This window comes from Schistocerca piceifrons, chromosome 6, assembly GCF_021461385.2.
Source record: "Schistocerca piceifrons isolate TAMUIC-IGC-003096 chromosome 6, iqSchPice1.1, whole genome shotgun sequence".
In the NCBI taxonomy this organism is placed as follows: Eukaryota; Metazoa; Arthropoda; class Insecta; order Orthoptera; family Acrididae; genus Schistocerca; species Schistocerca piceifrons.
Genome location: NC_060143.1, coordinates 104,851,923 through 104,996,101, shown reverse-complemented (window position 1 = coordinate 104,996,101; position 144,179 = coordinate 104,851,923).

The following is a 144,179-nucleotide window of genomic DNA, read 5'->3' as shown; positions in this document are numbered from 1 at the left end:
TACATTCATTCATCTCACAGATCTCACCAAACTGGATGTAGGGATTTACTTTGTGGGAGTGCACATGTGATCAAGTAAATAAATAAATTGTCATTCTTTCCCACACTGGTATCTGGCTTCGCTGTATTAATTGAAATTGAGTTATTTTACAAAAAAAATGTGTTGTTCTGACAAAAATAATGAAGTATGTTGTACCTATTTTCAATGTCGGGCGGTACTGTACCCTTTCACCACCGGCTACCCATGCAGAAAAAAATGGCACGGTACTATCCTTGCAATGCGAGGGCATTCCGAACATTTTTTTAAGAAAACTTATTAGAACAAACGTACCAAGTCATCAAAATAACCAGGAGGAGACCTTAGCCCCTGGTGACCTCAAACAGACGACCAAATGCTGTTACTTTACCAAATTATTGACACAGTTGTTGCATTATTGTACTCTCCACAATCCGGAGTAACGTACACATACAAATTTACATCAATCCAAATGACAAATAAAACATTACATCATACAAATAAAAAATAATGGTGAGATAAAAATTTGCTTAGTTACCAGGATCTCTGTTAATTTTGGGAGTAATCCAAACTTCACTAATTCTATGACAACTAAGAAAAAATACTAATTGTACTCATGAAATTTTAAATAGCTCACCGTCCAAGCACAGAACAAGTAATCTGACATTCATAAATTGCGTTGTAATAATCTTTACACGGCAATGTATAAATACAAAACAAAATCAACAAAAGAAAAACATTGCGTACATTAGGTACACATAGAAGTCAGGCTCCATATCAATACACGCAGTAAATAGTTAGCAATAAGTGCTTGAATCCACCAGTAGCTCTCGTATCTTACTCTACTGCTCATTTCTCTATTGTTACACATTTAGACGACAGGAACTTGCAATTCGACTAGCCTTCGTTACACTTTAATGTGAAATATCACCACTGTGATAATGAAAATAAGTGGCTTCAGTCAACACACCAACAAGATTATTACTGTCCACGACATCAAAATACATCAGTTAATTCCGATATTTGTTGTGTAATGCAAACTCTTGTCCTCTGTGACAACCATACTGACCAATGCAACAAGAGCTGCTACGTTAGTGTTACACCACTGGCTAATAATTAACGCATCATTGTACCAATTCTAATAAACATGCTATGTGAACTTGATATCCCAGAACAAACAAAAACAAAAACACTAACTATTCTAAACATAAATGTTAATGAAATACAATTACACTTGGTGTCCCTTCAGGAATGAAACATATAAAAAAAATTTACATATTAAAAATACATTATTCCCTATTTTGCAAGTCACACGGAAACATTTCATTCTGTGATTTTCTTGGGCTCAAAAAGTTGCTGATAGTTTTCCTAGAAACACTGTCTTGGTGTCAAAGCTCTCCCATGGTTTCCCGGACGAAAGTCTTTAAGTCACTCAAATCGGCATTTTGAACATGCACTGAACAGTAAACTGTATCTCACATTAAACACAAATGCCTTAGTCACTCTCAGCGTACCATCCACACGAATCTGGTCGTCCAGAAATGGCCCTACAACTACTATTACCCACGGTTCTGTCCTTTCAGTTCATGGTGTAATTAAAAGTCGTAAGTTCCAACAAACAGCACTTATTCCCACACCAATTAAAGAAATGTCTCCTACTACAGACGCAAATGTCAATGTCCCACTCTAGGTTCTTGCGTTCATACAATAATTAGTCACCAAACGACAACTGTCCTCTTCAAGAATACCAAGCGTCCCACATGCAATTCATAAAGCACACTTAACAAGTCACTGCCAAATGTTTATGAATCCCACTGTCCAGTGGTCAAGACAAAACAAAACAATCGTCCTGTCTGCTAAAGACAAAATCTTTTCCACCACTCACTACGTGGAAACACCAGTCCACTTTCCAACCTATGGAGACATACGAGCAGTCGTCTTGTTTCACGGCTCCACAGTCCAGTACTAGTTAATAGTTGCTGGTAACAAATGCCCGCCGGACTCTGCCGCGCATCGTCCATTCTGCCGTAGCGCCGCTGCGCGCCCCGTTGAGCAGAAGAAACCACCCGCTGTTGCCTCCGCGGGATACTTTCCCCAGTCGTAAGGGTGGCGGAACTTATGAATGGCCAGTGGTACATGCGTGTCACCCCAGGCCGTTGACCTGCTGTAGCAGGCGCGTTGAGCGTACCCCGACCGGCAGTGGAGTGTGGAGTGCACCGGTTCTGTTGCTGACGTCTCCTTGGCTTATGTGGTACGGGCACGTTCGGCGTAGCCCCTCAGCGCTACGACACCCAATCAGTCAGACCCTTCCGTGCATCTCGCAACATTACAGACAAAAGGATATTCTTACAGTATTTAAGTACTCATTGATTACATGTCTGATCTATTAGATACATTAGTAATAAAAGAATCCTTGTTATAAAAAAAACATAAAATCATACACCCTAGTTTTCTACACATTCAACATCAACATTTATCCCTTTTCTATATACGGCCCACACTTGTGCTATTGATTGTACCTTTCGTTCCTCATACAAAACATGAAAGTGTAAAAAAAAAAAAACTGAATAATAAGCAATCTATACAGCTCATATTTACAATATCAAGTAGTAGGCTACTCTAACATCCTATCACAGTGAAAATATTAGAAAAAACTGTTTATTCTAAAACTACAATATACAGTGAACCTTTGTGCTTGTGACAGACTGAAATTAGTACCCCTTGAAAGCGTTCTAACAAAAAAATAAGATGTAATCTACACAGCTCACAACTACCTACCACATGTTATTAAATAGTAAACTACTTTAACATCCTAACACAATAAACATTTTAGAAACTGGTGACTCTAAATCTACAACATACAATGCACCTTTGTGCTTGTGACAGACTGAAATTAGTATCTTTTTATATATTTTACCTTTTTATTATATATAACAACATTTCTAGGACATGTATGAACCATCCACATGATGTCAGATCCTGACCTGCCATCGAGGTTCATCCAAATCAAACAATACACAATAGTGTTTTAGTTATGGATCGGTAGCATCCCCTTTACAGGAGTGTGTGCATTGATCACACTACTCTACAACTCTCACTCACCAGACATCACATTTTCCTTCTCATTCAATCCATTAATACACTAACAGAATAGGTCTAGAAGTCAGCAAACCTTAACACCACCACACTCACGACAACATACCATACCTTTGCTCCCTTATACTCAACCACATAACACATGAAGCTGCTTCGGAGATAGCTTTCCAGTCTCCGAATTCGTCCTTTCACTCTGGCACCTCTCTCTATCGGCTTACCTCCGCATTCGCTTTACCGATTATTCATCCTGCTAGATATCAACTTAGAATTGCGACATTTCATCTAAGAACAAAAAATACACAAGTTATTCATCCTGCAAAATAACTGTACACATTCTTGGTACCGTTTTGATTAGTTATACTGGTACCAGGCTTCAACAACAACAACAACAAAAATTATTTTTTTCACATAGCAACTGTTATGGTAAGAATTAGATTTACACTTATATTACATCTTACGTCAGTATTCCACAACGTTCACCATCTGGATCTCATACTCCCTTTATTTCCTTTCACATTGTGCAGTTGTCCTCATCTCTTCATTCGTATTTCGGCTCTCCGTCCGTCCATTACTCCATCATTTCCTGGTCTTCCTTCGCCATTGGCATCAATCTCTATTGCAGCATACACAGGCCTCTCTGTAACATACATCTAAGACATCTCCACATTATTAACTCTACTCACCTTTATCTACCACTGTTTCATCACGTCGAATCTCTCTTTATTAATCACACTGCTTCTCGTCGCTTCTCTCCTTAAATATCACCTTTGTCCACTACTATTGATCACATCGCTTCTCTATCTACCATCTTTATCCACTCATTAATCATCACGTCGTTTCTGCTTGATCCTTATTCATATGACAAAAAATACGTACATACACCACTCTATCGACTCATGTTCATGACTCATTCAACCAGTCTATTCCGTCATTCTTCCTGACATCCCACCTGAAAATTCTTATGTTCGATTTGATCCTGCACAACGTTCACACCACAAATAAATACACTGACTATCTACCATAAATCGCCTACTTTCGATCTATCCTTAACTTTTCCATAATTTGATATTAGAAATGTGATGAAGCCCACGAGATTGTTTTCCCTTGATCGTCTCAATCAGTACAGCATTTTCATGGACAATCCGCCTCACTCAGAATGGTCCACTATACACAGCAAAGAAGTTGCTAGTTAGGAATCTGAGCTTACATGAAAATTCAATGTGTGCAGAGAATACAAGCTGGGAGAAATGGGCAGCCCAAGTGTTAGAAACTTAGGTGCTAGTGGCCTCTTTCCCTAACACCAGATTTCGAACAACCATACGCAGCACTTTATTATAACTGTCACCACGACTATGACATACTATAGATCAGATGGCATCTAATTTAAAAACTTCGATCACAATGTTGACTTTTTACATGACATGTTAAGTACCTGCAATAGTCAAACCGCACTAATTATACTGGACTCATTGGCATTATTACATAACATTTTAGCAACTGGTTTCTTTGAGGAAACAGTCCTTTTACTTTACTGTTCGAAATAAAAATTTGCTCTGAGAGACCAGCCTAACAGATGCCATTACTGGTGTTTTATTCTCTGATCAGAAGTATGGTATTTGCATTCCTACATATCAGTAGGGTATGTCTGCTACATAGACAATTTTCTGTGCCAAGGGCAAGTGTTTTAAGGCAAGATGCTAAGGGCTGATATGTTGGATTAGTTTCTCCTATCCTTCAATCCATTATAACAAGAATGAAATGCCAGGATTGCATGCTCTCCTGTCATTCTGATAGTTTATGCCGTTCCTATCCTCGATTCTGTCTGACCTATGAGTCGTGGCTCCGTTCACAATGTTGCTCTCATTACCAAGTTCCTGCAACGAGTGCTGAAGCGACGCGGAATCGTCCAAGCCTCTGCCTGCTATCACTATATCTCTGCGCAATTTCACTGGCAACTTCGCTATACAGATCCTAATGAACTCCCCAGGTTCGTATGGCACATCCAAATACCTATTTCGTCTCAGCATTTCCTGATAGCGCGACACTTGATCTCTTATACCACCTTCGTTAGAATTTGACATCATCAATATGCTTTGCGTAACCTGGTCCTGCTTACTTTTCGACCAGAATTCATTTAAAAACTTGTCACAAAAATTCTTGTAGCTACTACAGTCTTTAATAACTTCCTGCATTTTCGCTCTAGCCTCGTCCCTCAAATGGTTACACACAAACTTCATTTTGAGGAGCGGTCCCCACGATGAAGGCAATGAATCTTGAAACTGAGACAGCCACATTCATGGATGTTGGTAATTATCAGGATCCGGAAAACAAGTGTACGTTTGAACCGACACGAAGTGCCTCCTACATTCTTCTACTGCATTTATGTATTCCGACCTTGGACTATACCCAGTTGGGTTTGCCACCTGTTTTATCCGACACAACCGTTCTTCTAACTCTCTGAATTCGTCTTCCTCTTTCTGCCTATTTTCGTTTTTTGAATTTATCTCACTCTCCCTCTGCAATCTACCTGGTGGTGTTTCACCTTCGCTTCTGCACGCTAATTGCAACTGTGCTAGTTCTTCCCTATGTTTCCTGTTGTTGTTATTGTGGTCTTCAGTCCTGAGACTGGTTTGATGCAGCTCTCCATGTTAATCTATCCTGTGCAAGCTTTTTCATCTCCCAGTACCTACTGCAACCTACATCCTTCTGAATCTGCTTAGTGTATTCATCTCTTGGTCTCCCTCTACGATTTTTACCCTCCACACTACCCTCCAATACTAAATTGGTGATCCCTTGATGCCTCAGAACATGTCCTATCAACCGATCCCTTCTTCTGGTCAAGTTGTGCCACAAACTTCTCTTCTCCCCAATCCTATTCAATACTTCCTCATTAGTTATGTGATCTACGCATCCAATCTTCAGCATTCTTCTGTAGCACCACATTTCGAAAGCTTCTATTCTCTTCTTGTCCAAACTATTTATCGTCCATGTTTCACTTTCATACATGGCTACACTCCATACGAATACTTTCAGAAATGACTTCCTGACACTTAAATCAATACTGGATGTTAAAAAATTTCTCTTCTTCAGAAACGCTTTCCTTGCCATTGCCAGCCTACATTTTATATCCTCTCTACTTCGACCATCATCAGTTATTTTGCTCCCCAAATAGCAAAACTCCTTTACTACTTTAAGTGCCTCATTTCCTAATCTAATTCCCTCAGCATCACCCGATTTAATTCGACTACATTCCATTATCCTTGTTTTGCTTTTGTTGATGTTCATCTTATATCCTCCTTTCAAGACACTGTCCATTCCATTCAACTGCTCTTCCAAGTCCTTTGCTGTCTCTGACAGAATTACAATGTCATCGGCGAACCTCAAAGTTTTTATTTCTTCTCCCTGAATTTTAATACCTACTCCGAATTTTTCTTTTGTTTCCTTTACTGCTTGCTCAATATACAGATTGAACAACATCGGGGAGAGGCTACAAACCTGTCTTACTCCCTTCCCAACCACTGCTTCCCTTTCATGTCCCTCGACTCTTATAACTGCCATCTGGTTTCTGTACAAATTGTAAATAGCCTTTCGCTCCCTGTATTTTACCCCTGCCACCTTTAGAATTTGAAAGAGAGTATTCCAGTCAACATTGTCAAAAGTTTTCTCTAAGTCTACAAATGCTAGAAACTTAGGTTTGCCTTTCCTTAATCTTTCTTCTAAGATAAGTCGTAAGGTCAGTATTGCCTCATGTGTTCCAGTGTTTCTACGGACTATGTTTCCTATTTGTTTCTAATTGTGCCTCTTTAAACTGTAATTGTGATTGTATCTCTTCCTGGTCGGCATAAACCTCTCGCTGCGTGCTGTCAGAGCCTGTTTCGCTTCTTATACCGATCTTTTCTACATCTGCACTAATCGTATTCATTCTGACCACTACCTCTTTGATTCGCTCATCCAGCAACACGTCCCTACATTCTGTAGTATCACTCTCTATTACAATTATTCGTACCTCCAAATTATTGGCTTCTTCTTTCACGGCGTCACATACTTGTTTCAACGCATCCAGATTCTTCTCCCTCTCATCTAACCGATTATTAACTACGGGCAGACGCTCATCGCTAAGTGTGTGTAGCTTCCCCATTGCCTCTTTATTTCCCTTGTCCATTGCCTCCAATCTTTCCTTATTTGCCTCCAATCTTTCCTTATTTGCTTCCAATCTTTTCTTATTATCTTTATCCATCGCATCCAATAGTTCCTTAAACTCCCTATCTTTCTCCTTATTATCTTTATCCATCGCTTCCAATCTTTCCTTCATTTCTTTATCCATCGCTTCCAATCTTTCCTTATTATCTCTATCCATCCTCTGTAAAAACTGCAGTAGCACATTGTCATTTGCTACTTTCGACGCGCTCACCTCGTTCGCCTGTGAAACTGTAGCTTTGCCAAGGGTAGCTTCACTTTCACTGCATACCTGACCTAGTCCCAGCTCGCCCGCGTCATCGGGAAAAGCCCCCGATTATGAACAAAGCCCGCCCCTCAAAGGATCACCTAGCAGCGGTCCACTGAACAATTCAGCCCCTTCTTAGTGTTTGCCGTCCCCGCTCATTAACCCATGGTCAACAGCTACTTCCTGCTGCACTGCTATGTTCACCACAGAATCGCTATTCTCCATGGTGGCTACCCTTTTCGACTGCGACCTAGTCACTACGGACATTATGCAAAAATAATTATACCACGATCTTCCAGCCTTGGACGATATAGCAATTAATTACATAAAAAAATAAAAGATCCTCACCAATCCAGAAAGAAATTGCTACAGAAAAAATTTTACTTCCTATCGCTATCACAATACATTCCATAAAAAGAAATCTTAACAGCAAACCCTAACAGCAAAATATCATGGCAAAAAATCCTGGCAAAAAAGAATATCCTGACAGGGTCGAAATTATGAGAGGCACCCACATGCCTTACTCATACTGTGGCATCAAGCAGTCAGGCATGCAAGATGAGTGGTCTGCCAAGCGGGTGGATTCATTCTTATTTATCGAGTAACATGAACTCTAGTACTCACACTTAAGTTACAAGTTATCCTCCTATATGATTAACACGCAATGGAAACACGCATCTGAATATCAGTAATTTACAGAACTCTGACTGTACACTATGCACTGGCAATACCACATTTTCTTTTTTGTCTTTTATTTAACGGCTTTTGTCAACACGTGGCCGCTGCACTGAATATGAATGGCGCACACATTATAAATTCGGGACATTATGACAACATACAATTCGAAGGAAAAGTCCACCAATCTTTTTCTTTTCACTATCCCATTTATTCCGATATATTCTCTAACCTAAACACACAAATTCTATAACCTACAACAATATCACATGAAAAACTCCGCCCAGTGGGCATGGCTTTACATTGGTGAATCTCTATATTATGGTCTCGTAATTATTTAACGCTACAGTGCACTTTCTGGATAGGATGGTGGATCTTTTATTATACCTCACACTTCGACTCTCACAATCATCATCACGAAACTTTCCTCCAGACCGAGCGGTACCGAAGGAACAAGCTTAACCCACTAATCTTTTGAAACTACCTTGCTACTCTCCCATGCAAACCACACATACCCAAATTACATGACATGCACCACACTACGACATGGAATATGAAATACTACACTGAGAATAGTCACAACATTATCACTTTCAGCTTTCCCACTTCAATTAATATTTATCCCAGTTTCACACGACACTGCCCCACTTCGTAATTCTACTTTCCTACTATGAACTCTGGAGATATATGCACGTCTTCCTGTGCAATGCAAGCCAAGTGGCGTTGCTGGATAGACGGCCGACTCACCTTGCTTCTCTCTCAGAGTTTGAATCTAGCGTCACACGGAATCATATCACGCAAAGTAATATTAAGAACGTATTCTTCACACACGCGAGTCCTCAACTCATACCATGGACGAGTACTTCTCTTTATCTTTTGTCTCATACACAGTTTGAGACTCACACAGTACTCACCACGTGGAAGTACTTGTCTCTAATTTCAAGTCCTGCACACGCCATTTCTTCAATATTTCAACTTATGGTACACACGCTATTTCTTAAATATTTCAATTTATTGTACACATGCTAGTAATTCAGCTTAACTTAAGCACACGGAACTTTTCAACTTATTGCTACACGTGGTTTCATTGTGACCGTTGGTCACTTCCGAAGATTACTACAATCCCATTAATATTACCTGCCTGACATTTAATTCTCCCCACAAAAGTTCCTGAAATAGAGATATTATTTCAAACTACTCTTAAATATTCCACATGCATACCATGTCTCCACTCTTTTGTCATTATGGAGCACAACTAAAAAAGGTCTTAACAGCACAAGATCCAGCGGCAGAGTGCCGAAAAATGGCCGTTCTCTAGGTCATCTTGCACCTCTGTAGAGGTGGGGGAAGACCATGCTACCGTATTGGTCAGCCACATTTCAGGCGCTTAAAGCTCAGGTAAATTTCATCTCTTTGGTCCCACCAAAGGTGGCCAAAGGATCAACTCAAAGATGATCATATATTCACATTCACTATCTGCGGTTAGCAGACGACCATACATTCATTCATTTCACAGATCTCACCAAACTGGATGTAGGGATTTACTTTGTGGGAGTGCACATGTGATCAATTAAATAAATAAATTGTCATTCTTTCCCACACTGGTATCTGGCTTCGCTGTATTAATTGAAATTGAGTTATTTTACAAAAAAAATATGTCGTTCTGACAAAAATAATGAAGTATGTTGTACCTATTTTCAATGTCAGGCGGTACTGTACCCTTTCACTATTGGCCGGTTTTTGCATCCGTATCTGGTTCCAATAATACCCCATGTCATTTCAGACATGTGTGTAAATTTTGACCTCTCTACCTACATTATTCCGTGAATTAGTTTGTTTTAAAATCTGTATGGACTTTTGGGTCACCCTGGATTATTGGCATCTGTTTCCTCGGACACATGCGGATATTCTGGCGCTTCCAGATCGTTCAGATTTTCCTCGCTATTGGCAGTACCAGTGAAAAGGATCTTTTTTAACATGGACAAAAAGTAACGTACACATTATTTAATGTTAATTTCTTCCATGCTGCAAAAAACGTTCCAAGTGGGTGCCATGGTATTGTTAAAGGACATCGTCCTCTAGCATTATTTTTCCTCAATAGTAGTTGTCGATACCAGTATTATTTTTCGAATTTTGGGCGGGTCAATATTATCTCAGCTGTTTTTCTGAAAACTTTCATATAATTATATACACAGTATATTATATTTCAAGCTAAAACTTATGGAAAGGAAATACTTTACATTGGATGTTACAATCGATAAATACTAACTCTGAACGTACAGGTAAAATTACTCTTTTAGAAGCATTTGAAATTTCGATTTGGCAGACTTCCAATTTCTAGTATTAATTACGCAGTCTAGTACTGTTTATTATGTTTATTTCCAGATCCATTTATGAAATATTAATCGAAGCTAATAGAAATTCATTTGTCAAGAAAAATTGTAAACCCTTTGGAATGTATTATTTCCGCTGAATGAGACAGTACTAAGCATACCTCTGATGTGAACCGACGTATTTTTGTATGTTATGCGAAGAATGTAATTTCAGCTTTGTTAATGTGGAGATTCAAAAGACTGTATGATATACTAAAATTTGACAACATATATTAACGTAAAAACAAAAATTCTGCATTAACGATATTCAAATTTATTTAGATCAATTCAACCATGAGGACCGACAATGTGAGAATTCCAGCTTCAAGAATCAGACCCCTAGACCAGAATTAGAGCCAACTCCACGTGAAAACATAAGTAAACAAGAACGTTTATTGTAACCTTCGCTCCTCTCAAATCTTCATAAAAACCTAATGTGGACAGTAGCTGCAATTAGGAAGGAGGGGGTAGATTACAGTATGTAATGGAAGCGTTCACACGGTCCATCATGGAGTCCTCACTTACCGAGTGGCATCTTGGGCTACACCACCAGTATCTTGTAGAACCTACTGTCCCATAGTTGCAGTGAGAACATCCCACAGCCAACAAAGTCTTGCATTTGTCTGAAAGGACCCACGCTCATAGTAACGTCGAAAAAAGAATCAAGAATCCGAACGTACTTTGGATTTGGTGGTAACATAAGGGCAAGAGGCTCTATAAATCCATTAGAACTCTCGAACGTTTCCGCAGTCTTGACCATAAACGTTATTTTGGTTTGCTTCTGGTATTAGTAGTGGACCGTCAAGCTTCGATTTGAAACCACACAACCTGCAAGACAAAGAATAATTTTATTCTTCAGTGCTAGCCACGTTGGCAAATATGCCTTAGTTAAATAAATATCATGTAACATACCAGTTGAAACTGCGTTTTTACAGACCTGTCCTCAACATGATTTGATATGAACTTTTCATATCCTTTTCCCGCCAGGATTCACATCTTGAAGTTAGTCCCCTTTCTTAATATTCTTCCTGTGTATTTGTCCAATATGTCAACTAAAGGAACAAGTTTTCAAAATTAATTCACGACTTGATTGTCATACTCTGTTACTATGAAGGACACACAGTAACTTCGTATAATGAACCAGCTACAAATCGAGGATAAAACGGAATGGACTGTTTCCATTGAAATACATTTCTCGTACATAGTTCCATTGCACAGAAATGACTACTCTTCGGCACCAGAACAGTTTATCTTTTAATAGAGACTACATTTTGCTCAGTATGTCATAACACATGATCTTAATGCACGATTAAGGTTTGATGCATTGATAGCTTCTGTAATGTATGGTTTCTTTGATGAGTTGTATAAAATCAAAAGGTACACCACTTGCCTTAATGTCTGCCTAAGAGATTTCCTCCCCCACAGTTCGCTGCATCGCCAGTTTTCCATCCCTGCCTTTCTTCTAAATTTCAGTTCCGCATTTAAGCCATATGAGATAAAAGTAGCTACAAATTTATGACTGATTAATCGTGATCTTTATGAGAAAATATGTCGCAAACGCAGACAGACGTACTTTGTCGTTGCGGGAAAAATTAAATATGTGAGTAGCAGAGCTGATTATGTTTCGCTAAGCACAAGATATTGTTGTCTGTTATAAGAAACAACAGATATAAGATATGTCGTTATTAGAAGATAGCTCGTCTTGCTGAGTTTTCTTAGGTACAACCGACAGGGATAAAGGCAAAAAATGATGATTTTCAGTGGAGTAACGGGCTCCGAAAGTAAGTTCCTAGAATTTTTTTATTCTCTAATACATTAATAAATTGCTCGTGGGATAGCAATAGTACCTGGAATACAAGCAGGCATTCACAACGCATGCAATCACAGAACATGACGTTATGGTTTCTACATCCCTACTTGCATTAAACGAACTTGCCTTCTGATGTAACTTAGACCTTTGTAGCCCTGGACGTAAAGTAAGTTTACGTTAATGTCAGATAAGATAACGCAAGTGGCAATCTTTCATTATAAAAAGAAAGTACTGCGCGTATTAAGGATTAGTCCTCAACTTTCGCACATTGTTGGGTAGAGGGTAAACTACTGTTCCCCCAAGAGTTAGGCATCCCACAGTACTACCGATTCGAGCGCCTCGTGTGTGAACCAGGTTAACGTTCCTATTCTATGGCGAAGAAAGTACGACGTCTTTCTTTCTTCCTTTCTTTCTTTCTTTTCAGCGGAAGCCTAGTACGGGCTGTATGATTCAAGATTGAATACTGTCTATTGAAAACGCTGCAGGAGAGTCACCCTTACCCCTGCAACATGAAAAAGGAAACGCGTGACAGTTACGTTCTGCGGGCTCCATGTATTCAAGTGAAATCCCTCAGCAGTACTTGGCGGGAGATAATATTTTCTAGGAACCTTTATGTACTCCTGTGCTCTCAGAACAGGAAAGTGCAACGTGAGGCGATACATAGGCATCCTAGAGACACTTCCCAGCACATGTGCGCTAAACTTCATCGGATTTTCGTTCTGGTTTTAATTCCATGAGCGATCGGATGTTGAAGGAAAGATAGCCCTCGTATAAGATGCAATCAAAGAGTTTCCGCTATACGGCAGTCCAGTACAGAATCGGTAAGCCAGTAAGGCAAACTCACAGTGAGCATTGAGTCGATCGTCCCATTGTCGAACCAGGTTGAAGATTCTCGTTTGGTAGAGCACCGTGTCCTGCTTGCGTGAGCAATGCCGTAACTGTTTGCTGCACATTATCGTCCAACAGGAATCGTCGTCATTTCAAAACGTTTTAAAGCACATAAGGCGTGATAACCGCATTGCGACTATACAGCCGGTGCCAGAGTGTCTCCCACTTGGATTGGCGTAACCTCTGCGTTACGAACTTTGCAGTATGTGGATGTGCATTATCAGGAAAAAGCAGCGCCCCCTGTCCCAACTTTCCCGCAAGTTTCGCCTTGACTGCACGCCGTAATACACTGTGGTGAAGAAAGTCAAGGTATACATCCCACCATCGTGACGATATCCTTTTGCACGTCATACGGCAGTAACTAGACGTGAGATGGACTTAACAAGTCGTTGGAAGTAACCTGGAGAAATATTGCGCCTCGCTACCTCTATAAGTGTCAACAATTACGAAAGTGACGCCAGTGCAGAATCTTGTGCAACAACTTCCATCTCTATTATGTCCTAGAAATGCTCAATGGGATTGATGTCGGGAGATCTGCGTGGCCATATCATTCGCTCGCACTGTCCAGAATGTTCTGACATGGCGCATTCCCATCAATAAAAATACCATCGTTGTTTGGGAACATGTGGTTCATGAATGGCTGCAAACGGTTTCCAAGTAGTCGAACGCAACCATTTCCAGTGAGTGATCGGTTCAGTTGGATCAGAGGACCCAGTCCATTTCATGTAAACACAGCCCACATAATTACCACCAGCTTGCACATTGCTTTGTTGACAACTTGAGTCCTTCTTTTCGTGCGGTCTGCGCCACACTCGAAGCCTACCATCAGCTCTTACCAACTGAAATTGGGATTCATTTGAAGAGGTCACGGTTTTCCAGTCGTCGAGGGTCCAACCGATACTGTCAGAAGGACAGGCAAGGCGCTGCAGGCGATGTCGTGCTGTTGCACTCGCGTCGGTCGTCTGCTTCCATAGCCCATTAGCACCAAATGTCAGCACTAACGGATAAGTTCGCCGTAAGTCCCGCAAATTATTTCTATGGTTATTTCACGCAACCATGCTTATCTGTTGGAACTGACAACTCTGCCGTAAAGGCCGCTCTCCTCTGTCGTCATGAGAAGGCCGTTGGCCACTGCGTTGTTCGTTGTGAGAGGTAAAGCCTGAAATTTCGTATTCCCGGCATGTTCTTGAAACTGTGTCTCTCAGAATACTGAATTCCCGAACGATTTCCGAAATAGAATGTCCCGTGCGTATAGCTCCAACTACGATTACGCGTCTGTTAGTTCCGTCGCGCGGCCATAATTGCGTCGCAAATACTTTTCACATGAATCACCCGAGTATAACAGACCGCTCTGCCAATTCATTGCCCTCATACTTTGCGTACGTGATACTACCGCGACCTGTATATGTGCATATCGCTATTCGATGAATTTTCTCACCTCAGTGTAATTCTCCACAAACACAGTGCAGTTTCTCAAAGCGGCAGGCTGCGATCAATTCTGATAAACGTGCAGGGAAAATGAAATTTATTAGACGATTACCATGGTAACTTCAAAGCTGATACCCTATCTGTTCCTCCGTATTAGATATGCAATCTGTCGGGTCACGCTGGACATAAAGTTTTTCTGCAGTTTAGTAGTTTCGTTTAACAGTTGCAAGCATTCTTAGTGTGACACTTCTCCAGACTGCTCAGTAGAGATGAAAAATGGGGGAAAAAGAGTTTAAACGTTGTCCCTGCGTTACGGGAGATTCAGGCTAGATACTGTAGGATGTTGCTAGGGAAGGAAGTCTCTCATGCGCAGGAGCCGTTCTGCCTTGCACCTAAAGTAATTTAGGGAACTCGTCCGAGGATGGTTGGACGAGGATTACTGTGCGTAACACCAATATTTTATATCACTGATGTAATAAGAATTACACTTTCGTGCCATCTGTAAAAATCTCAATGTATAATTATTGTTCTCAAATGTGTGTATACCTCTGCGTGTTCTATAATTCAGATGTAAAAAGCAATTTTAAACTTTCAGTGACTCTTGTTAATGATGGAGGGAAGGATCTCTACACCTGGGATGTACAGACTGCCAACGGAAAAGACGTGAGGACGCTAGCTTAGCGTGCCTAGAGTAGTATAGTCAGTCAGTTACTAGCTGCTGAAGTGTGAACATCCTGGAGTGGAAAACAAGGCAAAATTACTTTCACGTTATTATAAATGGTTCTTGGATGTACTTCGATCTGTATGTTCCAGTGTGATGTAATTTGGAGTACTTAAAGTGGTCTGAAAGATAAAATAAAAAATTAATAGGGCAATTCGTATTGCGTTGTTGACGAAACGCAAGTGGAGTGTGGTCAGTCGGCCCCAATGAATTTCGCAGAAAGGTTATCTTGCAGGCTACCACAATAGAGGTGGTTATGTGCTAGACATCATTTTTCGTATCTGAAATGAGAAGATGTAATGAATATGTTTACGTATTTCGTCAGGGCCCTTTGAAAAATGTAGTTCATAGTTTTAGATACGTAAACTGGCTTGCTTTCTGAATTACCCTATACAATCCAGAACAAAATTTCAACAGCAGTGACTATACGACGCCGGCTTGAGTGGCCGAGCGGTTCTAGGCGCTACAGTCTGGAACCGCGAGACGGCTATGGTCGCTGGTTCGAATCCTGCCTCGGGCATGGATGTGTGTGATGTCCTTAGGTTAGTTAGGTTTAAGTAGTTCTAGGTCTAGTAGACTGATGACCTCAGAAGTTAAGTCCCATAGTGATCAGAGCCATTTGAACCATTTTTGACTATATGACTATCCTCTGCACGTGGCAAGCCGACCAATACTAATTTATATCTTAGCGCACAAAGCTTTCACCTCACGATTCACAAGAGATTTCTATTAAATTACTTTGTTACGAGTGCCACCCGGATTCAGATACTTGTCATTTCAAGTACGTGTTCTCAAAGAATACACTCCTGGAAATTGAAATAAGAACACCGTGAATTCATTGTCCCAGGAAGAGGAAACTTTATTGACACATTCCTGGGGTCAGATACATCACATGTTCACACTGACAGAACCACAGGCACATAGACACAGGCAACAGAGCATGCACAATGTCGGCACTAGTACAGTGTATATCCACCTTTCGCAGCAATGCAGGCTGCTATTCTCCCATGGAGACGATCGTAGAGATGCTGGATGTAGTCCTGTGGAACGGCTTGCCATGCCATTTCCACCTGGCGCCTCAGTCGGACCAGCGTTCGTGCTGGACGTGCAGACCGCGTGAGACGACGCTTTATCCAGTCCCAAACATGCTCAATGGGGAACAGATCCGGAGATCTTGCTGGCCAGGGTAGTTGACTTACACCTTCTAGAGCACGTTGGGTGGCACGGGATACATGCGGGCGTGCATTGTCCTGTTGGAACAGCAAGTTCCCTTGCCGGTCTAGGAATGGTAGAACGATGGGTTCGATGTACCGTGCACTATTCAGTGTCCCCTCGACGATCACCAGTGGTGTACGGCCAGTGTAGGAGATCGCTCCCCACACCATGATGCCAGGTGTTGGCCCTGTGTGCCTCGGTCGTATGCAGTCCTGATTGTGGCGCTCACCTGCACGGCGCCAAACACGCATACGACCATCATTGGCACCAAGGCAGAAGCGACTCTCATCGCTGAGGACGACACGTCTCCATTCGTCCCTTCATTCACGCCTGTCGCTACACCACTGGAGGCGGGCTGCACGATGTTGGGGCGTGAGCGGAGGACGGCCTAACGGTGTGCGGGACCGTAGCCCAGCTTCATGGAGACGGTTGCGAATGGTCCTCGCCGATACCCCAGGAGCAACAGCGTCCCTAATTTGCTGGGAAGTGGCGGTGCGGTCCCCTACGGCACTGCGTAGGATCCTACGGTCTTGGCGTGCATCCGTGCGTCGCTGCGGTCCGGTCCCAGGTCGACGGGCACGTGCACCTTCCGCCGACCACTGGCGACAACATCGATGTACTGTGGAGACCTCACGCTCCACGTGTTGAGCAATTCGGCGGTACGTCCACCCGGCCTCCCGCATGCCCACTATACGCCCTCGCTCAAAGTCCGTCAACTGCACATACGGTTCACGTCCACGCTGTCGCGGCATGCTACCAGTGTTAAAAGACTTCGATGGAGCTCCGTATGCCACGGCAAACTGGCTGACACTGACGGCGGCGGTGCACAAATGCTACGCAGCTAGCGCCATTCGACGGCCAACACCGCGGTTCCTGGTGTGTCCGCTGTGCCGTGCGTGAGATCATTGCTTGTACAGCCCTCTCGCAGTGTCCGGAGCAAGTATGGTGGGTCTGACACACCGGTGTCAATGTGTTCTTTTTTCCATTTCCAGGAGTGTAGTTGTGGAGCACGAAGCGTAAAGATAGCACTCACCAAGAAACAAAACGGTAAGACTTGGAACAACCTCGCGACGTCTACTTGTATTTCTTAGTTTCTATGGTCCTACATCTAACTAAATAGGTATAGCGTCCCGGGGAAGGGAAGCATAACACCTGTTTTCCGACTGTTCAAGAAGATAAAGGAGATGCTGCACAAGGTTAATGACAGTCTGGGTCTCAGGATGGGTGGAATCAGCAGCAGCCGGTCGAGACACAGGCAGCCACAGGGAAGTAACCGATTTTGTGACATTTTAAGAGTTCCTAACCATAAGCGAATTGTATAGCTTCAGCTGTGCGCTCTGGTAGTCTAGCTTCTTGAGTTTCTGCGGGTTAGTTTAACATTTAATAGGCACAGTGGGAATTCAAACGTCTGAAAAAATGAGATCGACAGGAAGTGCTAAATGGTTAAGCAGCAATGGCTAGAAGACAAATGTAAGGATGTAGAAGCATGTATTACTAGTGGTAAGATAGATACTACCTATAGGAATATTAAAGAGACTTTTGGAGACGCCGTGCGGTTAAAGGCGCTGCAGTCTGGAACCGCAAGACCGCTACGGTCGCAGGTTCGAATCCTGCCTCGGGCATGGATGTTTGTGATGTCCTTAGGTTAGTTAGGTTTAACTAGTTCTACGTTCTAGGGGACTAATGACCTCAGCAGTTGAGTCCCATAGTGCTCAGAGCCATTTGAACCTTTTGGAGACAAGAGAACGTGCATGAATGCCAAGAGCTCAGATGGAAAGCAAGTCTTAAGCAAAGAAGGAAAAGCAGAAAGGTGGAAGGAATGCACAGAGGTTCAATACAAGGGAGATATACCTGTGGGCAATATAATGAAATGGAAGAGGACATAGAGGAAGATGAGAAGCGAGATATGATAGTGCGTGAAGAATATATCAAAGCACTGAAAGACTCAAGGCCCAAGGAGTTGACAACATTCCTTCAGAGATACTGATAGCCTTGGGAGAGCCAGCCATAACAAAAGTCTTCCAACTGATGAGCAAGGGGTATGAGACAGGCGAAATACCCTCTGACTTCAAGAAGAGTATAATAATTCCAATTCCGCAGAAATCAGGTGCTAACAGGTGAGAAAATTACCGAACTATCAGTTAAATAACTCACGGTTGCAAAATACTAACACGAATCCTTTACTGAAGAATGGAAAAACTGATATAAGACGACCTAGGGGAAGATCAGTTTGGACTCCAGAGAAATGTAGGAACACGCGAGGCAATACTGACGCTACGACTCCTCATAGCAGAAGGGTTAAGAAAAGGCAAACCTACGTTTCAGCATTTGTAGACTTAGAGAAAGCTTTAGACAATGTTGACTGGAATACTCCCTCTCAAATTCTAAAGGTGGCAGGGGAAAAACAGGGAACGAAAGGCGATTTACAATTTGTACAGAAACAGACGGCAGCACGAACAGGAAGCATTGGTGGAGAAGGGAGTGAGACAAGGTTGTAGCCTATCCCTGATGTTATTCAATCTGTATGCTGAACAAGCAGTAAAGGAAACAAAAAAACTGGAGTACGAATTAAAGCCCAGAGAGAAGAAACAAAAACCTTGAGGTTTGCCAATGACATTGTAATTCTGTCAGAGACAGCAAAGGACTTGGAAGAACAGTGTCTTGAAAGGAGGATGTAAGATGTATATCAACAAAAGCAAAACGAGAATAATGGAATGTAGTCGAGTTAAATCAGATGCTGTTGAGGGCATTAGTTTAGGAAATCAGACTCTTCGAGTTGGAAATGAGATTTCTTATTTGGGATGCAAAACAATTGATGATGATCGAAGTAGAGAGGATATAAATGTCGACTGGCAATGGCAAGAAAAGCATTGAAGAGAAACTTATTAACATCGAGTACACAGTTGTCAGGAAGCTCTTTCTGGAAGTATTTGTATGGAGATTAGCCATGTATGGAAGTGAAACATGGAAGATAAACTGTTTAGACAGGAAGAGAATAGAAGCTTTTTAAATGTGGTGCTAGAGAAGAATGCTGAAGAGAAGATGGGTAGATCACATAACTAATAAGGAGGTACTGAATAGAATTGGAGGGAAGAGAAATTTGTGGTACAACTTGACTAAAAGAAGCGATCGGTTGGTAGGTTACATTCCGAGGCATCAAGTAATCACTGGTTCAGTACTGGAGGGAAGCGTGGGGTAAAAGCTGTAGAGGCAGACCAAGAGATGAATACAGTAAGAAGATTCAGAGGGATGTAGGTTGCAGTGGTTACTCAAAGATGAAGAGGCTTGCACAGGAAAAACCTGACGGTGTTCCAGAAGGATAGGTTAAACACATTTGGCGGTGGTGTGTTTGTTGTTGTTAGAAGTTGTTTATCTTGTAGCGAAATTGAAGCAGATAGGTCTTGTGAGTTGGTATGGGCACAGGTCATTCTTTTCGACCGGAATAAAATAATAGTTGGATCCTTTTACCAACCTCTCAACTCACATGATACAATTGCTGAAAGAATCAAAGAAAACTTGAGTTTAATTTCATAAACGTACCTGACTCATACAGATATAGTTCCTGGTGACTATCTCTGATATGTCAGTGAAAATGCATGTCTAAATCCGGAGGTGCACATAAATCTGCATCATCGGAAATTGTGCTAAACGCGTTCTCTGAAAATTGTTTCGTGTAGTTAGTTCATGAACCAACGCAAATAATAAATGGTTGTGAAAACACACTTGACCTTTTAGCAACAAATAATCCTGAGCTAATAACGAGCATCAAAACGGATACAGTGGTGAGTGAACACAGGGTTGTCATAGCGAGACTGAATATTGTAACCCCCAAATCCTCCAAAAATAAAAGGAAAATATACCAATTCACAAAAGTAGATAGAAATTCACTTGACGCCTTCCTGAGACACAATCTCCATTCCTTCGAAATTAACTATGTAAATGTAGACTATATGTGACTTGAATTCAAAGAAATAGTATCGGCTGCAATTGAAAGATTTATACCAAATAAATTAACAAACAACGGAGCTGATCCCTCTTGGCACACTAAACGGGTCAGAACACTGTTAAAGAAACAACAAAAAAGCATGCCAAGTTCAAACTAACGCAAAATCTCAAATATTGGTAATCTTTTACAGATGTTCGAAATTTAGCGCGGGCGTCAATGCGAGATGATCGTAATAGCTTCCACAATGTAACATCATCTCGAAACCTGGCAGAAAATCCTAAGAGATTCTGGTCCTTTGTAAAGTAAACTAGCGGCAAGACACAGTGAATGCCTTCTCTGCGCAACAGCAGTGGAGATACTATCGACGACAGTGCTGCGAAACCAGAGTTACTACATACAGCCTTTCGAAATTCCTTCACTATAGAATACGAAGGAAATATTCCGCAATTCGAATAAAGGACAGCTGCCAACAAGAGTAACTTAGAATTAGATATCCCTAGAGTAGTGAAGCAACTTAAATCACTTAATAAAAGCAAGCTTCTGGTCAGGACAGTTATCTAGTTAGGTTCCTTTCAGAGTATACTGTTGCAATAACTTCATACTTAACAAACCATTCGCTCGACTAAAGAGCCGTATCCACGACTCGAAAGCTCCCCAGGTCATACCAATACTCAAGATATATAAGAGGAGTAATCCACTAAATTGCAGGGACATATCATTAACGTCTATCTGCAATAGGATTTTGGAACCTATATGGTTTTAGAAAGCATCGTGCTTTTGAAACACTAGTTCTTCACACACAGGAAGTTTTGAGTGATATTTACAAGAGTTTCAAATTGATTCCGTATTTCCAGATTTCCAAAAGCCTTTTGACGCTGTACCAAACAAGCGGCTTCTAGTCAAATGGCGTGCTTATGGTATATCGTCTCAGTTATGTGAGTGGATTCGTTATTTCCTGTCAGAGAGTAGTAACTGACGGAAATTAATTGAGTAAAACAGAAGTGATTTTCGGCGTTCCGCAAGACAGGGTTACAGGCCCTCTGCTCTTCTTCTTCGTCTTCTTCTTCTTGCGTTATGGCCTCTGTAGGACCACGGGTAGCCCCTTCGTGGACTGCATTTTCCTCTTCTTCTCCCATAACCTCTTCATTGTTTCTCTTCTCCTCTACCGCCCTTCTTCCGAGATCTTCAGTTTCCGTTCGTTTCTCCTGGCGGCTCCTCTGGTGACATTCTAATCTTTTCCTGTATTCTTCTCTGTCACTGATCTCCGTCATATTTGTCGGTGTATATTTGTTCCTCCAATTTTCCTTTCCTTCGACCTTGATCCCCAATTCCAACCAGTCCTTCCGAAGTTCAACAACCCACTTGGTTCCTGTCTTTCCCCTTGTCCTCCCTGCTGTTTCCCACACTCTCTTCGTCATTCAGTCCATACTCATCCTAAATACATGTCCAGCAAACCTTGCCCTTCTGAGTCTGATTTCCCCGGATATTGTCCTCATGTTCCGGTACAATTCTTCCCCAGGTCTTCGCATCCACCTCTCTCCACCTCTTTTGGGACCTAGTATTTTTCTCAGTATTTTTCTCTCTCCTTTCTCTAGTTGTTCTGCCCCATTTCTTCCTAGTGTCATCGTCACAGCAGCACATAATGCTGCATTCCTCACTATTGCCTTGTAGTGGCTTATCTTTGCCTCTGAGGATATATTCTTATTATTGTACATCTCTCTCGTCATGCAGAAGGCTGATCTCATCTTCTTTATCTCTATGTTATTCCCTACTTGCTCCTGTTCCTTCCTGTTATAAATTCTCCCAAGTATTTAAATTTGTCCACCATTTGCACAGTGCGTTCCGGTGTTTCCCAGTCTGCAGTGGTGTTTAATGTCTTTGTCTTGTTATAGGCGATCCTCAGTCCCACCATTCTGGTTACCTTCCTTAAGTTGTCGAGTTGTGTCTTTGCGTCTTCTTCCGTCTCACTTACTATTGCTTTGTCATCTGCAAAGGCTAGGCAGTCCACTTGAGCCCTGGTGTCCTTTTTGTCCTCCACGTGGGTCTTTGGTATTCCCATTTCCTTGTTTATTGCTCTTCACTGCCTGATCACTTCGTCCAGTGCTATATTGAACAACAATGGTGACAATCCATCTCCCTGTTTAACACCAGTCTTCATTTCAAGTTCTTCTGACACTGCTCCTCTGAATCTCACCCTTGCTTTTGTGTCTTCAGAATTTCTTTTATGAATTCTTGTGTACTTCCATGAAGTCCTCTGTTCTTCAGGATCCTAACAAGAGTCTGTCTGTCGATGGAGTCATACGCCTGTGTGAAGTCCACGAAGGTTGTTACTGTCGTTTTGTTTTTTAAGGCCATGTGCTCCATCAGTTGCTTCAGGATAAATATCTGCTCCTCGCAACCTCTGCTCTTCCTTATCTATATAAGCTACTTAGGAGACAATAACAGCAGCTGTCTTAGGTTGTTTGCAGATGATGTCGTTTATCGTCTAGAAAAGTCATCGGAAGATCAAAACAAACAGCAAAACGATTTAGAAAAGATATATGAATGGGGCGAAAATTAAAAATTGGCCCTAAATAATGAAAATTATTACAGCATTCGCGTGAGTGCTGAAAGCAATCCTTTAAACTCCTCTTACACGAGAGATCAGTCTATGTAAGCGCCGTAAATTCAACTAAATACCTAGGAATTACGGTTAAGAACAACTTAAATTGGAAGGAACACATAGAAAGTGTTGGCAGAACACTTACAAAATGTAACAGATCTACTCTGGAGACTACCTACAATATGCTTGTCCGTCCTCTTTTAGAATACTGCTGCGCCGTGTGGGATCCTTACCAGATAGGACTGATGGAGAAGATAGAAAAATTTCAAAGAAGGGCAGCACGTTTTGTACTATCTTGAAATATGGGAGAGAGTGTCACTGAAATTATACAGGATTTGGGCTGGACATCATTAAAACAACAGTGTTTTTCGTTGCAACGGAATCTCCTCACGAAATTCCAATCACCAACTTTCTCCTCCGAATGCGAAAATATTTTACTGACGCTGACCTACATAGGGAGAAACGATCATGGTAATAAAATAAGGGAAGTCAGAGCTCGCACGGAAAGATACAGATGTTCGTCTTTTTCCGTGCGCTGTACTAGATTGGAATAACAGAGAATTGTTGTGAAAGTTGTTCGATGAACTCTTTGCCAGGCACTTAAACGTGATTTGCAGTGTATCCATGTAGATGTAGATGCATTGCTTTTTCACCACCAATACCATGACTGGTAGGTGCAGCAACACTTCGTTTTCTTTAGGATCTTCCCCCCTAGGATTCTCTCTAGAGTGTAAGTGATTTGTGATAGGAGTAAACATACATGAGTACATACACACAAACACAAATGCATATATGCATGCATACACACATACATACGTACATGTACTACGCAGTCACACACACACACACACACACACACACACACATATATATATATATATATATATATATATATATATATATATATATATATCAGTTTTTATAATAGGGGTGGATAAGGATGACTTTGTGATGACGTTACAGACTTTCAGGGATGATGGAGAACGGAATGTGTATCATTAAAAGGTAAGGGCCCTGGTCCGGAATTGACCGGGTCGAAAGTTTATTAGCGAAAATGCTTTTTTAATCTCTTACACTGGAATACATTTACCAATACTGCTGATAACTTTGTAGCCCAGGCATATTCCGACGAGCTCTTAGGCGTAGAGGTTGCGCTAATGACTCAATTAATCCAATTCAGATGGCTTACTGTGTACTGACATGTGCAATCTTGGTGTACAGTTTCTGTACTGCAAGAGACTGCAGTCTGAGCTTAGAAGTTGAAGTACTAATCAAATGGAGTTGTATCTCGTGACGGAATTTGCACACATGATTTTCGTGTACGGGCAAGAAAACAGAAGTGGCAGAGACGCCGTAAGGTTGTACAGGGCCAAATATCCGCGTAGAATATTTTTCGATCACATCATTTTTAAAACTGGTTCAAATGGCTCTGAGCACTATGCGACTTAACTTCTGAGGTCATCAGTCGCCTAGAACAATTAAACCTAACTAACCTAAGGACATCACACATCATTTTTCCAAGACTGTTTCAATGATCAAGAGAAACAGAGAAATTGGTACCATAGCGCTAGGCTAAGGCGAAACTTGAGTAGATTTGCGCTTGTACCTTTGAAGTCGGTAGTTTCCGGATTAGGGTCCCTTACCTCAAGTGGATACACCTACCCTCCTCTAGCATCCCCGAAAGTTTCTAACTCGATCACAGAATCACCCTGTATGCACCGGATGGCCATAAACAGTCCGGAAACCTTGTTAGGGTTGCGCTGAGAAATAACTGTTAAAATTCGATGCTTTGCGCCATTTTCGAGATAATTAACATTGAAGTTAGCCAACCAGGCCCTTGTGTGCCCAAATTCTAGCGGCCCGCCAGAGATGATGTTGCCAAACGCGTTCTTTGTTTGCTTTCCTTGAAACGAAGAGGTTCTCGATACAAAAATTGGATAAGGATCGAGAGCACGGATCGAACCCTACCAAAGGCTGAGCAGTCTCGTGCGTTATCGTTTAAGCTATGAGAACAGCTGAAATGCATATCCTCCTCCATTGGATCTTTCTATTCTGAACAGGGTCTTCCTCATTCTCTCTTGTATGGAGGTTGCCAATAAACTACTTTCTTTCGACAATCGCTCATCCTCTAATCTCGTCACATGCCCATACAATTTTAAACGGTCTCCGTCTCTTGGGTGGTGTACGTTGAAGTTCTCATTCACTTCCTGATATCCTTATTTGGGATACTGTCTAGCCTTGAAACTCTAAAAGTTCTTCTCAAAAAATTCATTTTCACTGTTTCAGCTCCTTTTATCTTATTTTGACAATTACCAGAATTCTGCTGCATATAAACAAATGCTCTGTATTATTGATTCATGAAACCTTTTTTAACTTCTTCTTAATTTTATCCGACGGAAATTGAATTCTGCTTATTTTCTACTCATTTGGCTTGTGTGTACTCTGCTTCATTTCTTGTTTACTCGAACCCTGACCCAAGATTATAACTCACAGGTATTTATAGTTTCGACATGCCTCAACAGTATTTCCATTTTTGATGTCATGATGTTTCCTTCCTTTATAGAGATATTTTGTTTCAGGAAAAATTGTTACTCCGCCTTATTGTATGTTTCGGCGATTTTCATCATCACGTACTTATATCGTAGTCATATGCAGCCAGGATAATTTGATCATCGGCTTGTAGTAAATACGATACGTATTTCACGTGTATGTCTATGACCATTTATACACACTCTTTCATCCATTATTTGAGAACTTAGGTCAGATGGAACTTAAACAGAATACGTGCTATACAGCAGCGCTTTCTGAGTCGCAATATACCTGAGATTTATTATCCTGTTTCAATTCTTGTCTCTAATTCCTCGAAAACTTTTTAACTGAAGCAACAGATTTTGTTGTGCTATCGTCGAGAAATCGATGAAGGTTTTTTAATGGGACGGTGTCATGTAACTCCATGAAAATGATATGCGCGTCTATTAACAGGCTCTTGGTTTCTCAACTGTCTGTTTTAGGGTAAATACAGTATTTACACATGATTGGTCTGTGGCGAAGCCATTCTATTTTTATATTATGATATGATTCTCCAGACATTATTTTATAATTCGACCGTAGAGCCTTCCTACTTGTCCAGTACTGCTAATTCCCCTAAGACTGTTGCAATTCTTTTTTTAATCCTCTCAAATGAAATGGTAACAAATAGCATTTTTGCATAATTTTGGGCGACCGTCTGGTATAATCAAGCACTTGTTAAAGAGAAATTTAGTTATTTTTATAGTGTCTTCTATTGCATTTTTGTCAGCTCAGTGGGAATTCCTTCTGAGCCTGAAGATTTCGCAATTTTCATTTTCTAAATTGATTTTTGTAGTTCTCTTAGAGGCACACCTGTCACTATCCGTGCTTGAAACATACATGGATCTATCTGCAGGAATTTTTCCCGATCTTCTATTAACATAGTTTCTTAGTATTTGACCCCTTTTCCATCTTTATCAATAGTGTATGTTTTGATATTTTACCATTTGCCAGTTCCTTTTTCATGCTGGACATCCCATATATCTTAATAAACGTAAACACGGTGCGTAGTAGGCTGTAACGCGATTTTTATTAATCGTGTAATAAACTAATTTCGACTACTTATTATTGCCAAGCACTTGTAAAACCAACATGGAAAAGCGCTACATTGTCTGCATCCATCGCATGTATAACTAACATTTTACACACCTCACATTAAGATAAAACATTACTGCACAAATTTCTTACAATTGCATAGAGCAGTAATCTTTTATCTTAATGTGAGGTGTGTAAAGTGTTAGTTATACATGCAATGCATGCAGACAGTGTAGCGCTTTTCCTTGTTGGTTTTACAAGTGCTTGACAATGCCAAGAAGCAGCACTAATAAATAAAAATTAAGTTACAGCTTAATACGTACGTACCATGTTACGTTTATTAAGCATCTGGACGGTGTAGATTCCCACAAATACAAAATCCTATGTATCACATTTTCTCAAAATTCGTTTTTGCTTTTATCATAATTTTTTTCTTCTCTGTTCTGAGTTTCGTTCTTCAAGGGCATTGTTTGTATTTTGAGTGTTCTCTCACTCTCTTTCTTTTTTTTAAGAAACTTTCCGCCTTTAGCAGTAGACAGACAGTACTACATTCCGCTCCTCTGCGCACTCTTATATCCGTGGTCCTTAGTTGGGATTTTTGCCTTAATATAATGTAAGGTATTATGGTCCTACGTTGACCTGTAGGTTGAAAACAGAAGAATTTATTATTATCTTTATGCTGAAAGTGTCCATTCATGATTTTCAGTTCATGCCATCGGCATGTACTGCTGATAAAACCGTTGTAAAACAAACTCTCGACCTATTCCATACCTCTCATATCAATCGACCGCACTCCACGAGATCACTTGGCAGACTCCGTCTTCCAAAACTGCAACACTCCTCGCCACACTGCCGCTCCGCTGAGACACCACCCTAATTCGTGAGAGTCTCGCGGCAGAGTGAAGGTAATTCTCAGCGCAAGAAAGAGTACGCCGCCTCAGCTAAGAGGGAGACTACGAGCTACGGTTACAAGAGCAGTACGATGCTCACTCGGTTTAGGAGAATCTGTACTGATTGTCATTGACACTTTCCTTCACCATCCCGGTCTTAACGAGCAAAAGGCCCCTCTCTAAGGTCCTGTTGACACTGTCCTTAATTTCTTTGTCACAGCGCTGTTTTAATTGAGTTACCACGCGCTGTACCGTATCGACTACAACAAATTTGAAATGTTTTGCAAAGGCGTGGACCGGATGTGTTCAGACACCGCCGCTTCGAACCGATTCTGACCTGAACTGTAACCTGTAACCTTCCGGCGACCAGCTGCAGTCGGCGGCATTGATTTCCAGCTGCAAATGTCAAGATGGAGAGCGCCTTTGTCGACGCTGCAGACTTGTAGCACCGAGTGGCGTGCCTGCAGAAGATGCCCGCTGTTCTCGAGAAGTGAATCAGGTCTGTTGTTACTACCGCGTTGGACCATCTTTTACCTATTAACATAAATGTACTCCTCACCTGTTTCTGTCTTGGGAGTTTGCGACCCCTGCCGTTTAACATTTTTCTCACATTTCGAACTACACATTCATTTTGTTTTAAGATTATTCGTTCATTAAAATGTACCACCAATACAGTACGAGTATCTTTCCTAGTGTCAACTCAGATTTCAACTCCATCATCTACAGTAACTTTTTCCACCATATGCCTATTCACACTGATGAATTTGATTTTTCTTTCCGTCATTTATCACTTTACAGTAAAATCATCTGAAGTACTCGGAAAACCATCATTGATTGAGGAAAGCCTGTGATACTGTGCCAAGAAGGAATATAATTGCAGTGTTCATCAAGCAAAAGTAAACGCTGTAAAATACAGATTTTGTGATATCACAAATAAGAACTGGATGCTCTCTCCAACGCTCCTTGAAATATATTTTTCTACTTCACTATAAATTGATTCATAAATTAGGAATTAATGGATATTTTACTTTTTATAAAAATTGCCAGTCGCATCATTGATTGGTACTTATTAACATAAGTTTCATTATACAAAACTTATGCTTTGGCTCGGAAATAGAATTGAAGACGAAATACATATTTTAATAATTCTGAGGAGACTTCTGTCAAAGAGCATTAGCATTTAATTATGTCATTTCGAGACACAAGAAATAAACAGGCCGCTACATCAACATCGATCTCGATGTCCCGCTGGGGAAGCAATTAAAAAGTGTTTGGCAGCGAAATTCAACTGTAAACGGCTTTAAAAATTGAGAATTTGCAGCAGATTGACCAAATGACAAAACACACCGACCAATTTACTACCCGTATGAGATGTGGTGTCACCGCCAGACACCACACTTGCTAGGTGGTAGCTTTAAATCGGCCGCGGTCCATTAGTACATGTCGGACCCGCGTGTCGCCACTTTCAGTGATAGCAGACCGAGCGCCACCACACGGCAGGTCTAGAGAGACGTACTAGCACTCGCCCCAGTTGTACGGACGACGTAGCTAGCGATGCACACTGACGAAGCCTCGCTCATTTGCAGAGCAGATAGTTAGAATAGCCTTCAGCTAAGTCAATGGCTACGACCTAGCAAGGCGCCATTAGCAGTATATTGTCTGAAACTTGTATCATCAAGAACGCTGTATACAATGATGGATTAAAGTTAAGTATTCCAGAAGCTACGTACTTTTCTTTATAGCATTCATTACGTATCCTGTTTCAGACCTCACGCCATCCTGCGTAAGCTTATAGCGCGTGCCTTTCGGCTTCCTCGCATTGTGTCTAGGCTGTCTTGCCTAGACATAACATGAGAAACATCTAAAATATGATTATATTGAGTTTTAAGGTCCAAACAAATAGCTTGCAAAATTCTTTGTAGACTTTATTGAACACTAGAGTTTATGCCAACGATAATTAACTGCTTATCTACTCCTTGCGTTTGGCATTTTATGCTGTTATGCTTCTTTCTCCTCATACCTATTTTGTTGTTCTGGTTCCCCCTTAAGTAAATTCCCAACATGTCCAACTAATATCATTCATAATACGTTTTCAAGTATTCTGTTAAAAGTTACACTACATCTCTGTGCTCCAGTTGCTATTTCTCGAAAGTAAGTTAATTCCAAACAGAAGATCCAGGGTTCGGCACTAGGATTTCTTCTGTCGATTGTCAGTAGTTTAACCTCAGTCAGTGCTTCTAGTGTGTAAAAATTTGCCACGTTATACTGTTGTTGAGAGTAGACGTTAAACGGTTGACATCTCTCTAGAAAGCTAGATCAGAAAGATACCAGATCCAGAACGCCAACAGCACATTGCCTCCAAAAGGACAGTGCTTAATAAAATATTGGAGCCCTTAAGAAGTCTTTCAGCTTGGGAAAAACGTTGTCTTTTTTGTTTTAATTATTTCGACTTTCTATTCCACGTTCACAAACAGATATCTGTTTTCCGTCCACTTAAGACATCCATGTGTTTATAATTTTCCAAAACTTCCTCGCGCCGTTAGGATTGTAGTGCTTCAGCACTTCACAGTGCTCCACCGTCTTTTGTTTCCTTTTACTGTTTTTGTCTTTTGATTTCCTTCCTTTGATATGTAATTTACATTTTGCATTAGAAAAGTGAGGAAAACTAAATGAATCGTACAATAGGTCTGCCAGGTATTTGCTCAATCCTCGAACAGAAGAAATAATTTTCTGAATATCTTGTGACAATACTCGTATGTCTGTGAATGGTGAAACTGAACGGTCTTTTAGTCTGTAAATCCCCTAGACTGATTCTGTTTCGTAGACTCTCACTGCCTTCCTACAGCTAACGATGCTCAGCATCATGATAAACCATGACGAGCCACTGTGCTGACAATTTCCAAGTTCATCCCCAGTTATCATTATTTCGATATCTTTTGCACTTCTTAGATGCAGTTTTTTAAGTATCTCATTCTATTTTTCTTGCCTGACTCTGGACAATTCTTGTCATGTTTGCTGTCTTTCAGCGTGCCTTACCGATGGGTGTAAATTCATACTCCACTTAGTGCCTAGAGGATTACAGGCTGTATTATGGAGAAATGGTTCAAATGGCTCTGAGCACTATGGGACGTAACTTCTGAGGTCATCAGTCCCCTAGAACTTAGAACTACTTCAACCTAACTAACATAAGGCTATCATCACACACATCCATGCTCGAGGCAGGATTCGAACCTGCGATCGTAGCGATCGCGCGGTTCCAGACTGTAGCGCCTAGAACCGTTCGGCCACCTCGGCCGGCTATTGTGAAGAACATTTATTTATTACGTATTTATTTGTTCTTCTAGAGACTATTATCTAGGAAGCTGACATAGGCCATAGTCTCCTTTTTATAGGAAGCAATAAATGTACGTAGTAACTATTTATTCTTGGTAGTCAAAAACATTTCGAAAGAAATGCTGATGTGAAGAATAGTGGACACTTTTTCTCCCAGATTATGGCACAACGTTAACGTCCTCTCAGTGCAGGATATCATACCGTTGAATGAAACACAATATCATTTGGCATACTGGCAAGAGCTCAAAAAAATCGTTCTCTCTCTCGTTGCGGGAATCCAAGGAAAGTTGCGAGTTTTAAGAGACGCAGACAGTGTGACGTATGGAGGTTTGCGTCGGTCCGAGAAACATGCACAAGTTGCCGAAGTGGTTCATGCGACCACTCGCGATAAATGAGAAATCCAGGTTAGAGTCCCGGTCTGGCACAAATTTTCATGTGCCACTAATAAATGAGTAGTTCAGCAGTCGTCAAATTTAATTGGCGAATTGCGAAGCAATGTCGTAATATTTAATGTAGGTGTATATAGTCAGCAGATTCTGTTGATTCAGACATGTGCACATGTCTAAAGGACATTGTATACAAACATCGAATAACAGAGACATTGCAAAATAAGTAAAAACAAAGTTGCGTAGTTTGAATACATGTTCGTCCTTTAAAGGTGAGGTCGTTTCATTTCCCCAGCCACACCAATAGAGACAGGAATTGTGCAGACCAAAATCATGCTTCTCGTCTACGTGAGAACCAGCTTCCACGCTCAGATATAAACTTTGTACTACTGCCACAGAGCGATTTACTGGATTCATTATATAGCTACAGTTACTTTGTTCCGATTACATAGTGTGAACTAATCGCCCTGTGACTGTAAAACTAACACAGCGTATACTGTATTGACCGAAAAACTGACTTCCATCACCCTGTCATAGTTTCTTCGTGCCACAAATTAACCCTGTCCTTTTAAAAAGTCGCGGTTCTATTCAATGAATAATCAGACAGGAGGATGGTGGAGCACATGGCAATCACGAATAAATAGGTGAATTCAGGCACACTCCCTTCATCCACGGGAGATCTTTCGAAAATCTTGGACTTGCCAAGAGAAAACTTTTTAAAAACGACAGCTACTGAATATGACTGTGAGAATTAATTACTATATCCTTCTCGTAATTAACTTAATCATTGATTATCGGCATCTAAATACACTAAAAGTGAAGAGTTTCAAATTGAATTTAATGTCTCTTTGGACATATATTCAACAACTTATTGTAAAAGAATAATCACATAAGCCATCTTGCTACACACCTAACTTGAAATTCCTTACTCTGACGTGATGTTCTAAAAGACTCCATTAAATATTACTCGAAACCGCCGCCGTCAACCACCAAACAAAACTGGTTTTCATGAAGTTCAGGCGTGCAGCCCTATCAGCCCCTTTACGCTCTTAGACTAGTCAAATTAACCGGAGAATATTAATTTAGTTCCACTAAATTACCTTTGTAGTAACGAACTGTTTCTGTAACAAAAGCAGTATGCCGCTTCTCTTGGCACAAACAAGGTCTTTGTTACGCGTTATTCATCCGTCGGTTGTCGGTTCTAAAAATGGAATTAATGATGATTATACTCTATGCTCGTTCCAATGTTCAAATGTGTGTGAATTCCTAAGGTACCAAACTGCTGAGGTCATCGGTCCCTAGACTTACACACTACTTAAGCTAACTTATGCTAAGAACAACACACACATCCATGCCCGAGGGAGGACTTGAGCTTCCGATGGCTGCGCAATCCCTGACATGACGCCTGTAACCGAGCGGCCACTCCTCCCGGCATGCTCTATCCAATGATACTATTAGCGACGTAAAAACTGGCAAAACATTTGGCCAATCTGCTCAGGTCGCACGGGGGGAGAACTGACAGATACCCCAAGGACTCAGGACATTTCAATGAGAAGCTGAAGAAAGTAACACTAATGACATACTGGTCACTTTTGATATTTTTATTTGTTTGCCATAATCCCACTTAGTGACTCTCTGAAGCACATAAGTTCCATTTCCCTGCAAGACGTCACCAAGCTCTTTCCTGCATGTCTCACCACGAGCTCTTTCACGTGGAATGGCAACTTCTACGAACTGCTGGAAGGCGTCGCCTTAGTCTACTTGTAGCCCACTTCTTCGTGGGGCATTTCGAAGCACACACACTGGACTTGGCACCTTGCAAACTTAAGGTGTGATGCAGATACATCGACAACACTTTCGCTGTGTGGAGCCATCGTGAGGAACAGCTCGGTGACTTCCTAAGATATTTGAACAGCGTCCATGCCAACAGAAAATTTACCATGGAAGTAGGAAAGGACAAACAGCTACGCTTTCTAGATGTGCTGGTCATAAGGGATGGTGAAAACCAGGGACAGCATGTATCGAAAACCGACACACACGGACCGATGTTTACACAAAGTGTTAATCACCACCCGAACCAGAAAAGAGGCGTGATTAATACGATCGTAACGCGAGCAAGACGGAGATGTGAGCTGCAGCACATCGGACGCGAGATGCACCACCTAGAAAGCGTTCTGAGGAGCAATGGGTGCTCCTCCAGTTATATTAGAAGTGTAACACAGTCAGACACATCGGAAAAAGAAATGTCGGGCCGGCCTTCCTGCCATACGCTCGCAGACTGACGGACAGAATCTAACATTCTGCGTGGTTTATACTTGTTCTAAGTCGTGTCTCCCTACCACTTTCGCGCAACGACTCTGAGCATGTTTTTAGGGAATTGACTAGTTTGAACCTGGGACCTGTTGCTGGTAAGGAGACGCCAGACCACAGATGACATGTAGAGTTCAGAAGAGTTCAGTGAGACTAGCGATGATATAATCAAATCCTTAATGATTTCAGCGTCAGCTCCACTGCACTCCCTGTAAAAGAATCTTAATACTAACTAAATTTAGTGGAAGGGGTTCAAGGCTTTCCTATTTTTAGTTAACTGGTAAAATAACGTTGAAAATGCAGTTAATTTTACCATTGGAATTTTTATTCTACTCACAAAACATTGTTTATAAATTGCACTATTGATAAAAGGAAATATTTTAATACAGGATGATAAAAACCAACTGCGTTCAACAAAAATGTGAACGAATATTCCCTGAATGGGTTTCCAAGTTCTACAATGGATCTAAGGATGACCTATGCCATATCACATCTATAATCTAGATTTAAGTTCAGTTTCATAAAAGACAAAACTATCAAAATGGTCTACAGTGACCCTCAATTATCTTTAATTACTTATTTAACTTGTCGTAAAGTACAGTGGCTGATGAGGCTTCTCAATAAATATATAACAGAAAAATCATCGCGTTTCAGATTTTTACTTCACGTAGCAAATGTGAATACCATGAGCTTTAATTGACGATCGACACTAGTATTACGCAAAACGGGGATGTAACAGATGAGACTTCTGCAGTTCTGAGTGAAGCTTTATGCGCGCTTATGCGGCATTGCGTGCGTTCATTACCTTGTCGGTGGTTTGTCAGCGTCAGGGAGCGGCGGCTGGCACAGTTCCACGCATCTCGCCGTCTCGGAAGCAACTCTCTCCTAACTTCTCCTTACTACAATTTACCGAAGTTGGTTTAAAAAAAAACTATCTGGCTGTGTTTTCATCTGACCAATCAAGGTCTCAGTGTTAACCTTAAGCTCCGCCTACAAAAATTCTGCCTATCCAATGAGAAACGTTATACTGTTCGTGGTGGGGCAATGTTTTTAAAGTTTGCAACGTAACAGAGACGCGAAAAAGTCTCACGCTAAAACTTGCAGCTGGTGTGGCCCCTTTAGTGTTATCATAAACTCTATACTGTTCTTCTGGAGGGCTCTATCTTTTAACATGGGCTGCAGGGTGGTCCTGGCGGTTGGCTAGCGACGTGGGTGTCCGTCCCTTATCGTAGGGCCTTCTACCTTAACACGGTTCTGCTCTCGGCTTCTGTTCTCGTTTCTCCCCTCGGAACTGTGTCTGTCTGACGGTGGGAAGGTATGACATGCATTTAGGCATTCTTGTGTTAGTCTGTGGTATTCCATTTGCTCACTCGTTACTCATATTGCTTTAGTTAATTTAATGTCACGATTTATCGGGAGCTATGTGACATACTACTGGATTTGCTTATCATGTCAGGGTTTTCATGGAAGGTGTTGGATTTGCCTGACACCTTACAAGAATCGGCGGAGTATTGCGCAAACGAGGCGTAAAGACTATTCGCAAACCGAGAAAGAAGATAAAAGAGTGTCTCAGATCAGCAAAGGAAAAAACGGACGCAGTTGCAATGTCGGGGAAGTTTATGTTGGAATGACTGGACGATCAATCAACAGCAGGCCACAGAACATAAGCGGCATTACAGGTTGCGGCAGGTGGAGAAATCGGCCGTGGCAGAGCACGCGCTGTGTGAGGCCGACCACATAGTAAAATCCGCCGACACCGAACTTCTGGCTGTAGAGAAAAGACATCACACTCGCTTTTTCAGGGAAACTATGAAACACACAAACATCAGGATAGCTTCCACAAGAAAGAAGAAAGCCTCAAGTTGAACGAACCCTCGATTCCCGTGCTGCAGCGAACGACAGTTGGAGGAACAAAGGGGAGAACAGCACCGGGAATGACCACGGAAAAGCACTTGGACGTTGGCGCGGGCGAGGTACATATAATCTGCGGCCGCGTGCTCGACTCCACTCTACCACCAGCAATGCGGGGTGAAGGTTCGTCAATGCCAGCCTCTCGTGCTGGCGAAACTTCGAGATCATTAATCGAACGTTGACCGAAGAACCCAAGGCAGAAGCCAAGAGGCATTTTGTCGTAGTCACCAAAATCCTGTACATAACCAGAGGAACGTTCTACCAGTTATTGAATTCTTCGACGATAGAAATCCGTACCTTGGTCACGGAGCCACTGGAGAACCGTTGTGGGAACGTCCTCAACTCTGGAAAGTCTACGGCTGTTGCGAATCGGTTCCTTGACTAACTGGAAAACGTCGTCTCCTCCCCCCCCCCCCCCTTTTCAGAAATATTCACGTCTGTGCTGCCCTGGGTCAGATTGTCGACACCACTTTTCTACGGCTGGACGCGACACCGCATTTGGTCCGTATACTGCCAGAATTTCATCGTGAATCCATCTGAAATTTGGACGCTTTACCCACAAGAATCGTACTGTCTAGCGTACGTCAGCTATGAAATCCGTTTCCAATAGCTGTGTCACTACACTGGCACAGTGTAATGTACCTGTAAGGCGCCAATGGAAAGCTAGATCCCAAAATGGTACGTCGCAGTATTAAAAGTAGTGTTGATGAGCTGTAGGTAACAACCAACATTCGACCTAATGTCACAGCTCTTCTTAAAAGTATGAAAACTACAGTCGACCGTCAGCCAAAACTTTGCTTTCTTTTCTGTCTTCTTTGACATCGTGCAACAACATTGTACCCAAAAGGATTATCACCTTACTAATGTGATCTGCCACAAATCGCCTGATCTTTCATCGAATGGCATCACCTGTATTGCAATGAAAAGGTGTTTCCAATGGCTTCTTCTTCTCATCTACTCCATTCGTTGTGTTCGACATCCTCCCTCTTGCTTACGAGTGTGGTGGACGTTTGCTTCCTCCGGTGGACGAAAAGGGGAGAGTCGTCCGCGGGTTTTTCCTTTGGAGAGTAGCAGACACATTTTTAAAACCACTCGACCCGCAGTTCTCACATTTTCCCTGACAAACAATCTTGTCGGTTGCCTTGAACACCGGCCCCGTATGTCGATAAATACTTTAGCAGCTGCGCGATAGGGCACGTGTATTTGTTTTATTCTCGTCACCGGTTTGCGGTCTGTCGGACGCACTGCGCCTGCACACGCAAGCCGCTTCGGCGCTGTCGACGATAAATTGCCGTCCTTTCGAGAGCTTTCCGCATTTCCCCCCCTTTTTTGTGCTGAGTTCTCTGTGTGATCAGTTCCCACCATTCAGAAACTGCGAATGCAAAATTCGTATCCGAGCGCTTGCATATTTTACTTAGTTATTTTTCTGCAGATATTTGTTACTGACAGCACAGCAAAGAGGAGCGAATAATTCCCGAACACAGCACCCTTCCAGCCACACGTGTTATTCAGAATTACGTGTTTTTTAGACAGCTTTATGACATGGTATCGCGTTCTTTCTGTGGTCTGTTCAAGATAACGCCGATTTTTAATTCGCTAGACACAATCAACTACATCAGTTGTACATTGATTTTAAGCAAGCGTGCGACAGCCTACACAGGAAGAAAATTATACAGATTATGAAAGAATTTAGAATCCCACCAAAAATGGTCAATTTAACAGAACTGACAATGAAAACAACAGTGTGTAAGAACTGTCTGGTGAATTCCAAGCACGGGGCGGGCTACGACAGGGAGATGTGATCTCTACAGTGCTACTTAATTTGCTTTTAGAAAAGGTGATGGGGCAAATGCCGATAAACCCAGGAAGAACAATACTTAATCGGCAAGTTCAAGTGGTAGCATATGTGGATGATGTAGCATTAGTGGCAAGGAATGTAAGGGCACTAAAGGGGAACTACGATACGTTAGAGGAAGCAGCAAGAGAAGTAAGTTCAGAAATAAACATAAACAAAACAAAGTATATGATGACGGGGGAGCTCAATATAAACGGACAAAAGAATTCGGTAGTAATGAATGGGAAAGAACATGAAAGAGTGAAAACATTTAATTATTTAGTGTCTGTAATAAAAAAATGTGTGTGTGAAATATTATAGGACTTAACTGCTAAGGTCATCAGTCCCTAAACTTACACACTACTTAACCTAAATTATCCTAAGGACAAACACACACACCCATGCCCAAGGACTCGCACCTCCGCCGGGAACAGCAACACAGTCCATGACTGCAGCGTCCTAGTCCGCTCGGCTAATCCCGCGCGGCTTTGTAATAACGGAGGACAGAAAAGTAGCAGTAGATAGCGAGTGGAAATCGTTCCTATTTTGCCTTACAGAATGTATTCAATTCCAGGAATGTTAGTAGGAATACAAAAATCAAAATATACACGACCAACTTAAGACCAATAGTAATATATGTATCAGAAGACTGGGTATTGACATTACAGGAGGATAACTGGTTATTGAGACGGGAAAGAAAGATACTGAGAAGTATTTTTGGAGAAATGAGACAGGAAAGACCCAGGAAAAGGTGGCTGGACGATATGGAAGAAGATCTAAAGGCGATGGAAATAAGAAATTGGAGAAGGAAGGCGATGGACAGAGAAGAATGGAGGCAGATGATACAGGAGGCCAAGGTTCTTCAAAGATTGTAGAGCCAACCAAGAAGAAGAAGACGACAAATATTAGACTTTTGCTTAGTTCGTGGTAGTCTTTATAGTTTAATTGTGGTTCATACCATAGTCTTATCTTTGTCTTAAACTAGAAAGCTGACTCTTAAATAGCCGCTTTCAGTACTCAGTTTTTCGTTTTCTTGCATTTACTGTACTACTTACTAGTAATTGTAGCATTAGTGGAAAGGCGATTCTTTACTAAGTATCGACTACAGGTGTCCGACGTTTTACCCTGTGAGGTTTGCAGAAGGCATGGTAGGGCACTTCTAGGTGTCCGGGCCAATGGAAGCGTGACTTGCTCAAAACGACGATGAAACTACAGTAGCTTTCGAATAGTTTCACTGCGGTGTGAGCTGTAGAGAGGCGAAGACGTGCTTCGTGTTGAACGTGGCCTGTCACTGATTTGCTGTCTGCTGAAACGGTTTGTGTTATTGGGTGGCCATTACATATCTACAATACTACACTGAAGAGCCAAAGAAACTGGTACATCTGTCTAACATCATGTTGGGCTCCCGCGAGAATGCAGAAGTGCCGCAACACGACTTCGCGTGGACTCGACTAATGCCTGAAGTAGTGCTGGAGGGAAGTGACACCATGAATACTGCCGGGCTGTCCATAAATCCGTAAGGGCATGAGGAGGTGGAGATCTCTTCTAAACAGCACGATCCAAGGCATCCCAGATATGCTCAATAATGTTCACGTCTGGGAAGTGTGGTGGCCAGTGGCAGCGTTTAAACTCAGAAGGGGTCAGGGATTTTCTCTGCCTCGTGATGACTGGGTGTTGTGTGCTGTCCTAAGGGTAGTTAGGTTTAATAATAAATGTCTGAAGATGGCCTTGTAAGCCGAAAACCGGTTAGCAATAAAAATAATATTGTAGAACAAAAGCAAACTGGTGCTTTTCATTTATTATTATAATGTTGTTCTACCAAGAACCGACGGAAGATTCTGTTAATATGATAGTTAGGTTTAAGTAGTTCTAAGTTCTAGGGGACTGATGACCATAGATGTTAAGTCCCATAGTGCTCAGAGCCATTTAAACCATTTTTAAACTCAGAAGAGTGTTCCTGGAGCCACTCTGTAGCAATTCTGGACGTGTGGGCTGTCATATTCTCCTAGTGGAATTGCCAAGTCCGTCGGAATTCACATCGGACATCAATGGATGCAGGTGATCAGACAAGATGCAGACGTGTCCCCTGTCAGAGTCGTATGTAGACTTATCAGGAGTATTGGGACAAGCGGGTTCTACGCCGAAGTAACGTTATCCAAGAGGGCGGCGATGACGCCATCCAAGATGGTGGTGGCGATGACATCATCCAAGATGGCAGTCATGACATCAGCTGATGACGCAAGTACCGTTATCCAAGACGGCTGAATTTGGCGGGAAGTTTGAATTTTGGCGGGAATGTACCACGCACCCTCCGCCACAAAAATGGTGGAAAGTTCAAATTCCGGCATGATAATGCATCACACCCCTGTTATCTCTACTAACAAAAGAAAATCGCGGGAAGATAGCTCACCTGGCTTACCTCCACTAACCGAAGTCACCCGACCGCCACTTCCTCCTATGAACTGGTGCCAAGTTTGAATTTTTGCTGTAAACAAAGATCACTAACTGTTTCGCTGCTAATCTAAGAAAATTGAGCGAAATAAAGGACACTTGTACTAACTTCATTCGCCCCACCGCCACCACCTCCTAAGGATTCCTGGGAGAAAAGGACTTGTCTTTATTATTTAAACAATTTCATTCCAGTGTGTTCACCACTTGGTACGGAGCCCAAGTGACTTAGTACATTTCGTCGCCGCCAAAGGGCACTACCATGACGTCGGGTGATAACGCAAGTACCGTTATTCAAGATGTGTGGATACATTTTGTTCGCCATGTGCTCTAGGACACAGCCACTGCATGATCCCATTACGTAATCCAAGATCGTCTGCTCTGTCTCTCACGCATTTATAACGGGATACGCAGCGTGTGTGTGGACAGCGAGCGCAAGACTGCTGACGTCGCAGCCTCCAGCCTGCACATTCATACCCGCACCACAGATAGTTTCTGGAAATATCCTAACTAATCTAACTCAACACTTAAATACATTTCAATTTTTAGGCGAGCGATTTGGCCGCCCAGTACTGATACGATGTAAGATGAATTTGTTGCACGGCTGAACGCTAGCGGACTCAGGGCATAGGGCGTGCAGCAGCAGTCAGCCCAGCAAATTGACGGTATCCGCCCCACGTGACCGCAGGTGCACAGAGGAACAGCCTCACCGGAAATGAGTATATCCCAAAGCTGGGAATCCGGACGGCTGTCGCTCACGTGGCGTTTGTGCAGGAGACAATGCTCCAAGACAAGTTGAAAGCTGAATTCTTACAGCTCTTTGAGAGTCTGTAACAATCTACAGCCAAATATTAATGTAAATCCGAATACATTAACGATTCCAGAAAAAATGAGCCGCATCAATGACATAACAATAGTTTCAATACTTTTAGAACTACAGAAGTTAATATTGCTGTTACAGTCTGACACAGATCGTTGTACAGTTAATGTCTCCTCTTGACAGCTGTGCTTCTGGAATCAATCTCAATATCTACAGCGCACATAATTTTCAACATAAAAAATCTCTTGCCGTTTCCATGAGCTGAATCTATACGTCCCTCACGGCAGGACATACAGTCAGGCCACAACACATACCATACGCCTTCTGCGAGCGTGCATATACACAGACATACAGAACACAGAGCAAATGCTCTCCGAATGTGGAGGTGACTGGATACAGTCGAGTACAGTGCAATATTACACCTCCCGATCATTGCATTTGGGCTAGGTGTTGGCAGCTGTGCTGCATTTGCAGACAATTTTAGAACACAGAACGAGATGTTATGTCTTGATCGCATGGATAAATCTGACCTAAAATCGATAGATTTGCGAAACATGGCGACGGAATAGGTATAAATTGACAGAATATACACTGAAATGCTGTGGAATTGAGGAAGTACTTACGTATCGTCTGACTCGGGCCGAACTAGTTGTACATGGGAACAAGTATTCGGCAACAGGAATAATCCGGGAAAACGTCGACATCGAAACGAAGGGAGTCGGGGAGTCAGTCAATTTTTTTTCCGTCGAGGCAGTATTGTACTGTATGTCTATTGAGGTACCAGTGATTCACTCTAGTTGATGCTTTTCAGGAGGACAGAGAACAATTCAATTTTAAACTCACTTAAAGGATAACAGAGAGTGGATGGGGTGATCGATTGAGATATAGCTGTAACGAGGTACGATTTAGTGCTTGATTGATGCATTCTAGAGAAGGAGATATTGCTGGAGGTCAATTTTTTTCCATTGTTCTGTCCGGATGCATCAGTTTTCGTGACACAGCCTGCGTTCTACTCGTATACAGCCACGTGTTCTGTATGGAGTTTACAGCACTGTCTACTTGCGATCGTTAACGGTAAACCTGTCTGTCATCAGAGCACTTCCATCTCATTTTTGTTGAAACTTGACACATTCATCTAAACGAACTTTGATTTATGCATCACCCCTGTCGCTTCTTGGGTGTAAAATCGAGACTTCAGCGTCATAACTCAGTTATCGATAGGAGCCTGTGAGGCACTGCAATCCCCGTGTACACATTTGCCCGACAGATGTGCTGTTTAGAGAGTGATGGAATAACTTGTAATTTTCACATGTCGGACGCTGCTGCTATGTGTTTATCTGTTTCCTTGTAGGATGTATCCCTCGCTACTAACGATCATTTTATATAGGGGTTATGCAGGCATTGTATAATTTCTGAACGGTGTTCGGATGTGAACAGTGCTTGTATCACGCAGAGCAAGTGCTTTACGGTTCGATGACTACCACACACGTCTCGTGAAATGACCAAAACGAGAGAGTTAGAAAATTTATAGCTGATACGGAGGTGTACCGACAATCATTCTTCCCACTTGCCACTCCCGTATACAACAGGGAATCGGGGATCAGTGCTACTGGAAGTGCCCTCGGCTTGTAGAAGATTGATACAGATGTAGATATCAAAAACAAGTAAATGCGTGAGCTGTGGTACAATCAGCTGCAAGCTCATGCATTTGAAATGTACAGAGGATCTTTTTGGATGGCAGTATCTCATTACGGAAGTTAAAGACACCAGAGAGACAGATCTGACGTTGCGCTTCATAATGGATGCGAGAATTAGGAAAAATCAAGACACGTTCATACATGATCTTGATCTAGAAACAGCGATCAAGAATCTAAAATTTTACAAGACGTTTGAAGTCCACATAAAAATATACCTAAGCCACAGAAAACGTAGATTACTATAAAATATGTACATCAACCAGGAGGGGACAATAAGAATGGAAGATCGAGAGAGAGAGAGAGAGAGAGAGAGAGAGAGAGAGAGAGTGAGAACTCTCATTGAAAAGGACGCAAGCTAAAAATGCAGCCCGTCTCTACTATTGTTGAACCTATAAATGTAAAAACTAATACGAAATGTCAGGATTGGAACTTAAGAGAGGAAGAATATCAATGATAATACTCGTTGTTGGAAATCGAAGATAATACGAATTATTCGAGCGTGGCGAAAGTAAAAGCATTCTATAGAAAGGGAGCTACAGATGCTTTTGGAAATTGCAGATTTTACAAACTCTTACTGTAGGATCAAAATGGTTTTGGAACAGGACGATATTGCAGTGGTAATATTACAGTAGTGCTGCAGATAACTTAAAAGAAATGATAACATAATCTGAAGACTCATATTGCATTAGCAGATAATGAAAAGGCTTCGATATAGTGAGTAGGTACGCGCTGTGTAATAAAGGGTGTGCATTTTTACCGAAGACATTGAAATATCTCGAAAACTACAAAAGTTATAATTTCAGTTTGTTTCTCTCGGGGAAGGGGGGGGGGGGATAGGAGGCCGCCACCCCACCCCTTGCAGTTCTTTTTTTTTTGCAGATGGCGATTCTACGGCTAAATCTACATATGTTTTGTCTGAACCATTTTCTTCGTTTCATCACAGATGGCGCTCTAATGGAAGTAATAGGACTGGGTGCACAATCGTAACTGACGACATGCTGCTCTATGGCCCTTGAGAATCCAGTGACATGTGAGACTTTACCTTCATGCTGCATGGGCAGGACAGGCCAGTATTTCATAACTTCTAATTGGAAACTCCATTCGCAACGTGTAGCGACTACGACGTGTCAAACAGGCAGTACACTGTGGCTGGAGCTCTCGTATCGTGCAGACGTAGAACAGATAGCGGCTTTAAACATTACTAGACTTGAGCAGTGTGTATTACCTGCACACCTACCTATCATTTGGAGAACAAACGTGCAAGTGGACGATGAATGTTGCTACCTTTGAAGAAAAAACTAGAATGACCCTGATTTACGGAGAATGTAGGAAAAACGTTGAGGCTACTATTGTCTTGTATGCCGAGCGATTTCCAGAAAAATCTCGCTCTCGTTCTTCTTTTTCCAACGTTGTGAACGCCTTTATGTCTGACGGCAGGGTAAGACTGACAGAAGGAAACGAAGCAAACGTGTTACAGCAGAAGCTAATGAAGAAGCTGTGCTACCAGCAGTGCACCACAACCCACGGATAGGCGACCGGCGGTTACACTGTGATTCCGGTGTGTCCTTATGTAGTATTGTCACAATACTGCTGCGTCATTAGTATCATCCACACCACGTGTCACTGTATCAAGAACTTCATGGCGCCGATTTCCATAACCGGGTACTGTTCTGTGAATGGGCTCGTCAACAAATGCAAACGACCCCACGTTCTTTGCCGAGGTACCATTTTCCGTTGAGTCTACATTTACAAACCATGGTAGCGTTAACCAGCATAACATGCATTACTGGAGTGTACACAATCCCCACTGGTTACGCCGACCATCAACGTCCGTGGTCGGTTAACGTGTAGTGTGGAATCATGGGGAATAAACTCACTGGTCCGCATTTTACCGACGGCACATTGAATGGAGAAAATATCGAACATTTTTAGAACAGGAACAACGGTTACTACTGCAGGCTGTTGCCCTCGACATTCGACAACGTATGTGGTTTCAGCATGACGGTTGTCCGGCGCATTATGCAATTGAAGCACGGGAGGTATTAGACCGTGTTTAATCTGTTCTGTGGGTCGACAGAGGTGACCCTATTAACTGGCCCGCTAGGTCGCCGGATTTCTTTGTGTGGGGCTATTCAAAAGATAATGTGCACTATCTAGTGCCATGGAGATATGGTCGACCGCATCAGAAATGCCTTTGCTGACATTCGAGCGTATACTTCTGTCCTGTGTACGGCCCTTTGAAAAGCGGATCACTAAGTGTACCGAAGTTGGCGGTACTACTTTTGAACGCTTACGTTAATTGGAAAAGCAGAGTAGCTTTCGCCTCGAGCAACGGCCACGGTGGCTCGTCGAGTAGTCCCTTGTTCAATATGTCAGATGAATACAACGTTGTGAATGGAGTTTCCAATTGGAAATTACGAACTACTGGCCTGTCCCACCCACGCAGCATGGAGCTGGGTTCCCACGTGCCATTGGACATTCAAGGTCCAAAGAGTAGCATGCTGTAAATTACGATTGTGTACCCGTTTCTATTAATCCGATTATAGCGCAATCTGTGGCGAAGCGAAGAAAATGCTTCAAACGAAACGTATGTAGATTTTCCGTAGAATCGTAATCTGCAGTAAAGAACGGTGCATCCCATTTGGTTTCAAAGTTGACCCCTCGCCACCCACGTATGAGTGCCGAATCATTGGATGTCACCCTCCGAGACAAACAAATTGGAATTATAACTTTTTTGGATCCGATGTGTAGCTGTCTAGGTATTTCAGTTACGATGAACACCATGTATAATGGAAAGACGAGGTTGTCCTAAATATTTAGTGTAAGTGATCTAAACCTGGTATTTACGTAGCCAAATTTTAATTAATACAGCAAAAGACAGAACAGGACCAATTGCAACTAACAGACGAGTAAAACGACGGTCCAGTTTCTCGCTCACTTTATTTAGTTTAAATACGATATTACTAGAGTATGGAAACAAGAACTTAAGCAAGGAAGAAAATTAATTCCTTCCAAGATACATGTAATGTCGTACTCTTTGCTGTTGACCAAAGAATTTTACAAAACACGAACAATAATGTACAATTTTCTCTACCAAAGTTAGCGCTTTCAAACGAAAATACACAGCATATTATAAAATCATTTGAAGAAGTATCACAGTTTCAGCTGTTGGCATATGATATAAGTAGATGATAATAACATCTTCATAAACGAAACATGTTTCAAGTGGTATGTTGAGCTATACATAGAACATTGGCCCATAAAACCAGGCAAATCTCAAACTTGTACAAATTATTGCAACACTTACGCACACATATCGTAAAGAGATCTGAACGTTAGCCAAGAAGGCCCAATGGGGACAATTTCAGCTTAAGTGAAAATTTTAAGGAAAATGAAAGGATGTACTGTGAAATATCAAATAAAGAATTCTGAAATAAGAAAAGAATTCATTACGTTTTTCAGGAATGAAAGAACAGAATAATAAAATGCAAGGATATTGAATGAATGGGACAGAAACAATATTCAGAGACGTATAACAGACTATAGACATAAAGGGAAGAGAGATACAGGAAGATCAAAGAAAAGGTGTTTCTCGGGGAACCGGAACAGACTACAATCCTACTTCTTGAACTAAGAAAGAAGAAGACGAAGACAAGAAACAGGAAGATTCCCTGATGACGATACTGTCCTCCGTGAGAGTGAGGAATAGTTCAGGGACCTGTTGAACTGATTGAAAAATTAATGCGTATAGATTATGGACTGAGAGAAAATCTAAGAAGCACGAAAGTAACGAGGAATAGCAGAAATCAGATTAGCAATAAATTAACATGAAAGCTGATGGCAGCGAAGTAGCAGCAAACACTGGCCTTAATTTGAGGACGAAATTTCTCAGAAAGTACGTTTGGAACATAGCACTGTATGACATAGAATCATGACGGTGGAAAAACCTTAAAGAAGAGAATCGAAACGTTTGAGATCTGTTGCTACAGAAGGATGTTGAGAATAAGATGAAGTGGTAATAGATGAGAAGGTTCTCCATGGATTCGGCAAGGAAAGGAGTACGTGTGAAACACTATCTAGAACGAGGTTTCGAAACTTTGTTCCACAGGAAGTGAACAAGTGCTCCACGAAAAGCTGATAGTAACACGACGTCGTTTCCGACATTTTTTCTTCTTTAAATTTTTTTATGGTTGCTGTGTTATGAGTTATGGTTAAAAATTGAACTAGTCACTGAATAAAACAAGTATTTTCTCATGTTTAAAAATTTTATTAACCTTAAACATAGACAAGCTCTTCCATGAAAGTAGTAGCATTCTCAGATATTTCTGACACAGGAACAGTTTGAGGACCTCTGGTCTATAAGGAGGGACGAGATGACAGAACATGCATTAAGACATCAGGGAATAAGTTCTATTGTACTGGAGGAAGCTGCAGAGGGTAAAAACTATAGGAGAAGAAAGAGATTGGAATATATGGCAGTAATATTCGAGGATGTAATTTACACATATTCCTGTGGCGAACTAACATTGTACTTTATAATACTGAAACCAGTATCGCTTGGTGTGAAGCGTTTATTTCGTGACCAATTTCAACAGTAACTAGTTGTCTTCCTCAGGTTCTCAGATCTCTCAGAAACGTAATTACGCACCATTTTCAACATGTCGACCGGACAGATGATGTGGAATTCTATTTCTGAGAGATCTGAGAGCCTGAGGATGACAGCTGGTTAATGTCGAAACTGATCACGAAATAAAGTATTTCACACAAAGTGATCTTGGCTTCCAATATTGTTAACTATAATAACTGAAGACATAGAGTGTAAGTGACACTCTGCGATAAAGAGGCTGGCAGTCGCGGTGGGCCGCATCGAGCCAGTAAGAGGATGATCCGAAGAAAAAGCGCCTAGGCTCATCGATTATGTCATTTACTGGGTGACATTTATAGAACTATATGAAATAAAATCGTCATAACTTCTGAACGGTAGGCTTTAGAACCTTCAAACTGCACGGTTTGCCCCTGGGTATGATGCGAATTAGTATGTGCATTATGGTTTGGTTTAGCTACGAAGTTTACTTTCATTTGGATAGGATTGTCAATAAGCGAAATTGGGGCGTTTGGGTGACTGATAATCTGCGTTTTGCAATCCAGAAGTCTCTTCACCCTCAGCGGGTGACTGTGTGGTGTGACATGTCCAGTCACGGATAATTGGTGCGATATTTCTTGATGGTACAGTGACTACCTAACGGTGCGAGAAGGTTTTGTAAGATAATTTGATCCCCATTACCCAAAGTGACCCTGATTTCGACAAGATGTGGTTCATGCAAAACGGAGCTGGTCCACATCGAAGCAGGAGAGTGTTTGATGTCCTGGAGGAGCACTATGGGCACCGCATTCTGGCTCTGACATACCGAGAGCCCATTGGCATGGGTGTCAATTGTGCGCCATATTCACCGGACCTGAACACATGCGACTCCTTTTTGTGCCGCTGTGTTAAAGACAGGGTGCTCAGCAATTACCCCAAAACCGTTACTGACTTGAAAACAGCCATTCAGGAGGTCAACGACAGCATCGATGTTCCGACACTTCAGTGAGTCATGTAGAATTCCGTTATTCGTCTGCGCCACGTCATTGCCAATAATGGCAGGCGTATCGAACAATTCTCATAAAAATTGTTCTGAAGAGAATTGAAGAGAAAGTGGAGGATATACTGAGTGAAGATCAGTTTGGTTTCAGAAGGGGATTGGGAGCAAGAGAGGCGATTCTGGCACTGAGGCACGTTATCGAAAAGCAATTACAGAAAAATCAACCAACTAATATTGCCTTTGTAGACAAGGAAAAGGCATTTGATAACGTTATCTGGCAAGAGACGTTCAGAGTGCTAAGGAGAAGTGGAATAAAATAAAAAGACATCCGTGTGATGCTCAGTTTCTGTAAGAATGAGGTGGCAGTGATTAGGCACAGTCACCAGGAACAAGAAGAAAATGTTAGAAAAGGGGTAAGGCAAGGATGTGCTCTCTCTTCTCTTATATTCAGTGCTTACATCCAGGAAGCTATAGACAAAGTTCAAGAAACTACTGAGGTGGGGATCAAAATTAATGGGCAGAAATGGTTCAAATGGCTCTGAGCACTATGGGACTTAACTTCTGAGGTCATCAGTCCCTTAGAACTTAGAACTACTTAAACCTAACTAACCTAAGGACATCACACGCATCCATGCCCGAGGCAGGATTCGAACCTGTGACCGTAGCGGTCGCGCGGTTCCAGACTGTAGCGCCTAGAACCGCTCGACCACACCTGCCGGCCAAAGGGCAGAAGATAATGCTACGTTATGCAGATGATATTGTTACAGTCACAGAGACAAAAAAAGATCTAGAGGAAGTGCTCAGAACAATGGAAAAAATTCTATGCAATCAGTATGGAACACTAATAAACAACAAAAAGGCTAAAGTGATTGTTCCAGTACAGGAACAGAATATGAACCTCTGAGAATGAGAATTGAAAGAGAGGAGCTGGAAGTGATAGAGGAAATTACTTACCTGGGAAGCAAAATCAAAAGAAAGAAATTGCGACCAGAATACAAAAGGCCAAAATTGCATTTATTCGGAGAAGGAACTTAATTACCAGCAACAACATCAGTCTGAAAATAAGGAAACGTATCATGAAAGGTTTCGTTTGGAGTGTGGCCCTATACGGATGTGAAACTTGGACAACTGGAAGAGAAGACGGCTAGAGGCCCTGGAGATGTGGTGCTATAGAAGGATGATGAAGATCAGCTGGAAAGACAAAGTAACAAATGAAGAGATGCTTAGAAGAGTACAGGAAACCCGATCTCTGTGGAGGCACATCCAAACAAGAAGAGACAAACTTGTAGGGCACATCTTACGACACAACAACATCACTGGAACAATAGCAGAAGGAGCTATTGAGGGAAGGAATCGGCGGGGGCGACCGAGGATATCATACATGCAACAGATCATGAATAACGTCAGATGTAACACATACGTGAAAATGAAGAGGAAAGCAGACAGTAGAGAGGAATGGCGCTCTGCTGCAGACCAATCTCAGTTGAACACCAAAAGAAGATCGAACAAATCAACACCTAAATGGAAATATCTGTAGGGACGTTCACATGTTTGATATAGCGTGTGCGCGCCGTAATTTGTAACTAATTTTCATTTTTTTCCATATAGGTGAATAACCGTCCTCCAGTGACGACACACCGTCCCGCGCTTTGAGCCACTACGCGAGCCACAGCAGATGAAGCAGTCTGCTGGACGGACGCGATCCGTTGCCGCCGTGCGATCTCCGGACCATCTGTCTCCGTGCCTGTGTGTGTGCGCGTCCGTCTTTCTTGCAGTGTGCTCACTGAGGCGTACTATTACCCGGCTCTACAAAAGGACGCGATCCTCGCTGCCCCCGCGCCGGTGAACGGCGGCCGTGTGGAGGCAAATTCCACACACTGTGCAGCCGCCACCATACGTCGCCGCCGCGCCGCCCCCCCTATTACCGTGACAGCTGGACCCGAACCGCTGTGCGGCGACCGGCGCCGCTGCCTTCTCGTCTTCCATTCACCGCCGGGCCCCCACTGTCCCCTCCGCTGGCTTTGAAACTGTCTGCAGCCTAGTATAACAATCCCGTCCCACCCGGCCGCACGGACTTAGCTTCTTAGCACGGGCGGCACAAAAGGCAGGACCGGGGATTCTTCCCGCGCTCTGCACCTGGCCAACAGATCAGATTACTGCGCTCGAGTTCAACCGTAAACGTTTCCACCCCCTGCTCCCCCCCCCCTCCCTCGCCAGGGTTCCAGACATCGCATACTCGTCCAATACGTTAAAAACCGACGCTCCGTCACCTCGCAATGCCTCCAAACCTCCCCTTCTCCCGCTACACTGCCCCCCAACCCTCCTTCCCCATCGCCATGCCACCCCACCCTCACAAACAGCATTCCGGCCCGCCGCGACTGCCTCCCGGGAAGAGACCCTGACAGCCGAGGGTATTCTTGCGCGGGGTGGGAAACTGCCACCAGAGCGACAACAACAATAACGGCGCGCCAACGAAAATATAAAAACAAAAATAAAAATAAAAAAAAATACGGACGGGAGGAAACGGCGGGCAGAGGCGGCGTGGACCTTTTCTGACCTGCGTTAATCGCCGGAAATGCCGACACGCTCGCATTGGTGATTCATTGTGCGCGTTATTTCGGCCCCGGCTGGGCTGCAGCGTATTTGGGGAGCGAGTGGCGGCGGCAGCAGAAGCGGCGGCAGGAAGAGGGTTGCGTCTGCTGTGTGAACGGTGGGGGCAGTGGAGGGGTGGCGGGATGACAGAGCGAGATTTATTGTCGCAACTTAGCCGCGTCAAATTGGGGAACTGCGTACAAAAGATAAGCCTTTGTCACTTTTTTTTGTGGCTGTTCTTTCAGAAAGTTATTTGGGACAGGAAGCCGGTTGTCTGAATATGCGGGGTGAGTGAAAGTTGTAAGCGGAAGGTCACGCCTAGAGAGGGAAATGGAGGGGACCGGGTACCAAGCCCTCCGTATTTTTTCCCCTCCTTATGATTTACTGTTAATTTACTTTTGAGTTATCAAAGAGACAACCTCATTTGCTGTCACATTTATTTCTTAAAAAGGAAGAAAGTATTTGACAAATTTCAAGTATAGTAACATTAGACAAAAAATCCATGCTACCTGTTTCCTTCATTCAACACCTGCAGCATTCTGTCCTTTTTCTCTTTCGAAATGTCAAATTATGGCATTAATTCATCTCCCGACTGTTCAGTGTATGGAAAAAACAGTGGATCACTGAAAACAAACAGAATTAAAGCAGTTTGTATACAAAACTACTGCACGTTCATTACAGTGACATTTTGTGATTTACAAAATACGTCGTACGACGTACGAGTTGAACGGATACGTAATGTTTCTATCACACAAAATTATTGAGGCTTTCGTGGCCACTTGTTGACTTACTATCTGTTAGATGTTGTTTAGGGATCTTCGATCGACGTTCGCGCAACTCCCTTTTTTGGCATTTCGCTACCACCAATGGCTGGTTTTGGTGTTCGCAGGCAAGAGCTGAGGCAGCGGACGGAAATTATACATAGTGATACCCTCAGCATTTAGAGATGATGAAGAATGGTAAATGTATCAATCTGCGGTAAGGGACCCTGGTCCAGAAACGATGGAGTCAGTAGTTATAAAGACAAAACGGTGGTGATGCCTATGACAGTGGTGCTCTTCTACTTGAATTTCTTTGCTTTCCATGTCTCCATATGTGGTGGTACGGACCAAAACAAGAAAATAATGTCAAGTAAGCACGGACTCCAAAGTGCCTACCTTAATAACTACGAGCACATGTTGGTCTCTGCTAATGTGATCCACATCTCTTCCCCTAGACAAGTGCTCATAGCTTTTAATGTATGCATTTTAGAGCGCATTTTTCTTGTTTCAGTCCATACTACATCCTCTGAAACTAGGAAAGCAAAGAGCTTGCAGTGGAAAAGGCCTACTGTCAGAAGCACCACAACTATTTTAGCTTCTCACAAGCGTCCCCACTTTTATCCACGCATCAGAAAATGCAAGTACTTACAGAATCATCATGGATTTTTCAGGTATTATAATTGCGGGCAATGTTGGCTGTTCTCATAGGAAGCTTCAGTAGTATACAGGTGCTTCATAAACGACTGTTATTTCTTTAAAAATCGTTAAGCTGCATGCAAATTATTTAGATTATGTAAATCTACGTCTTGGTTAGATGTTAGTTTATTAAAATTGATTATTGGTTTCGGCTTTGCACCCGCCATCGGAACTAAAAGTTACAGCAGCGACACATTTCGAGTATTATTTATTATTGGACCTGTTTTCTGGACTGCCCCATATTAAAGTTTCATTAATCATATCCAAGTTGGCAAGGTGTGTACTGCGTAGTAGGGAAATATCTGTGTACCACACAAGCAGTTAACGATACTGAATCTAATCGAGCTAAGATTTTCCAACACAAAACATTCTACGTTATTCAAAACACTTGCCAAACGGGCACCTAATGTAGATCTTGCCAATAATAGAGTATCTTGAAAATTAGTCTACATCAAAATAAAAGTAACATAGGTCCATCGATGGCAACCGTCTACTATAAATGAACCGCTATGTTACCATGACTGGACGTATTGGCTACTTACTAATACAAATGCTTTCATTTCGGGAAAAAACATCGCTACATTGTTACGAACTAAAGTTGAATACATGATTTTGATAGTACTTCTGCATTCTTGTCTACTGAAATTAAAATTATAGTATAAGAGTATATCAGCATGAACAAAACAAGAACCACTCAATGTAAATTACTGAAACCAGAACAGAGCACAAACTTGAGCACTCTATTTGGTGGAAACAAAGAAGAGACGCTTCTTTCCCTTCTTCATTCCTGTACAACTTTCATGGGCCAATTTACAGCAAGACAGCACTGAATCACATCTTCTACTGAATCTGCAGAGCACATCTGACAAATCACGAAGTCATCAGTTTTCTGTCTGTCATGTCTTTACCCACATCCTGAAGTCTTGAATCTAATCGCACCCTCGGTTTCCTCTTCCTTCGATTCTTATGCATTTCAGATTTGAGGGGACTATTCGTCAGTACGGGCGCCTTTTGCGTTCCACTAGATGCCCCATTTTCTACCTCTACATCTACATCTTGTAGGGAAGCAGCCTACTCACGCTGTTGTAAATTCACATCAGTTTCCGTTGTGTGCCAGCCAGTCTGCTGTAACTAGCTCTGACGTCATAAATGTTGCGCAATACCTTAAAAATCAAGCAAATGAACTAAAACTTTTCTAGCATGTCAGAAATAATACTAAATTAATGTGTGTTAAATATCAGTTCGATAACTTCAGCCATTTCCGAGATTTGGACGTTTTTCTGGAAAAATCATTGGCGCAACAGAACAGAGCTAGAGACTTCAAAATTTATATTTAGATTCATCTTTCATAGTGATTTAATAAAAACAGTACTTTGGATTGCACAAATTAAGATTTTAGTGGAAATTCATGATTTTCTGGTTTTCATCTCAAAACTGAAGGAAGCAAGATAGATTAAGTAGGCTAGTAAATAAGGCTAGGTTGTTTAGATTTAAATAGGTTGGAGGTCCGCTATGATTATGAAGATGTGTAAAGTTTCTTTTTAATACCTATAAAATTATAGCGATAGCGGATCTCAAAAGGGACAGTTCAGAGCTCATCTGCTGCGTGCAGTGTAATTTAATTAATTCTCTCGCTCAAAGTATTTAACTTAGCCACGTCGAAATTTTATTATCAATACTTACCTGCGTGCTGAATGCACGTTTAAATTAAGAGCTTCTTCGGCCATCAGCCAAAGAAGCTATAAATTATTATGTAACTTGAAGTGGTGCGTTACTAGCCCAGCGGCTAGTCGGGAGAGCGGATTTAATCAGGCGTTCCCTCAGCCGTCCGCACCGCGGCTTTATATATAAGAACACTGCACGAGGAAGCAAGGCCCAGTTCTCTCCAGACGCTGAATGACACGCCATCTGTGTCGGTAGTCGCGTCGCATCAGTGTATCTGCTACAAACAGCCTCGGGTGCCGTATTAAGTTACTAGAGATACGCGGAACCATGAAAACATTTCATGTGAAGTATTAATTCTGGAATGATTTTCATTATCTAGCTTCAGTTTGCGTATTGTCGTAATTTTCACGTGCCGTCGCGGGACAGACATTCTACCAAATATTTAGCGTGGCGTTTGATGAAGTATTTTCATCAAATTATGGCGAGCATTCTTTTTAACATTTGATTCGGACATTTATAGTTGCATCAGCGCATTAGACTCTGAACTGTTCTGTTAGTTAGGTTGTAGGGATACTTGTGGTTTTTATTAGTGAATTTCAGAATATACTCAGCTATTTTGGAAAACCGTTTTTGATTAGAAATCCCGGACAATCTCCTAATTCCTCAGAGCTATAAGCTGCAGCTATAAGAACATTCTCAGGTAAAGTGGGCACTAGGATATCTATTTACTGGCTCCAAGTTTTATTAAATCACTTTCTGGGGGTCACGGAGTAAATAGAGAGCCAGTGTTGAGAACGGCAAAAGACAGCAATAACAACATTCTAAAAGCTAGAAACTGATTCAACACGCAAGCGTTTATATTCAGCAATTAATTAAATTAGATTTTTTTTACAAACTCATTCCGCCGCCCCACATATGGTGCATCGGCCGGGAAAACAACTAAGTGAAAGTGATTTTTAACTTTTCGGATTCGCGAGTGAAATGCGACACGCAACTGAGTATAGAACAGTGAAAGTGTTACGTGTGCATGTGGACGACGCAATTGGATTAACAACGCATCTGGATTGACGGAGCTGGCACTGAGTCTAGCGGTGCTGCCGGCATCGCGAGAAGCCAGTCTCGCCGCACCGCAGTCGTCCGCTGGAGCAGCCGACGCAGAGCCTGCAATTGCGGGCCACGCTAACACAAAACAGCCGTCGGAGAGCCGTGTGCAGTTCAACGTGCCACGTCGCATCAGGAATCCTGGTACGCCGCGCCGGCAACGCCATACGTCGTGCAGAAGGAACTAAGTTAAGTGAAAAGCTGTTAAAAATTTTACTAACCTGCACTAAAAGACTGTCGGCGATGGAACCGCCAAAAGAAACTGAGTTTAAACTTAAATTAGAACCTATGTCTGTTGAGGGAACTGTAAATCCAGACAACGGTTCAAGTGTAAATATACATCAAAGTAGTAATGTTAAAGTGAAAAATGAAGTATTGTCTCCTGACAGTAGTGTGCGAAGGGGCAATGATTCAATAATAGAGACCCCTGTAGTAAAGCGGAAAGTAGAAATGATAAATTTATTGGATGATAGTTTCTCTGATGAATTAAAAGTGAAACAGTCATCAGAGATGGTAGAGTTTAAGAAGGAGAAGTTAGAGATGACTAATCAATCAGAAGTTTCATTTAATTTTGATGGTTCTGGTATTGGAGCTAGTTTTTCGTCACCTGAGTGTGATAAAAAGCCAGCTCGTGAGCAACCCAAAGATGCTGGGGCTGTTGATCTAAATGTTATATTACAAGCAATAGCTGCCAGTAATGCACAAATGACAGCTGAAATAAAGTCTGAAATGGTGGCCAGTCAAACAAATTTTAATATGCGGTTTGAGGCAATGAACAATAAATTAGAATCCAATAATGCTGAAATGTCAGCCAGTAATGCTAGAATGAATGCTGAGTTAAAGTCTGAAATAAGTGAGGTCAAGAGCAGTAATACTGAATTAAAGTATGAGATTATGGCCAGCCAAACTAATTTTAATAAACGATTGGAGGTAATGGACGATACCTTCAAGGCTGGTTGCAATAAGTTGAAGGAGGATCTAGACAGTTTGAATTATAAAATTGATTGCAATCATGAGGATATTAAGAAAAAGGTTGCTCAACAGTTTTCTGAAATGTATAAAACAATAAAATCCGAAGTTGCTGAGGTTCGCAAAGACTTCCAAATGGAAGATGCGAAGCTGGAGCACAAGTTAACAGAAAAGATCGAGGCGGAATCTGAACTGTGCTCAGATAGATTTAAAGACGTCAGTATAAAAGTAAACATATGTCAAGCAGAAGTAGAAGCAATCAAAACTGACACTACTCATATTGTACAAAGAGTAGATAATGTTGAAATGAAAGTAGAAAATATCAGTACTAACATTGCTAACATTGAGAGTAAAGTAGCTTCAGTAACTTCTGGTAATGGTAGTATACAACAAGTTGTAGCTGCAAACGCCGCTTTTATCGGGTGTCGGCAGTTCTTGCGGTTCGATCCAGATAAAAATATCCACCCGCTAGATTTCTGGAACGATTTTGAAGATGTGATTCCACCAACTTGGTCTGAGCGAGAGAAAATCTCATTTATTAGAAGCCATTTAGCAGGTGACGCCATGCGTTGGTCAGCTGATGTTATGTTGAAATGTAAAACATTAGCGGAATTTAAAACAGCTTTTATTAATGAATATTGGTCTAGCAATAAGCAAAATGAAGTGTTGAGAGAATTTTGGAGTGGAAAACGCTTCAATGCAGGCAAGGAATCTATTAAAGAGTTTGCTAGGTCATGGATTTCACGTTTGTCACATTTGGCGGAAAAGCTAAAACCAGAAATGATTATACTAGGTCTGGAAGCCAAACTGCCATGGTACTGGCAAACTAGAATTATATCAGCCCCTAGAGACAATCTGGATCGTTTCATTGAATATTTGGAACGTGTAGAACGTGTTGCTGCCAATGAGGAGCAAGCACGTAATAACCGTAATGCCAATAATAATAATAGTAATTTTAGGAACGAGCAAAATGGCAATGTAAACATCAGAACAGTAGGTGTTCGTCATCCTAAGAGAGATAGGAATTGGGGAAATAATTATCAGAACCAACAATGGCGTCCAAGGGATAATAATTTTGTTCCAAACAGAAATATGCATGTAAACAACAGTACGGAAAGTAAGGCTATGCCAGCTAACTATAATGAAACTAAAGGAAACAGTAGTATGCCGAGGCAGGAAAACTAGTTCCCGTCTATGAGGACACTGGCGCTCACCAGGCGGTTACTTTTCCTAAGCCAGTAGTTAAGGGAATTGGTAAGACAGATCAGAATACTCAAACTGAACATGTGGATGAAGAGTCGGTAGCACCTAAGGATACAACAGAAATATTAGATCACTCACAGTATTTGATAGATACCGTGTTAGAAACGCTTTCTAAGTGGGAAGAGAAAGAGAAGGCGCAGCAGTGTAACAGTAGGGATGAGCTACAAAATACTGAATTGACAGGTGAAGAAGCAGAAGAAATTCATGCTTATATTTACGATGAGGATGATGTGCTCTTATCTAAAGTGCCTGTGCAGGATGTTGATAATGTACTAATAGATTTAGGACAGGAGATAAGTGGGAATGTAGAGGGTAGGCTGTTTGGGGTCAATGAACCCAGTAGCTGTGACCAGTTGTCACTTGAGAAGGAAACCGACGATAATGGTGAAAGTGGTTTAGCTGTAACTAATGTTATGCCCGGTCTGGAGGCGCAGAATCGCTCAGACTACAGTAATTTGGGTCATGTTCAGCAAACTAAATGTAATGAAGTCGTGCGGTGTTTCGATTTAAAATTAATAGACCGACTGGAAAAGGCAGCTGAAAATGTAATTCAGGAAACCCCTACACACTGTGACCTAAATGTAATGAAGACAGATGTCGATCACTTTAGTTGGAGACAAATCCAAAAGGAACTACTAGATGAATTTGAGGAACCACCTGTACAACCTAGAATAAGCCACCCTATAATAATAGTGAATATGTTGGGTATCAATGTACGTTGTCTCTTAGACAGTGGAAGTGAGGTGAGTGCAATATCTCAATCCTTCTTTGATGCATTACCTGGTAAAGACAAACTTACTGTAATGAGGGTATCAGGACTAAGAATAATTGGTGCTACTGGCAAGGTGTCAAAAACGGTAAAGCAAGAAGCTTTACTACCCTTTAACATTAATGGTAATTTAATTGATCATCCATGTTTAATTGTAAACAATCTCAGTATTGAGGTTTTAATTGGCATAGATTTCTTGTCAAAATATCAGAGTGTTGTTGACTTTGAAAGAAGCCAGTTAAAAATGGTCTTGCCAATAACCGGAGTAATTATAGTACCTTTTAGTGATAAACATGTAGTAACTGATCATGAAACTTGGGAGCTGCCTATACGAGTTCTGAAAAATAGGAGGTTTTGGGACGAAGGTATTAATCTTAATAACAATAAGCTGAATACAGAAGAAGAAGAAGAAGCAATTATTTTAGACAAAATAGAAACTAAATTGCAGGAAATCGATAGGATTTCAGCCAATCAAAAGGAAGAACTGAGACAGGTTCTAAAAAGGCATCACAAAGTATTTTCGGATCGACCTGGCATAGTCAAGGGTTATGAATGTAAATTACAAGTGAAACCCGGCCAAGTGTTTTTCAGGAAGCCATACCAAATACATGTAGCAAGGAAGGAGGCGGTTCGAAAGGAGATACAGAGAATGTTGGAGTGGGGTGTGATTGAGAAAGCGGTCAGTGAATACAATAATCCTCTTGTTGTTGTACCAAAAAGAGACGGGAGTGTCAGATTGGTCTTGGACGCTCGTTGGTTGAATGAAATAGTGGTTAGGGAAAGTGATAGACCGCAGAACATGGACGAGTTACTGCAAAAATTCCGGGGAGTAAAATTCTTAACGTCTATGGACATCACGTGTGGGTATTGGAATTTGCCACTGGCGGAAAGTTCAAGGAAGTACACAGCTTTCTTGTACGAAGGAGTTTGTTACCAATACCGTGTGGTACCTTTCGGACTTAATATCTCTGTTTGTGCCTTCGTACGTGTGATGTGCCATGTTTTAGGACCTGCTTTAAGCAATAGAATAACAGTTTACGTAGATGATCTGTTAATAGCAACTCCTACCTGGGAAGAACACATAGCTTTATTAGAGGAAGTGTTAGAGGCTATTGAGAAAGGTGGCATGAAACTAAAGATTGAAAAGACAGAGTGCGTTAAAGAGGAAATAGGTTTCTTGGGATATAGGATAAGTGGAAAAGGTATTCTGCCTGACCCAGGCAAGCTAGCAGTAATTGAAAAATTTGAGGCTCCCAGAAACAAGAAGCAGTTGAGATCAATGTTCGGTCTTTTCAGCTTCTATAGGCGTTTTGTTAGTGATCAGGCTTTTAATGCTCCCTGTCTTCACCTCCTGCTGAAAAAGAATACCCCTTGGGTTTGGACAGCAGAATGTCAACAGGCGTTTGAGGTGCTTAAACAGTCTTTAATTAATAGTCCAATTTTGCATCATCCTGACTTTGAAAAACCTTTCTGTATGTCTGTTGATGCTAGTGGCTATGGTATAGCTGTGGAGATATTCCAAGTAGAAATAGAGAACGAACAAGAAGTGCACAAGACTATAGCTTTCGCCAGTCGATCTTTACAGGCAGCAGAGAGAAATTACGGCATCTCAGAACTGGAAGCATTAGCAATTGTATTTTGGGTACAGAAGTTTGAGCAGTATCTATTAGGTCACAAGATAATAGTTTACAGTGACCATAAGGCATTGACCTTTTTAAAGACCTGTAAATTGAGGAATGCTCGTTTGGTAAGATGGTCATTGTATCTCCAGCAGTTTGACCTTGAGGTTAGATATATTCAAGGGAAAGACAATCTGGTAGCTGATGGGTTATCTAGAAGTGCGGAGCTCTGTGATGACGCGGGAATTACAGCAACAGACCTAAATGAAATTCGAATGTTTGCATTGCACGAAGTAAAGGAGGAAAGTGCATTAAAGAGAGTGATTAAGAACTTGAGACGTGAGCAGAATGCAGATGACCAACTGAGATTAGTGAAGAGCTATTTAGGAAATGCGAACTATCCTAAGGTTTCACAATACTATTGTCTGCATAAAGGTATTCTGTTTAGAAGGAAGAAGGTAGGTGTTTCTGAGTGGAAGCTGTGCTTTCCCTCACAACATGTAGACTTACTAATCGACTATGTACACCTGAGGTATGGGCACTACGGTGCAAAGAAGTGCATTGCCAAATTACAAGAGAAGGTTGTGTTTGACAACATGTACCGCCGTGTGGCCAAGCGTCTAGCATCGTGTGTAGTGTGCCAGAAAGTCCGTGCTGCCAACACCAGAATACAAGGAGATATGCATTCAGTAGAGCCAACTGAAACCCTAGAATTACTGGCTTGTGATTTGTTTGGCCCTCTTCCTGTTTCGAGAGGTGGTTGCACCCATGTTTTTGTTGTGGTGGATGGATTCAGTAAATATGTTAAGCTATACCCAATTAAAAGAGCAAATGCAAAAACATTGGTTGAAAAGTTGGAAAAGGATTTCTTCGTGAACGTTGGCGTTCCGAAGAATTTGCTGTCAGACAATGGACCTCAATTTACTTCTGATAGATTTAAGGAATGTCTAGATAAGGCCGGCGTGAAACATCTGAAAATATCTGCGTATTTCCCTCAAGGAAATATGAGTGAACGTATTATGAGGGAATTGAATAGGCTTTGCAGAACTTATTGTGCTCGGAAACACTCAAGTTGGGCAGAGCACATTAAGTATTTTGAGAAGGTAATTAACAACCTAAGACATGATGCAACTGGTTTTGCACCTTGTGAATTGATGTTTGGCCAAGAACCGCACAATGTGATTGCAGATATGGTAGAATTCCCTATTCTAACGCAAATATCCACAGACGAGAAGAAACTAAAGGCTAGGGCTAATATGAGAAAAAGAGCGATGGAAAGGAAGAAGCGTCATGACACAAAAGCTGTACCTACTAGCTTTGAAATAGGTCAATTAGTCCTGGTCAAAACCAAAGAAAAATCAAAGAAAGTAAATGCGGAAACAAAGAAATTCATGTTTGTATACCAAGGACCTTTCAGGATAATAGGAAAACCACATGCCAATGCATATAGGCTAGAGTACCCTAAAAGTAAGAAGCTCTTAGGTCTCAGGAACGTGATTGACCTAAAGAAATTCATAGGTAGCCAATGAATGCTGTAGGGAGGAGGTTGTTCTGTAACCTCTACACAGTGTGGCAGCTGTGCAGTCCCAGCTGTGTGAGATCTTCTTTCCCATTTCAGGTCTCACTCAATCTTCATCTTTCCTGTCCTCAAAAATTTCTAACTCTTCTTTACAGCATTAAACTAATGAATGCTGTAGGAAGGAGGTTGTTCTGTAACCTCTACACAGTGTGGCAGCTGTGCAGTCCCAGCTGTGTGAGATCTTCTTTCCATTTCAGGTCTCACTCACTCTTCGTCTTTTCTATCCACCTAAAATTTCTAACTCTTCTTTACAGCATTAAACTAATGAATGCTGTAGGGAGGAGGTTGTTCTGTAACCTCTACACAGTGTGGCAGCTGTGCAGTCCCAGCTGTGTGAGATCTTCTTTCCTTTTCAGGTCTCACTCACTCTTCATCTTTCCTATCCCCAAAAATTTCGACCTCTACTTTCCAACACAAAATTTTCCGGTATGATTATCACGTCAATAATAAGCTAATGAATGCTGTAGGGAGGAGGTTGTTCTGTAACCTCTACACAGTGTGGCAGCTGTGCAGTCCCAGCTGTGTGAGATCTTCTTTTCTTTTCAGGTCTCACTCACTCTTCATCTTTTCTATCCACCTAAAATTTTCTAACTCTTCTTTACAGCATTTAACCAATGAATGCTGTAGGGAGGAGGTTGTTCTTTAACCTCTACACAGTGTGGCAGCTGTGCAGTCCCAGCTGTGTGAGATCTTCTTTCCCATTTCAGGTCTCACTCATTCTTCCTCTTTCCTGTCCACAAAAATTTCGACCTCTTCTTTCCAGACATGAAAATTTTCTGTCATGGCTATCAAGCCATGAGTTATGTAACCATTCTATCTACCGATTAGTGACAAAAAAAATACCTAATGTGACAAACCTAATAGTGACAAACAGTAGAGAAGTATGACGTAATTAAGATATAAAATGTATTTGAGTAACAAGTATGTGTAGAAACCTGTTAATATAGTAAGTACAATGTGTTGTTTTATTGGAAATGGTCCACCAACAGTAATTTAAAAAGATATATGAATTCATGTACAAGCAGGATCTGAAATGGTAGTGAAACCTAGTGTATGCTGTAGAGCTAACTAATAAATAGTAAGAAAGAGATTGCTTAGTGTTATGAAAAATATGCAGATAAGTTGTAAGGATGAACTCACCTGGTGTAGCAAGGAAAGGCAGTGTAATGGAATTGAGCAGTGTTTGTGGTTGAGACGTGAAGGACACGTCCCTGAAGTATTTATAAGGTTGGAGCTGGCCATTATTTTAGTGTAGTGTGTTACAGGATACACCTACACGTATTGAGGTTATGAGTTGGAGGCGTGAATGCGACCATAGGTACCCTTATGTTAGATGAGACAGAGCAGCTCATGGTGTCCTATAGGTTTAAGGAATTTAGCATTACGCTCGTCCATAATTACTTGATGCACTTTAGTGGTAGGTCCGAGAGAGACTACCTGAGGTTTCAGCGTCCGATTGAGTGGAAATGGATTGCCACGTGAGCAAACTGATCAGCTGCAATACAATAAAGATATGAAATGAATGTGCTATCCTATGCTTTAAATATTAATAGAGTGAGTGTTAAATAAGTACATACACTAGCAAAATAAATAAATAACATACTGACAGACATGAAACATTATTTTAGCTCAGCATAAATACACTTCAAAGTAAGTAAGTACCTAATTGCAGATGTGGAACTGACAACAGCAGAGGACCAATAAGTGGATTTAGTAGTCAACTAAACGTAGTGTGTTTTGAACACTCACAACTGTACTATTACCAAAAGTTACTCACATGTACAAAGACGCTGAGAAAACAACCACTAATCATACTCATACTATCTCTAAGAATAAAGTAATCAAAGATGAGTCAGTTAAGTGCTTAAAATGCAAATGTATTCAGGAATGTACCGAGCATTGGTTCAGCGTTCCGGCCCAGAAATAAGAAATTCAGATTAAATATGATTTATGATTGTATGCCTTAGGAGCATAAATTTTCTCCAGCACATGACTAACGGCGTTTTGAGCCAATTGTTGACCGATTTTATGACAGTTAAGTAACCGTAAGAGTAAAATTGAGAAAGGTTCTGTTAACTTTGTTCCAGCAACATATTGGAGGAGAAAATGTATATATCCCCATTTCATTGTGACCCACCCTTAGATAATAAGTGAACAGAGTCTGAGGCACTCTTTTTGTTTGTTCTACAGGACAAACCAGATAATGGCAGCCTGGTAGCTGCGTGAAAGCGTGGAGTGACTTGGACACAACTCACAGTGACCCCTCCCCTTTCCCCCGTGTAATTTAGAGAGAACGTGAAGGACGCACACCATAGCAACTTCCCCTTCTCTACCCTTGTGAATGGAAGTGTAGGACGCCAGCCAAAGCGGCTACAACCACGTGTGTAAAAATTATTTGTGAACTTTTCTTTCAGGTTTAGAAAAGACTGCTAAGAGATAATCATCTGTTTATGTATCATGTTATTTTCTTTGAATTTGTGTATGTAAAAATGTATTTAATGGATCTAAGATTTTCATAATTTTTCAATTTGTATGTGTTTGTTTGTCTAAGGCAATATGTATGCCAAAATATTTCATTGACTTTGCTTTAAAAATTTGAGTAATGACATTGTTTAAAAAGGCAGTGAATATGCCTACAATTTAAATAATTAATGTAGGTAATCAGTTTTCTTTAATGTTTCTACAGATTTATATTTCAATTTTGATTTTTCATAGGGAGTTAAACTGTACTCTTGCTTCCCTTTTTGTAATTAATTTTTTTTTTCATTCATTAACATTCATAAACAAAAAATTTAAGTAGAGGGTGATGTAGGGAAGCAGCCTACTCACGCTGTTGTAAATTCACATCAGTTTCCGTTGTGTGCCAGCCAGTCTGCTGTAACTAGCTCTGACGTCATAAATGTTGCGCAATACCTTAAAAATCAAGCAAATGAACTAAAACTTTTCTAGCATGTCAGAAATAATACTAAATTAATGTGTGTTAAATATCAGTTCGATAACTTCAGCCATTTCCGAGATTTGGACGTTTTTCTGGAAAAATCATTGGCGCAACAGAACAGAGCTAGAGACTTCAAAATTTATATTTAGATTCATCTTTCATAATGATTTAATAAAAACAGTACTTTGGATTGCACAAATTAAGATTTTAGTGGAAATTCATGATTTTCTGGTTTTCATCTCAAAACTGAAGGAAGCAAGATAGATTAAGTAGGCTAGTAAATAAGGCTAGGTTTTTTAGATTTAAATAGGTTGGAGGTCCGCTATGATTATGAAGATGTGTAAAGTTTCTTTTTAATACCTATAAAATTATAGCGATAGCGGATCTCAAAAGGGACAGTTCAGAGCTCATCTGCTGCGTGCAGTGTAATTTAATTAATTCTCTCGCTCAAAGTATTTAACTTAGCCACGTCGAAATTTTATTATCAATACTTACCTGCGTGCTGAATGCACGTTTAAATTAAGAGCTTCTTCGGCCATCAGCCAAAGAAGCTATAAATTATTATGTAACTTGAAGTGGTGCGTTACTAGCCCAGCAGCTAGTCGGGAGAGCGGATTTAATCAGGCGTTCCCTCAGCCGTCCGCACCGCGGCTTTATATATAAGAACACTGCACGAGGAAGCAAGGCCCCAGTTCTCTCCAGACGCTGAATGACACGCCATCTGTGTCGGTAGTCGCGTCGCATCAGTGTATCTGCTACAAACAGCCTCGGGTGCCGTATTAAGTTACTAGAGATACGCGGAACCATGAAAACATTTCATGTGAAGTGTTAATTCTGGAATGATTTTCATTATCTAGCTTCAGTTTGCGTATTGTCGTAATTTTCACGTGCCGTCGCGGGACAGACATTCTACCAAATATTTAGCGTGGCGTTTGATGAAGTATTTTCATCAAATTATGGCGAGCATTCTTTTTAACATTTGATTCGGACATTTATAGTTGCATCAGCGCATTAGACTCTGAACTGTTCTGTTAGTTAGGTTGTAGGGATACTTGTGGTTTTTATTAGTGAATTTCAGAATATACTCAACTATTTTGGAAAACCGTTTTTGATTAGAAATCCCGGACAATCTCCTAATTCCTCAGAGCTATAAGCTGCAGCTATAAGAACATTCTCAGGTAAAGTGGGCACTAGGATATCTATTTACTGGCTCCAAGTTTTATTAAATCACTTTCTGGGGGTCATGGAGTAAATAGAGAGCCAGTGTTGAGAACGGCAAAAGACAGCAATAACAACATTCTAAAAGCTAGAAACTGATTCAACACGCAAGCGTTTATATCCAGCAATTAATTAAATTAGATTTTTTTTACAAACTCATTCCGCCGCCCCACAATCTACATGGATACTCAGTAAATCCCTTTTAAATGCCTGGCAGAGGTTTCATTGAACCACCTTCACAATTCTCTATTATTCCAATCTCGTATAGCACGCGGAATGAACGAACACCTATATCTTTCCGTGCGAGCTCTGATTTCCCTTATTTTATCGTGGTGATCATTTCTCCCTATGTAGGTCGGTGTCAACAAAATATTTTCGCATTCGGAGGAGAGAGTTGGCGAATTTCGAGAAAAGATTCCGTCGCAAAGAAAAACGCCTTTGTCTTAATGATGTCCAGCCCAAATCCTGTATCATTTCAGCGACACTCTCTCCAATATTTGAAAAGAGGAAGACGTCTTTGGCAAAGGCTGAGAGATACAGCGACAGGTAACTCATTCTTCGGAACATCTGTTCTTTGATTTGCAGAAGGAATGGCGTCAATAGTTGCCTCAAGACAGTTAGCAGCTGAGATATGATGGTGTTTGAAGATGCTGCGATTTACTAGCGAAACAGCAGTACTTGCAAATCATCCTAACGTAATTGCGATAGTAGCTGCTTTCCCGTAGTCTTCACCAAAGATGTGTGCAATCTGAAATAGCATGACACAATTCTCTGGAGTTCTCCGTCTGCTGTAAGTCAGTCTCCATTTCACTGGTGTAATAAGGGCTCGAAGGCTTAAAAAATACGTCCCGTGGTTTTAGCCTATGAGTGGGGTGACCAGCTAATGCCACGAAAATCACTCCGTTATTACGTGCCAAATAAAGTGCTTCAGTATTTTTAGCACGCGTTGAATGGTCATCTAAGAGAAGAAGCACCTTGTCCTCATTACTTGGATGAAGTTTCTCGACGAAATGTTTCAACCACACTACAAACAATTCTTTGATGAAGTACACACTTTCAGCAATGAATGCAAAATACGTTATCTGGCGACCCTCCTATCTTGAGCACATCACTTCCTCTGGAACGTTTAAATATCATCACTGGTAGCACATAGTGGCCTGATGCACTGTCACAGCAAAATTCCGTTTCATTTGTTCACCTTCCGACAATGGAAACAGAGCCGACTTGTTGTGTACTTTTCAGTGCTAGAACCTCCTTCGCCTTCTTTTGAACTGTCCATCAGAGTATTTACTCTACATCCAGACGATTCTTTTTTAGCAGTTTGTCCAAGAAGTCAAACAACTCATAGAGCCTTATTTTACTGAAATCTTCAGCTCTGGCAAGAAAAGTAGTCTCTGGTTGCCTTAGGCTGAATCTAAGATACCTTCCAGTGAAAAGTGAGTACAATTTTTTACCCGCTAGCTATTTCTTCGCGTACAATCTCTTCTCACAATATTGCACTCTCTTCGACGACCTGAAATATACATAATGCAATGGATAATGTTTAACATAAAGCTGACATGTCAAAAACAAAACAGTTCATAAAAAGATATCATACACACATTGTTCAAATTAATCTCAGTAAACGTAAGTATGTATTAATTAAAAAATCACACTAATTCGAAACGCATGAGGATTTTGTAATTTAAAAAAAAATTGTGCCACTTACACCTGATCAGGAATTATGGTGCAAATTATTTTACAATTCCTTTTTTTCAGAGAAATGTGATTTTATTTTGAAAATCGTTGTAGTGTCCAATACATAATTTCAGATAAATGCGATGAATTATAATAATTAAAAATATAGTAAAATGCAATAATTAAAAGTAATCTACACGCCTTAGGATGTATATATATATATATATATATATATATATATATATATATATGTGTGTGTGTGTGTGTGTGTGTGTGTGTGTGTGTGTGTGTGTGTGTTAATCTCGTTATAGAATATATATATATATATATATATCCTTTGTTTATATTCATTTATATAAAACGTATATTGGTGTAATGAGTAAATAATAAACAATTAAATATAACGATATTAACAACTCGCTGTATTTTTTACTTAATTCTGCAAATAAATGCTAAAAAATAGGTATATTATGATTTTATGAACAGTTTAGTATTTTATAATATTATTTTGGAATATATTTAAATGTGAAATAATTAACTGAAAGTAAATACGTCATGTAGCAATAACCGATCTTTGTTTATTAACTATTGTTAGTGTTTAACAGATGAACAGTACAGGGTGAGATGTTCACTCTGCAGCGAAGTGTGCGCTGATATGAAACTTCCTTTCAGATTAAAAGTGAGCGGTCACGGATTGCGCGGCCACTCCGCCGGAGATTCTCCTTCGGGCATGGGTGGCTGTGCTGTCCTTAGCATAAGTTAGTATAAGTAGTTTGTAAGTCTAGGGACAGATGACCTCAACAGTTTGGTACCTTAGGAATTCACACACACACATTTGAACTTTTTTTTTTTTTAACTGTGTGCCGGACCGAGACTCGAACTCGGGAACTTTGCCTTTCGCGGGCATGTGTCTACCGACTGAGCTACCCAAGCACTACTCACGACCCGTCCTCTCAGCTTCAATTCTGCTAATACTTCGTCTCCTACCTTCCAAATTTCACAGAAGCTCACAGAAGAGCTTCTGTGAAAGGGAAAAACGAAAGCTTAAGTCGTCCAGTACGAGCTCTGATTTCTCTAATTTTATTGTGATGGTTATTTTTCCCACGTAGATAGGCACCAACCAAATATTTTCACACTCTCAGCAGAAGTTCGGTGATTGAAATTTCAAGAGAAGGTCCTACCGCAGCGGAGAACGCCTTTGTTTTAATAACTGCCACCTCAATTCGTGTATCATACCCGGGGCACTCTCTCCCCTATTTCGCGAGCCGCCCGTCTTTGAACTTTTTCTATGTCCTCCGTCAATCCTATCTGATGCGGATCCCACACGGCACAGCAATACTCCAGAAGAGGGAGGAAAGGCGTAGTGTAAGCAGTCTCTTTAGTAGACCTCCTGCACTTTCTAAGTGTTCTGCCAATAAATCGCAGTTTTGCTGTGCTTTCCCCTCTTTATCTGTGTGACCGTTCCAACTTTTGTTATTCATAATTGTAATCCCTAAGTATCTGCTTGAGTTTACAGCCTTTAGACTTTTGTGATTTATCGTGTAATTGAAATCCAGCGGATTCTTCTTAGCGCTCATGTGGATGACATTATACTTTTCAGGGTCAATGGCCACTTTCTGCACCGTCAGATAATTTGTCTAAATCATTATGCAGTTCGTTTTGATTATCTGATTACTTAAGATGACAGTAAATGACAGCATCATCTGCGAACAATTTAAAAAGACTGCACAGATTGTCTCCTAAATCGGTTTGTAGATCAAGAACAACAGAACGTTTATAACAGTTCCTGGTCTCTTACCCGATGACTTTCCGTCAGTTACTACAAACTATGACGTTTGTGACGGGGAATCACATATCCAGTCATGCAGCTGAGACGATATTCCATAGGCACGCAATTTGATCAGAAGTCGCTTGTGAGGAACGGTGTGAAAAGCCATCTGGAAATCTAGGGAAGTAGAATTAGTTTGACTTCCGCTGTCGATAGCACACATTACTTCCTGAGAATAAAGAGCTATGTGTCCCGCAACAACTATATTATCAGAATTCGTGTTGGCTATTTCTCATTAAATCGTTTTCTTCGAGGTGATTCATAATGTTAGAGCGCAATATATGTTCCAAAATCCTACGGCATATCGAAATTAGTGGTGTGGGTCTGTAATTCAGGGGATTACTCCTATTTCTTTTCTTGGGTATTTGTGTAACTTGTGCAACCTTCCAGTCTTTGGATACGAATTTTTCTGCGAGAGAGCGATCGTATACGATTCCTAAGTATGGCGCTATTGCATCAGCATACTCTGAAAGCAGCCTGGCCGGTATACAATCTGAACCGGAAACCTTGCGTTTCTTAAGTGTTTTAATGTGCTTCGCTACACCAAGGACATCTAGTAACTAACTCAAGTTGGCAGTTATTCTTGTTTCCAATTGAGGAGTATTCCTTCGTCGTTTTTGTGAAGTAATTTCGGAAAATCGTGTTGAGTAACTCTGCTTCGGTGGCGCTGTCATCAATAACATCACCACCATTATAGCGCAGTGAAGGTATTGTATGAACCTTGTCATTGGCGTACTTTACGTATGATCAGAATCTCTTCTGGTTTTCTGACAGATTTCGAGATAGAGTTTCATTGGGGAAACATGTTCCGTTTTCACTAATTACTGTATCTGTCATGATGCCGCTTATTTGGTTAGGATTGTTTGTTTCCAAGAGGTCAAGTATGTTTTCGCAACCATTTACACTTCTTCAAATAATTTTCTGAGAAGATACGCCACAGAAGAATGCAGTGGGACGCGTTTTATATTTAAGAGATTTTATTACCTGTTCATCAAGTGTATAGACAGCTGACACTCTAGAATAAACCTTTTTAAATGCAAAATGTGACTGGCGAAGGACTCTTCACGGATCTCCTTTGAGATATTTACGAAATGAGTGGGGCTGCTTTGGCGTAACCAGATACTCTTGACCATCTGGCCAGGGGTAGTCTGGAGCCGTGCAGTAGACATAATAACATGACGCACGCCGAACCAGCTGACGGAATTCACACACACACACACACACACACACACACATTGAGGAAACATAACACATCTTGTGTGGGTGTGGGAGGGCGACTTTGGGCGGGGCGCAAGCTGCACGTGCCCCAGAAGACGATCTCAATAGGGCCATGGTGACGGTTCAGCCACCCGCTTTGCAGAAAACCTCGGATGTAACTGTATCTTCCATTCTTGCTGATCTGCCAGAGGAAACTTTATATCTTAGGAGCACGCAACATTCAAGCCTAGGGGGAGACAGAACAGATATTATTCTCGATGCTGGTGGAGGATGGCGCTAAATTTAGTCCCTTGGTTTGTTAATTTATTTGGTATAAAGGTTTCAGTTGCTGTCGATACTATTTCTTTGAATTCAAGCCACATCTGGTCTAAACTTACATTGTTAACTTTTGCAGGGGTGGAGATTGTCTCTCAGGAAGGCGTCAAGCGAATTATTATCTGCATTTTTGAATACACACATTTTTCGTTTAATTTTGGAGGATTTAGGAGTTACGGTATTCAGTCCCGGTACGACAACCTTCTGTTCAGTATCCCGTGTCGCCGTTTTGGAGCTCGTTATTGGCTCAGGATTCCTCATTGCTAAGAGGCCAAGTGTGTTTCCATATCCGTTTACTATTCGAGTGGGCAAATGAACTATTTGCTCGAAATAATTTTCAGAGAATGCGTTAGCACAATTTGGGATGATGTTTTATGCGTACATACGGATTTAAAACACGTATTTACACCAACATATAGAAGGTTATTTTAAGTCAACAGCATCTATAACTGCATGAGTCGGGTACGAGTTTGAAACTAAACTCAAGTTTTCTCTGAATCTTTCAGCAATTGTATCATCAGAGTTGGGAGGTAGGTAAAGCGATCCAATTATTATACAGGGTGTATCAAAAAGAATTATCCGATTTAAAAAGAAATCACAACTATTATGTTATTTGAGATGCGTGCGTGAACAACGTACTGTTGGAAAGAGGAAACACTGTTTTACATGGTTCCCGCCAGGTAGCAGCAGTGTGCGCCCACTTCAGTTCGAGTAAAAATGGTGTCGGGACAAAAGTAAGCATTATGTATTCTGTGTTTTGCGCAGTGCGGGACAGTAATAACTGTTCAGCGTGACTTTCGTACTAGGTATGGAGTGGATCTCATACTGCACAGAGCATTAGACGATGGTATGAACAATTCCGGCAATAAGGTTGTTTGTGTAAACGTAAATCGCTGTGCGGTCTCCGAGTGTCTGACACAGACGTCGAACGCAACCGACATAAACAAGGAGTCCTTAGAAATCGGTTCGCCGTGCAGCTCCACAGCTCAACATGCCCCCGATGCCCGTCTGGCGTCTGTTGCGTGGACGTTTACACATGAAACCATACAAAATTCAGGTGACAAACAACAACATGTCGAGTCCTGTAATTGCGTTCATGGCCTCCTAGGTCACTGGACCTGATTATGTGATTATTTCTTGTGGGGGTTCATAAAGGACTCTGTTTATGTGCCTCCGTTACCAACAACAATGAATAATCTGAGATATCGCATAACGGCAGCTGTGGAAGCCGTAACTCAGGGCATGCTCGCTGCAGTGTGGGAACAATTTGAACACCGGACTGACATATGCAATGCATCTCAAGGGAGGCATAATGAATACCAATGGAAAGGTATGAAAAAATCTTTTTGAGCTTCCGGTTTGTCAAAAAATAAAATTCACAGTATATGTTTATTAGTTTCAGAAATATAGACATACCAAGTAGGATATACAACCTGTGTTATTCAGCTTGCCAGGAAACTTCGTTTCAGATAAGGCAAAGTTTAAACAGGGTTTGAAAGACTTTTTGGTAGGCAACTCATTCTTCTCTATAGATGAATATCTTAACAAGGTCTGTTTGACCAGCTTAAGTAAAAATATCTATTTAATTTCAGTTCCTACAGCACTCGGTCATAAAATCAATGTTAGGTATTTTGCGTATGACGAATTAATCAAAAGTGCATAACTATGTGTCATTCTGGCACTATATTGCTACTGTAAATATTAGCAGTCCCAGTTTACTGTAATGAATTCACATATCTTGAGAATATCCTGACAAATGATCTAGGAAGATAGTATTATATTAAAATGTTGTGTTTTTTTATATTATACTTTGCGACATGTTGCACACCAACGAGAGTAATCTCATTTTTTTTGTCTACAGAACGACTATTGAATCTAATGTAATCCTGTCTAACTTCATCACTAACCCCATTGCTACTCCTCATTATATGCATCTTTTTTTCGGTTTACGCCCTGCCCATACCTGTATTTATTAAACTTTTCATTCCATTCAATTAGTCGTTTAAATTGTCTTCACTTTCACTGAGATAGCAAAGCCATCGCGGAACCCTATCATAGATATTCTTAAACCATGAATTTCAATCCCACTCTTGAACCTTTTTTTACTTACGCATTTTTTTTTTAATTTCTGTCATTGATTCTTCCATGTATTTGTTGAAAGGTATCGGCGTAAGTCTGCAATCCTATCTCACATCCTTTTTAAATTCAAACAGTTCACGCTTAGTCTTCCATTATTATTGTTTCCTTTTGATTTTGGTACTGTTGTATATTCGCCCTAGCCGCAAGGGTAACACCGGTTCCCGTCAGATCACCGAAGTTAGGCGCTGCTTGGTTATCACTTGGATGGGTCACCATCCGGATCTGCCGAGTGCTTTAGGCATGTGGAGTGCAGTCAACACTTGTGAATTAGGGAACTACTTGGAAATGGAAATTTGTGGTACGTTCTATGGGACCAAACTGCTGAGGTCATCGGTCCCTAAGCTTACACACTATTTAATCTAACTTAAACTAACTTAGCTAAGGACAACACACACCCATGTCCGAGGGAGGACTCGAAACTCCGACGGGGAAAGCCGCGCGAACTGTGACAAGGCGCCCTAGACCGCACGGCTACCCCGCGCGGCAGGCAGCTACTTGATTGAGAAGTAGTGACACTGGTCACGAAAACTGACAACGGCCAGGAGAGCAGTGTGCTGACCACATGCCCCTTCGTATTCGCATCCAGTGATGCCTAAGGGCTGAAGATGACAGTGCGGTAGGTCGGTGCCGTTAGGCCTTCAAGGCCTGTCCGGACGGTGTACTGTTGTATATTATTGTCAATAGCTTACTCCTGTCTGAGAATTTCGAACATCTTGCAACACTTGACACAGCTGACTGCTTTTCTGGGTCGACAAATCGTATTAATTTACTTGCTTTTTTTCTTAAGTCTTGCTTCCTTATGAGCTGCAGCGCCAGAACTGGTCTCTGGTGCCTTCACCTTTCCTAAAGCGTACTGCTCATCATCTGACAATCTGCAGTTTTGTTTAGCATTCTTGTGATTTTTGTCATCAACTTGTATGCATGAGCTACTGAGCTGATTGTGCGATAAGTATCGCACTTACATTCCGTTGCTGTTTCCTGGATTGCGTTGTTGGTAATTTTATGAGGGTCTTAAGGAATGCCCTCAGACCCATAGATTCTACACACCAGCTATAATAGTCGTTCGGTTGCCAGGTTCCAGTTTCAGTACCCCGATATGAAAAGGCTGAAAAGTGCATAGTGAAAGGTTATCCTCGTGCTCAACTAGGCAGGTTTGAATTTATTTTGTTTTAATCTCGGAATCACGCACGCACGATGCATCCTGCTTGATCAATCGGTTTGTAGATTTTTCACAGCATAAGTTAACCAAAAAACGTAAGCTCATATTACCCATCCAACCTCAGTGATCTACAGTGTGTCATAGCCCTAGGCAGTTAATGAATGTACGAGCGGCGTTCAACATGCAGTGCAACACAGTTTCTCTAAAGCAGGTTGGTTTTATTCAGAATTCCAATACACTGTATTATACTCCCCTTTTTTGGCTACAAAACCCTATTTTTCAACATAATCTCTGTTCAGTGCGACGGCCTTTCTGAGAGGTTCTGTACACTGGCATGGTACCACTCTTCTGGCCGACGTGAGAGCCAACGTTTTGCTGCATCAGTAACCTCCCCATCATCTAGTACTGCTCCCTGCAGAATGCATCGTCCATTTAGCCAAACAAATGGCAGTCGGTAGGTACGACATCCGTGCTGTAGGGTGGATGAGGAAGAACAGTCCAGTGAGGTTTTGTGTGCTGATCTCTGGTGCGTGGACTTGTGTGAGGACTTTCGTTGTCATAGAGAAAGAAAAGTTCGTTTGCATTGCCGTGGCGTCGAACACAGTGAATCCCTTTCTGCAATTTCCTGAGGGTAGCACAATACGATTTACAATTGGTCGTCGGACCATTAGGAAGATGAGGACATCTATCAGAGCAACCACTTCAGAGTCTCAGACGACCGTGGCCATGACTTCATCAGCTTAGAGGCGACTTTGAACTACTTCTTCGGAGCAGAGGTTGTGTGGGGCCACTTCATGGAGTACCGTTTTCTTTCCGGTTCTAAGTTATGAACTCAAGTTTCAACGTCTGTGGTGATATTTGACAAAAAATTGTCTTGATCAGCCTCGTAATGCGCAAGAAATTCCACGTGGGCGTTCGTTGCTCTTTACGGTCTTCTGACAGACGGCGAGGCACATACACTATGTGATCAAAAGTATCCGGACACCTGGCTGAAAATGACTTACAAGTTCGTGGCGCCCTCCATCGGTAATGCTGGAATTCAGTATGGCGTTGTCCCACCCTTATCTTAGATGACAGCTTCCTCTCTCGCAGGCATACTTTCAGTCAGGTGCTGGAAGGTTTCTTGGGGAATGCCAGCCCATTCTTCACGGAGTGCTGCACCGAGGAGAGGTATCGATGTCGGCGTTCCAAAAATTCCCAAACGTGACCTATAGGATTCAGGTCAGGATTCTGTGGAGGCCAGTCCATTACAGGGATGTTATTGTCGTGTAACCATCCCACCACAGGCAGTGCATTATGAGCAGGCGCTCTATCGTGTTGAAAGATGCAGTCGCCATCTCCGAATTGCTCTTCATCAGTGGGAAGCAAGAAGGCGCTAAAAACACCAATGTAGGCCTGTGCTAAGGTAGTTCCACCCAAAACAACAAGGGTGTAAGCTCCGTCTATGAAAACACGACCACACCATAACACCACCAACTCCGAATTTTACTGTTGGCACTACAAATGTTGACAGATGACGTTCACCGGGCATTCACCGTACCCACACCCTGCCATCGGATCGCCACATTGTGTACCGTGATTCGTGACTCCACACAACGTTTTTCCAATGTTCAATCGTCCAATCCTTACACCAAGCGAGGCGTCGTTTGGCATTTACCGGCGTGTTGTGTGGCTTATGAGCAGCCGCTTGACCATTAAATCCAAGTTTTCTCACCTTCCGCCTAACTGTCATAGTACTTGCAGTGGGTCCAGATGCAGTTTGAAATTCCTGTGTGGTGATCTGGATAGATGTCTGCCTATTACGCATTACGACCCTCTTCAACTGTCGGCGGTCTCTGTCAGTCAACTTGAAAGGGTACAGTACTGCCCGACATTGAAAATAGGTACAACATACTTCATTATTTTTGTCAGAACAACACATTCTTTTTGTAAAATAACTCACTTTCAATTAACACAGCGAAGCCGGATACCAGTGTGGGAAAGAATGACAATTTATTTATTTAATTGATCACATGTGCACTCCCACAAAATAAATCCCTACATCCAGTTTGGTGAGATCTGTGAAATGAATGAATGTATGGTCATCTGCTAACCGCATATAGTGAATGTGAATACATGATCATCTTTGAGACGATCCTTTGGCCACCTTTGGTGGGACCAAAGAGATGAAATTTACCTGATCTTTGAGCACCTGAAATGTGGCTGACCAATACGGTAGCAAGATGCTCCCCCACTTCGACAGAGGTGCGAGAGGACCTGAAGAACGGCCGCTGGATCTTGTGCTGTTAAGACCTGTCTTAGGTGTGCTTCGTAAAGAGAAAAGAATGGAGACATGGTATGCATGTGGAATATTTGAGAGTAGTTTGAAATAATAATATCTCTATTTCAGGAACTTTTGTGGTGAGAATTAAATGTCAGGCAGGTAATATTAATGGGATCGTAGTAATCTTCGGAAGTGACCAACGGTCACAATGAAACCACGTGTAGCAATAAGTTGAAATACTTCCGTGTGCTTAAGTTAAGCTGAATTACTAGCGTGTGTACTATAAGTTGAAATATTTAAGAAATAGCGTGTGCAGGAGTTGAAATTAGAGGCGAGTACTTCCACGTGGTGAGCACTGTGTGAGTCTCAATCTGTGTATGAGACAAAGGATAAAGAGAAGTACTCATCCATGGTATCAGTTGACTCGTGTTTGTGATGAATATGTTCTTAATATTACTTTGCGTGATATGTTTCCGTGTGACGCTTGATTCAAACAATAATACTCTGAGAGAGAAGCAAGGTGAGTCAGCCGTCTATCCAGCAACGCCACTTGGCTTGTATTGCACAGGAAGACGTGCATATATCTCCAGAGTTCATAGTAGGAAAGTAGAATTACGAAGTGGGGCAGTGTCGTGTGAAACTGGGATAAATATTAATTGAAGTGGGAAAGCTGAAAGTGATAATGTTGTGACTATTCCCTGTGTTGTATTTCATGTTGTAGTGTGGTGTATGTCATGTAATTTAAGTATGTGTGGTTTGCATGGGAGAGTAGCAAGATAGATTCAGAGGTAGTGGATTATGCTTGTTCCTTCTGTACCGCTCGGTCTGGAGGAAAGTTTCGTGATGATGATTGTGAGAGTCGAAGTGTGAGATATAATATAAGATCCACCATCCTATCCAGGAAGTGCACTGTAGCGTTAAATAATTACGAGACCATAAGGTAGAGAATCACCAACGTAAAGCCATGCCCACTGGGCGGAATTTCTCATGTGTTATTGTTGTAGGTTATAGAATTTGTGTGTTTAGGTTATAGAATTTATCGGAATAAGTAAGATAGTGAAAAGAAAAAGATTGGTGGACTTTTCCTTCGAATTGTATGTTGTCATGATATCCCGAATTTATAATGTGTGCGCCATTCATATTCAGTGCGATGGCCACGTGTTGATAAAAGCCGTTAAATAAAAAAAGAAAATGTGGTATTGCCAGTGTGTAGTGAACAGTCAGAGTTCTGTAAATTACTGATAGTCAGTCGTGCGTTTCCGTTGCGTATTATTCATACAGGAGGATAATTTCTGACTAAATTGTGAGTATGAGAGTTCATGTTACTCGATAAATAAGAATGAATCCACTCGCTTGGCAGACCACTCATCCTTCAGGCCTGACTGCTTGATGCCACAGTATGAGCAAGGCATGTGGGAGCCTCTCAAACTGACGAGGTCGGCCTGTACGCTTTCGCGCTGTACGCGTCCCTTCACGTTTCCGCTTCACTATCACATCGGAAACAGTGGATCTAGGGATGTTTAGGAGTGCGGAAATCTCGCTCACCAACATGTGACACAAGTGACACCCGATCACTTGACTATGTTCCAAGTCTGTGAGTTCTGCGGAGCACCCCATTCTACTCTCTCACGATCTCTGACTACTGATGTCGCTGAAGTGGAGCACCTGGTGGTAGGTGGCAGCACAATGCCCCTGTCAGAAACGTATGTTTTTATGGGGTTGTCTGAATACTTTCGATCACATAGTGCACATTTGGTTGCCTCACCTGATGGACGAGTGTTTCAGCACTATCAACGGAGACATCCAGTTGAGCAGCGAGGTGGTTGACTGTGACCTGGCGAAATCCCCGACTGAGAGTGTCCGCACTTTGCAGCATTGCAGGAGTCACAGCTGTGTGGGCGCGCCGGCCGGCCCGCGGGAGATGGGATAGGTCTGCGTGACCTTACGATGAAGACAGACGCCTCGCCTGACGGTTCACCGTGCTTTTGTTCACTGTCAGCTCTGTGTAAGCGTTCTGTAGGCGAATATGAATATCTGCGACGCTCTGTTTTTCGCCAAACGAAATTCAGTAACAGCTTTCATCTGGAAACGTTCCTCTGTTACAGACGCTATTCTGAAGGTTACGTACAGCGCCGCCACCTATCGGAAGTTCAGGAAACTGTAGGGGTTGAAGGAGGTATGGTCCACCATGTCCCACAACAAATTCCGCATTTTTAAACCGAAATTCACCAAGAAAAATATGTGTTGCAATACTTATCCAACGTCCCTTTTATATTTTACTCTGAAGTTGTACACACCACTGAAAAAGGACGGAAGGAACATTAGGACTAAAAAGCCCCGTCGACGACGCGACCATCAGGGACGAAACACATCCCCCGAATGTAGAAGACTGGTGAAGGAAATCGGTCATATCCTTTTCGTGAAACAGTCCCAGCATTTGCCTTAGCGATTTGAGGAAATCGCGGAATTTGATCTAAAGTCTCCTAATGACAATTCTGGATTACAAAATTACGAACAACTCCCACTGTTTACACGTTATGTCAATTTTACAATGAGAAGAGGTCTTTATGTTTAAAACCAGTGCCATATCTCTCTCCCTTACAGTGTTTTGTAAAAGACCGTCTGATGGAACTCCTCATATTTAATTATGGGAAATCATCAAGCGCTTCATGTCAACAAGTAGTTGCGGACGATATGTAAGTTCACTAAGGAAGACTTAAGGGCTAAAAATTGATAAAATTTGATAACTTACTACGGAGTTCGTTGAATGTCAGACCTTTAACTCTGGTCCACTCTCATAGAGTCGGTCTAGCATACCTCTTATGGCTTGGGCAGCTTGGTACAACGAATATTCGACGTGGTCAGTACATATGGTATCCTGTAAAACAGTTCTCAGACCTCAATTTTTAAATCACAGATACTTTTACATGAATCGCTTAATTATCTTTAATTGTTTTAGACTGAGATTTTCGAACGTAAACTTCAAGTAACAATCTGTACATTATTCACCAGTGATACTGAAGTTCTTCGTGCTTGAATATTGTGCCATTGTTGCTCTTCAGTCGGCACAGTACAGCCCTTCTGTAAATGGAAACAGTGTTGCGTTTCTGATATAGGTGAAGTAGGTCTTCTCTCAATTCTATTGTTTCTTCTTTTTATTCAGTATACCTTACCCTTCTTCTTCGTGTACTATTACAGTATAGAATGTACGAGGGCCAAATGGTCTTTCCTTTTTATGTATTTTCTTAGTCAACGCTGTCGGTGCACGTTTGTTCTAAGCACCGTGGGATGTATAGTTAACATTTTGCGACGTGGAGCTTTCCTACAGCAGGTAGCTATTTACTGATCGTATGCACATAACCCTGCAGATGTCATCTGTTCATCCCCTCTTGGTAATTCTACCTGAACCTTCAGCATTTCCATTTGTCCCTTCGGCCGTGCTTCCCAGTTTTTCTGCTACCTCCCGATCCCAACTGTTATTGGAAGCTCAGGTTAACTAGTTACGCCCCAGGCAACAACTCCGAATAAGTAAGAATTCAGAGGTTCTAGAAGATGAGCGGTCTCCCTCAATACCCATATAACTTTTAGTTCGTTATTTATTTATATTGCAGAAATAAAACACAAGGAGTGTAAGTAGACCTCATTCGTTTCGTGCTGTGATGTCCTTTGTCTTGCCAATGGTGAGCATTGACGCTACTACCTTCACATGCACCCATTTCTACACAGGGCAATAGTTACACTGAAACTTTATTCGCTCTTTCGTTTTCGAAAATCCTTATTACATCGACAGTATAATTTACGCGTTGGCCTGCGGGTTGGTGCACCGCTAAGCGATATAGCAGATATGTACACGGGTGCTACTGCAGGATACTACCATGTTTTCCAAACGTCTGCGTTATTATTACTCTCCATTTCACGTTGTTTTTTACTATTCGTGATGAATTGTTCCACATTACAAACAAACATTCATAAATTCAATATAGCTCGAATGAATGACGTTTGTATCTGTTGACTAGGAAGCAAACACGTACCATAACACAGATAAAAATTGTTTACTTCGATAATTTGCATACCGTCAACTTCCAAACAAACAGCATGTGGGCGGTACAAAGGCTGAAAACAAGGGGCAATCGGTAAATCATTCAAAATTACATACAGAAATACGATGAAAAGTAGTAAAAGCTATGGAATCGAAAACTTTTCCTGTCAAGCAGCAGTATTAAGGCGTTAGTCTATTTTCTATTAAAAATCAGAGAAACTGATAGCTGCCGACCTACTGTGCACGTAATATTAGCTAACTGGAGGATACCAGGTAATGCACAAAGAACTAAAACATATGTGAGTTCTTTGATAAGAACAGTTAACAGATATATTAAGATAGTTTTAAGACAGTAGTCAAGTATCAAGAGAATATTAACCACTTTTACGTACCAACAGCGGCCGCAGAGCACATCGATTCGGCTACAGGTTACTGAAAGAGATTTACTAAACGTATCAGCTTAGCACGGTGCCTGGTAATAAAGGAAATCAAGGTACGCTTGAGCATTCCGGCAGCTTACAGGTCTATAGAGCAGCACCACTAATACAGTATGAAAAGGATGGAAGCAGGAATCGACCTCATTCTTTTACATGCGACATTCCCGGTATTCCTCTGATCATCATAAGAGATTTACAGAAAATTTATAAAACTAAATTTCTAATGATCCTCCTCGTTGTCGAGAGTTTATCGTCGTAATCATTGCCCCAAATCTGGTGGTAGCCAGTGAGACAGTCCAGCACGCAGAACTGAAGTTTTTCTGAAGTAAGAAAATGAACTTCGGCATAGGCTAAACTTTCCAGAACATTTTGAGATAAACTGTCGAGCAATCTGTTAACGAGGTATGCTAATACACACTGAAAAGCCAAAGAAACTGGTACACATGCCTAATATCGTGTATGGCACCCGCGAGCACGCAGAAGCCCCGCAACACGACGTGGCTTGGACTCGACGAATTCTGAAGTAGTGCTGGAGTTAATCACGCCATGAATCGTGCAGGGCTGTCCATAAATCCGTAAGAGTTCTACGGGGTAGAGATGTCTTCTCAACAACACGTGGCAAGGCATCCCAGATATGGTCAACAATGTTCACGTCTGCTGAGTTTGGAGGCCAGCGGAAGTGTTAAAAGCCAGAAGAGTGATCCTGGAGACACTCTGTAGCAATTCTCGACAGGATGCTTACGTACGTGTCACATGTTAGGGTCGTATCTAGACGTATCAGGGGTCCCTTATCACTCCAACTGCACACAGCACACACCGTTACAGAGCCTCCACCAACCTGAACAGTGCTTTGGTGAGATCCGGTGTCCATGGATTCATAAGGTTGTCTCCAAACCAGCACACGTCCATCCGCTCGATACAATTTGAAACGAGAGTCGCCGACCATGCAACATGTTTCCAGTCATGAACAGTCCAATGTCGGTGTTGACGGGCCCAGGTGAGGCGTAAATATTTCTGTCGTGCAGTCATCAAGGGTACATGACTGGGCCTTCGGCTCCGAAATCCCACGTCGATGATGGTTCGTTGAATGGTTCACACGCTGACGTTGACGGCCCAGCACTGAAATCTGGAGCGATTTGCAAAAGGGTTGCACTTCTGTCACTCTGAACGATTCTCTTCAGTCGTCGCTGGTCCCGTTGTTGCAGGATCTTTTCCCGGCCGCAGTGATGTCGGAGATTTGATGTTTTACCGGATCCATGGTATTCAACGTACGCTCGTTAAATGGTCGTACGGGAAAATCCCCACTTCATCGCTACCTCGCAGATGCTATAGCCGATCGCTCGTGCGCCGAGTATAACACCGTCTTTATGCTAACTTAAATCTTGATAACCTGCGATTGTAACAGCAGTAACCGATCTCACAACTGCGCCAGACACTTGTTGTCTTATATAGGCGTTTCCGACCACAGCGCCGTATTCTGCCTGTTTACATATCTCTGTATTTGAATAAGCATGCCTATACTACTTTCTTTGGCGCTTCAGTATATTTCGGGTATTTGGTGGGGACAAAAATCAAGATTTTTGAAAATTGTTCAGGTTGCCCCAGGGTAGTAACTTCGACTGGGTCGTACACATTTCCGATGAATGCGGCCCCATATAGTTCACTAACTGTTGCTGAAATATAGTTACGTAACCGTAATCGTTATATCTATACTGCGTTAAGAAAAATCTGAAAGTGAGTATTGCCATGTATATATACGTTTCAACTTTTGATAAGACTCTCCTAGAGAATTCTATAATACGGGACGACCAGAATTTACCTTGCACGTTTCTGAAATCAATGCCACAATTTCTGATTAGTGTGAAAGAAACTGACGGATCAACTAAGTTACTTTTCTTCGGAATTCGAGTACGCCACGATCATTTCATGAGGTGCATGTAACATCTAACCCTAGCAACATTCGGTACATCATGTGTTCGTCAATCGTATTGCTGACCAAGTCATCGGATTGTGAAGGAAACATGGACAAAAATAGGAATCAATATGGCTGCTGAGGTAAATATTTCTCAGAACAGGGGACACCGACATCGTGAAATTGTTCTTTACCAGATAACAACTAAGAAGGATACTGAAGTCTTTTTCGCTTCAACGGACCAATGTGCTACGTCATATCCCTATTTAAAGAATAATGTTGTCGATACAACCGTGGTGTGAAATACATGATTCGGTAAGACTTAGAAAACTGTAACGTAAAAAGTGCCTTTATCGGAAAAATAGTGTGCATACGGAGCGATTTAAGGCTATACGACCATTTAAAATCAATATCAGTTCAGGAAGAAGCCAAACCGAGATTCGTTGGAAGAATCCCACAACGGAAGTAGCTTAAAAAGCGGACAGAGCTGTTTATGTCCCCACCGTGGCGCTCGCTTTTGAGGTGATCATGTGCATGAAAGGGTCCTATAGTCCCCTTTCATTATCATTTTATTTGCTTTCCAGTGCATTTTGCATCCTACAGAACAATTCGGGTGTTTTCGTTGCTAAACTTCGTACCAGAGAAGGCTACGCTATGATCCACTCTAGCCGTAGCCTATTTCTTTCTACGATTTGCAAGCATCATATTGTTGTTATGTTGGTTCTTTCCAGACTTCCAAATGCGTCTATAACGCCATTACAAGCCTTCCATGTATTTATGTGTAACCCAACCCACGACTATGATTCCATAAAATGTTTATCCCTTGTTCTCATATTCCAAAACTCTCTGGCATGTGTTAGTGAATGAGTGTGGGTGTCTTTAATTTTGCTGTACGGTGGCTTATTCTGCCGCAGAGAATAAGAGGTAGTCTTACAGAGTGACCAATCGTTGTAGTTTTCAGGTAGGCAAAGGGGTTTGTTCCCTTTGTGTGAAAGTTACCGGTGTTAGGTTGGTGGCGAAAGCCTCATCTCTGGGTTTTCCTGGCCACGGGTTCGTGTGGGAGAAGTTTTAGTGTGAGATGGGCAGTCTGCTTCCAGCTCTCCGAAGGTCTGCAGCCGAGGTCTCTTCGAAGAAGGGTGAGTTGATTTAACACCGTGGCGCGTTGTCTCATAGCGAGAGGGGAGCTTTTAGCTTTCGGCCTCGCGTTTTCTTTTATAAAGATTGGAAAACTGGAAACTTGTTGTAAGATATTATGTGACCAAACTGCTCAGGTCATCAGTCCCTAATCTAACACACTACTTAATCTAACTTAAACTAACTTACGCTAAAAACAACACACACACCCAAACCCAATAGAGGACTCGAAATTCCGACGGGGGGAACCGCGCGGACCGTGATAAAGCGACTGAGACCGTGTGGCTACCCCGCGCGGCTTATAAAGATTGATTTGCTGGGTCGCAGCAAGGAATGAAAGGCTTTTTCCGACTTCCAGTTTGATTCCTAATGGAGACTTTGGTCCATAAGAAGAACGTATCACACAGGTGTAGCATATGTTGAAGCGATCTCACGTAGGAAGTGCGCCCTCGGTTCAGTGTGAATGTTGGTGTGCCTGCGACTGCGTGTGTATATATTCTAATCTTTTCAGAATCTTGATAATTTTTGCCTCTTTGTGAATTTTCTTCGTTTCATTACTATACGTCCGTTGGAAACCACCCACTTGGGTTAATATCTGAGCTTGTTGGCCCTCTGCCATTACCTTTTGTCTTTTCCAATGTGTCCTCTGTAAAATGTTACTTGATCGCGGCTGCGTGGTTTAATGTTGCTAAAATTTGGCCACGGTACGTAGAAATTGTGTCTTCGCGAAACACGTAGCCACACGAGTTAACTGTGAGTCTAGCTTTCCAGTGGGCCCCTGCCTCTGTCCTCGAGTTTACTTTTTGCTCTGATTATGGAATATTAAATATATCCTGTCCGGATTATTCAATTGTATATGTGGTTTGTGATTTCACGTTAAGCGCGTAACCGTGTATGTGTGGCCCTCGTGAGGTGGTTTCTCCAAACCGAGGTTCAACTTTAAATGCAACCGTGATATTCAGATTTACTCTTTTTATTTAACCGTTTCTCAACACAGAGGAACAAACATAACTTCGTTGCTTGTTGGTGTTGGTTCCGTCCTTGCTGTTCTTTGAGTGAATGTGGGTCTGAATGCGAGTATTAAACCTTTCCGTCCCCCCTCTAATTACGACCGCGATTCTAAATTAAGAGATTCTGCTGTGAATTGTATAGCGTTTCTCAAGCTGCCGTACGTAGTTACCAGGCAACAGCAGTTACATAGATGTCTTATAACATTGTCTTAAGAAACAAATATTTTGTTTCAAGTTTTATCCACTGTACCGATGTTACCTTTACATATGCCATTCACCTTGTAGTTTCCATAGCGTTTCTATGCACACAGGTCCAATAATTAGTGTTCATTTTTATTTAAAACAAGTTCTTTAGAATATGTCTTGTTTTCAGGAATGTTGCCGCAAGCTGCTCTTATTCAGTGCTCACGCACTTTAATTTTATATTTGACGCATGTGAACAATCCCTGGATCATATTAACAATTGCGTCACATTTTTTATGAGTGACATTACAACGAATGTTCTTTTATGAGTTTTTTTCCTTATGACTAACTTAATTAATTTTCCAACTCACTCAAACCTTTTGTTTATCGTGTTGCTAGAGTTGGTTGTGACCCAATCTTTTACTTTGATTTAAATGTCAGATAGCATTTCCTTTTGCGTGTGGCTCTCTTACCCATCAGGATATGGCTCAGGGCCCCACTCACTTCATGAACACCACTTAAGTGCACTCGCTTACATGCTTCAGTAGCTTTGGCGTGAGTGAGTGTCTTTCGAAGTACATGGCGAATTCATATCGGAGATCGACGCTAACATTCAGTTTCTGGAATGAATATGGACATCCAAACCGCTTGCTGGAGTCCACCTCTCAATTTCAGGCATGTGGTTTACGCTAAATTAGTAACTGAAGCTGCATGCAACGTGACTTTAGGGAACCTCCACTATTTAGACGGTGCGTTTGTGCAGTGATTGTTGATCATGTGGGTCTCGGTATCAGGACGATCCTCATATTCGAACTCCCATTCAAAGTTCTGGCAGACGACATGGTGTGACAGCACTCAGGCCCTTTGGAATGATTCACAGCCACGTCACGGAGAAGCGAGCGCAATTTACCTCCTAAACCGTACTGAACGTAGTTCGATAGGTACGCAGTGTCCGCAACTCTGGGTCTAGTGGCTTGGGTTGCTACCTCTGGATCACTGGGTCCCGCGTTCGGTTCCCGGCCATGTTGGTGATTTTCTCTGTCCGAGGATTGGGTGTTTGTGTTGTCCTTATCATTCCATCATCATTCGTGAAAGCGGCTAAATTGGACTGTGTGCAGATTGGGAATTGGGAATTTGTACAGGAGCTGATGACCCCACAGTTGAGCACCTCACAAACCAAACATAATCATCAGGTGCGCAGTGATCTCAGTAATCATGTTTCATCCCACCTGTGAGTCAAGGGGATGCAGCCATCATCATATATGATAGCCAGCCAAAGACTTGCTCAGGTTGCGTAAAACATGTCCACGGTTGCTGAGTATGTCTGCTGTGACAGATTGCCCAGATATGGAGTATACATCTGATGCTCGCCACCACCACGATATCGTTAACTCTTACATATGTAACGGCACTCCGAGCTGATCCCAGCCAGATGCATGGATCTGACCACCTGAAGGGTCTTTCGCAACCAGAAATATGAAGACGGGACAAGGAGGTGCAGCCGACACCTAACATCTCATCCCTCGTTGACTCAGAGAAGGGGGCCAAATAGCAAGGTCATCGGTTCCCTCCTTTTCAAAGGAACCATCCTGGCACTTGCCTAAAGCGATTTACGAAAATCAAGGAAAATATCAATCAAGATGGCCAGACGCGGGTTTCAACCGTCATCCTCTAGAATGCGAGTCCAGTGTGCTAACCACTGCGCCGCCTCGCTCGGTGGCAGCTCTAGAAGAAGGTGAAGAGAGACCCCATGGCAGTATGGAAGTTGATGCAGTGGTTGTGCCCACGGCCGCCTTTGTGCCTCGACGTTGGGATTCATTCTCGTCATTTGATACAGAGACGCACTCTCGGGAGCAGCAATCCCCGAAGGCATAAGAAGCGAAAGACGGTCTCAGCCATAGTGATCACGAAAGACATCGCATCGGCTCGCGAGCGTGCCACCACGATGGAATTCCGATGGACGCCTCCACGCAGGGCTGTGACGCTTGTTCTTCTCCCCGGGCCGGTCACCAAACCGCTCTTGTCGGATGTGCAACCACAGACTGTCGACCAAGGCGACGAACGATCCCCTGTGTCATGCGAAGTATACCCTCAGCCACCATACTCCGTTGGGGAGACGTCTGAAGACCTTATCACTCACCTTATGGCATGGGCGGATGATATTGTCCCTGAATCTTCAACCGATAATGCACAGGCGACTGTTGCCTCATCGGCACGGGAAGGATAACATGATTGTGCGGTGAAGAGGCGGAAATCGGTAGATTTGATGTTGCGATTGCACCTCGTCCCCCTGTTATTCCGAACGCCCCAATCCCTGCGGAAACAGATACTAGTCTACAAGATTGCCTCCATCAATCTCAAAATGAACGACACACGTATCAAACTTAAGTTCCTGCAGGATATGCTCAGATCTATGAAAATCAAGGTTCTCTCACCAAGTCTCGATCCAACGCGTAGTTATAATCTAGCAGTATGTCTAATCTACACTGCTCGAGTTCATTAAATTGCAGTACAGCTTCCCGTTTCGACAGCTGAGAAGATGTGTTTCTGTGCAACCATACATTTGTGTCTGCAGCTGCATCGGCATCCACTCTATGCAGACTGCTGTGCATGACACAGTATATTCTGATGCACCAGTCGTGTCCCGTCGACGATGCTTACAGAAGTGTTTCCAACGTACATTAAAGATGCTTCCTCTTAAGAACTCCTTCTACACCATAGAGGAATTGCTTAATAGCGATGCCTTGTAAGACAAAAACAAAAAAGACGACACAATACGAAGGAATTATCCGAATAGGACGGAAATGGGTAGATTTGATGTACAAGTGGGTACAAACAAATGAAAAATCGCTAGATGTGATGTACAAGTAGAGACAAAGAAATGATTACCATTGAGCCGTGCACGGCTCATGTTCACGCCATTTATTGTTTGTCATCTTCTAATACGGTACTGCTGCCTCGTTTCCTTACTAAGCAATTCCTCTATGGTGTAGAAGGAGTTCTTAAGAGGAAGTATCTTTAATGTACGTTGGAAACACTTCTGTAAGCATCGTCGACGGGACACGACTGGTGCATCAGAATATACTGTGTCACTAACTTCTTGCCTTACTTAACCGTGAGCAGCAGCAGCAGCGCGTATCGATAAGTGCACTGTCGTAACATCTCTGGAGAGACCGATAATATCCCCGGGTGTTCACGTGTCTGGCAGTGAGTCGGAGACGGCCAAGCAGTGCAGTCGGGTCGCAGCAGCAGTGAAGTCGGGGACGGAGCGCCGGTGAGGCGAAGAGAGCCAGTGCTCGCCGATCGCTGGCGACACACATGAACTGTCCGACGGAGGAACATTGGAGTGGGACGACAGTTGGTTGGTCGTTCGGTTGGTCGTCTCATCGGCTAACGTATATTTGGTCCTTTCACCGTTTTCGGGCCTGGGCGTGGAGCAGTCGGTCGGTTTGCGTGGAGCAGCAAGGAAGTCTCCGTCGCGCGCATTCTGGCTGGGGCCACTGGTAGTGTGCACACGCAGTTAGAGTCTGAGGTGCTGCTTACGAGCGCTACGAAGTTCTTAGCCCACCGATCATGGACATGAAAGTTGAGTCCTCACTTAACCTACTATCGAGCCTCAACTGTTTGCATTTTTTTGTTTGATCCTGGTTGTCGCTTTTGGGACATTCCCGCGAGCAACAACATGTGTTTATTCAAGTCGGCTAAGATTCCAGCCTTCTTCCTCTGGAGTTTAACTTAATTCATTGCCTGTTATTGAAGTTCTTCTCACTTGTGGACGTTGTCCACCCCCTGTAGCTGAGTGGTGCCGGCACGGTAACTCAGCGTGTTCGGTCAGAGTGTTAGCTGCCCTCTGTAATAAAAAAACTGAGTTAAGGGATCAACGACGAACTGAAACGAGTGTATTGCGACGTCCGCCCCGAGCCGATACAACGAACGAAAACGAACAAAATGAGATTAAAAAAAAAAAGTGGTCAGCGTGACAGACTGTCAATCCTAAGGGCCGGGGTTCGATTCCCTGCTGGGTTGGAGATTTTCTCCGCTCAGGGACTGGGTGTTGTGTTGCCCTAATCATCGTCATTTCATCCCCATCGACACGCAAGTCGCCGCAGTGGCGTCATATAGAAAGACTTGCACTCGGCGAAAGGTCTACCCAACGGGAGGCCCTAGTCCCACGACGATCAATCAGCACTTGTGGACGTTGACGTTCCGGTTAACTGCCCTGGTCGTTGACGTAATTTTCGGCAGTGTATTTTCTTCGTCATGCTGTTGCTCTCCAGCGCAGCATCTAGTTCGACAGATGAGGTGTTGTTGGTCGTTCTGGGCGCCAATATTCTGTGTGTCGTTGTACTGAAATCTTGTTTTCGTTTTGCTGGTTGCGTGGAGTGGAACTGATTTTGTTAATTGGTTGGTCGGCTGTCTTCAGATTAGGAAGTCGTTGGACAGGCTGCCTGTCTCACCTAAACGGGTGTTAGTGTTATAATCCCAGGCCGCCCCTTCGAATCTTCTGTGTTACATAATAATTTCCCTGTTTGAGTTTTAGTTATGTGGTTGATGTGTGGCTTCCAGCCGAGTATCAATAGCTCTTAAATTAATGTTCTTGCCTTGCCCTTAAGGCATGAGATTGTTATTCTGTTATATGGGACCTTCAGCCGAATTATACGTGAGATGTTTCAAGATAAGGTCTTCTGCCTTTTAAATTGAAACTCTTTTCCTAGGCCTTAACCCGGAAACCATATTTGGTTGATATGTGGCCTTCAGCCGAGTATTAATACCTCTTAGTGTTCTTGCCTTTCCCTTAAGGTATAAGATTGTTATGCTTCTGTATGGGGCCTCAGCCGAATTTTGCATGGAATATTTTAAGATAAGGCCTTCTGCCTCTTGATTGCAACTCTTCTTATTGCATAATATGGGGCCTCCAGCCAAGTTCCATTAAAATTGAATTGCTAAGGCCATCAGCCTGTTTAGATTGGGTGTAACCTCCAGGAGACCCTTGTATTTCAATTTCTTGCTTCGGCCTTGTGTCTTGCATTTTGAGTGTGGCCTTCAGCTGATCTAAAGTTATTCAAAGGAGGTCGATTAAAGCTTTGAGCGTTTTGCATCCTTGTTGTAATACTGTGTGTTAATAAATAAAGTTTGTATCTTGAGCGCAACTAACCGCAACTTATTTTGGCCCCTTTCCACAACCTAATCCGCTCTGTCCTGCTAGCCCAGGAATTTCAACGATACCAGGAAAAAAAATGGATAAGTTATTCAAGAGAACGAGCTTCACAAGTAGATAAAGTCAGTAACGTGTTGGTCCGCCCCTACCCTTATACAAGTAGTTATTCGTCTTGGCATTGATTGACAGAGTTGTTCGATGTAATTCTGAGTGATATCGTCTCATATTCTACCCAACTGGCGCGTTAGGTGGTCGAAATCCGTATCTACTTGGAAGGCCTGCTCATAATTCTCTTCTCAATCAGGAAGAGGTGCAGCGACCTTGCTGGCCAAAGTAGAGTTTCGCAAGCACAAAGACAACGAGTAATAACTCTCGTCGAGTGCAGCAACAAAACGTGGCGTCAATATCGTCGACGTACCGTTGTGCCCAAGAATACTGTACCTACTATGAAAAAAAATGGCGCTCCAGTACACGACTCCTGGTTGTCAGGACGTATGGCGGACGATAGGTTGGTGTCTCACCGCTATCTGGGATGCCTCCAGACATGTCCTCGCTGGATATCAGGATTCATTTTGAAGCGAGACTCACCGCTGAAGAGAATTCTACTTACGTCAATGAGATTCCAGGCGGAATTCGTATCCGGAGACGCCCCGCACAGTGGTGAGACAGCAACCTTTCACCCACCATGCGGCCTGACAACCAGGAGGCGGCCATTTGTTTTCATAGTAGGATCCTGAGCCGTGTGTCGGCTCTCAGCATATATCGCGCTGTAAAGATTGTTCTGAGTCCTTCCATTCCATCGTTAATTGATTCTTTCATATTTATCTCTATGCTGCGTACGATTCTGTTGAGATTCCCCTCTGGTGGCGTGTCTGGTCTTATCGATCTTCGAGTCGCTGCTTCCTGTTAGCCTTGTGCAAGGGAATAAGATCTTTGGGGGAATGGCCGGTTGGTTGCCTAGCGGTGACGAGTCGGTCGGTCGGTTTTTGAAATCGGGAATTAGAAAATGTCGTGCGAAGATACCGGGGCGTGGCGTGGCGGTGGAGAGTTGGCTGTTGTTCCGAGAAGCCGCGGTGCGAGACGAGTGGGACGAGTTGACGGGAGAAGGCTGTAAGCTCTTGCTGTGAGCACCCGGGGGCCACGGCTGTGGTTCCGAGTCACTGCTTGGTGGGAGCGGCAACGGATGTCTTTAAATTTTCCGTCTTGAGGCGGGAATGATGGACTAGTAACTCGCCTAACCTGAGGAGTGGTATTTCGCCGCCGTGGGTGCAGAGAATATGAGGGCTTCGGTGACAGAGCGCGTGGCTGCGTGACTGTACCCAGTTGGGTACGCTGGGGACATGAACACGGTCGGGTGTGAGGAACCTTTGCATCGGAGTTCACCTGCTGTTTCTCTGATTAACTGCAAGTTAAGTTGGTTAAAGATTTTGATGATAATTGCAGAATTTTGGTTTGTGCAACCAGCATCTTTCCTGCCTTGTGGTCTCCTGCGTTCGGGTTTCCTGTCCCTGTCGCCGGTGTATTTATAGACAGTGATCTTTTCCGCTTCTTATTAGTACTGCCTGGTAGGAAGTGTATTTTTGGGCAGTGACTATAGTTTTAGATTACATTTTTTCTGCCTTGTGGCCTCCTGCGTTCGGATTTCCTGTCCCTGTCGCCGGTGTAATTATAGGCAGTGATCTTTTGGGTTCTTATTAGGACTGCCTGGGAGGAAGTGTATTTTTGGGCAGGGATTATGGTTCCTGATTTGATTCCTCCTCCTCCCCTGACCTCGCGTGAGGTCGATGTGATTGCTGAATGTGAGACGTTGTGGGTCTGTTAGTCCGCTTCTAGCCTGAGCATCCTTCGGGAGACAATTGTGGCCGCCTTTACACCCGGTCGGTTAATTATTTCTATCCCAGGACATTTTGGTGGCAGGACATGGTATTAAAGTTGTTAGTTATTGTAAAATGTTAAATGGTTGCATTTTAGTCTGATTGTTTTTTGACCACTGTTTAAAATGGTTAAGTTTGCCTTTCATTGCTTTCTGAAATTGCGTTGCTTTAAAATTGGTCGTTGTTGTAAAAGGTGAATGACTGTATCTTTACTTGATTGTTTTAATCTACTTGGCGTCCTATGAAAATGCTAGTTCTGCCTCCCTGTTAGCGAGCCCTTGTAATTTAATATCTTGTTGTGCCAAAGTTTAAAATAAGTTGGCTCCCTACATGTTCGGTAGCGAAATTGTAGGCAAATTGGTGTTCTTTGTTTCATTACTTGGAAAGTTAATTTTGTTATTAAATGCTTTATCAAAGTCTGTTTTAAGTAAAATGGCTTGACTGTTAACGGTAAAGTAAAGTTATAATTTCATTACTTGGAAAATTTTGATTTGTTATCAAATGTTTTATCAAAGTCGGTTTTCAGTAAAATGGCTTGACCGTTAACTGTAAAGTAAATTGTACTGAAAAGGCACTCATGCCTACTAGCTTTTTGGATCTGTTCCTGGTCAAGTGATAAAGAAATGACTTTTAATGGTTTAAGTAATCAATAAAGAAACTGTAAATTTGCAACTCGACAGTAACCAACAAATTTTGGCCCCGTTTCCCAACTGGGGGTTTTCCTTGATTAATCGTAACAGCCGTTTCAGATCCTTTTGATTGTCACCCTTACAGCACAGCGGCACGTCGACGATATTCTACTTTTTGTTGTCCTTCATGGCAAGCCATCCTCATCTTAAATTTCAGCAAGATAACCGCAGCCCGCACATGGCGAGAGCATTTACTGCTTGTCTTCGTGCTTCCCAAATCCTACCTTGGCCGACAAGGGCGCCCATTCTCTCGCTGCTTGACAAGTTTGGAGCGTTATGAGCAGGGCCCTCCAACCAGCTCGGGATTTTGACAGTCCAATGCGCCAGCTGCACAGAATCTGGCACGATAGGCCGCAAGAGGATAACCAACAACTCTGTCAATGAATGACCAGCTGAATAACGCCTGCATAAGGGTCTACGCGTCATTGACTTGCTGACTTTGTTGAGCTCTTTGTCTTAAATAAGTCGTCCAATTCTCACGAAACTGTAATCATTTGTTTGTCTGTAGACGTATGTGATATCTACCAACTTCCAGCGTATTCGGAAAATTCCTTCGTGGAACATCATTTCTTTCCTTTCTTTTAAATGTTTTAGGTTGTAATAAGCTATTTCACGGGGAAAAGCTGTAAACTAGATACTAAAGCATCCCCAACTCTCTTGTGGTTCCCTTTTTAGGTACTCCACGTCGACGTCTGCTCGTAGGTACGTATCGTCGGTAGGTTTTCCGGCTTTACTTCCTGACGTGACAGCGACGACTTTCCGATGAAGTGCGGGCCTTGTGCTTTGCTATTACTACGAGTCTTGTAAATATCGGTTTTATTTAGTAATTTGCCCGCCTAAAACTCTCCCCTTTTTTGTATTAAGACAGCCTGCGCGACCTTTCGGAGGGACTGGGGACATCAAAGAGTTACAAAAGTTCATATTAAGCAGTCCATAAAACACGTAAACGTTTACTTTAGTCAGCGTGTTAGTTAATGCCTACGCTTTCCGCTAGATGGTGCTGACTTACTGCTGAATAGCTTTGGTTCCGTAAAACCTTCACTGATTAGTACTAGGTAAATAAATTAAGTACAACAGTCTTGTATTTCGGTTTTACTCTATATTCAAGGATTAAGATGGTGATGGATGATGGTCTGTTTAAAAGGTTCCTAGCCTGGAGGAATCTAAATAGGCCGCAAATGCCGATATGCACGCGCTCTACGTCCAGATTCGCAACTAACGGCACACGACACTTTAAAAGTCCACACGTTAATATCTGAATACCGGTACCTCTGAATTCACTCGTATCAGCATATAATATGAGTTTCTGTCGTCTATATTTCCGTAAAGTTCCAATCTAGCAGTAAAGACCTAAAATCCCTTTAATACTCCGTTGCTACCAACAGTCAGAGATCGTACACTACATCACTTTTTATCTCCGTAATATTCTAACATTTTATCGTTAACCTTAACACGACAAAGTCCAATCTAAGTATTGTCTCACTGACTGACTCGGCAATAATGACGATTAGGCCTTTTTATAGGTTTTTCATCACAAGAGTTTAACGTCACTGCCTTCTCCATGACGGAGCTTCCGTGGCTTTGCTGTACTTAGACGTTCAACTACTTTCTGATATACTGTAATCTTGATCTACAATTACCGAACTCTGATTCTACACTATTTTCCCCTCTAAAAATTCTATTTTTAATTTTAAATTACTCTTTCTATAGCTTTTATCACTGTAAACTGAACCGAGGTGTTACAATACGTATGTGTTTTCTGTTGTTTTTTTTGTGTGTGTGTGTTTGTACGTCTTACATCATAATATTCACTGTGAGTATGATATATGGTACGAGTAACTAAGTAATTAACAGTTGCTTGTGCTTTACAATTTAATTGCCGTGGCTACGTGTAACGAGATAATTGCGACACGTAGTGACAGCTTGAGTCTGCAGTCGGGCCCCATTTTCCGCTTCCTCTCGCGGTGAGGCGAGGTGAGGTGTCGGATAGCGAGGCGTGGGTGGAAGGTAGGTGGAAGGCAGGTGCTGCTTGCGAGGCGGCGCACGTGGTGGCCCCTGGACGGGTGAATCAGCGCGGCGAAAGACTTGGAGCGCGAGGCGCGACGGCAAATTGCGGAGAGTGACGCCGACAGCGGCGGGCGGGAACTCGCGCACTGGAGTCTCTTCGCACTTGTTCCTCCGAGCCTGCAGCTCCTCCGCTGCCGCACAGTGGTCGGGCAGCGGCGCCGCCTCAGTTCTTCTCAACCCGTGTCTGGCGAGGCGTGAAATACCTGTTGCTACAGCTACGACTACGAGTCACAACAGAGCAGCCGGTGTTCCTCTCAGTATTGGAATCCAGTAGTGGTACTCAATGTGTAAGGTGGCAACGGTCTCGACCATTACATCAGTCCATTTAACGTGGCTATAATCACTTCGCGAGGATTTCAGGTCAATTAAAACGACTGACAGCGACGCAATCGCTTTATAGATAATTACGTGTTGTTTGTTAGAGTACTACGTTCGATTACGGTGTATGAAATGTCTGTGGAAACGCATCGGCATGCTGGTTATGTAGTACAGGGAGAAGAGCGTAGCAATCCAAAGGATTGGAAAAGGGCATAGGTCATCCCCGTTTTCAAGAAGGGACGTAGAACAGATGTGCAGAACTATAGACCTATATCTGTAACGTCGATCAGTAGTAGAATTTTGGAACACGTATTATGATCGAGTATAATGGTATAATGACTTTTCTGGAGACTAGAAATCTACTCTGTAGGAATCAGCTTGGGTTTCGAAAAAGACGATGGTGTGAAACCCAGCTCGCGCTATTCGTCCACGAGACTCAGAGGGCCTTAGACACGGGTTCCCAGGTAAATGCCGTGTTTCTTGACTTCCGCAAGGCGTTCGATACAGTTCCCCACAGCCGTTTAATGAACAAAGCAAGATCATATGGACTATCAGACCAATTGTTTGATTGGATTGAAGAGTTCCTAAATAACAGAACGCAGCATGTCATTCTTCCAAAGTAAGAGTGATTTCAGGTGTGCCGCAAGGGAGTGTCATAGGACCGTTGCTATTCACAATATACATAAATGACCTTGTGGATGACATTGGAATTTCACTGAGGCTTTTTGCAGATGATGCTGTGGTGTATCGAGAGGTTGTAACAATGAAAATTGTACTGAAATGCAGGAGGATCTGCAGCGAATTGACGCATAGTGCAGGGAATGGCAATTGAATCTCAATGTAGACAAGTGTAATTTGCTGCGAATACACAGAAAGAAAGATCCTTTATCATTTAACTGCAATATAGCAGGTCAGCAACTGGAGGCAGTTAATTCCATAAATTATCTGGGAGTAGGCGTTAGGAGTGATTTAGAATGGAATGATCATATCAAGTTGATCGTCGGTAAAGCAGACGCCAGACTGAGATTCATTGCAAGAATCCTAAGGAAATGCAATCCGAAAATAAAGGAAGTAGGTTACAGTACACTTGCTCGCCCAGTGCTTGAATATTGCTCACCAGTGTGGGATCCGTACCAGATAGGGTTGATAGAAGAGATGGAGAAGATCCAACGGAGAGCAGCGCGCTTCGTTACAGGATCATTTAGAATCGCGAAAGCGTTAGGAGATAGTAGATAAACTCCAGTGGAAGACTCTACAGGAGAGACGCTCAGTAGCTCAGTACGGGCTTCTGTTGAAGTTTCGAGAACATACCTTCACCGAGGAGTCAAGCAGTACATTGCTCCCTCCTACGTATATCCCCGGAAGAGACCATGAGGATAAAATCAGAGAGATTAGAGCCCACACTGAGGTATACCGACAATCTTTCTTTCCATGAACAATACGAGACTGGAATAGAAGGGAGAACCGATAGAGGTACTGGAAGTACACTCCGCCACACACCGTCAGGTGGCTTGCGGAGTATGGATGCAGATGCAGATTTTGTAATTATCAGATATGCGAGGCACTGGGGAAAGCGCTCGGCCAGCAGCCTGACATCGCGTCTACAGTTGTGTAACCTCAAGTGTTTACAAAACAGACCAGTGGCTTGCTGGGCGTACTCTCGCCTACGTTCCTCTAATTTTACGCCTTCAAGTAATTGAAGTCGGCCAGGCCAGGAGTCCCTTAGGAATTAAAAATTCCGGAAAAATTGTTGTTGCCCGAAGCTGTGGATCTTCCCAGGTGGCTTGGGCGGAGTTTACTCGTGAAATTTGGTAGAAAGCGAAGAAATGTGGAAAATAGTTCGATTCCCATGCCGTACATTGGTCGGCACTGAGAACCTTGGTATTTTTAGCGCTTCTAAAGATGTGATTCGCTCGGTAAAGTTTTCGGGGTGTAAACAGAGGCGAAGAGTGATATTGCTCAGATCTCTGTAGAGATCTCCTGTCTTGGGCTTTCATTCTGAGAGGACGTGAGCCGGGTCAGCTCTTTGCCGAGGCAAGGACTGTCGCAGTTTCTGAAGTTTACGTACTGCAGTCTCTTGTTCAAGTATTGTAGGAGTGTAGTTTCCGAGGCGCCACACCCGGACTCCACAGCCGCGTCGTAGCCCGCCGGAGACCAGAGCCACAGCAGCAGTAGCACCGTGAGACCGCTCCTGCTTTGGCCTGTGTTAGGTGTAACGTTAAATAGCTGTATGACGTGCAATTGCTGTTTCCACTGGGGCTTCACGATACTTTGGAATGTAGTGTTTCTTCTTATTTTTCATTTTGTGTCGATGACAGTCGGTCAGCCAATTTATAAGAGATCGTGTTTCGTACCGATTTTGACACAGTTCACTCCCAATTTCAGCTACGAGGGTAATTTGTAAATGGTTCATTTGTGTTTTTATTTAGCATTGGTCTGAAGTTTAATAAATTTATTGATTCAGTAGGGATTTTACTTTCAGTAATTTGATCCTCAATTCACCCTTTGATTTATTTTTTTGAACTCACTAAGTGTTCGTTATGGTTCATATTTGGAATTAAAATTAGGTGTGATTTATCGTCAACACTACCACCGCAGATTAATTTGGGGTGACAGGGCAACATTCAAATCTAGCGTTATACATTCTTGACTACATTTCCACTCCCGATTTCTCCGTAAGTTGTTTGACAGGGGCGAACACACGTTAAATCCAAACAAGCGACTGGTGGAGTGTTACAAAAGAATCTCATTTCATTTATTTAGCAATTTGTTACTAGAACGAAACGGCAATCTTACACACGCCAGCTTGCAACAGTATTGAAAATGATGGCTGATAGGAAATATTCACTTCTTTTTTTTTTTTTGCGTCGGCTGTGGAGTCACATACAGGGTGATAATTATTAAACTATATGAAATATAATCGTCACAACTTCTGAACGGTTTGCATTAGGACTATCAAACCGCACGGTTGGCCGCGGGTCATGATGGAAATTAGTATACTCAGGCACAGTTTGGTTTAGCGACGAAGGTCACTTTCATTTGGATGGGTTCGTCAATATACAAAATTGGCGCATTTGGGGGACTGAGAATCCGAATTTCGCGATCGAGAAGTCTCTTCACACTCAACGGGTGACTGTGTGATGTGCAGTGTCCAGTCACGGAATAATCGGTGCGATATTCCTTGATGCCGGCCGAAGTGGCAGTGCGGTTAAAGGCGCTGCAGTCTGGAACCGCAAGACCGCTACGGTCGCAGGTTCGAATCCTGCCTCGGGCATGGATGTTTGTGATGTCCTTAGGTTAGTTAGGTTTAACTAGTTCTAAGTTCTAGGGGACTAATGACCTCAGCAGTTGAGTCCCATAGTGCTCAGAGCCATTTGATATTCCTTGATGGCACGATGACTGCCGAACGGTACGTGAAGGTTTTGGAAGATCATTTCATCCCCATTATCCAAAGAGCCCCTCATTTCCAAAACATGTCGCTCATGCAAGACTGAGCTTGACCCCATCGAAGCAGGAGAGTGTCTTGATGTCCTGGAGGAGCATTTTGGGGACCGCATTCTGGCTCTTGCGTACCCAGGGGCCACTGGCATGGACCTCGATTGGCTGCCATGTTCTTCGCGTCTGAACACATGCGACTCCTTTTTGTGGGGCTATATTAAGGTGTACACCAATAACCACAAGATGTCCGCGGCTCGTGGTCTTGCGGTAGCGTTCTCGCTTCCTGCGCATGGCGCCCCGGGTTCGATTCCCGGCAGGGTCGGGGATTTTCTCTGCCTTGAGATGACTGGGTGTTGTGTATCTTTCATCCTCATTCACTCGCAATTCGCCGTAGTGGCGTTAAAGAACTTGTGGAGTAGCGGCGGAACCACCCCGTGAGGGGTCTCCCGGCCACCAATACCATACGCTCATTATTACCACAAGATGGTGTACTCAGTTATGAGAAAAAGCAGTAGGCTGTGCCAGAAATATCGACTCTGAGACAATGTGTCTAATAGTGTATTTTAATACGACAGTATGCCATCTTAGGCACTTTCAAGCCGAAATCATGATTGTGTAAGTGTAAATGTAACGCTGTAGATAAACAACAGTCTAATAGCGGTACTGACTTTAAAGAACCCCCAAAATCATTGCTAAGCGAAAACAGCCATTCAGGAAGTCATCGATGTTCCGAAACTCTAGCGGGACATGCAGAATTTCGCTATTCGTCTGTGCCACATGGTCGCCAGTGATGGCAGGCATATCGAACTTGCCATAACCTAACTCTGAATGGCTGTAGTGACGTTTACATGTTGAATAAAGTGTGTGCACGCCCTAGTTTGTAACTAATTTAGTTTTTTTCATAAAGTTCAATAATTGTCACCTTGAACATGCCCGATCCTAGGTAACCAACCTGAAATCTGTCCATTATATACTTCCTTATTTCATAGCATGATCACCAAGTAAATGTATGCAAAACTGGTTTTTGTGGTCTTCAGTCTTACGACGGGATTAGATGCTCTTCTCCAGCTCTAGGTTAGTCTCTTCTGTGCAAATCTCTTCATTTCTACATAACAAACTCCAGCCCACATCCATTTGAACACACTCACTGTTGCAAATCCTGCTTCTCTGTCGAAAATTTTTACACTCCCCCTCCCCCTCAACACTTACCTAACCACCACACACACACACACACACACGCACACACACACACACACACACACACACACACACACATAACTCTATTGCCAAATTCACAATTTCTTGAATCCTCAGAATGTGTTCCATCAACCGATGCGTTCTTTTAGTCAAGATGTGCCACAATTTTTTCTCCTAATTCGGTTCAGTACTTCTTAGTTAGTTGACTGATCTACTAATGTGAGTTTCAGTATTTTTCCGTTGCAGCACAGTGCAAGAGCTTCAGTCTTTTAAGTATATATGCAGACTGAGGCGACGAAAGAAAATTTGTGCCAAGGCCAGAATTCGAACCTGGGTTACCCACTCGCTAGGCACATGCGCTAATCACACTAGGGTAGTCCGTGCAGTTGCGAAAAGCCACTGTGCCAGGGTGGCGTAGTGGTTAGCGTACCTGCCTATTTTCCAAAGTATTTGTGTAATTCAAGAAGAATTGTTAAGTTTTTATCAGTGATCAGTTTCTACTCATAGAAGAGGTTTCTTTGTCTTTCTAACATCGGAGAAAGGGAATTTTGTGTTAAGATTTCTGCACACTTAGTGCTATGACCCAACAAGGAACATGAAAAAAGGTGTGGAAGGGGTTTGGACCTCGACGAACCGGCAGTGTCGTGAAGAGACCCCACTGCTAGTGCGGCGTGTACCACGCCCTGACCATCCTAAAAATAAAAAAAAAAATAAATAAATAAAAAATAAAAAATAAAAGTGGTTAAAAAATTGGATTGCTGGGAAAAGAAGGATGGATAGAGCGTCTGAAAAAAAAAGATGATAGAGCACTTGCCCGCGAAGGCAAAGGTACCTAGTTCGAAAAAAAAAAAAATTGGGCAGGAGACCCAAGTTCGAATCCTGGATTTGGTACAAATTTTCATTTCTGGCTTCAGACGGCAAATATACGCTATAGATGTTTGAGACTTGAAAACATCTGTAGAACCATATATTTTCATTTGAGTCAATCTTTTCTTGTCTGGATTGTCGCCCATACATCACTTCCATTCACAGCTACACATAAAGAGTACCTCCTGACACCTAAACTTAGACTGAGATGAAAAAAAGTCGTGGAATAGCGATATGCACACATACAGATGGCGGTAGTATCGCGTACACAAGGTATAAAAGGACAGTGCATTAGCGGAGATGTCATGTGTACTCAGGTAAGACGCGTGAAACTGTGTCCCAAGACATTATGGGCGCCCGAAGAGAATTAACAGTCTTCGAACGCGTAACAATAGCTGGAGCTGTACGCGTGGGACATTTCATTTCTGAAATCGTTAGGGAATTCAATATTCCGAGATCCACAGTGTCAAGAGCGTGCCTGGAATACCAAATTTCAGACAGGCATAACCTCTCACCACGGACAAAGCAGTGGCTGACGGCCTTTAATTAGCGACCGAGAGAAGCGGCGTTTGCTTAGTGATAACAGATAAGCAGCACTGCGTAAAGTAACCACAGAAGTCAATGTGGGACGTACGCCAAACGTATCCGTTAAGACAGTGCTGCGAAATTCGTCGTTAATGCGCTGTGGCAGCAGACGACCGACGCGAGTGCCTTTGCTAACAGCACGACATCGCCTGCAGCACCTCTCCCGGGCTCGTGATCATATCGGTTGCAACCTAGGTAATTGGGAAACCGTGACCTGGTCAAGTAAGTCCCGGTTTCAGTAGGTGATAGCTGATAGTATGGTTCGAGTGTGGTGCAGACCCCACGAAGCCATGGACCAAGTTGTCAACAAGGCACTGTGCAAGGTGGTGGTGGCTCCATAATGGTGTTGGCTGTGTTAACATGGAATGGACTGGGTACTCTGATCTAGCTGAGCCGTCCACTGACTGGAAATGGTTATGTTCAGCAACTTCATTTGCAGCCATTCATGGACTTCATCTTCGAGAACATCGATGGAATTTTTATGATGACAGTAAGCAATGTCACCGGGCCGCAGTCGTTTGTGACTAGTTTGAAGAACTTTCTGGACAATTCGAGTGAATGTTTTAGCCGCCCAGATCGCCCGACATGAATACCATCGAACATTTACGGGACATAAACGATAGGTCAGTTCGTGCACAAAATTCTGCACCACCAACACTTTCGGAATTATGAACGGCTACAGAGGCAGCATTTCTCAATATTTCTGCAGGGGACTTCCATCGATTTGTTGAGTACATGCCAACTCGAGCTGCTGCACTATGCTGGGGAAAAGGTAGTATTCCACGACTTTTGTCACCTCCGTGTGTATTCTATGTTTAACAAATCCTGTTTTTTGTTCTGAAGTTCTTTTACAGTTTTCACCAGGCTGCAATGTACGTCGTCTCTCCCTCGACCATTGTCAGTTAGTTTGCTGTTTTACTGTTTTTAGTGTCTCATTCCCTGATGTAATTCTTTCAGCATCGCAAGACTAAAATAGACTACACTCTGTCACCCTTCTGTTAGTGTTGCTTTTGACCATATAACCTCTTTTCAAGACATCATTCGATCAGCCTTCCAATTACTTTTCCGTCACTTACAGACACAATTTCATCGACAAATAGTGTTAACTAAATGGTTCAAATGGCTCTGAGCACTATGGAACTTAACTTCTAAGGTAATGAGTCCCCTAGAACTTAGAACTACTTAAACCTAACTAACCTAAGGACATCAGACACATCAATGCCCGAGGCCGGATTCGAACCTGCGACCGTAGCGGTCGCGCAGTTCCAGACTGGAGCGCCTAGAACCGCTCGGCCACCCCGGATGGCCTAGCGTTAACTATCATCTTCTGTCTCGCCATACATTTCCTGAGAAAGTCTCTTATTTTCCAGGTACTCATTTTCACTTAGGACGGTAAATATTTCATTAGAGGCCTAGAAGAGCATTTTTATCTGAGTTCTGCGTATAACGATATCACTGTCAGCAGAAAATAATACCAGTCAAGGCATATGCGCCGGCCGTTGTGGCCGTGCGGTTCTAGGCGCTTCAGTCCAGAACCGCGCTGCTGCTACGGTCGCAGGTTCGAATCCTGCCTGCCTCGGGCATGGGTGTGTGTGTTGTCCTTAGGTTAAGTAATTCTAGGTCTAGGGGACTGATGACCTCAGATGTTAAGTCCCATAGTGCTTAGAGCCATTTGAACCACCTGAACCAAGGCATAAAATCTTACTGACAGGATCGCAGAGATATTTCTTTATATTCTGGCACAGATACTACTGAAAAGCTCAGTGTCTTTTTGAAAGACGACTTGTAGTCAGAATTAGTTAACCGACCGATACGAGGTGTGTGAGAAACGTAATGAGACTGATAACACTGCGAGCGCTCGAGTCGCTCTACTTGTGTAGACCGGTGTTGTTTATCTCTTCCAGATGCCCAGCCCGTTTCAGTTCCGTACATCCGTCATGTGAGTTTCGAGAGCACTGTCAGTGAAGCTGTGTTTCTCTTATGTGTTAAGTAAATGGAACAGCGCAATATAGAGCAGCGTTAAGCAATCAAATTTTCTATTACACTTGGGGAAGCCGCGAGTGTGACCTTTGAAAGGTTGAAATACGCCTGTAGGTAACACTCGTTATCAAGAGCACAAGTTGTTCGCTGGCGCAAATCAGTTTTGGAAGGCCAAGAACATGTTGAAGATGTACCTAGCTCAGGGAGGCTTTCAACTTCAAGAAAATGCCAAACGTGTGCATGCTCTTATTGAGATCAGGCCGACGTTTAACAAACTGTCAACCAAAAATTTACGAAATTGTCGTGAAAGGCTCAGGAAAACGGTGAATCGAGTGAGCCTGGACATTGCAGACAGATGGACGCTGCACCATGACAACGCCCCATGTCACACGGCGACGCCCATCATGGAATTTTTGACCTCAAAAGCCAATCCTGTTGTTCCACAGTCCCATTATTAACCTAATCTGAATCCTTGTGACCTTTTCTTTTCCAGAAATTTAAAAATATCTTTAAAGGGCATCTTAAAAGGACGTTATTTTGGAACTCTGGAGAAAATTCAAAAGACTGTGACCGTCATGTTAAAGGCCTTACCAGCTGAAGCCTTTGAGCCCTGCTACCACAACTGAGAACAACAGCTCCTGCTGAAGAGGACAATAAAGTTGTTTGAAAAAGTAAAAACTTTCGTAGATGAAAAATCAGTCTCATTACTTTTGTTGCACATCTCGTAAACTCATCACACAGAGTTCTTTCGCATGTTACTGAATCATTTTATCTGAAGCAGTGTAATTCGGTGCAATCTGTTTAAACATAAATCAACAGGTCATTTTTGACAACCAGGCTTCCATACCTCATCTCCGCATAGGAGTCTTCTGGCATGGCATGGCATGGCTTGGCATGGCAAGACGTTGATGTACCACCGCTCGGCAATTTACGGTATGCGCATAACAGGATATATAGGGTATTAACTACGTGTGACTTAATATTGTGATATAAATTCTATTCAACTCGTCACACTTTTCACGAAATCCGAAGTGGATTGTGACGAATCTATCTGTCAGCTTCTTCAGATGAATACTGCTTACCCGTCTCTTTCCATATCATTTCAGTTACTTACATTAATGATTATTAATTGAAAGCCTCAGCTGCCGACAGGTGTTGTTGATATACCTCGATGGGGACAGGTGAAAATGTGTGCCCCGACCGGGACTCGAACCCGGGATCTCCTGCTTATATGGCAGACGCTCTATCCATCTTTTTTTAGTGTTTGGTCGTTGCGGACGTCACATGACACCCGGTCAAGTTTGTTTGTTGATCCTTCCACTGAGTTTTTTTTATTACAGAGGCCAACCAGCTCTCTGACCGAACACGCTGAGCTACCGTGGCGGTATCTGAGTCACCGAGGACACAGATAAATAACACGACTGCAGGGACTACCCCTTGCACGCTTCCCGTGAGACCCACATTCCCAACTGTCCACAATCTACACACGTAATGTACCTAAGGGGCGATAGTTACTGCAGTCGCGCTATTCATCTGTGTCCTCGGTGGCTCAGATAGATAGAGCATCTGCCACGTAAGCAGGAGATCCCGGGTCCGAGTCCCGGTCGGGGCACATATTTTCACCTGTCCCCATCAATTATATCAACAACACCTGTCGGCAGCTGAGGGTTTCAATTAATTATCGTTTATTCTAGAGAAACTGCACGGTCATCAATGGTATCTGTTCTTTAGAGAGCAATTACTAACTTCATATACACTTATATTTAATTTATCAACTTTCTTTGTGTGGTTCGGGTTTTCATATTTGGTTTCTGTTTTAGAAATATTCCCCAGATATATTAACATTTATTGGAAGTCAGAACCTCATCTTACTCCCAGTGACATAGTCGATTTTGTGGGCGACAGAAGCCGTCTAATACTCAACTAAATCCTGGAAAGCTTCATATGAAAATACTACTCAACTTATTTTTGAGACCTATTTATAAAAGCCATTTAATAGAATTTATGTTCTCGAATCAAAGCTTCAGTTGAAAAGGGCCTCGATTCTGACAGCTATTTTCACTTAAAAGATGATGTTTCAATTACTGTAAGTAAAACGTAGATAAATAAGTATCAATTCCTTTCGTAATGCTTTGGCTAGACAAAATTCAAATGCGATTTCGTAGTCCTGTGTTAAAACAGGGTCGTCCGATTTACGTCTAAATAGCATATTCTTTGATTTTCATTTTTGTATTTTTATAGTAATTTTTGTTTTTGTGTGGTTTTAGCTCTTCACTCATCCCCCCACCCCATTACACATTGTTCAATCAAGGGAATTATAAATACAATTTGCATGCAGTCAGATCCATCAGACGCCGAATGTCATTTGGGTGCACTGAACTACATGTGTTATCAGATATCAACTCAAATTTACACTTTAGTTACGTAATTTGATTCATTATACACGTCGTTATTTTAACGTACGGCTTGTCTGGAAACATAGCAATGCCGTCCATTGCCGCTGCAGTAAATGCAGTAACCTCAGGCGTAGTAAGCACTTTGCGGCAGCAGCAGCTGTGTGGACGGTTCTTGTGGTGAGAGCCTTGACTAACGCTACAGCAGACGCCAGATCTGCGTATGTCTTCAAGATGACATTCTATTGTTTTTGCCTAGAGTGAAGGTGGTAACCCCCACTCACTGAGGCGACAGGATATTTCAATATATAGATCTACACTATTCGTAGTTTTTGTTTGTCATTTATGAAGTTGAAAGATCACTTCAAAGTAGTGTGACTTACATTTCATCAAGGTTTTACGAGGGATGACCAATATCTGAACCTTGTTTTTAAGGGAAGTTTGAGGGAACTTAGTCTCAATAAATTTCAACTGCACAACTACACCGCATTTTCTAGGAATGGGTTACAACGGAGATATAAAGCGGGGTATTTTGTTTGCTTCTAATCTGTTCTGTCAGACGGTATCATATTTTGAAGGCGAGAGAAAATTTTTAGAGTACAGAAGCATGTAACAGGACTCATTTGTATCGTAAATTCAAGAAAAACATGCCGAAACCTATTCAAGGAACTGCATGTACTAACTACTGTTTCTCAGTGCACTTATTCCGTAATTAAATTTGTTGTAATATGTCTCTTTTTCCAACCAGTAGCTCGGAACACAATATCAGTGCTAGCAATACAAACAATCTACATAAAGACCAGAAATCACACATGTTGCCCCAAAAAGGGGACCAAAATTCAGGAACGCTTATTTCCAGTCAGTTGCCAAGATCCAGTAAGAGCTTAGTTTCAGACGAGAACAGCTCAAAAAGCGTCTGAAAGGCTTCTTAGGGACCAACTCCTTCTATTCCATAGATGAATTACTTAACATAAACTATTAGGCCAGTTAAGGTAAAATTTGTCCATTTAATTTCATTCTTGACAGTACTTGGTTGCAGTAGTCAAGTAGTTAGGTATTTTTACGTATCATGAATATATTTAAAGTGGATGTTAATGTTTCCTGCGACCGCTCCGGCCTTAGGTTCGAATCCTGCCTCTGGCATGGATATGTGTGATGTCCTTAGGTTAGTTAGGTTTAATTAATTCTAAGTTCTAGGCGACTGATGACCTCAGAAGTTAAGTCGCATAGTGCTCAGAGCCATTTGAACCATTTTTGAAACAATGTTTCCTGACATTGTCATTCTTCTGTAACTAGTAAAAGCTCGAATTTATTTTAGTCTGCTTACATATCTTGACACCTTCCTGACCAAATATCCGTGAAATGAATATTACACTAAACTTTATGCCCTTCAGTTGCTAAGAACGGTGTTTGCAGTATACGGAGCGCCCATGATGTTAAAAATACACTATAAGACTTCCAGTTAAATGCCCGTACTAGCATCTGGTGAAAATTTACTCTTTTTAACATCATGTGTAAACGAATGTGGAATATCGCATACACCCAGTAAGAACTTCAACAAAGCGTCTTTTTTCTGAAACAACTCAACTTCTTAGTGATTTAATAGCGTTTCCTTGCATTTTGTGTAACACACAGATCAAAAAAAGTTTTGCATCACCCCAGTCTCAGAGCTCCCGAAGATAGACGTTGACTGTGGATGTTGTATCACAGACACAGTCCCTTTGACTGTTCAGAGATGTCACTAAACCCGCCCAAAGATGTAAACAACCATGCATGAGCAGCGTCTATTAGACGGAGGGGGTCCGACAGCCGATCAGTTCCAGTCATTTCACCAGAAAGGAGATACATGGCTCGTGTTGTCTGTAGTTCAACCTTGCCTACACAGTGAGTACCGCGGTTCGATCGCGTCCACATTGTTACTTTCTGCCAGGAAGGTCTCTCAACTAGGGAAGCGTCGAGGCCAACCAAAATGAACCAAAGCGATGTTGTTCGGACATGGAGGAGATACAGAGAGACAGGAGCTGTCGATAACATCGATGACATGCCTCGCTCAGGTATATATTTGCGAATGAGCTCATTAGGACTACGCAAAGTACTTAGTGGCGTGCATTTGCCTTTCTTTGTGCCCATACTTCATTCATTCTTTTGCTGTGGGCTTCTTTTCTTTCTTGTGACCACATTGTTCCAGTCTTCTTCTTTGGTTTCTCTTTTTGGTCAACTTGCCACTTGTGACATTTGGATCTCAAGAGTTCCCTGTTTTGGATATCCTCCGGTGTAATTCCTGCTAGTTTCAGATCTGTTTTCATTTCGCCAATCCATTTCATTGGGTCTGTTTTAGATTTACTCCTGTTTTCATAGAATTCAATTATTTGCTTGGTAAGTCTGTCCGGATTCATTCTTTTGTTGTGTCCATAGAATCTTAATCTATGTTCTCTAATGTCACTGTGAATATTAGAGTATTGTTTGATTTCCTGTCTGCCTCTGAGCCGATACTGTTCATCTACAAGTTTATCTGTATATACACTCCTGGAAATGGAAAAAAGAACACATTGACACCGGTGTGTCAGACCCACCATACTTGCTCCGGACACTGCGAGCGGGCTGTACAAGCAATGATCACACGCACGGCACAGCGGACACACCAGGAACCGCGGTGTTGGCCGTCGAATGGCGCTAGCTGCGCAGCATTTGTGCATCGCCGCCGTCAGTGTCAGCCAGTTTGCCGTGGCATACGGAGCTCCATCGCAGTCTTTAACACTGGTAGCATGCCGCGACAGCGTGGACGTGAACCGTATGTGCAGCTGACGGACTTTGAGCGAGGGCGTATAGTGGGCATGCGGGAATCCAGGTGGACGTACCGCCGAATTGCTCAACACGTGGGGCGTGAGGTCTCCACAGTACATCGATGTCGTCGCCAGTGGTCGGCGGAAGGTGCACGTGCCCGTCGACCTGGGACCGGACCGCAGCGACGCACGGATGCACGCCAAGACCGTAGGATCCTACGCAGTGCCGTAGGGGACCGCACCGCCACTTCCCAGCAAATTAGGGACACTGTTGCTCCTGGGTATATCGGCGAGGACCATTCGCAACCGTCTTCATGAAGCTGGGCTACGGTCCCGCACACCGTTAGGCCGTCTTCCGCTCACGCCCCAACATCGTGCAGCCCGCCTCCAGTGGTGTCGCGACAGGCGTGAATGGAGGGACGAATGGAGACGTGTCGTCTTCAGCGATGAGATTCGCTTCTGCCTTGGTGCCAATGATGGTCGTATGCGTGTTTGGCGCCGTGCAGGTGAGCGCCACAATCAGGACTGCATACGACCGAGGAACACAGGGCCAACACCCAGCATCATGGTGTGGGGAGCGATCTCCTACACTGGCCGTACATCACTGGTGATCGTCGAGGGGACACTGAATAGTGCACGGTACATCCAAACTGTCATCGAACCCATCGTTCTACCATTCCTAGACCGGCAAGGGAACTTGCTGTTCCAACACGACAATGCACGTCCGCATGTATCCCGTGCCACCCAACGTGCTCTAGAAGGTGTAAGTCAACTACCCTGGCCAGCAAGATCTCCGGATCTGTCCCCCATTGAGCATGTTTGGGACTGGATGAAGCGTCGTCTCACGCGGTCTGCACGTCCAGCACGAACGCTGGTCCAACTGAGGCGCCAGGTGGAAATGGCATGGCAAGCCGTTCCACAGGACTACATCCAGCATCTCTACGATCGTCTCCATGGGAGAATAGCAGCCTGCATTGCTGCGAAAGGTGGATATACACTGTACTAGTGCCGACATTGTGCATGCTCTGTTGCCTGTGTCTATGTGCCTGTGGTTCTGTCAGTGTGATCATGTGATGTATCTGACCCCAGGAATGTGTCAATAAAGTTCCCCCTTCCTGGGACAATGAATTCACGGTGTTCTTATTTCAATTTCCAGGAGTGTATATATTAATAGACACTCGGAATTTTAGGTGCGAAATCGCAAATCCAAAGGTCTGACTTTACATTCCCAATCTGTCCTGGGAGCTAGGAGCGTGGTTTCTTTTTTTTTTAGTTGGTTCTCTACTATCGGTTCTGAGGAACAAGTTAAGGGCTCAACAACTCCAATTAGATTTTCGTTAGTAAATTACGATGTTGAGACCAAACCTCGGGATGATGACAGCTTTATCTTAATGGTGATGAAAGGAATGGTTCAAATGGTTCAAATGGCTCTGAGCACTATGGGACTTAACATCTATGGTCATCAGTCCCCTAGAACTTAGAACTACTTAAACCTAACTAACCTAAGGACATCACACAACACCCAGTCATTACGAGGCAGAGAAAATCCCTGACCCCTGCCAGGCTAGAAGCTTCACATTATTAATATTTGCACTTTTTATGTGGATTTTAACTATGCATCCAATTCCACGTGGAGTATGCCAGCACAAGTTTTATTATCAGACGCTCGTTTTGCTATGTGAAGTAATTTTAATTAATGACTACGCATATCACATTTTAACCATTACATTTACGATACTGGTTAATCATGTAGCCTAGCTATAGTGCCCTCTGCCGGCTTCAGTTTCCTTGCATAAATACCAGACGCATTCTGATCATCATCAGCACTTACTATGTGCCTACGTGTTTAGTTTGACGTTGATACTACATCAGGATATTTTATGGTATGTATGGGTGACACACGTGGCTGTTAATCATGTAAACATTTTATCTTTCTTATGTATCACCAGAGCTTTGATTGTTTTAGCGTCAGCAAACTAGATTAGTTGGTTACACACTGTTTTTGTAACAGATCTGAAGATGGCAGTGGCCGAAACCGGTCACGGTGAAATGTAAAAAAATTTATGTGATCAAGACGGACCTGTAAAATAAATTTTGCATATTCGTTTTGTGTCATTTCACGCATCAGCTATCCTTTCCTAAAACCTGCCCTGAAATTAGCGATGGCCCATCTATCATTTCGTCTGACCTAGTACTAAGAGTCGCATCTAATTTCAAAATCAAGTTCCCTTCTCCTAGAGTATCCACCCGAGAAGACGTACTGTCGGCGTACTGCAGAGTCTCATGAGAAAGGTGAAAATGTACTCCGTGTTGCATAAGCTATGTTTTTTGCCACCTAAGCCTATGTGCGAGTACTTCCCGCAAAACAGTTCCGTAAGAAGCGTTTTCCGACAAACTGAAATGATTCTGCCACAGGTAACATGGAAAGACAGCTCTGAACGCCAGAAAGCCGTTCCCTTTTTTAAAAAAAACAGGCCCGACGTTACACCACAGAGGAGTAAAGTGACGGCGACAACAAAGAACGAGAGATTTGCTTTCCAGGCCATTACTCGTTTCCGCGAACCGCCACTGGGTACGGCGCCGCTCGGCGCATCTGCATTTCCGTCGGCCGCCCACGGTCGCGGCAGCACACAGTGCAGATCTGTGATGCGGGTTGCCAACCGACCACAAAGCAGGCTCTCGCGAGTTCTGGCGGCAGCCGCGCCAGAAGGATAAACATCGCTGCCTGGCTTGGCCTAGCGGGCAGGCGGCACCGCAGTGCGTCCGCCGTCCGCCGTCCTCTGTTTGCTGCCAGTTTTTACATTTCCGGCGCCACAAAGCGACTGCACAGTGCGTACTACGCTCGCGCCACTCTGCGTCTAGCAGACAAACTTCGCGAGACGCCCGTACAAACCATTACGCCCGTAATGCATTTTAATCTTTCAGCGAAATTATAGCTCACATAATGACAGACCGTTTTGCATATTTTTATCATTTCCTTAAATTTTAATAAATGTAACAGATTGTTTCAATGACGTCACGGTAGCAACCAGGTTCACTTTTACATAACGCGGCATGTTTTATACTCACAACTGCTAATCTGATAAAGCGACACAAAGAAACCTCTGCTGGTACATGCTATAATCCGACAGTGACAAGATAGTGCTTGCAGTTTTGCAGTTTATCGTTCTGGTGTTCACATACCAAGATTGTCGTGCAAGGACGTTTATGCCACATCTCTGCCCATATTTGTATCAGTGCGGTCTTCGACATTTTTTATGTTGATCTGCTGCAAATCCCTCTGCCCTTCTTTCAGCCATTCTGTGCCTCATTTATTCTTTGTTATATTATTGCAACGTCTCCTTGCTGCTCTGGAGTCTTCCATCCTGTAGATACACGTATAAAATTTGGCTCCGTGTTTTCTGATTTCGTCAGTTACTGAGTTGGTCCTTATACAGGGTGAGTCACCTAACGTTACCGCTGGATATATTTCGTAAACCACATCAAATACTGACGAATCGATTCCACAGACCGAACGTGAGGAGAGGGGCTAGTGTAATTGGTTAATACAAACCATAAAAAAATGCACGGAAGTATGTTCTTTAACACAAACCTACGTTTTTTTTTAAATGGAACCCCGTTAGTTTTGTTAGCACATCTGAACATATAAACAAATACGTAATCAGTGCCGTTTGTTGCATTGTAAAATGTTAATTACATCCGGAGATATTGTAACCTAAAGTTGACGCTTGAGTACCACTCCGCCGCTGTTCGATTGTGTGTATCGGAGAGCACCGAATTACGTAGGGATCCAAAGGGAACGGTGATGGACCTTAGGTACAGAAGAGACTGGAACAGCACATTACGTCCACATGCTAACACCTTTTTATTGGTCTTTTTCACTGACGCACATGTACATTACCATGAGCCCCGTAAATCTTCAAAAATTGTTCAAATGTGTGTGAAATCTTATGGGACTTAACTGCTACGGTCATCAGTCCCTAACCTTAAACACTACTTAACCTAAATTATCCTAAGGACCAACACACACACCTATGCCCGAGGGACGACTCGAACCTTCGCCGGGACCAGCCGCACAGTCCATGACTGCAGCGCCCAAGACCGCTCGGCTAATCCCGCGCGGTGTATATCTTCCTGAGAATTTTTCTTTCCTGCTTTTCTATTTCCCTCATTTTTGAATGACTATCAAAAATGGTTCATATGGCTCTGAGCACTATGGGGCTTAACTTCTGAGGTCATCAGTCCCCTAGAACTTAGAACTACTTAAACCTAACTAACCTAAGGACATCACACACATCCATGCCCGAGGCAGGATTCGAACCTGCGACCGTAGCGGTCGCGCGGTTCCAGACTGTAGAGCCCAGAACCGCTCGGCCACCCCGGCCGGCGAATGACCATCAATCACCATTGTTTCAGCTGCGTATATTGCTTCTGGAAGAATCACTGTTCTATAGTGCCTTAATTTTGCGACTGTCGAAATGCACTTCTTGTTGTAAGGCGTCCATGTTAGCTTGTAGGCCTTCTGGAGCTTGGTGATTCTTTGTTCATTGGCGTTTCGGTCTAATCCTGAGAACTGTATAGTTTCTCCGAGGTAGTTAAAATGGCAGACTTGAGCAGTTTTACCATGTTTTGTGATTAAAGGGGATTTATTTTCTGGGTGTCTTTCCATATATTTGTTTCTTTTTTCATAAGATATCTGTAGTCCGGTTTTTTGTGAAATTTCATGTAGTTTTTCCACTGCGTCAATCGCATCTGTTCTGTTATTGGTGATAATTGCAATATCGTCAGCGAAAGTAAGGCGCTTGACTTTAATTCGGTTCTCTTTTTTGATACCAATTTGGATGCCCCTTACATGACATTCCCATTCCCCGATGATCTTTTCTAGAACAATATTGAAGAGCATTGGGGACAGTCCGTCCCGTGTCGGACGCCAGTTTTGATTTCGAAGGGTCCTGATATTTCGCCCATGAATTTCACTGTGGATATTGTTCCTGCAACTGTCTGTTCTGTGATTTTTCGTGTCTTTCGGTCGATCGTAAATTCTTCCATGATTTTAAACATGTTTTCCGGTCCACTGAATCGTATGCTTTCCTGAAATCGATAAATGTCATTACTGTGTTTCTGTATTTCCTCATTTGTAATATCGTCCTTAAGCACCATATCTGTTCCGCACATTATCGTCCTTTTCTGAATCTGGCCTGGTATTCACCAATTAGTGGATCTGCTTAGGATTCTATCCTGTTTAAAAGTATCACAAGGTCTAGGTTTCATTCTAGTAGAATTTTCTTGGCCGGGAATTGTTTTATTACATTTTATTATTAAGCTTTAATGTACAGTGTGGAAAGGCCGTCTCAGACCGTGAGAACGACGGAGTGTCTAGAAGCCGTATCGTCCTGGGACCTATAGAGACAGCGGTGATTCACCTGTGAGACTTGGCTCCAAGAAGCGTGCCTTTAATTATTGTTTGAATATTGATGTACGTCGCCAGCTGTGATTCTGACTCTACTGCATTTAATAATAATTTCGAGGACACTCAGTTCATATTCAGAATCTCACTCCAAATTTCAGTTAATGTTCATAATCATTGGTGGACAAGATCAACCAGTTACGTTCCCTTAGAGGATTTGTTAAAAATCACCTTGTAAAATGTGCATGTGCGATCTCGTGTTGATCTTAAGAGCGTGTGAAGTATTTTCTAGCTCATTACGCTGGTCGAGAAATTCTGACTAGCGTCTGGGAGCTTTGCTGTGATCACTGATGTTACAGTCCCTCTAGAAATCTTTTTCCGGATTTTATGATTTCGTGAATAGAAATTTTTTCTTGATTTTGTGATTTAATGGATAGAGAAAATCAGGTGGCAACCTATTATTTTTCAGTTTTGATGTTAGCAGCGTTGAGACATTCCCATTTGCCACTCCATTTCGCACTGTTTATTTCATGCACGTTAGAGTCTGCGGCCGGTGGAGAAGAAACCAATCGGCACAAAGACAATGAGTCATATTTACAATATAAGAGTTAATCAAATTGATAACAGTTGTACTAGAAGCAGTGCTCGCGTAAGCTGCATTCAAGATCGACTATGTAATTTGCACCTGGCTTTGGTGGATAGTATGACATTCTGAAACCACCGTGTAGCATGAGAGGGTTCCATTTCACATTCCTTGTGTATAAATATTACACTTCGTATTCCTTGTGTACAAATAATTTACTCTGCGTTCCTTGTGTGTGTCACTGGTAGAATGAAATTATGGAATTGATGGGTTCATGACGGCCATAGTGAACGTCATTCATGATCTCAATGACCCCATGCGACTAGCGCCCGAGAGGGCTGATACTGTTTGCTCGGTCAAGCAATCAGACAATCACGATACCCATCTTAGGTCAGGAGAAGTTTGCTGTGAGACAACTGTCCATGCAGACAGAGCACCGAAGACTGTTGGCAAGGCGACAAATTTCATAGCTCCTCTTGATGCAGCAACAGTGAAGGGGACGCCAACAATGGTAGTATAACAGTGGACAATGGGATGGCACCACTTCGTCTTTTGGCACGAATTCGGATTCCATATACTTGATCACAGCGTACCTCTCCATGTGTGCGCGGTGTGAGATCCTTACCAGATAGGATTGAAGGAGTACATCGAGAAAGTTCAAAGAAGGGCAGCTCGTTTTGTATGATCGTGAAATAGGGGAGAGAGTGTCACTGAAATGATACAGAATTTGGGATTGACAACATTAAAACAAAGCCGTTTCTCGTTGAGAAGCAATCTTCTCACGAAATTCCAATCATAAACTTTCTCCGTGAATGTGAAAATATTTTGTTGACACCGATCTGCATAGGGAGAAACGATCACGATGATAAAATAAGGGAAATCAGAGCTCCTACGGAACGATATAGGTGTTCGTTCTTTCCGCGCGCTATACGCGATTGGAATAATGGAGAACTGTGAAGGTGGTTCGATGAACCCTGTGCCAGACACTTAAATGTGATTTTCAGAGTATCGACGTAGATGTAGATGTGTGGAGGCTTCTAGAAGGACGAACGTTGCCAGATTCTAATAAGCAATAATTTGGGTAGAATCCGTTGAATTTCTGACGTGGCAACACCAGTGGATGTGAAATATGCCCCGTTTTCGAGATATACGTGACGCTTTCCTTCAACAAAATGACACAAGACCCCATGATATCTTTGCTATCCTGATTCAATGGTGTGGGAGTGTCGTCCCGGTGAACACATCGTCCACGTCACTCAACAGTTTAAAATACATAGTCGTGGGTTGCTCAGAGACTTGCATACCACCACACACCGACCTTTATGATTGATGAACTGTAGCACATAGTTCAAGCAGCAAAGAATGACTTACCCGCTTTGTTGCTGAAATTCATGTCGACTCGATGTGTAGTCTGAATAAAGCCGTTGTTGCTGCCAGACGTGGCTGCTCTGTGTGCTGAATTTCACATCCCTTACACCCCAAAATCATCTAAAAATTCAATCGTGTGTTTCCTACTACTGTGCCAGAAAAAAAGCAGCACACTCAAGGACTGTGTCCATTGGCGCCTGGGTGTAATAAGTGATGATTCATTTCCCACAGTCACCGGCGATCAGAGGCGCTGTGTACTGTGTGTTTCAACAGTGCAGGCAGTAACTGTGTTGAGTTTAGAGGTGAACAGTGTTTGCAACATTCATTGTGGGTGTGACGGCGTAAGCTGTTGCCACCACACTGGTCAGCAGAGTTGTAGCAAGAATGTCAATAGCAGGTGCTGGATCAAGCTAGCGTATCAGGAGAGAGGCCAAAGACAGGCTCGCCAGCAACACGCCGCCGGTGCCCTCTCAACCGCAAGTATTTAGATCACCACCGCTGACCGGAGGAGCCAGTCTCAGTCTGTCTCAGTCACAGTCACTAGAAAAGTCGCTCAGTCACTGACACACCTATCCGCACTCCATTTTGGCGTCCATCATTCATGACATAGCGGGACTTGTACTTCACCGGCAGTAAGGTTAACGTGGACTACTGCGGAAGAGCTTGTACCACAACTGATGGACTTTATTTAAGTAGCTTCCTGTTTATGTAAATAAAGCACCTTGTGAATACATGTGTGCAGTTGAGTATAGAAAGAGGATACCGCCACCAAACAACATCCCTCCCTCAATCCATTCCTATGGTTCAAGACTCTGCAGTAGGCCACAACCAAACCTCACCAACGAGTAAGTATTTCTTTTGAACAGCATGAGCCATTTGAACGGGGCAACTTATTGATCTGCATGAAGCTGGGTGGCCATATCGAAGGACTATTACGTACGTTGGGCACAATCTATAGGTGGTGAGTCACTGCTTCCAGCAGTGTCCTGTGGTAAATTCCCACACCTGTAGACCAGGTTCTGGTCATCATAGTACAGGTGCATTCCAAAATCGACGCCTTATGGTAGCAGCAGTGGCCGACCGAACATCATCCAGATAAGAAATCTGGACACACGTTGCACCTGCTGTGTCAGCAGGGACCCGGACTAAGATGACGTGTGCCTCTGGGCAATCTACCAATAACACCGTGACACCATCAGGCATGGCTGCTGTGGTGTCATGATAGAGTCGACTGGAGAGTTGAATAGGCGTTTTGTTGTCAGTAATTAGAGTAATTTCTCTCTGTATGACGTACGCACCTGGCGTAGACCTCGTGAGCTGCCTATTCCTGTGACACACAGGTCCCACCCCAGGCTTCATGGTGAACTCACTTGGTGTTTCTGCAGGATAAAGTATCCAGTGCCACAGGTTGTTACCCAGTGGTACTGCCATTCCTTCGTCGGGAAGCTGATGTGGTTTTTCAACAGAACAGTGCACGTTTACGTCTACTGTAAAGCTACGTCCTCTTCATGGTGTAAAACAACTGCCCTGACTAGCAAGATCACCAGATCTCTCGCTAACTGAACACCTATGGGACATGATGTAGTGGGGACTTATCGTTCTCCAAAGCGTGCAAGAGCCATTGCGGGATTGCAAGTAAGACGCAAGATGCTTGGGACAGTCTATTGCAGGATGCCATTCAGTGTCTTTGTTATCATCTGAAAGTGAGAATACACGCCGGCGTTGCCGTCAGAGGGGATGGCTGGGGGGAGGGGGAGAGGAAGGGAGGCATTAAACAGTGTATCGATTAGACTGTCTGGACAACCTTTACTTTGACATGCTTGTCTCATTTCGTCTGAATGTATCTCATACTTCTACACTGATGGACTGCTGGTCACATCAGTTGGCAATAAAATGACCTTGGTTGATTGGTTTAAAAAGGGGTGGGGTAGGGGAAGGGAACAACTGCTAGGGCATCGGTTCCAAGAGAGTGCTGGATTGCGAGATTGTACGAAGGGTGTTCCGAAACTGCTCTTTCAATTTAATACAAGAGGTAGAGAACATCTAAACAAATATATTTAGTTATGGTACATATGGTTCCTGTCGGTAATTCCTGATGCTAGGTACGATTTACACGGAAGGAAGTAGCTTAACATGCTCATTACACCAGTGTCCACAGGAGCTGCTCGAATGTTCCACCATTGCCCCGCATGCACGCACTACATCGTCGGACCATTAACTGTCGTGTACATTCGAAGACTCCTGGCATGTCCAGTATGGTATCAACAGCGACGACAATTCTATCGACGAGGTCTTCTTCTGTTTCCACAAATGTTTCACACACCGTCTGCTTCATTTGCCCTCAGAGGAGGAAATCCACACACATGAGGTCAGATAGGTGGCCAGGCCATAGGGCCTCCATCGATTCACGAAGATGATTCCTCACAGCAGTGCTGAAATGCTGAAATGGACTGGCGCCCCATCGGTGGTGCAAAAAAAAAAAAAAAGGCTCCAAGCAGTACGGGACTTAACATCTGAGGTCATCAGTCCCCTAGACTTGGAACTACTTAAACCTAACCAACCTAAGGATATCACACACATCCATGCCCGAGGCAGGACTCGAACCTGCGACCGTAGCAGCAGCGTGGTTCCGGACTGAAGCGCCTAGAACCGCTCGGGCACAGCGGCCGGCGTTGGAAGTACAGTCTTCGTCTAACCTTCAGAGGTACGTCTTCCAGCAGTTCTGGCAAAATTTATACTTCAAAGGACATCTCCGTCCATTGAGGCGGAATGGAATAACGTATGGTCCAAATCACCCTATTACAGAGAATGCTGCTCGACGCATTAACACAGGTTCGCTGTTGATGAGCACGAGGTCGACTACCTCGTGGATTCACATGTGACCACATGTACCACTCATGCGCCTTGTGAGTATTTACATTCCCAGTCAGCGACACAAACCTAACAGCTTACGTCAGCACCGCTAACCAAATTCCCTAACATTACAAGCTGACTTCAGAGACATATGTTTCTTATCAAAGTACATTTGTTTCAATGTTCTCTACTTCCGGAATTAATATGAACGAATAGTTTCGGAACATCCTGTGTATACGCACAGTAAATTAAATTTCGTTGTATGCTATCTTTTCTGGCGACGCAGTTTTAATGAACAGCTGTGTATGTTTAAAATGTGCCTCTTCAATAGCAAGTCTGTGAAAACAACTGAGTACACAGGTAAGTATGTCGACAAATCACCATGTCGTCTAGGCAGCCTTTGTGCACACTGTCATTTTCATAGCCCATTTTCATTCGTATATAGGATCAATGTGACTATCTCCACAGTAACCAAATAAATCATTAACATCTTAAAAGTCTCTACGGATTTGCTGCCGGATCCTAGAATCAACTCGGTTCAATATTTCGGCGATCCATCTGTTCGCCATCTTCAGGAGAATGCTGCTTCTGCTGATTAGTTCCACTGAGAACAGTTCTCAGCCGGACTCATCAGCAGAAGTAGCATTCTCCTGAAGATGGCGAACAGTTGGTTCGCCAAAATATTGAATCGAGTTGATTTTAGGATCCGGCAGCAAACCCGAAGAGACTTTCAAGAATTACTACGCCAGAAAAGCCTACGAAATCACAACTCCTTAACATCGTTTTTGAGGTCCTCACTTGTCGTTCATGGACCTTCTTGTTTGATGCATACTCATAATGGATTGTGACACGTCGGCTAGGGCTTTTGCAGGGCAGCCTCGCTACAGTCGCAAGTTCGAATTCTGCCTCGGGCATGGATCTGTGTGATGTCCTTAGATTAGTTAGGTTTAAGCAGTTCTAAGTTCTAGGGGACTGATGACCGCAGATTTTAAGTCCCATAGTGCTCAGAGCCATTTGCAAGGCAGTATACCGAGAGAGGTGGCGCAGTGGTTAGCACACTGGACTCGCATTCGGGAGGACGACGGTTCAACCCCGCGTCCGGCCATCCTGATTTAGGTTTTCCGTGATTTTCCTAAATCGATCCAAGCAAATGCTGGGATGGTACCTTTGAAAGGGCACGGCCGACTTCCTTCCCCATCCCTCCCTCATCCGATGAGACCGATGACCTCGCTGTTTGGTCTCTTCCCTCCAAACAAACAACAACAACAACAAAAAGGCAGTATCGGAGGTTTAGAAAGCACTGCAGATCCGCCACTTATTGGTCTATATCCGGACGTAATAGTGAGGCACTCCCATGGTACATACTTCGAAATCAGTTTACGTCCCACCTAGTTGGAACCAGTCTCGACCATTAAGTCACGAACACTGTGACTGCGGAAAAAGCAATAACTTAGGATAACAAAACAAGTGGCTTTATTCATCAACACACAGATAAGTATCCATGGTTTTTTGTGACCCTTTATCTTTGAACTCTTGCTCTGCTTTGACTTTGTGGAGATTATCAGATGAAGTTTCTAGAAATCATTTGGAGGCAGTGTATGTTTACTGATGGTGAATTATTTTCCAGCATGTGGTCCGACCTCGGAAGGCTTCTAAATAAACCGTATGAATCGTCGGTTTTGGAGCCGTGAAAAGTTTGACGCTGCGTAGCGGATCAAACAGTGGCTGGAGGCTGTTATTCAGTCTTATTTACGAGGGTTCGTTGGTGCTTCACTGTCCGAACCAGCTTATGTTGCTGCAGCTCTAGTTTTGTTTTAATTTTCCCGTTTATGTCCCGTTGGTTCTGTTTTCCAAGGGCATATACCAGCGGTAGTGGGACGTTCCACTATTACGGTACACATCAAAGGGTGTTCGAGATTAATCCCGCAGATGCTCACAGTAGTTTGAAAAAAAAATGATTGAATGAAAATTATTTAACTACGATTCCAAAAACGCTGCTATGTCATAGTTTCGTTGGTTACAATATACAACTTTCGCCAAAATAAGCATTATCAGGTTATGTCAGATGGGTCTGACATCCATGCGCTATGGTGGTTCTGTCTCTGTGTCTTCGTTTCCATTACACTCCATTAGTGCGTTAGTGTTCTTGGAGAATAACGGTTGGTTGTAGTATATATGGTTTGTTATCTGATATAATTTTCAATTTATCTTCCTTTTCTTTAGAACACTGGTTATGTGACACCTTATTTTAGAGATGTATCAGCGGTACTGTATATATCGCTGGCACCCTTCAGCCGCTTTGGCTCTATGAAAGATGGATTACGTGGTCATCATTTTTCAGACTCAGATGCTGTTGTCAAAGTTGTAACAAAGTCGCTAGTCTGAGCCGCTTCAGGTTTTTATGAGCACAGCGAGAGGGATCTTTTTTCGCAGTTGGTAAAAGCGTATAGGGAGTGGTGATACATACGTCAAAAACGACAGTATGTGTCTGAAAGCAGACTCAGTTGCACGAATGTAATTATGCTTTCTTTGTACGGCTGTACTTACTTACTCTTGTTCTTACTCTCCTAGCCCACTCGGTTTTTGGCCCCGTCAAGCAGCCTCCTCCGCAGCATTCTGCCCCTGGCATCTTCTTCCCTCGCTCCAAGTATTTGAAGATCGCTGGCCACTTAGTCTCTCCATCTTATTTTCAGTCTGCCTCAAGGTCTTCGCCCTTCAGGTTTCGTCTCTGACACTTTTCTCAATCTTTACCCCTCCTCTCTTCTAGAGACATGCCCAGCCCACCTCAATTTCTTTGACTTCTCTCTGTACATCTATCCATTCCCTTGTTTCCATCCCATATAGGAGTACAGGCCGGATTATAGTTTTATATATCCTTATTTTGCTTGATAAAACTTTGGACGATGGTAATTTCTTAAGTAAATATGGTGCTCTGGATCCCGCTTTTTTCATTGTTTCCATTTCTTGTTTCTCATCGTTTCTTTCATTCACTACAGCTCCAGGTATTTAAATTCTTCTCCTTCTTCAAACTCGTGGTCTTTAGTCTGTATGTCTAAATTGAAGGGGATCACTTCTGTTAGCTGCAGCGGAACATAAAGCGCAGTCAGTGGCGACGAGCGAAAATGTGTAACGGACCGGGATTCGAACCCGGGATCTCCTGCTTAGTAGGCAGGTGCGTTAACCACTGCGCCGTATGGGATACAGTTTTCGCAGTTGCACGGACTACCTCGGTACGCCTCACGGCCGATCTACACTACCACCGAGCACGACCTATCCGCAGTCCCTGTGAATTCACACCATGTTCGCTACTCTAATGCTGTCTTAGGAGATGGACGAATTTGCGTATCCGCACTGAAGGAGGTGGATCCACTGCCCAGCTAGGCGATACAATTATATGAATCTGTGGCGTCTGTTCTTTCCGACGTATCCGACAGAATAGATACCACGCAGTCATATAGCCTCTATGTCTTTGCGGCTTTTGTCTTGTAATTTCTTTCTACCTCATTAATATTGCTCTCTCGACATTACATATAGTCCAGCTCCCTTTGCTTTTTGAAATAACTTCGTTATCAGTATTTTTCTGTCGTCTGCATTTTCAGTGATTAACGCTACATTATTGGCAAAGACCAGTACATTCGTTTTTATTCTTATGTTAATTCCCTTCTCTGCTCCACTGGATACTTGTTGCATCCAGTGCTCCCTGAATAATTATATTCAACAATAGCAGTGATATTAAATCTCCTGACTCCTGTTCTTATGTCAAACGCCATGGAATATTCTCCATCCATTTTCATTATTCCTTTTGAGTCTTGCTGATTTGTAATCTTCTTTGATATTCCAAACTTCCGCATTTTCTCTCTTTAGGCTGTAGTAGCCTTCCTTAAAATCATGAAACAATGTTGCTGTATTCCTGGTATTTTCATATGGTATCTTTCAGTACAAATATTTGATCAGAGGTGAATCGATTCTTCATAAATCATGCTTGCTTCCCATCTGTTTTCTCTTGTAAATATGGTTCCAATGTTTCTGCAGAACCTTGAAGAACAATTTGCAGGCCGTGCAAATTAATGACATGCCTCTAATTTATGCATTCTTGTTTCTCGCTCTTTTTACTCAGATAGCATTCTTTCTTCGTTATAAATGTCGTTAACGAGTCTGTATACTTATTTCTCATTTGTATCTGCTCATTTTTTAAGTAGTTCAGCTGTAATTCGCTGGAAGTTTGTTGTTTTTATACTTTAATTGCTGCTACTGTCTTTTTCAGTGTTCGCGGTGCAACTAAGTGCTCTACGCTCTGATATTTGTGTTATTCATTCATTTCTGTGTTTCTATCTTCAACATTTAAAAGCTCCTCAGCATATTTCTTCCAAATCTCCATACCTGCTGTTCTTCCCAAAATTGTATTGCCATTCTTATCTTTAATGCCATACATCCGTGATACGCATTCTTTTCTGAATATTGTAATTGACCTGAAAAATCTGTAGCACTCCATCTGTTCCATTCCCTGCAGTTTATCCTCTTCTGCTTTTTTAACTGGACTTTCGACATATTCTCATTTTTTCCTTCTGATAAGTTTCTTGGTTTCCCTTTTAGTATTTTTATATGATTCTTTGATTGCCTGAAATGTTCCTGCAGGTATTTCTCCTTTGATTTCTTTCTTTCACGTTTTACTCACATTCTTCCGAGAACGAACGAGTTTTCCTTCTGCTTCTCCTTTTTCCTCACGTTTCCACTGCTGGTGTTACCACATTTGTTTTTATCTTTTCACAATGGCCATGTCATTTCCCAATGGCCATGTCGAGGTTGATGTCTATTGCTGGAAACTCAAATCAGTATTGAAGCTTAGTGACAAATTCCCGTGCCACTTTACTATCTTTCAGTTTGCCCTTATATTCCATTCTTTAATGCTATTCCCTCCACTTGGCTTTTCTATATTTGTCGTACCACTGTCATACCTAACAAGTACTATGTGCCTCCCTCAGCTCTCCTCCTAATTTTCCCATTCATTACACTGCTTTTGTGCGTTTGTTCTGCCAGTACATGGCTTATTTGGTCTTTTGTTCTTCTGTCTGCTGATACCCAGGTTGACTTGTGAATATCCTTACGAGGAATGAGTGTTGTTAAAATCCTTAGGTTGACGTGTGCTTGTACAGTTAAAAAATCTCGCTTCATTATCAATACTTTCACAGAGCAACCTTTCTATCCCAGCTATTCCCTTCCAGATGCTCTCTTCCGACTTGAGCGTTGGTGTCTCCGATAGTTAGCTTTATGTCACGTGTTGGTCTCTTACCGACTATCTCGTCATGTATTTCATATAAACACTCTTTCTTATCGTCTTCCGCTATTTCATTTGGGCCATGTAACGTAATTATTGTGATACTTGTGAAACTACCTCTTTGTCTTATGACACCTATCCTATCATCAATCGGCTGAAAATCAATTACTGCCGCTACTGTTCTTTTAGTGACCATAAAAGCTACTCCGTTTTGGAATTATCCATCTTCCGATCTTCTGTAATGTAGAATGTGCTGGTCTGTTTCCAGTCTTCGTTTCCTGGGTGTCTTGTTTCTTGTAGTGCATCAAAATCCATTTCATATCTGTTGAGCTCTTCTCACAGAATGTTAAGAGCCACACAGCAACCAAAGTTCTGTGCTCCGCGTTTCAGATACTAAGTCATTGTGCGCAAGCCGTTTTCGATGTTCCTTGTTTCTGTACTCATCCGAGGCATGTGCCTGACGTTTCTTAACAGGTTCCTTTTTCCAGACTGGGGGGGGGGGGGGGGGGGGACCAGCCAAGGCTTTATTTTTTTTTTTTTTTTTCACGGTGTGTATTTTATTCAGTCTTTGGCCAGTTACTCTGCTGGCGGCAGGACGGGCGAGCTTTCCTCAATTCCAGTGGGGACGCACCCGATGGAATTAACTGGCAAATCTCCATACAGGTGTAAATGCCGTAGTTTCCATAACAGTAAATGAGACTTATAAGTGTAGAAGTGACAATATATTTTCAGGTGCTCCGATAAATGTATCCCTGGTTAATTTACGGAACAATAAATCACTTTAACACACCAATAGCGACGATCCCGCTGAAGAAAGCTGCATTTCACTTGGTGACAACCTGAAAGAATTAGTACCGTCGAACAGAACTTCATATCCACAGCTGGAAGCATAGACCTGAAAACCTGTTAAGGTAAACACATGACGGTCCGAATTCATATCTCTTCTTAATATTATCTCTATACACTGCACTGCTAACTTCTTAATCGAATACTATTGGCTTGTTTCTTTTTGTTCTACACGTTGATGGACATTTACGCAAATTTAAAGAGAGCTGTCTTTCATTACACCAAGTGCAAATCTTGTACAATTCTTTGTCTATTTCTTGACCATCATCCTAAGAGGATACTCTGCTGCAGCCAGCAGCATCGTCAGCATACAGTCCGATAATGTGGATGATCCTGAGCTTGATACGATCATATGACGGTTTTTTTTTCGTAACAGCATCAAGCTCAGAAATAATGTAGTACAGTCTCGAACGCATACAGCTATGGAAGTCACTTGCTATCTACTTATTCCCCTGCATCCACTGGGCGCAAGATATTGCGTATGAATAAAGCAAGCTGCGTTCTATACGAGTTCTCATGATGCTGCAGGCCAAACAGTAGCTAGTGCAGGATCATACAGCTATTCGATCGGTACCGTAATTACACATTCCCCTTTCTCGCAGCTGGAAACCTCTAGTGCTCCGAACCCTTAAGCGTCTTTCTGTTTCCATAGTGCGGAACTCCTGTTTAAATTTGGATGACACTCGTAGGAGACACTCAGGTATCTTCTCACGGTTCTAGGAATTCTCTTGAAAAATGTATAACCAATATAAAAATACAGTGCATCAAATTATCCTTTAATTTCGGAAAAACATGGGCACAGCCAACATTCCAGGCCTAGTTTTATAACGCCGCGATATAAATTTCTTGCATAGAGCTGGAATTTTTCATCTCCCTCCGTTAGTCTTTAGCTATTACAGACAAGAGACAGAACTATTTTCTTATTAATGTTGCATCTTTGGTAGCCTCAGTAGACAACCTGAGCAGAAATAATATGTTTTACGGTGGCAGTAAAGCTGAAGAAGGGGAGATATCCCTTCACAGAATCCTCGATATAATCGACCTACGACCATTGTCACGTGGAACAGCATCATCCTTTTATTTTCATCAGAGTATGTATTATTGGTCAGGATCCAAAGTACATCGCCAAACATGCTGATTTGTTATGTCTAAATAATGGTGATAAAAGTCAATGAAAACAAAAAAACAAGAATATCGTAATAGAGTGGTACATGTCGCTGATCCAAAGTACGTAAGCAACTATGCTGATGTGTTGTGTCCAAATTACTATGATAAAAATTATAAATATTTTATAATGACCGGTATATATTGCTTAACGATTCGGTATCAGTTCAGTTACATTTATTTCTTATACCGGTTTGCCACAGAGAATCTGAGAAGCTGGCAGCAGTGTTGTAGGGGAGTGTTGCTGAGAAGTAATTGTTAAGAAAAAAATTCGATACGTTACGCCGAGTTATTTAGCAGTGAAGTTAGCCAATCAGGTCGCTGCGCGCGACCTCTGTGGTTCCGTGAGTTGCCACTTGTTGAAATGCCCCTTGCCAGGTAATATTTGCGTTTTTCGGAAGTGATAAATTTAAGCTAGGTGAGCAAAAGACACGTTTGTTCGGTTTCAAGAAACCAAATGAAGAACACATGTGGCAGCGCCGACTCTTCTAGGCTGTTTGAATTTCCTCGTATGAGGACTTTATTAGAAAACTTAATGCTAAATAATTCGGAAACGGCGCAAAAACACAACCTCCTCTGCAGCACCTTTAATAAGTTTTCCAGACTGTTTCTGACTGTCCGATATAGAAGTGGGCAGTACAAAGGTTTGGTTGACGATCGAAGATTCCCATATAAAGAAGTGAACTCCGGTACATCCGCGTTTACTGACCACTGTGGCAGAAAACCTTGCCTCAAAACTTGAGTGGCAGGCTTGGGAGACTCCCACCGTCGATTCGGGATAGCCCACTTGCCAAATTCTGAAGTGGCGGTAAAGTTGCGGTTTCCTGGCGCAGATCCCTACGTTCGGACATAGCAGATCCTAAGCCCTAAAGTTTCCACTTGAGATATAAGCCCGGTCTATTCAGCATGGATGTCTAGAAGTACACGGCAGTTTCACTTCCCTTGCAGTGTGATAAAATTCATACTAACTCCACGTTATTTCTGTCGTTCTGTCTTTAAGGCACGTTAACGTGCATTGACAACAAGTGCTGTCGCCCCTCCACCAAGTACTTAGGTTTTGTGTTCAGCTCAGAATGGATCACAGAGAATTCATTCACTTTCTGGCTGTCGTCCAGTGCCGACTGCTGAGTTAGATGATGTTCTCCTTTTGTAAAATTGCAGGTAGCGTAGGGTGTTAGTTGCATTTCCGATTCCCTATATTGATCAGCTCGCATTTAACTATTTCAGTTGTGCATATAGATAGCGAAGTTCTTCGTGTTATTTCTGTTGTTAATCTGAAAATGCGAGCTTGTTAGACGAGGTTAGTCTTATGTATCTTCTTATTTCTCTCTTCCTGATGATTTAATCGATGTCCCACATAATTTTCTTCAGTTATTCATGTTAGTTATCTGTGTTTTCGCTTCTAACAGTAACATTGCAGTAAAATTTCATGTTGATATGTAAAACTGAATAAAAGTTGGGTAACTGTGAGACTGACTTCCATTTCTGAACCCTACTTCCTACACTTTCCTACGTTTAGGCGACCCTTACTAACAAATGTAACTAGGGTTACTCTAAATTGATGTTTTTAATGTGGTGGTGTTTCTATTGTGTGCGGTGGCCAAATAATAAGTGCAATGGTAAATAATACGCAAATGTCATGATGAGTTTCTAGAACTCGTACGTTTCATAACAGAGTCATAAAACAGTTACTAATGGCGAATTAGTTTCAGTATAAAACTAAATAGAGAAAATGTTCTGCAAGGACTGAACGCGAAATCCAGCCAAACTTCTGTCTACTCGTTATCTACAAAGTAGTGGGTGCTTAGGAGGCTGTCATGTCAACTAGCATATGACATGAGAACACCTTACGGCCGTCCTCGTCACTGCTGACTAGAACCTATGTCAGCTAGCTTGAATGAATATTTATATTATTTTTTCTCCCTTACGTGAGTCTGCCATACGTTATAAGAACTAATGATTGGGCAGTGATTGGTCGTCTGTTCTGGCATGTCTGTGCGACTGATACGTCGTTAATATCCTACGCTGAGTTCCACAATAAGCCATTACACTAGTTCTCTACCTTTGAATCATTTCACTACAACCGACTTGGAAATTTCATCTGACGATAAGACAGTCATTCAATGGTCTCGTACGAAATGGGACAGTCTGCATTATTAGATAATGCAGAATCTCAGAATATGTGTCATTAAACTAGGTCTTCAGCTTAACTAACGCCACACAACATTTCTCTCGAGTGGACGCGTACAGGTTGGCACTGGAGAATTCTTTATTATTATCCGTTAATCTACGGTAAAGTATAGTGGCATCCGAGGATGAACAGACGTTCGAAACAGATAACAGCCCAGACTTATATAAAAAAGGCAAAAAAAAAAAAAAAAAAAAATGTGACTGACAAAGCACTTCAGTACCCAAAAGACTTCTAACGTCAATGTGTATCCACTGTCTCTACTCCATTATTACCAGCCTACCCAGTACAAAAATCATGAGCAGAGTCCATTAGTCCATGATCTGCTACTCCATCCTACCATAAAAGTTACATAAAGAGAGCGGAAATGAAACTGGTAGATTCCTGGGATAAACAATTCCCTCCGGATGAAGCGATCGCCATTTCCAGGAATAGTCGCCGTCGCCGGCGCCTGCTCCTTATGAATAAAAAATGTGGTGTGGCTTCTGTCTCGATATTGAGGTCAGATTTCATAGGCTGCCGGAATTATTAGTGGGGCAATAGTGTCTATCTCCGCTTGGAATCAGGAATCAATTGTGCGCGGACGACATACTGTGACATCGACGGGAACTTCGTTCGGGGTTATAAACAGTTCATTTGTTGAAGTCTGAAACAGTAATCGATGTACGTGTCCTCAAGCACACATTACACACAACACTTCGGATACGATAAAAATTATATCCAGATTTTGTCTGCCTAGCTGACACGAATAGTAATGTGAATCATATTTTCGTAATATAGAAGACCTGCACATACAGAAAGGTGGCTATAATTTCGCACTATACAAGCACTCATATACATTCTATGCTGTGATCTACAACCGGTATTAGGTATCATTTGATAGGTTCTACATCATATACTTGAATATTTAGAGAAGACTGAAATTGTCACGTACACCTAGTAAATAGTTGTTAACGCTTATTTCATGAAAGGTAATGGATCGTGTCTATTATCAAAACGGCGTAATGAATGGTAGCCTATTGTAACAGAGGTTGGAACGCCAGTGGGAATGAAAAGGCAGGCGTAACTCGGCCCTGGGTGGAAAAGCCCGTACAGGTGTGTTAGTCGTACTTAAGAGAGGAAGTAGCCCTAGACGGACGGTCAGGGAACCTGAGCGCTGAAGCACAATAGAGTGGCGGCTGGCCGGTGTTGTAGCTAGGCCGGAAGGATAGCAGGAAACTCTGAAAATCTTGGATGCAGCAGACAGGAACAAGGAAGCATTACTTCAGAAATCATGGAGTCTCGGTAATTTCCAAGGATTTTTAGTCTGAGAAGGGTGCCATTGTATGAATTCCTAACTAACAGGGATAGGTATTTCCTCTCAAACTTTCCGCGCTGGACGACAAAAGACTAAAATCTGTTTGGCTGCCGTTCGGAAGAATCTGTAGAGAGGGAGAATATTCCATTGCTTCGAGAATATGATTCACCTTCTGCAGTTACAAGGGAGGGGAGCCGACCTTTGCTGGGAAGCCAGCATTGGAGAGAAAGAGGTCCTCCGTTTTGAGTGCCTGTGTTTGACGTATCGGCTTTTGTTGCTACAGATGGACTTGCTGCCTTTCCTCTCAGGAGATTTTATAGTTAGAACAGTTAGGGCACTGCACTGTCGCAAACTTAAATGATTCTGGACTTCGCCTCCGGTAAGGGAGTCGAAGTTGAGTACGCAGCGTTCAGTGATTGAGAACGCTTCCTCTGTCTGTACTCATGTAGAGACGTTATCTGAATTCCATCCTTGTGGCTGCGAGCTCGCGTTTCCCGTCTGTAGAACACAGAGAGGAGAAGACAGTATTAGATCATACTAGTTAGAGGGCCGCCTTCTGCCATCCTAGTGTTTGAAAGAGTTTTTTATTTTGTGGCTGGAGTTCTTCCATCGTCGCAGACGTGTACGAGAAACATCACTCCGACGCGCTGGACACAGTACATATGGTGATATTGCTAACTGCTTCGGTTTATTAGGGCTTTAAAGGTAAACAGCTGTGATCACTTAAGTTTTATTTCCACGGAGATTGCACACCACTGTAGATCATCGTTGAACGTAGTGTCTTCTAGTGTTCGGTACGCAGATGACGTCGGTCATCTCAAGTTATTTATATTAGATTGCGTAGCAATAAAAACGGGCAGATTTGGGCAACTGATCAGTAATAGTAGTTAGAAAATTTATTTGTATCTCTTTATGTCCATTGGACATTGATATATAAACATTTGAAATATATTAAAGGGGTTTAATCTACAATAAATGTATAAGCAGAATCAACATTTATCATTTTGAACTTACTAGTTCACACAATCATTCATTTATTTAGTTTATATGTTAAAGAGCGCCGGTGTGACCGTGCAGTTCTAGGCGCTTCAGCCTGGAACCCCGTGACCGCTACGGTCGCAGGTTCGAATCCTGCCTCGGACATGAATGTGTGTAATGTCCTTAGGTTAGTTAGGTTTAAGTAGTTCTAAGTTCTAGGGGACTGAGGACCACAGATGTTAATTCCCATAGTGCTCAGAGCCATTTGAGCCCTTTGTTAAAGAGCAACAAGGAGGAAATAATATCACCATTAAGAGATCCTAAGATCTGCTTCAGGGGATAGTCAGACAGGGCCAAATTTTCATTTTTGAATTCAGTATATTCCATTGCGCACATTCATTTTTACGCCAGCCTGGAGTGGCATCTTGGACAACTGTGTGCAAATGGCAGGCAGATTCTTTATTCATTTCACTTATTTATTAATTTAACATGACCTGATTAGGTCCACAAGGCCCTCTCTTACATTGGACCAGAGTTTCACTCATTCAGTACCATTTTTACAACATAGCTGCCTAAGAAATAACAATTTTAATACGATAACTAATATTAAAATGATCTGAATATCTGAAGTGGCACTGTTATTAAATAATACTGACTATGAACTAATAAAATTAATACTGCCAGTTTTTGTACTACTGCAGTTTCTGTCACTAATAGTGATAGTGATAGTAAAAATAATAATAATGATAATAATAACAGTAATGATAGTGGCAGGTATAAGAATTAAAGTAATTAAAAACAAACTGGAAAAAAATTTTAGAACCCAAGAAGAACAATGTGGATTCACGGCTGGGAGATCATGTGTAGACCATATTTTCACATTACGAAAGATTTTGGAGAAATATAGGGAAAAATCAAAAAATATAGGATTAATTTTCATAGATCTAGAAAAAGCGTATGATACTGTTCCAAGAAAATTACTTTGGAGAGCACTACATACGGCAAACATAAACCCTTCCTTGATTAAAATAATACAACAGATGTATAAAGATAACATTTGCCAAGTGAAAGTTGTTAATAAACTTTCACAGAAATTTAGAACAACCAAAGGCCTTTTACAGGGCTGTCCCATGTCACCATCATTATTTAAAATCTATATAGATATTAGCCTTAGAACATGGTCTCGTAAATGTAATAGTATGGGATTAGAAATAAGAGATGGAGTTTACCTACATCATTTATTGTTTGCTGATGATCAAGTAGTCGTAGCACAAGATGGGGAAGATGCTAACTATATGTGCAATCAACTAGCAATAGCATACAAAACTTGTGGTTTGAAGATTAATTACCAAAAAACAGAATACTTGACTAATGATTCAGATGAGCTATACATTGAAGGAAAGAAAATCAAAAAGATAAACACTTTCTGTTATTTGGGATCCATTTTAGAAATCGAGGGAAAATCAGAGTCAGAAATCAATAAAGGAATTAGTAGCGGACGGAGGGTCATAGGGATGCTTAACTCAGTCTTATGGAGCAGGAATGTAATGAGCAGAACTAAAAAAATTAATATACAAATCCATATTAGAGAGTGTGGTTCTGTATGGAACGGAAACCTGGACAATTAACATGAAGCACATTAAAAAATTACAAGCTCTAGAGATGGACCTCTGGAGAAGATCGGCAAGAATCTCCAGGAAAGAAAAGATAAGGAACGCCTAAATAATAAGGAGAATGGAAATAAAAAAAAAGAATATATGACGTAATGGATAGGAAGAAATTACAGTGGTACCGGCGTGTACGACGAATGGAGAAAACCAGAATACCAAAATTGATACTGGAGTGGGAACTGGAGGGGAGAAGGAGAAGAGGACGACCTATGACCACCTGGCTCCAAAATGTACAGCACACAATGAGGAGAATGGGTGCAGAGGAAGAGGACACACAAGATCGAAACACCTGGAGGAATATTTTGAAAATATAGTTTAAGAACGTTTATTGTTTGTATTGTAATTTCCAAGTAAATTATTATGTTGGACATAAGCCTCTGTAATGAGGAAAAGCTCAAAATAATAATAATAATAATAATAATAATAGTGGCAGGTATAAGGAGAAATTATAGGAGTGCAAAATAGATAATTTCTGATATAGCGAGTTCTGGAGAAAAGAAAATTTAAGATGACTGTATCGGCTAAGAATACTGGGAAATGAGGGAGCTTAGGTTGGAAATATGGACGTATGAGAGTAACTAGTGACTATAGGGATAATGGTTGTCATTATTGTTGCTTTAGTAGATATATCATTAACCGTCTTCTGTCTTCAGTTCTTTAATATAATTTGGGAGATTATTTCAGAGTCGGATTCCTGCCAGTGAGGACTTCGAGAAAGTCACTCAATCATGGAGTGGGACAGGAAGGATCTTGCTCTGATAGGACCAGGTATTCCTGCCGTGTTGTTGGGGCAAGCGTTATTAAGATTGAGATGAGGTATGAGAGACACTGTTCATTGATAAAACAGTAGCGAAGCCAAGGGGTGTGGAAACCTCTGCGTTTGTCTTCATGCAGCCAGCATAGCTGGAGATGTTGTTTAGTTCTTCAATATAATGCTAGAGGTTATTCCAGAGTCGGGTTCCTGCTATTGAGGACTTCGATCAAGTGGCTAAACGATGGAGTGGGACAGAAAGGATTTTGCTCTAATGGGAACTGGTGTCTCCGCCATGTTGTTCAGATGGGAGAGTTAAGGTCGAGGAGAGATGTGAGGGACACATTTCATTGATAAGATAATAGGAAAGAAAAAGGGTGTGGAAATCTCTGCACCATGTCTGCGGAGCCAGCATAGCTGTACATATGATAGGGGTAAAATGTGATCAAAGAGCCAAACATTACAGATATAATGAACACAGTCACTAAAAACCAGTTCCAGGCGCAGTGAGCTCTCCTGAGGAAGGCTTCGCAGAATAACATCGCTGCAATCAATAACTAGAAGTGCAAGTGTTTGTAAAAGTTTCTTTTCCAGGTCAAGAGGGAAGAGCTTTTCACACTTTTGTATGCCGCAGAGAGATGCTGATGCCTTTTTGCCCAATGTAGTTACGTGCTCAGTCAAATTTCGATTGCCATATGTTACTACTCCTAGCCTCATTACTGAAGGGTTGAAGAGTTAAAGACGGTAAGGAATCCCGATATGCGGGCTAACGAGCCTATAATGACGAACCAGTACCTCTTGGGTTTTGTATGGATTGAGTTTTAACCCTACATCCTACCCCCATTTTGACCGTGCACACTTTTTGGTATTGTGATTCTTGATAGCTGCCATCAAGTTTATAGGTTTAGCACTTATATACGAGAACAACTGGAAACCATCAACGTTCATGTGGTATTTGTAGTAGCAAAAAACTGATGACACATCATTTACATACAATGAAGAGAGTATAGGACCTGATACCGAACCCAGGGAGACGCCTGATACTACTTGTCTACATTGTGTCTGACATGACGTACTTCTCGCGAGTCGTCAACTATGAGTGAAACCACTGCGCTGCAATTGGAGACAAATTTAGGCTGTAAAGTCTGACAAGTAAAATATCATAGTCGACAGTGTCAAAGGATTTGCTGAAGTCTAGAAGCACATGATTTTTGAATGAATGCATCAGACAACTAGTGTGACAGTGTTAATCGTGACAATATGTTTCAAATAACAGATATTATCGCAGCAATTTAAACTATTGCTACGTTACATAATATTACTAAAACTGCAAACACAATACTGCACAAAAGTTTTTCACACGATGTGAAGTACCAAGGCTCTTTAAACGTAACATGTTCTTTACAGATGGGTAAACATTCAGTTTTTCTTTTACTTCTCGAAGTACAGAAAAAAGAGGCATCCATTTCTCCTTCTGGAAACCTATCTACATCTAGACTCTGCGAATAACTGTGAAGTGCATCACAGGGGGTAGTCCCATTGCAACACTTATTAGGGCTTTTTTCTGTTCCATTCACATGTGGAGCGAAGGATAATGACCGGGTAAATGCCTCTGCGTGCGTTGTAATTGGTCTGATATTGCCTTCGCTATCTCTATGGAAGTGATACGTAGAGGGCTGTAATATGTTCCCAGAGTCTTCATTTAAACTTTCTTAAACTTACTAAGTTTTCACGGGTAGCTTGCATCTTTCTTCAAGTTGCTGCTAGTTCAGTTCTTCCAGCATTATCGCAACATTCTCTCGTGGGTCGAGGAATTCTGTGACCATCCATGTTGCCCTTCTCTGTATCTGTTCGGTCTCTCCTGCAATTCTCCTTTGTAGACTGCATTTCCGTAGTATTCCAACAAAGAACCGGAGTCTGCCACCCGCTTTACCAATGACTGAGTCTGCGTGATCGTTCCATTTCATATCCCCACAAGTTGTTAATTCCAGGTGTTTCTATGAGTTCACCGGTTTCAGCTATGGCTCACTGATATCGGAGTCACCGGATACCAAGTTTTTGGGGTTTATGAAGAGCACCATTTTACATTTCTGAACATTTAAAAAACGCTCCCAACTCTGCATTTCTTTGATACCTTATCAAGATCTTACTGAATATTTGTGATGCTCCTTTCAGACAGTACTTCGTTATAGATAACTGTATCAACTGGAGAAAGTCTGAGGTTACTGTAAATATTGTCCGCAAGGTCATTAATATACAACACGAACAGAAAGCGTCCCATCACACTTCCCTGGGGCACACCCAAAGTTACTTCTAAATCTGTCAATGAGAGATGATTTTATTCCTTTCCACAACAAGGCTCAGTCTCGACATCTGGCAGAAAATTCAGAGAGGTTCTGGTCATAAGTAAAGTACATCAGTGGCAAGACATAGTCAATATTTTCACTGCATGATAGCAGTTGTAGTGTTACTGAAGACAGTGCCACTAAAGCAAAGTCTCTATACACGGTTTTTCGAATTTCCTTCACCGAATAAGACGCAGTAAATATTCCAAAATTCGAATCAATAGCAACTGTCAACTTGAGTAATTTCAAAGTAGACATCCTCGGATTAGCGAAGTAGCTTAATGAAGGCAAGGCCTCTGGTCCAGGTAGAACACCAATTACATTCCTTCCAAAGTATGCTGATACAATGGCTCTCTATTTAGCAATCGTATACAATCGCTCGCTCGACGAAAGATCCGTACCTAAAGACTGGAAAGCTGCACAAGACACATCAATACTCAAGAAGGGAAACAGGAGTAATCCGCTAAATTACAGACCAGTATCAGCGACGACCATTTGCATTAGGATTTTGGAACACATACTGTGTACGAACATAATAAATTACCTCGACGGTAAAGAGTCATTGACAGATATCTGACATGGATTCAGAAAATGTTGTTGTCAAAACAACTGGCTCTTTATTCACGTGAAGTAATGAGTGCCAACGACAGAGGATCTCAGATTGATTGCATGCTCTTAAATTTCCAGAAGGGTTTTAACATTGTTGCTCAAAAGCGAGTTCTAGTCCAATTGCATGCCTGCTATCGCTTCGGCTCCTATCACAGATCGTAGTAATTGACGGAAAGCCATCGAGTGAAACAAAGCTTTATCACGTTTCCCTGGGAAGGGTTAGAGACACTCTGCTGTACCGGATTTATATAAACGATCTAGGACACCATTTCAGCAGCTCTCTTAGACTGTTTGCAGATGAAGCTATCATTTACTGTGTCGTAAGGTGATCTGAAGATCAAAACCAATTGCAGAGTCATTTACGCAAGGTATCTCTATGGTGCGAAGAGCGGCTCTAAAATATGTCTAGTGTGCTGTTATCCACATGAATACTAAAAGGAATCCGCTAACTTTCTGTTACTATACTAATTACACAAATAGAAATGCTGTCAATTCCTATAAATACTTAAGGACTATAGTTATGAATAACTTAAACTAGAATGATTATATAGATAACGTTGTGGCGAAGGCAAACCAAAGATTGTATTTAAGTGGCAGAACCTTAGAACATTCAGCAAGTCTACTATAGAGTCTGCTTAAACTACGCTTATCCGGCCTCTTCTGGAGTACTGTATTACTCTATGGCCTAGGATTGACGGAGGACATTGAAAAAGTTCAAAGAACGGCAACGCGTTTTACATTATCGAGGAGATGAAGACATAGAGAAAGTGTAAGATGATATAGAAACGGGTAATTCAGTATGTAATGGAAGATGAGAATCTAATACTCATGGAGGACTGGAATGCGGTTGCAGGGGAAGGAATGGAAGATAGAGTTAGGGGAGAATATGGACTTGGTACTAGGAATGACAGAATGAAAAGACTAATCGAGTTCCGCAATAAATTTCGGAAGTAATAGCGAATATTCTGTTCAACAATCATAAAAGGAGAAGGTATACTTGGAAAAGGCCGGGAGATACGGCAAGATTTGAGTTACATTACGTCATGGTGAGGCAGAAAATCCGAAATCAGATACTGGATTGTAAAGGTTACCAAGGAGAAGGTATAGACTCAGATCAGAATTTAGTAGTGATGGACCGTAGACTGAAGTTTAGGAAACTACTCTGGAAAGAACCAGTGCGCAAAGAAGTAGGATACTGACGTACTAAGGAGTGAAGACATACGCTTGAAATTCTCAGTAGTCAGTACAGTTGAAGAGGAATGGGCATCCCTGGAAAGGGTAATCATAGATGTTGGAACGTAAAAAATAGGTACTAAGAAGGTAGCTATGAAGAAACCACAGGTAACAGAAGAAATACTTCAGTTGACCAATAAAAGAGGGTAGTACAAAAATATCAAGTGAAATTCACGACTACAGAAATACAAGTCACTTAGGAATGAAATAAACAGGAAATGCAGGGAATCCAAGGCGAAATAACTCCAGTGGTATTTCCACTGCTACACTACTGGCCATTAAAACTGCTACACCACGAAGATGACGTTCAAAAGACGCGAAATTTAACCGACAGGAAAAAGATGCTGTGATATGGAAACGATTAGCTTTTTAGAGCATTCACATAAGGTTGGCCCCGGTGGTGACACCTACAACGTGCTGAAATGAGGAAAGTTTCAAACCGATTTCTCATAAACAAACAGCAGTTGACCGAAGTTGCCTGGTGAAACGTTGTTGTGATGCCTCGTGTAAGCAGGAGAAATGCATACCATCACGTTTCCGACTTTGATAAAGGTCGGATTATAGCCTATCACGATTGCGATTTATCGTATGGCGACACTGCTGCTCGCATTGGTCGAGATCCAATGACTGTTAGCAGAATATGGAATCGGTGGTTTCAGGAGGATAATACGGAACGCCGTGCTGGATCCCAACGGCCTCGTATCACTAGCAGTCAACATGTCAGGCATCTTATCCGCGTGGCTGTAACGGATCGTGAAGCCACGTCTCGATTCCTGAGACAACACATGGGGACGTTTGCAAGACAACAACCATCTGCACGAACAGTTCGACGACGTTTGCAGCAGCATGGACTATCAGCTCGGAGACCGTGGCTGCGGTTACCCTCGACGCTGCATCACAGACAGGAGCGCCTGAGATTGTGCACTCAACGACGAACCTGGGTGCACGAATGGCAAAACGTCATTTTTTAGGATGAATCCAGGTTCTGTTTACAGCATCATGATGGTCGCATCCGTGTTTGGCGACATCGCGGTGAACGCACATTGCAAGCGTGTATTCGTCATCGCCATACTGGCGTACCACCCGGCATGATGGTATGGGATGCCATTGGTTACACGTCTCGGTCACCTCTTGGTCGCATTGACGGCACATTGAAAAATGGACGTTACATTTCAAATGTGTTACGACCCGTGGCTCTATCCTTCATTCGATCCCTGCGAAACCTTACATTTCAGCAGGGTAATGCACGACCGCATGTTGCAGGTCCTGTTCGGGCCTTTCTGGATACAGAAAATGTTCGACTGCTGCCCTGGCCAGCACATTCTTCAGATCTCTCACCAATTGGAAACGTCTGGTCAACGGAGATCGAGCACCTGGCTATTCACAATACGCCAGTCATTACTCTTGGTGAACTGTGGTATCGTGTTGAAGCTCCACGGGCAGCTGTACCTGTACACGCGATCCAAGCTCTGTTTGACTCAATGCCCAGGCGTATCAAGGCCGTTATTAGGGCAAGAGGTGGTTGTTCTGTGTACTGATTTCTCAGGGTTCATGCACCCAAACTGCGTGAAAATGTAATCACATGTCAGTTCTAATATAATATATTTGTCCAATGAATACCCGTTTATCATCTGCATTTTTTCTTGGTGTAGCAATTTGAATGGCCAGTAGTGTAAATACAAAGGTGACAGCAGATATATGGAAAGAGTACGACGAAGACCCCTATGAAGGGGATGACTTGTCTGACGATGTAATTGAAGAAAAAACAGGAGTCGATATTGAAGATATTGGGCACCCAGTTTTAGGATCAGATTTTGGAAAAGCTTTGGGAGGCACATCAAGAAATAAGGCAGAAGAGATAGATAACATTCTGTATGTAGGCTGTTTAGGTTTTTTTATTGGTAACGCCACCTCTGTGTGAAAATCACTGGCTGTGCTGTGTGCAGTCTGTGGCTGCTTTGCATTGTTGTAATACTCGCCATTGTAGTGTGAGGCAGCTGGCTGTGAACAGCGCGTAGCGTTGCGCAGTTGGAGGTGAGCCGCCAGCAGTGGTGGATGTGGGGAGAAAGATGGCGGAGTTTTGTAATTTGTCATGAACTGCTATATATATTATGACTATTAAGGTAAATACATTGTTTATTCTCTATTAAAATCTTTCATTTGCTAACTATGCCTATCAGTAGTTAGTGCCTTCCGTAGTTTGAATCTTTTATTTAGCTGGCAGTAGTGGCGCTCGTTGTATTGCAGTAGTTCGAGTAACCAAGATTTTTGTGAGGTAAGCGATTTGTGAAATGCATAGGTTAATGTTAGTCAGGGCCATTCTTTTGTAGGGATTTTTGAAAGTCAGATTGTGTTGCGCTAAAAATATTGCGTGTCAGGTTAAGCACAGTCCTGTAGAAATTGTTCAAAGGGGACGTTTCATAATTCCATCAGAATTTCTAAAGTCATTCGGTGTGGGAGAGGGGGGGGGGAGTGGCAACAAAGCAACTGTTCACCTTGGTGTGCATAATGTGTGAGTCAGGCGATATACCATCAGACTTCCTGAAAAATAGCAGCCTCACAATTCTGATGATTGCAAGAGGCGACAACAGCGAGAATTATTGCACAGTCGCTAACATCTCATGCATCCAAGATGCTGAAAAAAATAATGTACAGAAGAGAAAAAGAGAAAATTGATGATCTGTTAGATGCCAATCAATTTGATTTTAGAAAAGGTGAAGGTATCTGAGAGGCAGTTCTGAAGTTGGGGTAGATAATGGAAGCGAGACTAAAGGAAAATCATGACACGTTCATAGGATTTGTCGACCTGGAAAAAGCGTTCGACTATGTAAATTGCTGAAGATGTTCGAAATTCTGAGGAAAATAAGGGCAGGCAGCAGGGAAAGACGTATAACATACAATATGTACAAGTGCCATGGGGGAACAAGAACAACAGTAGACAAGCAACGAAGTGCTCTGATTGAGCAGGGTGTGGGTCAGGGATGTTCTCTTTCGTCCCTACCGATCAGTCTACACAGCGAAGAAGCAACTACGGAAATAAAAGAAAATTTCAAGTGTGGGATTAAAATTGAAGGTGAAAAAAAATCAATGACAACATTCGCTGGTAACATTTCTATCCAAACTGAAATTAAAAAATTAATACAGCATCTATTGAATGGAACGCACATTCTAATCAGTACAGAATGTGGACAAAGAGTAAATCGAAGGAAGATGAAAGTAATGGGAAGTAGCAGAAATGAGTACAACGAGAAACTTAAAATCAGGATTGGTCTTAAACATGAAGTTAAGGAATTCTGTTACCTAAGCAGTCAAATAATCCATGACGGACGGAACTAGGAGGACATAAAAATCACAGTAGCACTGCCGAAAAGGGAGTCCCTTGCGAAGAAAAATCTACCAATATGAAACATAGGTCTTAATTTGAGGAAGAAATTTCTGAGACTGTTTGTTTGGAGAAAGCATTTGATGGCAGTGTTATATGGACTGTGAGGAAACCGGAAAAGAAGAGAATAGAAGCATTCGAGATGTGGTGCTACAGAAGAATGTTGACAATTAGGTGGAATGATAAGGTAAGGAATAAGGAGTACTCCGCAGAATCAACGAGGAAAGGAATATGTGGAAAACAGTCACACGAAGAAGGCGCAGGACAGAATGACATCAGTTACGACATCGGGGAATACCTTACATCGTATTGGAGGAGCTGTAGAAGGTAAAAACTGTAGGGGAAGGCAGAGACTGGAACAAGTTCGGCAAATAATGGAGGACATCGGTTGCAAGTGCTACTCTCAGATGAAGAGGCTTCCACAGGAGAGGTATTCGTGGCGAGTCCATCAAACCAGTCAAAAGACTGATGACTCAAAGTAAAACAAAATACAATAAAGTTAGAGAGTGAGCTATGGATATGGTACGACAATTTGTGTCATTAAAACAAAGGCATTTTTCATTGCGGTGAGATCTTCTCGTGAAATATCAATCACCAACTTTCTCCTCCAAATGCCAAATGCTTAGTTGGTGCACACCGACGTAGGGAGAAATTATAATTCTAATAAAATAAATACATTCTAGCTCGCACCGAAAGATATAAGTGTTCGTTTTCCCCGCGCGCTTTTCCAGAGTGGAACGGTAGAGAAATAGCTTGAACATGGGTCGTAACAGTGAATTGCTGAGTACTCATGTAGATGTAGATGATTCTCCATCCATATTACTTTTTGAGTCCTAGCAACCAAAAAATCCTCAATCTAGTCAACTTCCGTTTTTTACCCCGTACTACTTCGATAGTAGTCGTAGGTATGGTACCTTGTCAAATACTTTTCTGGAATTCGAGAAGTACTGCATCTACGTATTGCCTTAGTTATTGGCTTTTGGTATATCATGTGAGAAAAGTGCGAGTTGGCATTCACATGAGCGTAGTTTTCAGAATCCATATTGGTTATCATGGGCGAGGTCATTCTCTTCGTGACAGTCAGTTAGTTTGAGCACAAAATATTTTCTACTATTTTGCAACGAAAGGTTGTCAAGGATATTAAAAATGGTTCAAATGGCTCTGAGCACTATGGGACTTAACTTCTAAGGTCATCAGTCCCCTAGAACTTAGAACTACTTAAACCTAACGACATCACATACATCCTGCCCTAGGCAGGATTCAAGCCTGCGACCGTGGCGGTCGCGCGGTTCCAGACTGAAGCGCCTAGAACCGCTCGGCTACTCCTGCCGGCAAGGATATTAGATGTTGGCTGTATGGATCACTTTTATTATTCTTTTTGTGAACTGGTGTGACCTATGGTTTCTTCCAGCTACTGAGCACGGAAAGGAACTAGCTGAACTTGGAGAGGATGGCGAGCTATACCAAAATACAAGGCTTGTCCAGAAAGTAAGTTCCGATCAGTCGTGAAATGGAAACTATGTTGAAAATCAGAAAAGCTTTATTTGTGACGGTTGGCTCCACCTTCCAGTTACTTCTCTACATAGTCGCCGCTCCAGCTAGGACATCTGTCGCACCGTTATACCAACTTTCGAATATCCTCGTCATAAAAGACAGCCGCCTGGTTCTTCCCGCCAATTCTCTACGCTCATCTACAGCTCGCTGTCTGTGCGAAAATGTTGTCCTCATAGCCAGTAGTTAATCTGAGCAGAGATGAAACACAGGGGGAGCCAATTACCGGCTTTAGTGCGGATGGTCAAACACTTCCCATCGAAAACGCTGCAGGAGCATTTTCATTGCCCCTGCAGATTGCGACCAAGTATTGTCACGAAATAGGAACCGTATGACAGTTCTGTAATGTGGGCTGCATAACATCACGCGAAATCTCTCACCAGGTTCTCATAGTTGGCGGGAGACACTATTTCTACGAATATTTATGTGCTCACCATGCGCTCAGAACTGAAAAGAGCGAAGTGATGCAACCGACAGGGATACTAGAGAAACTGTCAAACACTTATGAGCAAAGCTTAATAGCTTTTTCACAGTGGTTGACCGATCGGAACTTGCTTTCCGAATTTGCCTCGTAACTATCAATACGGAGGCTACTTGCAGGACTATAAATGTTTTGTACGTTTCTGTCTTCATTGGATACTTCATACAGAACAGCAAGGCCTTTTCTCAAACATAAATGTGTATGAAAGAATGAATCGGCGGGGGTTAGTTACACAATGGCCAGAATGTTTCCTCTCTTTCTGCCATTCTTTTCCATTGTCTGCTTTGCCGCAGAGGACCTTCAGACGCGCCGCCTCGCGCCGGATGTTCCCACAGTGTGCTGCAGTAGCAGGATGTTGCGATGATGCGAGAGTACCGCTGCGACAGCGCAGTGGCCTCCACCGAAACATCCGTTACTGCACAGCTATAGATGGTGAAACACGTCAGGTGGGTCGTTTCCCCGGGAATACGCCCGAACGAACTGCCCAAACCTCGTATCTGCCTGTCTTACGTCATAATCAATATAAGTGTTGACATAATCGTCATTAATAATGAAGAATTAGGCTGATAACTGCTTTAGAAAGTGATATTTGGCTGTCACTCTTAATTTTCTTGGTGAGTAGACAAGTTCTTTTTTTGTTTTTGAGGTTATGACTTAATTAAATATTCAGCGACACTTCCTCAAGCGTCAATAGCAAGATCCGCTCTGTGGAAGATAGTTTAATCTTTTACATGTTAGGTGCTATTGGCAGTCCATTCCTTGGTTGCATGTTCACTATCTGCTCAGAAGTATCCGGATAACGCTGTGTAATGCGGAATTGACGACTAGATGTAACGAAAGACAATCTCGCCAGTGCAAAAGGAGGCGGGAAGTACTGCGTCGTCAGCAGAGAAACAGTAGAAGCTGATTGGTTGGGTCAGCAGAGCTCAGTGACTTCGAGCATGGAATAATCATTGGATGGCACCTGAGTAACAAATCTATCAGGGACACTTCATCCCTTCTAAAGATGCTCAAGTCGACTACTGCCTATGTGACTTCGAAGGGGAAGCGCGAAGGAACAACAACAGCTAAATCAAGACCAGGCAGACATGTAACTGACGATTAGCGACCGTCGAAAATTGTGTAGAGCGGCTGTAAAAACTCACTTAAATTCAGTGGAAGGAAGGAGTCGTTGAGTTCCATAGTGCTACCACCAGTCCACCTAGCACAATTACTGTGCGTAGGGAGTTAAGAATAATGGGGTAGGTCATAGAGAAACTCCTTATAAGCCACACATTTCTATAGTCAATCATAAGCGACACTTGAGGTTGTGTGAAGGGCGCCGCCACTGGACAGTGGCTGGCTGGAAATAAGTGATTCGGCTCTACTGTGTGTCAGTCGGATGGAAGGGGCTGGGTTTGGCGAATGCCTGACAACCTTACCTGTCACAACGTGTAATGCCAGTAGTGAACTGCAGGGGAGGTGGTGTTAAGGTGTGGGGGTGTATTCGTGGTTACGGGTGTGGCCCCCCACTGAGCTTACCAAAGCCCTGGATACGGAAGGATATGAACACATTTTACAACATTGGATATGGCGTAGAGGAGCCGTTCGGAGACTACGATTGTATCAGCTTGACGATGCACCTTCTGATAAAGCATCGTGCGTGAGGTAGCGGTCTGGGGACAATAACATTCCCGAAGTGGACTGGCCTGTACAGAGTTTCGATCTGAAGTCAGTCCAACAGCTCTCATGTGAGATAGAACCTCCACTTCGCTCTGGACCCCAATTTCCAATATAACCCCATTCTCTGGTTTCTGCTTTTGAGGAAGAATGGGTTGCCATTCCATTACAGACACTACTATGCCTCTTTGAAACTGTCCACAGGTGAACTTGTAAGGTGGCTACAATTTCGCACCTTACAAGTACTCATCGACATACTTTTCCGTGATTTACAACCACATTAGGTATTGTTTGACAGGTAGTACATCGTGTATATGAATATTTAAAGGAAACTGACATTGTCACGTACGTGTTGTAAATAATTGTTAACGCTTATTGCATGAAAAGTGACGGGGTGTCTTTATTATCTTACTAGTAGAGGTTGGAACGACAGTGGAAATGCAACGGCAGACGAAACTCAAGTCCTGGGGGGAAGGCCCACACAGGTGTGTTGGTCCTGCTTAAACACAGGAAATAGCAAGACGGATGTCGTAGCACATAAGCGCTGAAGCACAATAGAGTCGCGCCCGGCCTGTATTGTAGCCGAACCGGAAGGATTATACTTCAGAAACTACGAAAATCTTGGACGCAGGTGAGAGGAACGAAGAAGCAGCATACCGGAAACCACGCAGGCTGGGTTA